The sequence below is a fragment of the Carcharodon carcharias genome, chromosome 34, assembly GCF_017639515.1.
Source record: "Carcharodon carcharias isolate sCarCar2 chromosome 34, sCarCar2.pri, whole genome shotgun sequence".
In the NCBI taxonomy this organism is placed as follows: domain Eukaryota; kingdom Metazoa; phylum Chordata; class Chondrichthyes; order Lamniformes; family Lamnidae; genus Carcharodon; species Carcharodon carcharias.
The window spans coordinates 15340961-15485139 of NC_054500.1; the positions used below are offsets into that span (position 1 = coordinate 15340961).

General features: G+C 50.7%; 1 protein-coding gene across 2 annotated transcripts; it reads right to left on the reverse strand.

The window, feature by feature from the left end:
• Window positions 1-31709: 31709 nt before the first annotated feature.
• On the reverse strand, window positions 31710-98325 carry ptgir (prostaglandin I2 receptor). Of its 2 annotated transcripts, none has more exons than XM_041179119.1 (2): window positions 97199-98325; window positions 31710-31948 (listed from the first exon to the last, which is right to left on the reverse strand). In XM_041179119.1, the coding sequence occupies exons 1-2, from the start codon at window positions 98054-98056 to the stop codon at window positions 31721-31723; spliced, it is 1086 nt and encodes a 361-aa protein (XP_041035053.1). In that variant the 5' UTR covers window positions 98057-98325; the 3' UTR covers window positions 31710-31720. The 2 variants fall into 2 exon arrangements, with proteins under 2 accessions (XP_041035053.1, XP_041035054.1); XM_041179120.1 differs by lacking the exon at window positions 31710-31948 and adding an exon at window positions 73106-73996.
• Window positions 98326-144179: the final 45854 nt, after the last annotated feature.

A 144179-nucleotide genomic window follows, 5' to 3' on the forward strand; every position in this document is an offset into this window, starting at 1 on the left:
CGTGCTGTACCTGTCCTGGGGGTGTTTGATGTGGGCAGTGTAGAGGGAGATTTACTCTGTATCTAACCCTGTGCGTTACCTGTCCTGGGAGTGTTTGCTGGGGTGGTTTAGAGGTAGCTATACTCTGTATGTAACCCCGTGCTGCATCTGTCCTGGGAGTGTTTACTGGGGACAGTGAAGAAGGAGCTTTCCTCTTTATCTAACCGCATTTCTGTACCTGTCCTGGGAGTGTTTGATGGGGACAGTGTAGAGGGAGCTTTACTCTGTATCTAACCCCATGCTGTACCTGTCCTGGGAGTGTTTGATGTGGACAGTGTAGAGAGAGCTTTACTCTGTATCTAACCCCGTGCTGTACCTGCCCTGGGAGGGTTTGCTGGGGACAGTGTAGAAGGAGCTTTATGCTGTATCTAACCCCGTGCTGTACCTGTCCTCAGAGTGTTTGATTGGGACAGTGTAGAGGGAACTTTACTCTGCATCTACACCCGTGCTGTCCCTCTCCTGGGAGTGTTTGATGGGGACAGTGTAGAGGGAGATTTACTCTGTATCTAACCCCGTGCTGTACCTGCCCTGGGAGTGTTTGATGGGGACAGTGTAGAAGGTGCTTTACTCTGTATCTAACCCCGTGCTGTACCTGTCCTGGGAGTGTTTGATGGGGACAGTGTAGAGGGAGCTTTACTCTGTATCTAACCCCGTGCTGTACCTGTCCTGGGAGTGTTTGATGGGGACAGTGTAGAGGTAGCTTTAATCTGTATCTAACCCCGTGCTGTACCTGTCCTGGCAGTGTTTGATGTTGAAAATGTAGAAGGAGCCTTACTCTGTATCTAACCCCGTGCTGTACATGCCCTGGGAGGGTTTGCTGGGGACAGTGTAGAATGACTTTTACTCTGTATCTAACCCCGTGCTGTACCTGTCCTGGGAGTGTTTGCTGGGGACAGTGTAGAAGGAGCTTTATGCTGTATCTAAGCCCATGCTATACCTGTCCTCAGAGTGTTTGATTGGGACAGTGTAGAGGAAACTTTACTCTGCATCTACACCCGTGCTGTCCCTCTCCTGGGAATGTTTGATGGGGACAGTGTAGAGGGAGATTTACTCTGTATCTAACCCTGCGCTGTACCTGTCCTGGGAGTGTTTGCTTGGTACAGTGTAGAAGGTCCTTTACTGTGTATCTAACTCCGTGCTGTACCTGCCCTGGGAGTGTTTGATGGGGACAGTGTAGAGGGAGCTTTACTCTCTATCTAACCCCGTGCTGTACCTGTCCTGGGAGTGTTTGATGGGGACAGTGTAGAGGGAGCTTTACTCTGTATCTAACCCCGTGCTGTACCTGTCTTGGGAGTGTTTGATGGGGACAGTGTAGAAGGACCTTTACTCTGTATCCAACCCAGTGCTGTACCTGCCCTGGGAATGTTTGCTGGGGACAGTGTAGAGGGAGCTTTACTCTGTATCTAACCCCATGCTGTACCTGTCCTCGGAGTGTATGATGGGGACAGTGTAGAGGTAGCTTTAATGTGTATCTAACCCTGAGCTGTACCTGTCCTGGCAGTGTTTGATGTTGAAAATGTAGAAGGAGCCTTACTCTATATCTAACCCTGTGCTGTACATGCCCTGGGAGGGTTTGCTGGGGACAGTGTAGAATGACTTTTACTCTGTATCTAATCCTGTGCTGTACCTGTCCTGGGAGTGTTTGATGGGGACAGTGTAGAGGGAGCTTTACTCTGTATCTAACCCCGTGCTGTACCTGCCCTGGGAGTGTTTGATGGGGATAGTGTAGAGGGAGATTTACTCTGTATCTAACCCCGTGCTGTACCTGCCCTGGGAGTGTTTGATGGGGACAGTGTAGAGGGAGCTTTACTCTGTATCTAACCCCGTGCTGTACCTGTCCTCAGAGTGTTTGATTGGGACAGTGTAGAGGGAACTTTACTCTGCATCTACACCCGTGCTGTCCCTCTCCTGGGAATGTTTGATGGGGGCAGTGTAGAGGGAGCTTTACTCTGTATCTAACCCCGTGCTGTACCTGTCCTGGGGGTGTTTGATGTGGACAGCGTAGAGGGAGATTTACTCTGTATCTAACCCTGTGCGTTACCTGTCCTGGGAGTGTTTGCTGGGGTGGTTTAGAGGTAGCTATACTCTGTATGTAACCCCGTGCTGCATCTGTCCTGGGAGTGTTTACTGGGGACAGTGAAGAAGGAGCTTTTCTGTGTATCTACCCCCGTGCTGTACCTGTCCTGGGAGTGTTTGATGGGGACAGTGTAGAGGGAGCTTTACTCTGTATCTAACCCCGTGCTGTACATGCCCTGGGAGGGTTTGCTGGGGACAGTGTAGAATGTCCTTTACTCTGCATCTAACCCCATGCTGTACCTGTCCTGGGAGTGTGTGATGGAGTGGAGTAGAGGGAATTTTCCTCTGTATCTAACCCCGTGCTGTACCTGTCCTGGGAGTGTTTGCTGGGGACAGTGTAGAAGGACCTTTACTCTGTATCTAACCCCGTGCTGTACCTGTCCTTGGAGTGTTTGAGGGGACAGTAAAGAGGGAGCTTTCCTCTGTATCTAACCCCGTGCTGTACCTGTCCTGGGAGTGTTTGATGGGGACAGTGTAGAGGGAGCTTTACTCTGTATCTAACCCTGTGCTGTACCTGTCCTGGGAGTGTTTGATGGGGACAGTGTAGAGGGAGCATTACTCTGTATCTAACCCCGTGCTGTACCTGTCCTGGGAGTGTTTGATGGAGACAGTGTAGAGGGAGCTTTACTCTGTATCTAACCCCGTGCTGTACCTGCCCTGGGAGTGTTTGATGGGGACAGTGTAGAGGGAGATTTACTCTGTATCTAACCCCGTGCTGTACCTGTCCTGGGAGTGTTTGATGGGGACAGTGTAGAGGGAGATTTACTCTGTATCTAACCCTGTGCTATACCTGTCCTGGGAGTGTTTGATGGGGACAGTGTAAAGGAACTGTACTCTTTTTTTAACCTCGTGCTGTACCTGTCCTGGGAGTGTTTGCTGGGGACAGTGTAGAAGGAGCTTTACTCTGTATCCAACCCAGTGCTGTACCTGCCCTGGGAGTGTTTGATGGGGACAGTGTAGAGGGAGCTTTACTCTGTATCTAACCCCGTGCTGTACCTGTCCTGGGAGTGTTTGATGGGGACAGTGTAGAGTTAGCTTTACTCTGTATCTAACCCCGTGCTGTACCTGTCCTGGGGGTGTTTGCTGAGGGACAGTGTAGAAGGAGCTTTATGCTGTATCTAACCCCGTGCGTTACCTGTCCTGGGAGTGTTTGACGGGGACAGTGTAGAGGGAGCTTTACTCTGTATCCAACCCCGTGCTGTACCTGTCCTGGGAGTGTTTGATGGGGACAGTGTAGAGGGAACTTTACGCAGTATCTAACCCCGTGCTGCACCTGTCCTGGGAGTGTTTGATGGGGACAGTGTAGAGGGAGCTTTTCTCTGTATCTAACCCCGTGCTGTACCTGTCCTGGGAGTGTTTGATGTAGTCAGTGTAGAGGGAGTTTTACTCTGTATCTAACCCCGTGCTGTACCTGTCCTGGGAGTGTTTGATGTGGACAGTGTAGAGGGAGCTTTACTCTGTATCTAACCCTGTGCTGTACATGCCCTGGGAGGGTTTGCTGGGGACAGTGTAGAATGACTTTTACTCTGTATCTAATCCTGTGCTGTACCTGCCCTGGGAGTGTTTGATGGGGACAGTGTAGAGGGAGCTTTACTCTGTATCTAACCCCATGCTGTACCTGTCCTGGGAGTGTTTGATGGGGACAGTGTAGAGGGAGCTTTACTCTGTATCTAACCCCATGCTGTACCTGTCCTGGGAGTGTTTGATGGGGACAGTGTAGAGGGAGCTTTACTCTGTATCTAACCCCGTGCTGTACCTGTCCTGGGAGTGTTTGATGGGGACAGTGTAGAGGGAACTTTACTCTGTATCTAACCCCAGCTGTACCTGTCCTGGGAGGGTTTGATGGGGACAGTGTAGAGGGCGCTTTACTCTGTATCTAACCCTGTGCTGTACCTGTCCTGGGAGTGTTTGATGGGGACAGTGTAGAGGGAGCTTTACTCTGTATCTAACCCTGTGCGTTACCTGTCCTGGGAGTGTTTGCTGGGGTGGTTTAGAGGTAGCTATACTCTGTATGTAACCCCGTGCTGCATCTGTCCTGGGAGTGTTTACTGGGGACAGTGAAGAAGGAGCTTTCCTCTTTATCTAACCGCATTTCTGTACCTGTCCTGGGAGTGTTTGAAGGGGACAGTGTAGAGGGAACTTTACGCAGTATCTAACCCCGTGCTGCACCTGTCCTGGGAGTGTTTGATGGGGACAGTGTAGAATGACTTTTACTCTGTATCTAATCCAGTGCTGTACCTGCCCTGGGAGTGTTTGATGGGGACAGTGTAGAGGGAGCTTTACTCTGTATCTAACCCCGTGCTGTACCTGCCCTGGGAGTGTTTGATGGGGACAGTGTAGAGGGAGCTTTACTCTGTATCTAACCCCGTGCTGTACCTGTCCTGGGAGTGTTTGATTGGGACAGTGTAGAGGGAGATTTACTCTGTATCTAACCCCGTGCTGTACCTGTCCTCAGAGTGTTTGATTGGGACAGTGTAGAGGGAGATTTACTCTGTATCTAACCCCGTGCTGTACCTGTCCTCAGAGTGTTTGATTGGGACAGTGTAGAGGGAACTTTACTCTGCATCTACACCCGTGCTGTCCCTCTCCTGGGAATGTTTGATGGGGGCAGTGTAGAGGGAGCTTTACTCTGTATCTAACCCCGTGCTGTACCTGTCCTGGGGGTGTTTGATGTGGGCAGCGTAGAGGGAGATTTACTCTGTATCTAACCCTGTGCGTTACCTGTCCTGGGAGTGTTTGCTGGGGTGGTTTAGAGGTAGCTATACTCTGTATGTAACCCCGTGCTGCATCTGTCCTGGGAGTGTTTACTGGGGACAGTGAAGAAGGAGCTTTCCTCTTTATCTAACCGCATTTCTGTACCTGTCCTGGGAGTGTTTGATGGGGACAGTGTAGAGGGAGCTTTACTCTGTATCTAACCCCATGCTGTACCTGTCCTGGGAGTGTTTGATGTGGACAGTGTAGAGAGAGCTTTACTCTGTATCTAACCCCGTGCTGTACCTGTCCTGGGAGTGTTTGATGTGGACAGTGTAGAGGGAGCTTTACTCTGTATCTAACCCTGTGCTGTACATGCCCTGGGAGGGTTTGCTGGGGACAGTGTAGAATGACTTTTACTCTGTATCTAATCCTGTGCTGTACCTGCCCTGGGAGTGTTTGATGGGGACAGTGTAGAGGGAGCTTTACTCTGTATCTAACCCCGTGCTGTACCTGTCCTGGGAGTGTTTGATGGGTACAGTGTAGAGGGCGCTTTACTCTGTATCTAACCCTGTGCTGTACCTGCCCTGGGAGTGTTTGATGGGGACAGTGTAGAGGGAGCTTTACTCTGTATCTAACCCCGTGCTGTACCTGTCCTGGGAGTGTTTGCTTGGGACAGTGTAGAGGGAGATTTACTCTGTATCTAACCCCGTGCTGTACCTGTCCTCAGAGTGTTTGATTGGGACAGTGTAGAGGGAACTTTACTCTGCATCTACACCCGTGCTGTCCCTCTCCTGGGAATGTTTGATGGGGACAGTGTAGAGGGAGCTTTACTCTGTATCTAACCCTGTGCTGTACCTGTCCTGGGAGTGTTTGATGGGGACAGTGTAGAGGGAGCTTTACTCTGTATCTAACCCCGTGCTGTACCTGTCCTGGGAGTGTTTGATGGGGGCAGCGTAGAGGGAGATTTACTCTGTATCTAACCCTGTGCGTTACCTGTCCTGGGAGTGTTTGCTGGGGACAGTGTAGAAGGAGCTTTACTCTTTATCTAACCCCTTGCTGTACCTGTCCTGGGAGTGTTTGCTGGGGACAGTGAAGAAGGAGCTTTCCTCTTTAACAACCCCATGCTGTACCTGTCCTGGGAGTGTTTGCTTGGGACAGTGTAGAAGGACCTTTACTCTGTATCTAACACCATGCTGTACCTGTCCTGGGAGTGTTTGATGGGGACAGTGTAGAGGGAGCTTTTCTCTGTATCTAACCCCGTGCTGTACCTGTCCTGGGAGTGTTTGATGTGGACAGTGTAGAAGGAGCTTTACTCTGTATCTAACCCCGTGCTGTACCTGTCCTGGGAGTGTTTGATGGGGACAGTGTAGAGGGAGCTTTACTCTGTATCTAACCCTGTGCTGTACATGCCTGGGAGGGTTTGCTGGGGACAGTGTAGAATGACTTTTACTCTGTATCTAACCCTGTGCTGTATCTGTCCTGGGAGTGTTTGATGGGGACAGTGTAGAGGGAGCTTTACTCTGTATCTAACCCCGTGCTGTACCTGTCCTCAGAGTGTTTGATTGGGACAGTGTAGAGGGAGCTTTACTCTGTATCTAACCCCGTGCTGTACCTGTCCTGGGAATGTTTGATGGGGGCAGTGTAGAGGGAGCTTTACTCTGTATCTAACCCCGTGCTGTACCTGTCCTGGGGGTGTTTGATGTGGGCAGTGTAGAGGGAGATTTACTCTGTATCTAACCCTGTGCGTTACCTGTCCTGGGAGTGTTTGCTGGGGTGGTTTAGAGGTAGCTATACTCTGTATGTAACCCCGTGCTGCACCTGTCCTGGGAGTGTTTACTGGGGACAGTGAAGAAGGAGCTTTCCTCTTTATCTAACCGCATTTCTGTACCTGTCCTGGGAGTGTTTGATGGGGACAGTGTAGAGGGAGCTTTACTCTGTATCTAACCCCATGCTGTACCTGTCCTGGGAGTGTTTGATGTGGACAGTGTAGCGCGAGCTTTACTCTGTATCTATCCCCGTGCTGTACCTGCCTGGGAGTGTTTGATGGGGACAGTGTAGAGTGAGCTTTACTCTGTATCTAACCCCGTGCTGTACCTGTCCTGGGAGTGTTTGATGGGGACAGTGTAGAGGGAGCTACACTCACTATCTACACCCGTGCTGTACCTCTCCTGGGAGTGTTTGATGGGGACAGTGTAGAGGGAGCTTTATTCATGATCTAACCCCGTGCTGTACCTGTCTTGGGAGTGTTTGATGGGGACAGTGTAGAGGGAGATTTACTCTGTATCTAACCCCGTGCTGTACCTGCCCTGGGAGTGTTTGATGGGGACAGTGTAGAAGGAGCTTTACTCTGTAACTAACCCCGTGCTGTACCTGTCTTGGGAGTGTTTGATGGGGACAGTGTAGAAGGAGCTTTACTCTGTATCTAACCCCGTGCTGTACCTGCCCTGGGAGTGTTTGATGGGGACAGTGTAGAAGGAGCTTTACTCTGTATCTAACCCCGTGCTGTACCTGTCCTGGGAGTGTTTGCTGTGGACAGTGTAGAAGGAGCTTTACTCTGCATCTAACCCCGTGCTGTACCTGTCCTGGGAGTGTTTGATGGGGACAGTGTAGAGGTAGCTTTAATCTGTATCTAACCCCGTGCTGTACCTGTCCTGGCAGTGTTTGATGTTGAAAATGTAGAAGGAGCCTTACTCTGTATCTAACCCCGTGCTGTACATGCCCTGGGAGGGTTTGCTGGGGACAGTGTAGAATGACTTTTACTCTGTATCTAACCCCGTGCTGTACCTGTCCTGGGAGTGTTTGCTGGGGACAGTGTAGAAGGAGCTTTATGCTGTATCTAAGCCCATGCTATACCTGTCCTCAGAGTGTTTGATTGGGACAGTGTAGAGGGAACTTTACTCTGCATCTACACCCGTGCTGTCCCTCTCCTGGGAATGTTTGATGGGGGCAGTGTAGAGGGAGCTTTATTCATGATCTAACCCTGTGCTTTACCTGTCCTGGGAGTGTTTGATGGGGACAATGTAGAAGGAGCTTTACTCTGTATCTAACTCTGAGCTGTACCTGTCCTGGGAGTGTTTGATGGGGACAGTGTAGAGGGAGATTTACTCTGTATCTAACCCCGTGCTGTACGTGTCCTGGGAGTGTTCAATGGGGACAGTGTAGAGGGAGCTTTACTCTGTATCTAACCCCGTGCTGAACCTGTCCTGGGAGTGTTTGATGGGGACAGTGTAGAGGGAGATTTACTCTGTATCTAACCCCGTGCTGTACGTGTCCTGGGAGTGTTCGATGGGGACAGTGTAGAGGGAGCTTTACTCTGTATCTAACCCCGTGCTGTACCTGTCCTGGGGGTGTTTGATGTGGACAGCGTAGAGGGAGATTTACTCTGTATCTAACCCTGTGCTGTACCTGTCCTGGGAGTGTTTGCTGGGGTGGTTTAGAGGTAGCTATACTCTGTATGTAACCCCGTGCTGCATCTGTCCTGGGAGTGTTTACTGGGGACAGTGAAGAAGGAGCTTTCCTCTTTATCTAACCGCATTTCTGTACCTGTCCTGGGAGTGTTTGATGGGGACAGTGTAGAAGGAGCTTTTCTGTGTATCTAACCCTGTGCTGTACCTGTCCTGGGAGTGTTTGATGGGGACAGTGTAGAGGGAGCTTTACTCTCTATCTAACCCGGTGCTCTACCTGTCCTGGGAGTGTTTGCTTGGTACAGTTTAGAAGGAGATTTACTCTGTATCTAACCCCATGCTGTATCTGTCCTGGGAGTGTTTGCTTGGTGCAGTGTAGAAGGTCCTTTACTCTGTATCTAACCCCGTGCTGTACCTGTCTTGGGAGTGTTTGATGGGGACAGTGTAGAAGGACCTTTACTCTGTATCCAACCCAGTGCTGTACCTGCCCTGGGAGTGTTTGATGGGGACAGTGTAGAAGGAGCTTTACTCTGTATCTAACCCCGTGCTGTATCTGTCCTGGGAGTGTTTGCTGTGGACAGTGTAGAAGGAGCTTTACTCTGCATCTAACCCCGTGCTGTACCTGTCCTGGGAGTGTTTGATGGGGACAGTGTAGAGGGAGCTTTACTCTCTATCTAACCCCGTGCTGTACCTGTCCTCGGAGTGTATGATGGGGACAGTTGAGAGGTAGCTTTAATCTGTATCTAACCCTGAGCTGTACCTGTCCTGGCAGTGTTTGATGTTGAAAATGTAGAAGGAGCCTTACTCTATATCTAACCCTGTGCTGTACATGCCCTGGGAGGGTTTGCTGGGGACAGTGTAGAATGACTTTTACTCTGTATCTAATCCTGTGCGGTACCTGCCCTGGGAGTGTTTGATGGGGACAGTGTAGAGGGAGCTTTACTCTGTATCTAACCCCGTGCTGTACCTGTCCTGGGAGTGTTTGATGGGGACAGTGTAGAAGGAGCTTTATGCTGTATCTAAGCCCATGCTATACCTGTCCTCAGAGTGTTTGATTGGGACAGTGTAGAGGGAACTTTACTCTGCATCTACACCCGTGCTGTCCCTGTCCTGGGAGTGTTTGATGGGGACAATGTAGAAGGAGCTTTACTCTGTATCTAACCCCGTGCTGTACCTGCCCTGGGAGTGTTTGATGGGGACAGTGTAGAGGGAGCTTTACTCTGTATCTAACCCCGTGCTGTCCCTGTCCTGGGAGTGTTTGATGGGGACAGTGTAGAGGGAGCTTTACTCTGTATCTAACCCCGTGCTGTACCTGTCCTGGGAGTGTTTGATGGGGACAGTGTAGAGGGAGCTTTACTCTGTATCTAACCCCGTGCTGTACCTGTCCTGGGGGTGTTTGATGTGGACAGCGTAGAGGGAGATTTACTCTGTATCTAACCCTGTGCGTTACCTGTCCTGGGAGTGTTTGCTGGGGTGGTTTAGAGGTAGCTATACTCTGTATGTAACCCCGTGCTGCACCTGTCCTGGGAGTGTTTGATGTGGACAGTGTAGAGGGAGCTTTTCTGTGTATCTAACCCTGTGCTGTACCTGTCCTGGGAGTGTTTGATGGGGACAGTGTAGAGGGAGCTTTACTCTGTATCTAACCCCGTGCTGTACCTGTCCTGGGAGTGTTTGCTTGGGACAGTGTAGAAGGAGCTTTACTCTTTCTCTAACCCCGTGTTGTACCTGTCTTGTGCGTTTTGATGCGGACAGTGTAGACGGTGCTTTACTTTGTATCCAACCCCTTGCTGTACCTGCCCTGGGTGTGTTTGATGGGGACAGTGAAGAGTGAGCTTTACTCTGTATCCAACCCCTTGCTGTACCTGCCCTGGGTGTGTTTGATGGGGACAGTGAAGAGTTAGCTTTACTCTGTATCTAACCCTGTGCTGTGTCTGTCCTGAGAGTATTTGCTGGGGACAGTGTAGAAGGAGCCTTACTCTGTTTCTAACCCTGTGCTGTACCTGTCCTGGGAGTGTTTGATGGGGACAGTGTAGAAGGAGGTTTAATTTGTATCCAACCCCGTGCTGTACCTGCCCTGGGAATGTTTGATGGGGACAGTGTAGAGGTAGCTTTAATCTGTATCTAACGCTGAGCTGTACCTGTCCTGGCAGTGTTTGATGTCGAAAGTGTAGAAGGAGCTTTACTCTGTATCTAACCCTGTGCTGTACATGCCCTGGGAGGGTTTGCTGGGGACAGTGTAGAATGACTTTTACTCTGTATCTAATCCTGTGCTGTACCTGTCCTGGGAGTGTTTGCTGGGGACAGTGTAGAAGGAGCTTTATGCTGTATCTAAGCCCATGCTATACCTGTCCTCAGAGTGTTTGATTGGGACAGTGTAGAGGGAACTTTACTCTGCATCTACACCCGTGCTGTCCCTCTCCTGGGAATGTTTGATGGGGGCAGTGTAGAGGGAGCTTTATTCATTATCTAACCCTGTGCTTTACCTGTCCTGGGAGTGTTTGATGGGGACAATGTAGAAGGAGCTTTACTCTGTATCTAACTCTGAGCTGTACGTGTCCTGGGAGTGTTCGATGGCGACAGTGTAGAGGGAGCTTTACTCTGTATCTAACCCCGTGCTGTACCTGTCCTGGGGGTGTTTGATGTGGACAGCGTAGAGGGAGATTTACTCTGTATCTAACCCTGTGCGTTACCTGTCCTGGGAGTGTTTGCTGGGGTGGTTTAGAGGTAGCTATACTCTGTATGTAACCCCGTGCTGCACCTGTCCTGGGAGTGTTTACTGGGGACAGTGAAGAAGGAGCTTTTCTGTGTATCTACCCCCGTGCTGTACCTGCCCTGGGAGTGTTTGATGGGGACAGTGTAGAGGGAGCTTTACTCTGTATCTAACCCCGTGCTGTACCTGTCCTGGGAGTGTTTGATGGGGACAGTGTAGAGGGAGCTTTACTCTGTATCTAACCCCGTGCTGTACCTGTCCTGGGAGTGTTTGACGGGGACAGTGTAGAGGGAGCTTTACTCTGTATCTAACCCCGTGCTGTACCTGTCCTGGGAGTGTTTGATGGGGACAGTGTAGAGGGAGCTTTACTCTGTATCCAACCCAGTGCTGTACCTGCCCCGGGAGTGTTTGATGTAGTCAGTGTAGAGGGAGCTTTACTCTGTATCTAACCCCGTGCTGTACCTGTCCTCGGAGTGTATGATGGGGACAGTGTAGAGGTAGCTTTAATCTGTATCTAACCCTGAGCTGTACCTGTCCTGGCAGTGTTTGATGTGGACAATGTAGAAGGAGGTTTACTCTATATCTAACCCTGTGCTGTACCTGCCCTGGGAGGGTTTGCTGGGGACAGTGTAGAATGACTTTTACTCTGTATCTAACTCTGAGCTGTACGTGTCCTGGGAGTGTTCGATGGGGACAGTGTAGAGGGAGCTTTACTCTGTATCTAACCCCGTGCTGTACCTGTCCTGGGGGTGTTTGATGTGGACAGCGTAGAGGGAGATTTACTCTGTATCTAACCCTGTGCGTTACCTGTCCTGGGAGTGTTTGCTGGGGTGGTTTAGAGGTAGCTATACTCTGTATCTAACCCCGTGCTGTACCTGTCCTGGGAGTGTTTGATGGGGTCAGTGTAGAGGGAGATTTACTCTGTATCTAACCCCGTGCTGTACCTGTCCTGGGAGTGTTTGATGGGGACAGTGTAGAGGGAGCTTTACTCTGTATCTAACCCCGTGCTGTACCTGTCCTGGGAGTGTTTGATGGGGTCAGTGTAGAGGGAGCTTTACTCTGTATCTAACCCCGTGCTGTACCTGTCCTGGGAGTGTTTGATGTGGACAATGTAGAAGGAGGTTTACTCTGTATCTAACCCCGTGCTGTACATGCCCTGGGAGGGTTTGATGGGGACAGTGTAGAGGGAGCTTTACTCTGTATCTAACCCCGTGCTGTACCTGTCCTGGGAGTGTGTGCTGGGGTGGAGTAGAGGGAGTTTTACTTTGTATCTAACCCCGTGCTGTACCTCTCCTCGGAGTGTTTGCTGGGGACAGTGTAGAAGGAGCTTTACTCTGTATCTAACCCCGTGCTGTACCTGTCCTGGGAGTGTTTGATGGGGACAGTGTAGAGGGAGCTTTACTCTGTATCTAACCCCGTGCTGTACCTGTCCTGGGAGTGTTTGAGGGGACAGTGTGGAGGGAGCTTTCCTCTGTATCTAACCCCGTGCTGTACCTGTCCTGGGAGTCTTTGATGGGGACAGTGTAGAGGGAGATTTACTCTGTATCTAACCCCGTGCTGTACCTGTTCTGGGAGTGTTTGATGGGGACAGTGTAAAGGAACTTTACTCTTTTTTTAACCTCGTGCTGTACCTGTCCTGGGAGTGTTTGATGGGGACAGTGTAGAGTTAGCTTTACTCTGTATCTAACCCCGTGCTGTACCTGTCCTGGGAGTGTTTGATGGGGACAGTGTGGAAGGAGCTTTACTCTTTTTTTAACCCCGTGCTGTACCTGTCCTGGGAGTGTTTGATGGGGACAGTGTAGAGTTAGCTTTACTCTGTATCTAACGCTGTGCTGTACCTGTCCTGGGAGTGTTTGATGGGGACAGTGTAGAAGGACCTTTACTCTGTATCTAACGCTGTGCTGTACCTGTCCTGGGATTGTTTGATGGGGACAGTGTACAGGGAGCTTTACTCTGTATCTAACCCAGTGCTGTACCTGTCCTGGGAGTGTTTGATGGGGACAGTGTAGAGGGAGCTTTAGTCTGAATCTAACCCGTGCTGTACCTGTCCTGGGAGTGTTTGATGGGACAGTGTAGAAGGAGCATTACTCTGTATCTAACCCCGTGCTGTACCTGTCCTGGGAGTGTTTGATGGGGACCGTGTAGAGGGAGCTTTACTCTGTATCTAACCCCGTGCTGTACCTGTCCTGGGAGTGTTTGCTGGGGACAGTGTAGAATGAGCTTTTCTCTGTATGTAACCCCGTGCTGTACCTGCCCTGGGAGTGTTTGTTGGAGACAATGTAGAAGGAGCTTTACTCTGTATCTAACCCTGTGCTGTACATGTCCTGGGAGGGTTTGCTGGGGCCAGTGTAGAATGAGCTTTTCTCTGTATGTAACCCCGTGCTGTACCTGCCCTGGGAGTGTTTGTTGGAGACAGTGTAGAAGGAGCTTTACTCTGTATCTAACCCCGTACTTTACTTGTCCTGGGAGTGTTTGCTTGGGACAGTGTAGAAAGAGCTTTACTCTTTATCTAACCCCGTGTTGTACCTGTCTTGGGAGTTTTGATGCGGACAGTGTAGACGGAGATTTACTCTGTATCCAACCCCTTGCTGTACCTGTCCTGGGAGTGTTTGATGGGGACAGTGAAGAGTGAGCTTTACTCTGTATCTAACCCTGTGCTGTGTCTGTCCTGAGAGTATTTGCTGGGGACAGTGTAGAAGGAGCCTTACTCTGTTTCTAACCCTGTGCTGTACCTGTCCTGGGAGTGTTTGCTTTGGACAGTGTAGAAGGACCTTCACTCTCTATCTAACCCCGTGCTGTACCTGTCCTGGGAGTGTTTGCTCGGGACAGTGTAGAAGGAGCTTTACTCTGTATCTAACCCTGTGCCGTACCTGTCCTGGGAGAGTTTGCTGGGGACACTGTAGAAGTAGCTTTACTCTGTATCTTACTCTGTGCTGTACCTGTCCTGGGAATGTTTGATGGGTACATTGTAGAGGGAGCTTTACTTTGTATCCAACCCCGTGCTGTACCCGTCCTGGGAGTGTTTGATGGGGGCAATGTCAAAGCAGCTTTACTATGTATCTAACCCCGTGTTGTACCTGTCCTGAGACTGTTTGTTGGGGACAGTGTAGAAGGAGCTTTACTCTGTATCTAACGCCGTTCTGTACCTGTCCTGGGAGTGTTTGAGGGGACAGTGTTGAGGGACTTTTACTCTGTTTCTAACCCTGTGCTGTACCTGTCCTGGGAGTGTTTGCTGGGGACAGTGTAGAAGGAGCTTTACTCTGTATCTAACCCCGTGCTGTACCTGTCCTGGGAGTGTTTGCTGGGGACAATGTAGAAGGAGCTTTACTCTGTATCTAACCCTGTGCTGTACATGTCATGGGCGTGTTTGATGGAGACAGTTTAGAGGGAGCTTTACTCTGTATCTAACCCTGTGCTGTACCTGTCCTGGGAGTGTTTGATGCGGACAGTGTAGAGGGAGCTTTACTCTGTATCTAACCCCATGCTCTTCCTGCCCTGGGAGTGTTTGATGGGGATAGTGTAGAGGGATCTTTACTCTGTATCCAACCCTGTGCTGTACCTGTCCTGGAAGTGTTTGATGGGGACAGTGTTGATGGAGCTTTACTCTGTATCTAACCCCGTGCTCTACCTGCCCTGGGAGTATTTGATGGGGACAGTGTGGATGGTGCTTTACTCTTTATCTAACCCTGTGCTGTACCTGTCCTGGGAGTGTTTGATTCTGATATTCGGAATGTGTTCTATTCTGCAGCGAACGTACGTCTCTTTGAGGCCAACAATTATTTGGAAAACAAAATATATGAGATTGTATCCGAATGACTTATAATTGCACATTACAGACCACAAAATTGAAGCCAGATTTGTAATTGTGAAAATCAGTCCACATCTCAATCTGTGATGTCCAAAGTGTCAGTGAACTTCAGTGATGAGTTCAGCACAAGCAGTCGGACACTGTGCTTTGTGATGGAAATCTGAACAGTCCAAATTAGGATTGTAGATTCAAGAACCGGACAGGAAACAAGGCCAATTAAGGCTTCAGAAAGCACAAAGCTTCCACAATAGCCAAGAGTAACTGCCTGGTACCGTTTAAGCCCATGGGAACCCAGATTGCTGCAAGTAACAGTTGTGGCTCATGACGGAGGGCTCTTGCCTCCGAGTAGTTTCAAGTCCCACTCCAGGACGTGAGCCCAAAATTCTAGGCCGACACAGCTGTGATGTACTGAGGGAGTGGGGCGCAGTCAGGTCAATGTCAAAGATCCCATAGGACCAGTTCAAAGAAGAGTGTGGAATGTATTCCTGGTTGATATTCCTTAATCAACGTCAAAAGAGCAACTGTTTCTTTCATGGGATGTGGGCATCACTGGCAAGGCCAGCATTGGTTGCCCATCCCTAATTGCCCTTGAGCTGAGTGTCCTGCTAGGCCATTTCAGAGGGCAGTTAAGAGTCAGCCACTTGCTGTGGGTCTGGAGTCACATGTAGGCCAGACCGGGTAAGAGTGGCAGATTTCCTTCCCTAAAGGGGTATTAGTGAACCAGCTGGAATTTTACAACACTCAAAGATGGTTTCTTGGTCATTTTTAGTGAGGCTACCTTTATATTCCGGGTTTATTAATTGAACTTAAATTCTACCCAGTTTCCATGTCGGGATTTAAACCCATGTCCCCAGAGCATTAGCCTGGGTCCCTGGATTACCATCCAGTGACATTACCATATGCTGTCGTCTCACCTCCTTGCCCCTCTGGCCAATATCACATTGCTGTTTGTGGGATCTTGCTGTGTGCAAATTGGCTGCCGCGTCTCCTACATTATGACAGTGGCGACACTCCAGAAAATGCTTCATTGGCTGCAAAGCGCTTTGGGGGCTGTCTGTGGTTGTGAAAGGTGCTATACAAATACCATTTAATTTTTTCTTTAAGTCCCATGTCAACTCTCTCCTGATCTCCATTCGAGCCACGCTAACACCCTGGGGACAAGGAGCAGGAATTGGAGCCCAAATTCTCAGGCTACTGGCTGCCTTGGGGGTGAGGTCAGAGTTCAACTCCGTAGCAATGCTCATACCAGAGGCCAGGCAGCTGCTATTCTTTGTCAAGTCATATGGGATATGGGACCTTGGGCTTCATAGATAGAGGCATCGAGCACAAGAATAAGGGAGTTACACTGAACCTTTATAAAGCTCTGGTTGGACCACAGCTGGAGTATTGTGTCCAATCCTGCTCACCGCGCTTTAGGAAGGATGTGAGGGTCCATTGAAAGGGTACGGATTTACCAGAATGGTCCCAGGGATTATGGAGAAGCTGGGGTTGTTCCTCTGGGTGCAGAGGTGGTGGTGGGGGGGATTTGATCGAGGTGGGCAAGATTATAGCAAAATGCTGCGGATGCTGGAAATCTGAAACAAAAACAGAAAATGCTGGAAAAACTCAGCAGGTCTGACAGCTTCTGTGGAGAGAGAAACAGAGTTAACGTTTCGAGTGCGTACGGCCGCTCTGAAGGAGGGTCATACGCACTCGAAACGTTAACTCTGTTTCTCTCTCCGCAGATGCTGTGAGGTCTGCTGAGTTTTTCCAGCATTTTCTGTTCACTATGGCAGATTTGGATAAGGTGGACAAAGTAAAACTGATGGTACAAGGACTGGGGGACACAGGTTTAAAGTTTTGGGCAAGAGAGGAGCGGTGGAGTGGTGGGGTGGCGGTGTGGTGTGGGTGGGGGGCAGTGATGTGAGGGAGAAACTCTCTTTTACGCAGCAGGCAGTAATGACCTGGAACTCGCTGCCCACAGGGGTGGTGGGAGCGGAGACGATGAATGATTTCAAAAGGAAATTGGACAGGCCCTCGAGGGCAATAAACTCGCAGGGCTGCGGCTGACTGGATTGGTCCACAGAGAGTCAGCATGGACTCGATGGGCCGAGTAGCTTCCTTCTGTGCCGGGATGGCTGTACGTGCCTAAGCCCACGTGTTCAGAATAGAAGAGGAGAAAACAGGAAGGGTTAAAAAGCACGTGCTCCTTCCGGAGAGCTGACTTAGGGCCACACAGGAGTGTTTTTGGCTTGTGATATTAAAATATATTGAGGAAAAGCTCTAATTCAGCTTCAACACTGAGGCTGGTCAGTTTTTTGAGGGGTAAGTGTCTTAAACCGTACGCAAATAAGGTCGGTGAATGGAGTGGAGATGCAGTATCTAATTGGATGGTGGAGTGAATGGGCTGAATGGCCTCCTCCTGTCCCTTTCATCCCGATAGCCTGAGTTTTCAAAGCTTGTGGGCGGGTTAGGGAAGGCGTCAATCGTCCAGGGATGGCTGTGACCTTTGACCCTTGCACCCCCACCTCGTGCGGCTCGAGCGATGTGGGAACCCCCACGAGGTGAGGGGGGTTGACTGCGTGGACTTTGGAAACAGGGTCAGATGGAATGAGGAAGGCCCTGGCCGAGCGAGTTTTTGGGGTGGGGTGGGGTGGGGGGGGGGGGGTCCAAAATGAGGCGCTCACCAGGGAGAAGGAAATACGAAGGACGATTGGCTAAGAAGGACAGAAGGGCAAACAGAAGAAAGATGTCGGGGATGGAGGAAGAGGAGGAGGGAGAGGGTGGAATGGGGAGGGAGGGAGAGTAAGGGAGAGGGCAGAGAGGTGAGGTGGGGTGAGGAGGGGGGGGGGGCAGAAAGTGTTGCAGAGGGGTCACAGGTGAAGGGAGGCGGGGGAAGGATCAGACTGCTGCGCGTTGGAGACATTTCTCTTGGGTAGACATTGGAGACATTTGGTAGACGTTGGAGACATTTCTCTTGGGTAGACATTGGAGACATTTGGTAGACGTTGGAGACATTTCTCTTGGGTAGACATTGGAGACATTTGGTAGACGTTGGAGACATTTCTCTTGGGTAGACATTGGAGACATTTGGTAGACGTTGGAGACATTTCTCTTGGGTAGACATTGGAGACATTTGGTAGACGTTGGAGACATTTCTCTTGGGTAGACATTGGAGACATTTGGTAGACGTTGGAGACATTTCTCTTGGGTAGACATTGGAGACATTTGGTAGACGTTGGAGACATTTCTCTTGGGTAGACATTGGAGACATTTGGTAGACGTTGGAGACATTTCTCTTGGGTAGACATTGGAGACATTTGGTAGACGTTGGAGACATTTCTCTTGGGTAGCTCCATAACATCAGAGAGAGGAAGATCCGATATTCTGGTCACATCAGTCGAGCAGACATCAGACCAAGATGATTACTGAAGGGGAACATCAGTGGAAAGTGTCGGAAAGGGAAGCTGAGGAGAAAATGGGTGATGGGTGTAATGGGCTGGAGATGGACCCCCTCTGTGCAACGCGTAGGGGCACACAGGGGCGCAGATCCATAGCAGCCAACCTTGTGCAAGGAAGATGACCACCGGCTGATCTCGACACCAGCAATCCCAGCCGGCTGTCGCTTCCTCAAAGCCTCACAAATAGTTTCCTTCTGAGCACTGGTCCACTGAAAGGGAGGGAAGGATGGACGGAGAAGGAGAAGGGGAAAGAAGAACATGGAGAGGGAAGGAAGATGGGAGGGAAGAGACGGTGAGGGGGGGGGGTGGGGGTGGGGTGGGGGTGGGGGGGGGGGGGTGGGGTGGGGGTGAGGGGGGGGGGTGGGGGTGAGGGGGGGGGGGGGAGGGGTGAGGGGGGTGGGGTGGGGGTGAGGGGGGTGGGGGTGAGGGGGGGGGGTGGGGGTGAGCGGGGGGGGGGGGGGGGTGGGGGTGAGGGGGTGGGGGTGAGGGGGGGGGGGGAGGGGTGGGGGTGAGGGGGGGGGGTGGGGGTGGGGGTGAGGGGGGGGGGGGGTGAGGGGGGGGGGTGGGGGTGAGGGGGGTGGGGGGGGGGTGAGGGGGTGGGGGTGAGGGGGGGGGGGGTGGGGGTGAGGGGGGGGGGGGTGGGGGGGAGGGGGGTGGGGTGGGGGTGAGGGGGTGGGGGTGAGGGGGGGGGGGTGGGGGGTGAGCGGGGGGGGGTGGGGGTGAGGGGGGGGGTGGGGGTGGGGGGGGGGGGGGAGGGGTGGGGGCCAGAGGGAAGAAATGGGAGAGAGGAGGAAGGGGTGGGAGGAGGAGAGGGGGCGGGAGGAACAGAGAGGGAAGACGGATAGGAGGAGGGGGAGAATGGAGCTTGCAGCTTCAGCCACATTCAGTTTGAGCTCCCTGCGCTGTGTGTTATGGGCCTATTTGCTTGAGCGGGGTTTGCGAGGAAGTTGGATCGATGTAGCGACTTTTACGCCCCTCTGCAGGTCCCGGAGCAGCTTCCCAAGTGAGAAAGCACCTTTTGAAGCGCAGTCGCCGCTCAGCGGGTGGTTGTGACAGCCGCCGGGTGCACAGCAAGATCCCACAAAGAGGAAACCCGATGGCCAGGCAGTTAAACCTCTTTGTTTGTTTGTTTGTTTGTTTTTTTTTTTAAAAAGGCTGAGAAATATCGGCCGGGGTCACCGAGGAGAAAATCTTCCTGCTCTCCTTCCAAGAGACGGGATTTAATTTCCCGTCTGAGAGACCACGATGTTAAACTCCAGGACGTCAGCGTTGCTTTGGGGGTCAGCGTTGCTATGGGGGTCACCGTTGCTATGTGGGTCAGCGTTGCTATGGGGGTCAGCGTTGCTATGGGGGTCAGCGTTGCTATGTGGGGAGGGCAGCGTTGCTATGGGGGTCAGCGTTGCTATGGGGGTCAGCGTTGCTATGTGGGGAGGGCAGCGTTGCTATGGGGGTCAGCGTTGCTATGGGGGTCAGCGTTGCTTTGTGGGTCAGCGTTGCTATGGGGGTCAGCGTTGCTTTGGGGGTCAGCGTTGCTATGGGGGTCAGCGTTGCTATGGGGGTCAGCGTTGCTTTGTGGGTCAGCGTTGCTATGGGGGTCAGCGTTGCTATGTGGGTCAGCGTTGCTATGGGGGTCAGCGTTGCTATGTGGGTCAGCGTTGCTATGTGGGGAGGGCAGCGTTGCTATGGGGGTCAGCGTTGCTATGGGGGTCAGCGTTGCTATGTGGGGAGGGCAGCGTTGCTATGGGGGTCACCGTTGCTATGTGGGTCAGCGTTGCTATGGGGGTCAGCGTTGCTATGTGGGGAGGGCAGCGTTGCTATGGGGGTCAGCGTTGCTATGGGGGTCAGCGTTGCTATGTGGGGAGGGCAGCGTTGCTATGGGGGTCAGCGTTGCTATGTGGGGAGGGCAGCGTTGCTATGGGGGTCAGCGTTGCTATGTGGGTCAGCGTTGCTATGGGGGTCAGCGTTGCTATGTGGGTCAGCGTTGCTATGTGGGGAGGGCAGCGTTGCTATGGGGGGGGGGGGGGAGGGGGGAGGGTAGGACAGGCGGGCAGGTTAGGCTTGAACCTGCGGCCTTCCGATTCCGGAGCGGGCGCGCCGAGCCGCTTTCAACCTGGTCTTCCCTGGTTGATGCGGCCTGTGAGCGAGCTGGAGCCACAGAAAATGGGAAGGGCGGAGTGACAGGCAGAGGCCGGTTACTGGTGTCTCGGGGCCTGTGCAATGCTGGGTGGGCGGGAGATATCGGAGCAGGCAGCCAGTTTCGAGGCTGTAGGGTTTGCCCGGCCGCCGACGCGCCAGGAATTCAGCCCAACCCGGCGCGGCCCCCCAGGAGTGGCGGGTCACCCCCGATCGAGCCGCGATCGCCAGGAGCGTGAACTGTGTGTGTCTCACACGGACGGGCGGAAAGGCCTCCCATATTGATCAGAGACTGTCGGGGAAAGCTGTTGAGTAAGGGGGCCGGTACAGGCACCTGAGAAGGCGCAAAAGAAGATTTACAAGGTTGCTACCACAACCGAGGGGTTTGAACTACTAAAAGCAAGGCTGAAGTGGCTGGGGCTCCTTTCTCTGGCCGAGAGAAGGCTGAGGGGGTGGTGGTGGGTGGTGGGGGGTGACCTGATAGCGGTCTTTAAGAGCATGAAGCACTGGGGGAGTGCCAGCCAGTGGATGGACGTCTTGACTTCTGTCCTGGCCCAGCTGCTTCTCAATTTCTACCTCGCCGGTCAGGACAAATATTGCTACACTTCCAGATTAACCAACTTCCAGGCTTTCACATCTGGCAAATGGCTCATGCGCTGTTTGAGAAGCTATAAGCGACATCAGTGCTAACCCGATCTCAATGGGGAATGTCCAGCAGGCATCTGGCGGCCGAGCGGTCTGCTTTGGAAGGCCCGCTCTGCCCAAATCGACTGGGTGCATAAGAACATGAGAACCAGGAGCGGGGATAGACCATTCGGCCCCTCGAGCCTGCCCCGCCATTCAATAAGATCACAGCTGATCTGCCGCAGGCCTCAGCTCCTCTTTCATGCCAGAACCTCACAGCAGGGTAGGCGTAGAGAAATTGTTTCCACTTGTTTGGGGGAGGGGAGGGGGGTGGGGGGGGGGGGGATGGGGTGGGGGCAGTGGTTGGGGGAGGGGGTGGGAAGGCGGTGGGGGGGGGGTGGAGGGGAGTGTGGTTTGTGGGGATGGTAGGGGACCATCAATATAAGATAGCCGCTAACATATCCAATAGGGAATTCAGGAGAAATCCAAACTCACAACCACTACCATCCAGAAGGACAAGGGCAGCAGACACATGGGATCACCACCACCTGGAAGTTCCCCTCCAAGTCACTCACCATCCTGACTTGGAAATATATCGGCCGTTCCTTCACTGTCGCTGGGTCAAAATCCTGGATCTCCCTCCCTAACAGCGCTGTGGGTGTACCTACACCACATGGACTGCAGCGGTTCAAGAAGGCAGCTCACCCCCACCTTCTCAAGGGGCAATTAGGGATGGGCAATAAATGCTGGCCTCGCCATTGGTCAGCCAGTAACACCCACACCTTGTGAATGAATAAATGGAAAAAAAATTCTGTACCCAGGGAGTGGTGTGAATGTGGAACTTGCTACTACAGGGAGCAGTTGAGGTAGGGTTGCCAACTCTCCAGGATTGGCCTGGAGTCTCCAGGAATTGAAGATCGATCTCCAGGACACTGCAGGACACTGGGGAATAATCCGGACATTAAAAAAGATTGTTTCTTTTTGTCATTTTCTTCTCTTTACCAGATATAAAAAGATTGAAAATGAGGAGAGAAAAGGGCTGTTTGGTCAACAGTCAAGCATCATCCAGTTGGGTAATGAGTCTTGTTGCTTTCCGATTGGTGTAGGAAGGCCGTACGTCACAAGGATGGACGTGATGGCCGACTAATGGCTGGAGCGTGGGGGCGAGTCACGTGATGGAACCTCCAGAAACACATTTAATCACAGTTGGCAACTCCAGGTGAAGCAAACACATTGATGCATTTAAGGGGGAGCTGGATATACACAAGAGGGGAAAGGAATAGAAAGTCTTTTTGATAGGAGAGAGCAAAGAGTGTGGAGTATAAATACAGCGTGGAGCAGCTGGGCCGAATGGCCTGTTTCTGCTCTGTAGATTCTATGTAAGAAGCCTCTGGCCCTTTGGGGGAAGCACAATATGAATTTAACCAGGAGGCCAGCAGATGGCCACACCTTCCCCTATGCCCCCTGTACTGACCCTTCCTCGGCTATCGAACAACAGATTCAAAGTAGCTCCATCACTCGATTCAGAGATGTCCCCTGCCCAATGTCACCGGACAGCGGCAGAAAACTGGAATAAAGTGAAGCAAAGATTGGTCCAGGACCCAGGCACAGTTGTGACATGGACAACTGTGGGGATGGTGCGGTAAGGTCACTGGGCTCAGGCTCTGGGGAATGTGGGTTCTGTAGTAGAAGGCTCCGGTAAATACAGGGTTAATGTGGGACTGAGTATAGTACCACCAACACAGTGCTGTAAGAAGGTACATGATCTATACCCAGGGTCAGTGAGGTGTTGGCCAGAGACGTGTTAAGATGGAGATAACTCCATGCCTGTACCCTTTACTGTATAGTAATATATAGTTACAGGTAACTAATAAAGGCTTTCTGTTAACATACAGAAGACTATGAAGATTTCTTTAACAGACACGTTCTGTAACCAACATTCGCCCCAACAGGTACAAATCCCACCAAAGCATCTTCAGCTTTTAAAAGAAAATCAGGAATTGAAAGCTAGTCTCAGTAATGGAGACCGTGAAACTATGATCGACTGTTGTAAAGACCCATCTGGTTCACTAATGCCCTTTAGGGAGGGAAATCTGCTGTCCTTACTCAGTCTGGCCTACATGTGGCACCAGACCCACAGCCATGGGGTTGACTTGTGACACTGAACTGCTCTCAAGGGCAACTAGGAGCGGATAATAAATGTTGGCCTTTTGCCAGCGACACCCACATCTGACGAAAGGATAACATTTTAGAAAAGTAGGACGGAGTGCTGTGGGAGGGTGGGAGACACATTAGGGCGGTGGAATATGTTGAAGGAATATTCTAGAAGCACCGACTGATCAAGTTCGGCTTACGGTGCCCACAGCTGGTGACAGGTGTTTCTTCCCTGGCCGATCTCTGTTGGAACCTCGGTCAAAGTGCGTCCTGTGAAATCTCTCGACATTTTATTGCCAGCTCTGTGAAACAAGGTATTTCTCATCCTCACCTGACGACACTTTATGGGGCCAAAGGTCAGAAGGGGCCTAGGTATCTCCAACAATCTCTTGGCCAAAGCCAAGGGGTTGTCACTCTCTGTGTCAGCGCAGGCAGTGGCTCAGAATTTTCCAGCCCCTCGCGCCGGCTGGATCTTCCAGTCCTGCTGATCGTGAACAGAGCTTTCAATGGCTCACTGCCCCCCACCTCCCCCCACAGAGGAACCACCGTGGTGAGGGGAGCTGGAAGATTCCGGACAGTGTGTTGGTGAAAGGTTACTGGAGCCCCCTCACTGCCCTATTCCGAGGCTCCTTGCCTGTCATCACCAGGTTGTCATTAGAAAGACTTACCTCTGTATAACTCCTTTTCCTACTGGACGTCATCCCAAAATACTTTAACAGCCAGCGGACTGCCATGGTCATGGGAGAAGCCAATCTGCGCACAGCAAGATCCCACCACCAGCAATGCAATGACGGCCCAGATAATCTTGCTTTCTGGTGCTATTTGTTGATGGATGAGGTTGGTCCGGAACACTGGACTCTACAGCTCCTGCTCTTCTTCGAAACATTCTTTCACACCCACCTGACAGTGTCGGTAGGGCCTCAGTTGAAAGCCTCATCGGAAAATCTGCGCCTCTGACAGCGCAGCACTCCCTCAGTACAGCAATGGAAAGTCAGCCTGGGCTGTGTGTTCCGGAGTAGGGCTTGAACCTCAAACCATCCTGACTCAGAGGTGAGAATGCTACCCACTGACTAACGTGGACTCAGAATGATCCCCTCCCCACTCCCCCAACCCTCCCCCACCCCATCACCACACACTCCACCTTTCCCAGTCTGGAGGTACCGAGGCTCCATTACTGCCCCTGGCTAGAAAGATCAGCTAACTCAAAAGAGAGCCAACAATGCCAATTCCTGACTTGCAATCAAATTGCCTTTTTCTCCATCTCTATTGTTTTCATAACTAGCAAATAAAGAAAATGTAAAAAAAACACACACAGATATAATTTCGAAAGCCCTGTGATTATTCTCCTGGGTTCACTTGCGGCTGTTGGTTGATCCCCTTTAATTCCAGGGGACTTCAGGGCGATCCTGGAGGAGTTGACAACCCTCCGCCCAACTTATGGCATCACTGGTTAAAGTTGTTCCCACTCAGTTCGTGACATCATCCGTTGGAATATTTCACCTTGAACCATGGAGCCGTAGGGGGTGGGGAGGGGAGGGGAGAGGCAGTTGGAGAGGAGGCTACATTAATTTGTAGCAATAAAGTGTGAGTTGCAAAGTTCCTCCTTCCTCCCCTGAATGGACTGACTCTCTTCCAGGGCTGTGGTCCTGTTGATATCCTCCCAATGCAAAGGGCCATTCAGCCCCTTGTGTGAATTACATCAATTAAGGTTAAGTACCTACAGGTGGGTGGAGAGCATTGATTGGATGGGTACTTGAGCACATATTATGAGACAATTACTGACACAAGGGCAAAGTCAGGAGATATATACCTGTAATGTTTCACTCCGTGAATAAATTTATTCCAGGTAAAGACTTGCTCTGGTTTGTCCATTCACCAACTGGCTAGCAGGAGTGTAACAACACGAGTTTGTTAACATTATTAATGTGGGAACGTAGACATGGGGGCCAAAGGCTTGGTCAAAATGCTAGGTATTAAGGCACATCTTCGAGAGAGGGGAGGGTATTTTGGAGTTTAGATCCGAGGTGGCTGAAGGGCCAGCGGCCAGTTGTGAGTGGAGGGAGTGGGAGATGCACAAGAAGCCAGGGTTGGAGGAACATAGGCTGCTTGGAGGGCTGGAGGAACTCACAGAGCGGGTGCATCAACTGTTATTCTACATAGCAGGAACTATGGAACCTTCTGATGCCTATGTTGCGTCTCCAACCCTCTGGGAGTCTCCCAGGATTGATGAATGAACCGCTCAACCTCAGGAATAAGCTGCTTTCTCCCCTGTTGGGAAAAGAGCCCTCCATTTAACAGCCGCCCACCTCTTACAAAAGCCAGCGGCTGCTTTGCAATGGCCTCGATATATGCACTGGCACCACAGAGGAACTTGTATTTCTTGGGGTGTCCCAAAGCACTTGGCAGCCAATGATGCCATTTTGGAGTGTAGTCACCTGTTGTAACGTAGGAAACGGAGCGGCCAATTGGCGCACAGCAAGATCCCACAGGCAGCAATGTGATAACGACCCAGATAGTCTGGGTTAGGCGCCCCCCCACCCCCCCACCGCCATGGCTCTTCTGCAAACAAGAATATTTTTCCTATTCAGTCACAGGATGTGGGCCAGGATTTCTTACCCATCCCTGATTGCCCCTTGAGAATGTGGTGGTGGGCTAAAGGATATTAGTGAACCAGGTGAGTGAACCAGACTTTTAATTCCAGATTTTTATTCAATTCAAATTTCACCATATCCAGTGATGGGATTCAAAGCCAGGTCCCCAGTGCATTACCCTGGATTACTAGTCCAGTGACAATACCTTTTCCCCCTAATGCCACAGGATCTTTTATGTCCACCTGAGAGGGTAGCTGGGGCTTCAGTTTAACGTCTCATCCAAAAGACGGTACCTCCAATAGTGCAGCAGTCCCTCAGCACTGTACGGGAATGTCAGTCTGGATAACGTGGTACAGCCTTTAATCATGTTTCCCCATTTTTTCCCTCCTCCCCTGCTGATACCCAAACGCTAGAATATAGAACATAAGAAAAATTGTTCCGTATTGAAGTTACAGTGATATGGGGAGGTTAGACAGTGGGACAGCGATGGGAAAGCTAGTGTGTGTATGAGGGAACTTCCGAATGTCAGTAGATGCCGTCTGAGCATTGCTCTCTCAATGAGTGGTAGCGCTGGACACCAGAGCCCGGTTCCCAAAATTAACCCGACAGATAGGGAGCATCGAATTGTCCAGGGGTTTCTGGGATGGAAAGACAAATCCCCCTGGTTTTGCTTCCAGTAACTTGAGGACTTCATGCCTCCGGCCTGTGCCTGGGGTTCTTGCCTGTCGGTTTCGCCCATCGTTTGTGTTACACAATGAAACCCTCCAGAAATCCTCACAAGCTCAGGCAACCTGGCGTCTATGGTTGATATGCTAGATTAACTCCACTGTGTTAATGAATTCAACTTGATCCAAAATTCAAGCCAAGGCCTTGCCATCCTTCTTCCCCGTGTGGTGATTGACCTACCCTGTCCCCGAAAACTTCCATGGCATAATTCTCTTTCCGCATGGAAATCCCTTCCTGTCTCTGTAACCTCCTCCAGCCCTACAACCCACTGAGATTCCCATGTTCCTCCGATTCTAGCTTCCCACCTCTTCTCGATTTGCTTCACCGCACCTTTAGCTGCCTAGATCCCAAGCTCCGGAATTCCCTCCCTAAACCTCCCCGCCTCTTTCTCCTCCTTTGAGGCCCTTTTAAAAACCTATCTCACTGATGAAGCTGTCCTAATGCCTGAGATAAAAGCACAATACTGCGGATGCTGGAAATCTGAATGACAAACAGAAAATGATGGAAAAACTCAGCAGGTCACTGAGAGACTAGACACACTGTCACTGAGAGACCAGACATGCATGTCACTGAGAGACCAGACGTACAGTCACTGAGAGACCAGACACACAGTCACTCAGAGGCCAGACACACTGTCACTGAGAGACTAGACACACTGTCACTCAGAGACCAGACATGCAGTCACTGAGAGACTAGACATCACAGTCATTGAGAGACCAGATGCACAGTTACTGAGAGGCCAGACACACTGTCACTGAGAGACCAGACACACAGTCACTGAGAGACCAGACACACATCACGGTCACTGAGAGATCAGACACACAGTCACTGAGAGACCAGACACACAGTCACTGAGAGACCAAACACACAGTCACTGAGAAACCAGACACACAGTCACTGAGAGACCAGACACACAGTTACTTAGAGACTAGACACACATCACGGTCACTGAAAGATCAGACACACAGTCACTGAGAGACCAGACACACAGTCATTGAGAGATCAGACACACAGTCACTGAGAGACCAGACATACAGTCACTGAGAGACCAGACACACATCCATGCAGAGATGTCCACAGATGCTGCCAGACCTGCTGAGATTTTCCAGCATTGTCTCTCCAATGTCTCCTATTTTGGCTTAGGGTTGCCAACCCTCTAGGTTGGTCTGGAGTCTCCAGGAGTTGCAGTTCAATCTCCAGGACTGGAGTGCCACCCTGGAGAAAAATCATGGGGACATTAAAAAAAAGATTTTTTTGTGTGATTTTCGTTGAACATTTCTCTTTACCAGATATAAAAATATTGAAAATGGGGGAAAAGACTGTCTGGCTGACAGTCAAGCATCATCCAATTGGGTGATGAGTCTTTTTGCTTTCCAATTGGCGTAGGAAGGCCGTACGTCACAAGGATGGACCTGTTGGCCGACTAATGGCTGGAGTGTGGGGGCGAGTCATGTGATGGAACCTCCAGGAACACATTTAATCACAGTTGGCAACCTTACTTAGGCTTGGTGTCAATTTTTTATCTGATTCCTGAGAAGTACATTGGGGCATTTTAGTAAACGAAAGGTGCAGCAAGAACCACAGGTTACTGCAGGGTTTGGAATTTGCTGTGAGATGGTCTCCAGCTACAGAATCTCGAGGAACAGATGGGCCGCTGTCTTTTCTGCTTCGAATTTGGATTGAATTGGTCTTCTCTGACTCAGCTTCGATAAAGTGGACAGTGCCTTCTCAAATCACATCACATCGGGTACAAGAGCAGCCAGGTAACAGTGTACACGCACCGTCTGCTACACAGACACAGGTAGGCCAAGGTCAAGAAATGACTGTACATTCATACTGTCCATTAATCTTGACTCTGTGCAAAGATGAGGGTAATGTTTCGGAAGAGGAGGTTGGAATGACTGCATATCTCTTCCTCCCTGCCAGCTCACTTTGCCTGTACAGAGTTAAGCATTTCCTGAACAGAAGGTTCAATAAATTGAGGGTTCAAACAATAGCAAAAAACATTTTAACATTAATTTAAATATAAATAGTTCAAATTATTTCTCGACTTCTTAACTTTTACTCCGACGCAAGATAAGGCGAAGAAATCGATAGTTTTGACATCATTTTCTGTAAGTGAGCAAGCACTTACTCTTCGTACAGCACAGATGACAATACATCACAGTCACTGTGAGAATAAACACACAGTCACTGAGAGACCAGACATCATATCACAGTCACTGAGAGACCAGACACACAGTCACTGAGAGACCAGACATATCACAGTCACTGAGAGACCAGACATCATATTACAGTCACTGAGAGACTAGACACACAGTCACTGAGAGACCAGACACACAGTCACTGAGAGACCAGACATCATATCACAGTCACTGAGAGAGCAGACTTCATATTACAGTCACTGAGAGACTAGACACACAGTCACTGAGAGACCAGACATCATATCACAGTCACTGAGAGACCAGACTTCATATCACAGTCATTGACAGACTGGACACGCAGTCACTGAGAGACCAGACATCATATCACAGTCACTGAGAGACTAGACACACAGTCACTGAGAGATCAAACATCATATCACAGTCACTGAGAGACCAGACACACATCACAGTCACTGAGAGACCAGACACACAGTCATTGAGAGACCAAACATCATGTCACAGTCACTGAGAGACCAGACACAGTCACTGATAGACCAGACACAGTCACTGAGAGATCAGACACACAGTCACTGAGAGACCAGACACACAGTCACTGATAGACCAGACACACAGTCACTGACAGACCAGACACACAGTCACTGAGAGACCAGACACACAGTCACTGATAGACCAGACAGACAGTCACTGAGAGACCAGACGCACAGTCACTGCTAGACCAGACATACAGTCACTGACAGACCAGACAGACAGTCACTGACAGACCAGACACACAGTCATTGAGAGACTAGACACACAGTCATTGAGAGACCAAACATCATGTCACAGTCACTGAGAGACCAGACAGTCACTGATAGACCAGACACAGTCACTGAGAGATCAGACACACAGTCACTGAGAGACCAGACACACAGTCACTGAGAGACCAGACACACAGTCATTGACAGACCAGACACATAGTCACTGATAGACCAGACACACAGTCACTGACAGACCAGACACACAGTCACTGAGAGACCAGACACACAGTCACTGACAGACCAGACACACAGTCATTGACAGACCAGACACATAGTCACTGATAGACCAGACACACAGTCACTGACAGACCAGACACACAGTCACTGACAGACCAGACACACAGTCATTGACAGACCAGACACATAGTCACTGATAGACCAGACACACAGTCACTGACAGACCAGACACACAGTCACTGAGAGACCAGACACACAGTCACTGACAGACCAGACACACAGTCATTGACAGACCAGACACACAGTCACTGCATGCAGCAATACTTCTTTGGTGCGGCTGGATGGAGTGCTATTTCATTCACTCACTGAGACCCTCGAGTGCCAGGCAGGAGGGAAAGGCTCTTCTCCAAAGCAGGAAATTACAAAGAAAGTTCAACAAAAAACATGCATTAAACTGTCAATATTTCAGAATCATTCCGAGCATCATGCTGTTGAAGCTAAGACTTTAGAACATTAAGCTCTTTGTGTCTTACATCTTGATAGGATACAATGGATCTAGTAAGCATATAGTCTAGCACAAAGAGAGATGGTTGTCTTTATGGTGGTACAATCATTTCAGATGCAGCATTTCCTCAGGCTAGTGTCTTAGGTCAAGGCACCTTCAGCTGTTTCTTCAATGACCTTCTCTCCACCATACAGTCAAAAGTGGGGGTGCTCCCTAACGATTGGAGTATTCAGCACCATTCATGACTCCTCAGATACTGAAGCAGTCTGTGTCCAAATACAGCAAGACTTGGCAACATTCAGGCTTGGGTTGATAAGTGACAAGTAACATTTGCGCCACACAAGAGCCAGGCAATGACCATCTCCAACAAGAGAGAATCTAACCATCTTCTCCTTAACACTCAATGGCATTAACATTGCTGAATCCCCCACTATCAACATCCTGGAAGTTACCATTGACCAGAAACTGGACTGGACTAGCCATATAAATTCTGTGGCTACAAGAGCAGGTCAGAGGCTGGGAATTCTGCAGTGAGAAACTCACCTCCTGACTCCCCCAAAGCCTGTCCACCATCTACAAGGCACAAGTCAGGAGTGTGATGGAATACTCCCCACTTGCCTGGGTGAGTGCAGCTCCAACAACACTCGAGAAGCTCAACACCATCCAGGGCAAAGCAGCCCTGCTTGATTGACACCCCATCCACCACATTAAACATCCACTCCCTCCACCACCGACGCACAGTAGCAGCAGTGTGTGTGCAATCTCCAAGATGCACTGCAGCAACTCACCAAGGCTCCTTCGACAGCACCTTCCAAACTTGTGAGCACTACCATCTAGAAGGACAAGGGCAGCAGACACATGGGAACACCACCACCTGAAAGTTCCCCACCAAGTCACTCACCATCCTGACTTGAAAATGTATCAGCCATTCCTTCACTGTCGCTGGGTCAAAATCCTGGAACTCCCTCCTGAAAAGCACTACAAGAGTGCCTTTGCAAGATGGACTGCAGCGATTGAAGAAGGCAGCTCACCGTCACCTTCTCAAGGGCAATTAGGGACGGGCAATAAATGCTGGCCCAGCCAGCGACACCCACATCCCATGAACAAATTAAAAAAAATCTTTATAAGATAACAAAGCATCATAATATTTTCCAGCAGAGTGCTCTGGACATCATTTTATATATATGTTATTAACAACACCTCCGCAGTCCAATTATAAATTAATTCACTCTGATCGGCGCTTAGTTCAATAGTTTAATCCCAATTTTCGGGTTAAAACAAAAAAAAATGCTGGAATCCGTTGAGCCTGGGTTAATACCCATCAATTTGTCTGAAAGGCTCACCCTGTGAGGCTAAGGGATGGACTGAGGGGCCAGGTGAGGTGTCCATTGATACATTCAGAATCCACCCTTTGCACAAAGTTCATTCCTGTTAAGGCAGGAAGTGAAACAAAAGTCATAGGCGTCAGTGAATGCCGGGTGAAGCACTAGTCTCCTTTCTTAACTGTGCTTCGTTGAAGACCTGCTTTCTACCCCACCGCCAACTTAGCGACCACCATTGCCTTAGTGACGACGCTTGCTGGGTGCTGTGCTAGTCTCTTTGTCAGTCATCTGGACTGCCTGCACTGACCCCTTCCCCCTCCCCCGCCCCCACTCCACCTCTCCAACCAGCCCTTAGTCAACATAAGGAGATGCTCTGTTGTTTGAATGGCTCTTGGAAGGCACTGTTGTTGAGTGACATGGAGAAACGGCAGCAAAGGATCTGCTGACAGCTCCGGAAGACAGACTTCCGCAGTATGATGAAGAGCCAGGGGTCGACGATGGGGTTGAAGGCATAGAAGCGGAAGGCCATGAGGTCCTCGTTCTCCTTGTTGCCAGGTGTGATGGCGTTGATGAATCCGCGAATCTGTGGCAAGGGGTGAGTGGGGGGGGAGAGAAACAGAGAGAGGTGAACAATAGTCTTCAGGTCTACATCGTTGGCTGCAAAAGAGATATATAAATCACATCGGAAGTGATGAATGGCAGATTGTTAAGTTTTCAACGTGCACTCAGTCCTCAGGGGTATGATAGCAGAGTGGTTATATGGAGAGCTGGACTGAGAATATGAGTTCAAATCCCACTCAAGCATCTGGTGAATTTGCATTTTTTTGTGGAGAATAGAAAACTATTATCAGCAATGACGATTGCATAACTACTGGATTGTTGCAAAAACCACATGCAACCACATCACTCATGTCCTTTAGGGAAGGAAATCTGCTGTCTTTAGCTGGTCTGGCCTACATGTGACTCCAGACCCAGAGCAATGTGGCCCGCTCTTAACCACCTTCCAGCGAGCCACTCAGATGTGCAATAAATGGTCACAGTGCATGAATAGGTTAACAATGAAGGTACCAGTTGGATATCTCCAACATGGTGGGGGTCTGGACCCTGGGGTGCAGGCTATTCCAATCCCTAGGTCATAGCAATGTCTTCCTCAGTTCCAGTCTTTCTCTTAATTTACTTGAACGTGGGGTGGCAAAACCAAAAATTTAGACCTAACCCAGCCCCCACTTTTAAAGCACACATTCCGGCTTTATTTTCCCGTGGTGCATTGGCAAAACTTGAGGTAAGCAGGGAGTTAGTTTGCATGTATAATAATTTTCTCTGCAGTAAGGCTGGGGACCTCAGAGATGCGAACCAGGGTGCTACAATACTCTCACTGGCTGGAGGATGTAACTGCAGTGTGACAATATACATAGTGTCATGAGCGCTGAACATTACAAGATGCTTATATTCTAAAATGTCCCCTTAAACTTCAGGTGCAACAGAAGGTTCTGAAAAGGTAGAGTTATGATAAAACACCTCTGCTTGGAGACATGCCCATGTGATCTGGTTGCCATGGGCAAGAAACTCAATCAGAAACCTACAGAAATGCCAAGTGATGGTCTCAACACCTTTACATATTGTCTCAAAGAATAAGGACAGCTGTTTTTTGAGAGAGACAAAGAATATACTGCTGTGCAGAAGCACAGAACGAGTGTTTTGTGTTAACAACCAAGCAGGATGCTGGTGAATGTTCATTTTATGTTCAAAAGGAAGGCAACAGAACAGTTGGGGGTCTTGGAGATTTAAGGAACAGAGTCACCAAGGTCTCCCTTGCTGGTGATAATTGGATTCAGAAAACCTGGGCTGAGTGGAATGATTGTTGAAGGACACTGGAAGTTTCAACCTAGTGTGGCAGGGTGAAGTGAGCCTTTTGGAGAGCTGGTTGGGACTGGGGACCATCTTTCCCACCTGCTGTGGAGACTAGAACGAGGGGCCACAGTTTAAGGATAAGAGACCTCTTTGCTAAGACGGAGATAAGGATAATTTTTTTCTTTCACTGGGTGGTTCACCTGTGGAATTCTCTTCCCCAGGAAGCACTGGAGACTGGGCCATTGAACTTATTCAAGGCTGAGCGAGACAGACTTTTGATAAGCAAAGAGATCCAGAAGCAGGAAAGTGGAGTTGAGGCCAGAACCAGATCTTATTGAATGGCGGAGCAGGCTCGAGGGGCCGAATGGCCTACTCCTGCTCATAATGAACATACATACGGACATACAAAGCAAGGGTCCTAAGTCCTAAGTTTCTAAGCCCTATGTGTAACAATGCACACAAGGATTTAAGACAGGAAAAAGCAGAACTTTTAATACATTATGTGGGGCTTGTTCAGAAAAACCAGTTCTTCCCCTCTCTCCTCTACAGTATTATATAACAGCTACTGATTAGGAAGCATTATAATACATTGGGATCCATGGCTGGGCTTGTTATTTTACAGCTAATACAACAACAACCTGCACTTACATAAGGCCCTTAACACAGTAAAACTCACTCGGCTCTTCACAGGGACCCAATCAGGCAAGAGTTGGCACTGGGCCAGCGTAAGGGAAGGGTGGGGCTCAGGTGACCCAAAGCTTGAAAACTCAGAGACGATGGTTTTAAGGAGGGTCACGAGGGAGGAGAGAGGGGTGGACAGGTACAGAAGGGGGAGCCCCAGAGCTCGGGGGCCCAGGCAGCTGAAGGCTCCCGGTCGCCACTGGTGGAGCGATTAAAACTGGGATGTCGGAGATGCCAGGATGGGATAAGCGCAGGGATTTTGGAGTGTTTTGGGAGCAGAAAGAAGCTTTGAAAACAAGCTGAACTAAAACCTCGATAAAAAATCTCTCCCAACCTCCTCATAAAATACGCACATTGTATTTTTAGCCTTTATTTACAGCTTAGTGGTAATTTGAACACTTCATTACAATCTCCAAAAGGCTTTATTTCAGGTAAATAATCGTTCCTTCAACAAGAGTTGAAAGAACAATTGGTTTGAACATGAGAACAGCTGAAAAGCTGTTTATTTTTCCACACTAATAAAGCTAGTTCAAAGTATTATGGGCCAATTATGTCTAATAAAAATGGTTTCTTTAACTGTTATTTCCTAGTTATGTCGCTGCTTGTCAAAGATAACGTTGTTATGAGGCATCCTGAACAGCCTCTGTCAAATGAGATGAGGCCTTATCTCTGTTTTGCTTCTCTGTGAACTCTGCGCATTACGAGTGAGAAATGATAATATTGATTAATCAAACTGTTTCCAAATTCACATATCAAATATAAACATCAGACACGCAGAAGTTTTTTAAAATATTCATGGGGTGTGGGCGTTGCCAGCTGAGGCAACATTTATTGCCCATCCTGTTAGTGAGGAAGTTCCAATATTTTGACCCAGCGACAGTAAAGCAACAGTGATACAGTTCCAAGGTGAGCGGCTTGGAGGAGAACTTCCAGGGGTGGTGTTCCCATGTGTCTGCTGCCCTTGTCCTTCTAGATGGTAGATAGTAGTACAGAGTTAGATACAGAGTAAATCTCCCTCTTCACTGTCCCCATCAAACACTCCCAGGACAGGTACAGCACGGGGTTAGATACAGAGTAACGCTCCCTCTACACTGTCCCCATCAAACACTCCCAGGACAGGTACAGCACGAGGTTAGATACAGAGTAAAGCTCCCTCTACACTGTCCCCATCAAACACTCCCAGGACAGGTACAGCACGGGGTTAGATACAGAGTAAAGCTCCCTCTACACTGTCCCCATCAAACACTCCCAGGACAGGTACAGCACGGGGTTAGATACAGAGTAAATCTCCCTCTACACTGTCCCCATCAAACACTCCCAGGACAGGTACAGCACGGGGTTAGATACAGAGTAAATCTCCCTCTACACTGTCCCCATCAAACACTCCCAGGACAGATACAGCACGGGGTTAGATACAGAGTAAATCTCCCTCTACACTGTCCCCATCAAACACTCCCAGGACAGGTACAACACGGGGTTAGATACAGAGTAAAGCTCCCTCTACACTGTCCCCATCAAACACTCCCAGGGCAGGTACAGCACGGGGTTAGATACAGAGTAAATCTCCCTCTACACTGTCCACATCAAACACTCCCAGGACAGGTACAGCACGGGGTTAGATACGGAGTAAAGCTCCCTCTACACTGTCCCCATCAAACACTCCCAGGACAGGTACAGCACGGGGTTAGATACAGAGTAAATCTCCCTCTACACTGCCCCCATCAAACACTCCCAGGGCAGGTACAGCATGGGGTTAGATACAGAGTAAATCTCCCTCTACACTGCCCCCATCAAACACTCCCAGGGCAGGTACAGCATGGGGTTAGATACAGAGTAAAGCTCCCTCTACACTGTCCCAACAGTGGAGGGGTCTGCTGTGTGGCCCTAAATGGGGCTGGATTCCTCTTTGGACACCGTTTCTGAAAAAATGTGAAGAAAGTAAAAATTACTTCAAGATTTCAGTCTGGGACAATCTTGGCCATCCAGCTACCAGGACAGGGTTCCAGAATTTTAATGCTGTTCTAAAGGTTTATCTTAGTCCAAACATGAGATGTCTATGTCCCCGGGCAATGGAATATTGAGGGCACAACATAACGTTTCACTTTGCTTTTTATGCTAAACTCACACGCCACAACATCTGATAAATATTATTCTGACCAAATAATTCAGAGACACTCTCCTAATATTAGAACCATATGCTAATCATTGCAGCTCTGAAACAGCATGTTTCTGGAGGTATTTACATCGATTCTCAGCAATAGGCGTCTTGACATTCATTTAAAGTTTGTTTTTACCCCAGCCGCATTTTATTAGCACTCTCATGGGCTGGCAAAAGCCAGGCATAAGGCCCGATGTTGCTGATCTTACTGAACACTGTGTCCAGTTCTGGTCACCATATTATAAGAACCAAAAAGAGGCACTGGAGAGGGGTGCAGAGAAGATTAATAAGGATGATCCCAGAAAGGTGAGGGTACACGTGTTAGGAAAGCATTGACAGGCTGGATCTCTTCTCTCTTGCAAAAAGAGGGCTGAGGTGGTGACCTAATCGAGATCTTTAAAATTCTGAAGGGTTCTGATCGAGTCGATACAGACAGAACGTGTCCTCTTGCTGGGAAGAGCAGAACGAGAGGCCATCAGTATAAGATAGTCCCCAAGAAATCCAACTGGGAATTCTGAAGAAATTTCTTTACCCATGGAGTGGTGAGAATGTGGAATTCCTTTCTGCTTTCGTGGAATGTGGGTGTCGCTGGCAAGGCCAGCGTTTGTTGCCCATCCCTAATTGCCCTTGAACTGAGTGGCTTGCTCAGCCATTTCAGGGGGGCAGTTAAGAGTCAACCACATTGCGGTGTGGATCTGGAGTCACATGTAGGCCAGACCAGGTAAGGAATGCAGATTTCCTTCCCTAAAGGGGCATTAGTGACCCAGATGGGGTTTTTACAACAATTGATGATGATTGTCATGGTCACCATTACTGAGACTAGCTTTCAATTCCAGATTTTATTAATTGAATTTAACTTCCACCAGCTTCCATGGTGGGATTTGGACCTGTGTCCCCTGGAGCTTTAATCTGGGCCTCTGAATTACGAGCCCAGTGACACTGCCACCAACCCACTACCACAGGGAGTGGTTGAAGTGAATGGTATAGATACATTTAAGGGGAAGCTCGACTAGGAGATGAGGGAGAAGGGAATCAAGGTAGACTTAGAAGAGGAAAGATGGGCAGAGGCTTGAGTGCAGCATGAACACCAGAATGGACTGCTTGGGCTGAATGGCCAGGTTCTGTGCCGTATATCCTATGTAAGCCAGTGCTTTCAAGTGGAGGCAAGGACTAGACCCAGGCCCTGCCACACTGGGGAGAAAGGAGAGTGACAAAACCACGCTTGGTGTGTTTACCTGAGCCCATTTCTCCTCAGCCGCTGGTTGGGGCCTCCCTGTTTCTCAGCTGGAAGTAAAAGGTCCCTTGCTGCTATGTGGAAGAAGAGCGTTCTCCCCGTGTCCTGAGGCCGATATTTACCCTCAACTAATATCATTAAACACTGATTATCTGGTCACTATTGCACTCCGGTTTGTGGGATCTTGCTGTGCGGACATTGGTTGCCCGCGTTTCCTGCATTCCGACGGTGACGTCATTTCACTGGCTGCAAAGTGCTCTGGAATGTGGTGGGAAGTTCCAAAATAAACTCAAGTCTTTCGCTTTCTTCTGAGTCTGCACTGCGCCTGCTTTTATATCCTTCTCAGAACGGGTTCTCTTTAATCATTACAGAGGTTGTGGGCATCATGGGCTAGGCCAGCATTTGTTGCCCATAACAAAAACAGAATTACCTGGAAAAACTCAGCAGGTCTGGCAGCATCGGCGGAGAAGAAAAGAGTTGACGTTTCGAGTCCTCATGACCCTTCGACATTTGTTGCCCATCCCTAACTTGCCCTTGAGAGGGTAGTGTTGAGCCGCCCTCCTTGAACTGAGTGTCTTGCTAGGCCACATCAGAGGGGCAGTTAAGAGTCGACCACATTGCTGTGGGTATGGAGTCACACGTTGGCCAGACCAGGTGAAGTTGGCAGATTTCCTTCCCTAAAGGACATTATTGAACCAGATGGGTTTTTACAACAATTGATGATAAGTTTATGGTCACCATTATTGACTCTTGCTTTCGATATAGGTTGGGCCTGTATGAAAGATACATGTGTTAAATGTATTTAAAAAAAGAATCAATATATAAGACCCTGAGGAGACTGGACAGGGTGGATGCAGAGAGGATGTTTTCCCTCGTGGGCCAGTCTAGAACTAGGAGACACAGTTTAAAAATAAGGGGTCTCCTATTTATAATAGAGACAAGGAGACGTTTTTTTCTCTCAGTGGGCTGAGAGCCTGTGGGACTCTCATTCCCAGCAGAGACGGGGTCAGTGAACATCTTTTAAGGCCGAGCCAGGCAATTATTGATGAACAGGGGAGTCAAAGGTTAACAGGGGTATGCTGTCACAATCAGATCAGCCATGATCTTATTGAATGGCACAGCAGGCTCAAGGGGCTGAATGGCCTGCCTCTGCTCCTAATTCACATATTTGTATTGTTAGTTAATTACATTTAAAATCTACCATGGTGGGATTCGAACCCATGGCCCCAAAGCATTAGCCTGGGCCCCTGAGTTATTAGCCCAGCAAGGTTACCACTACACCACTGTGCCTCTGGGTGCCCAAAGCTATACGCCACACTCAAAAGGAAGGAAGAGGGGAGCAACTCTTCCCTTCCCATGATAAACTCTCCCCCTGGGGCAGGACAATTCAGATTGGCGTTGATGGCAGCCGATGGGCCCAACTTATCCTGCAGCCCCCAATGGGCGAGAGGTAGTGTGGAGTTGACGGGTGAAGAGGGAAGAAGAAATAGAAGATCTTGCATTTATATAGCACCTTGCATGTCCTCAGGCTGTTCCAAAGGTCTTTACAGCCAATAACATCCTTCTAAAGTGTAGTGCAAATAAGCCAACCAATTTGTAGAAGCAAAGTGAGTTCTCCCTGTGGGAACACCACCGCCTGGAAGTTCCCCTCCAAGCCACACACCATCCTGACTTGGAAATATATCGCCATTCCTTCACTGTCGCTGGGTCAAAAATCCTGGAACTCCCTCCCTAACAGCACTGTGGGTGTACCTACACCACATGGGACTGCAGCAGTTCAAGAAGGCAGCTCACCACCACCTTCTCAAGGGGCAATTAGGGATGGGCAATAAATGCTGGCCCAGCCAGCGACACCCAAATCCCAGAAACGAATGAATAAAATGAATCAAACAGCAGTGAGATAAATGACCAGCTAATCTGTTTCGTGGTGGTCAAGATGAATGTTGACCAAGGCAACTCTTTGCTCTTTCATTCAAAAAATTGCCATGGGATCTTTAATGCCCACTTGAACAGGCAGATAGGATGCCACTTCAAATGCTTCACCCAGCAAGCAGTACCTTTGACAAGGCGACATGCCTTTAGTCCTGCACTAATGTCAGCCCATACCCATTGCAGGCTAACAGCAGGGGTCTCTCGGCCTACAATCCCAGCCTCACTTGCTGTGGGATGTGGAGCAAGCCTGGATCCAGTGCTGTTCTCAAGGGGAAGCGTCAGCACAGTCTCCGGATGAGGGACCCAGTTAGGGTTGCCAACTGTGATTAAATGTATTCCTGGAGGTTCCATCACATGACTCACCCCCACGCTCCAGCCATTAGTTGGCCAACACGTCCATCCTTGTGACGTACGGCCTTCCTACACCAATCGGAAAGCAAAAAGACTCATTACCCAATTGGATGATGCTTGACTGTCAGCCAAACAGTCTTTTGTTCCCCCCATGTTCAATATTTTTATATCTGGTAGAGAGAAACGTTCTAAGAAAATGACAAAAGAAACAACCTCTTTGAATGTCCCGATGATTTCTCTCCAGGGTTGCCCACAGCGGTGTCCTGGAGATTGACCTTCAATTCCTGGAGACTCCAGACCAACCCGAGCCCCAGTGTAAGGAAGCCATCTAATGAAATGATTGGCCCTGCAACTTCAATGTCTTCTTCCTGCCAGGAAGCAACTAGCTCCCACTTGGCCAACACAACCAATAAATACCATAAACAGGCCTGCGGGAGAGACCAGCCAAGCTGTACAAACAAGACCAGATCCCTGTCCGCACGCTCTGCTGTAAACAACAGTCATCCGGACACCAGCAAGGGTCTCACGTTTAAGCACCAGGATCACTTCTTGCAAGTGCTCTCAGGATCAGAGGGTGGAATTCTACGGCCTCTCTCGCCGGTGGAGTCTTCCTGACCCGCCAAAACCAACAGCTACATTTAAGTGGCGCCTTGGATGCATTTAAATAAAAAATCCCAAGGCTTCACGGGAGCAATTAGTAATTAGAGTTTGACACAGAGCCACTTAAGATCAAGATGGTTCAAAATCTTAGACAAAGGTGTAGGTTTTAAGAAGAGTCTTAAAAGAGGAAAGAGAGAGGGTGTCAGAGAGGCTTGGGAATAGAATTCCAAAGTTTTTAGCTCTCCCAGAGGTACGCTGCATAGAACTGAATGAATGAAAGTGACTGTGTTCGGCTTTGAGTGATCTGTGCTCTTAAAAGGGTGTTGCTGTTTATTTGATCCTATCTCAAGGTTAGCAACCTTTGAATCCTTGTTAATTAGTCATAAAGGCTAAAATAAAAAAGTTTGGAGAACGATTGTGTGGCTGATCGCTGCCTGATAGCAAAAAGTAAGCCTGCGGTGAGTGTCCCCAGCCTCACACTGATCATTCCAGTTGCAGCAATTTCATCGAAACTTTGACTGGTGACCCAGAACGAGAGAGGGGTACTCTCTCCCCCTGCCAGAACACTGCAGATGTTCAGCTTCAAGAGTGGTCGTAAGGGGAAGTGACATCTAATACTCAAACTGTTGCAACATGTCTGAACCAGCCCGAGATCAGCTCCTTCCCACCTCTCTCTCCTGCAAAACAGAAGGACTTGCATTTATATAGCGCTCCTCACGACCACCAACTGTCTCAAAGTGCTTTACAGTCAATGAAATGAAGTGTAGCCACTGTTGTAATGTAGGAAATGCAGCAGCCAATTTGCGCACAGCAAGTTCCCACAAACAGCAATGTGATTGTGACCAGACCTTTTTTTTATTGTGATGTTGATTGAGGGGTAAGTAATGGGCCGATTGCCCCTGCTTGCCTTTGAACTATTGCCAGCAGATCTTCTCCATCCACTTTGAGACAGTTGGTGGTCGTGAGGAGCGCTATATAAATGCAAGTCCTTCTCTTTTGCAGGAGAGAGAGGTGGGAAGGAGCTGATCTCGGGCTGGTACAGACATGTTGCAACAGTTTGAGTATGAGATGTCACTTCCCCTTACGACCACTCTTGAAGCTGAACATCTGCAGTATTCTGGCTGCACAGCGCAGGGGGAGAGAGTACTCCTCTCTCGTTCTGGGTCACCAGTCAAAGTTTCGATGAGATTGCTGCAACTGGAATGATCCTCTTCACCATGGACGTCCAATCCCTCTACACCTCCATCCCCCACCAGGATGGTCTGAGGGCCCTTAGCTTCTTCCTCGAACAGAGGCCTGAACAATCCCCATCCACCACTACTCTCTTCCGTCTAGCTGAACTTGTTCTCACGCTGAACAATTTCTCCTTTAACTCCTCTCACTTCCTCCAAATAAAAGGTGTGGCTATGGGTACCCGCATGGGCCCCAGCTATGCCTGTCTCTTTATGGGGTATGTGGAACCTTCTTTTGTTCCAGTCCTACTCCGGCCCCCTTCCACAACTCTTTCTCTGGTACATCGATGATTACTTCGGTGCTCCTTCATGCTCTCGTCGGGACTTGGAAAAATTTATTAATTTTGCTTCCAATCTCCACCCCTCCATCATTTTCACGTGGTCCATCTCTGACACTTCCCTTCCCTTCCTTGACCTCTCTGACTCAATCTCTGGTGATAGACTGTCCATCAATATCCATTACAAACCCACCGACTCCCACAGCTATTTCGACTACAGCTCCTCACACCCCGCTTCCTGTAAGGACTCCATCCCATTCTCTCAGTTCCTTCGCCTCCGTCGCATCTGTTCCAATGATGCTACCTTCAAAGACAGTTCCTCTGACATGTCTTCCTTCTTCCTTAACCGAGGTTTTCCACCCACGGTTGTTGACAGGGCCCTCAACCGTGTCCGGCCCATCTCCCGCGCATCCGCCCTCACACCTTCTCCTCCCTCCCAAAAACATGATAGGGTCCCCCTTGTCCTCACTTATCACCCCACCAGCCTCCGCATTCAAAGGATCATCCTCCGCCATTTCCGCCAACTCCAGCATGATGCCACCACCAAACACATCTTCCCTTCACACCCCCTATCGGCATTCCGTAGGGCTTGCTCCCTCCGGGACACCCTGGTCCACTCCTCCATCACCCCCTACTCCTCAACCCCCTCCTATGGCACCACCCCATGCCCACGCAAAAGATGCAATACCTGCCCCTTCACTTCCTCTCTCCTCACCGTCCAAGGACCCAAACACTCCTTTCAAGTGTAGCAGCATTTCACTTGCATTTCCCCCAACTTAGTCTACTGCATTCGTTGCTCCCAATGCGGTCTCCTCTACATTGGAGAAACGTAAACTGGGCGACTGCTTTGCAGAACACCTGCGGTCTGTCCATAAGAATGACCCAAACCTCCCTGTCGCTTGCCATTTTAACACTCCACCCTGCTCTCTTGCCCACATGTCTGTCCTTGGCTTGCTGCATTGTTCCAGTGAAGCCCAACGCAAACTGGAGGAACAACACCTCATCTTCCGACTAGGCACTTTACAGCCATCCGGACTGAATATTGAATTCAACAACTTTAGGTCGTGAGCTCCCTCCCCCATCCCCACCCCCTTTCTGTTTCCCCCTTCCTTTTCTCTTTTTTTTCCAATAAATTATATAGATTTTCCTTTTCCCAACTATTTCCATTATAAAAAGAGAAAAAAAAATATTTATTTATTTATTTTATTTTTTTTTTAGATCTTTTATGCTCTCCCCACCCCCACTAGAGCTATACCTTGAGTGCCCTACCATCCATTCTTAATTAGCACATTCGTTTAGATAATATCACCAACTTTAACTTTAACACCTATGTGTTCTTTTGTATTATTGTTGTTGACATCTTTTGATGATCTGCTTCTATCACTGCTTGTTTGTCCCTACAACCACACCCCCACTCCACCTCTCTCTCTCTCTCTTTCTCCGCCCCCCACACACACACCTTAAACTAACTTATATTTCAACTCTTTCTTGGACTCGAACTCAAGTTCTGTCGAAGGGTCATGAGGACTCGAAACGTCAACTCTTTTCTTCTCTGCCGATGCTGCCAGACCTGCCGAGTTTTTCCAGGTAATTCTGTTTTTGTTTTTGTTGAGGCAGATAGAGACTTTGTTTAACGGCTCAGCTAAAAGATGGCACTTCTGACAGCGCAGCACTCCCTCAGCACTGCACTGGAGTGTCAACCTCAAATTTTGTACTGAATTCCTGGAGTGGGGCTTGAATCCAGAACCTTATGATTCAGATCCTACCCACTGAGCCACAGGTGAGGCACACCAATGCCAACTTGCATTTAGATAGCACCTTTAATGTAGTAAAACATCCCACTATGCTTCACAGAAATGTCATCAGACAGAAGGAGATAGCAGGGCAGGTGGCAAAACGCTTGGCCAAAAAAATAGATTTTAACAATGGTCTTAAAAGAGGGCAGAGAGACAGCTAGATAGACAGACAGATGGATAGACAGACAGATGGATAGACAGATAGATGGATAGATAGAAAGAAAGAAAGAGGGGGGTGGTTTAGAGAGGGAATTCAAGAGCTTAATTTTAATATTTTATTAATTATATTATTAAGAGTCCTTAATGTTAATTATATTGTGAAGATTAAGACAAACAGGTGATGGGCATTAGTTTTCTTTGAGTACATGCAAATTGACAATTGCCTCACCAGAGGCTGTCATCCCCATTAATTTGTTGTTTTATTGATTCACGGGCTTCTTAAAAAAACATATAAATAGGGGATAGCTGGGACACTGGGTTGAATGGGAAGAGAGATGTGAGACAGAACAAGTCAATAAACTCTCTCAATTGAGAAAATCTCTGTGTATTGCATTCAACTCCACCAACCAACTTAAGTATTCAACACTTAAGACCCTAGAAAGGTATAGGCACGGCTGTCAATAGTGGAACAATGAAGATCAAGAGGCCAGGATCGGCTGGTTGAAGTTTACAGAAGAAGCTCCAGAGAGAGGGAGAGGTGAGGCCACGGAGGGATTATAAAACATGGTGAGAATTTTAAAATTGAGGCTTTGCCAGACTGGGAGCCTCAGAAGGTCAGCACCGGGGTGACTAGCGAACGGGATGTAATGCGGGGATGCAGCAGCAGAGCTTTGGGTGCATTTGAGTTTCTGGAGGATGCGAGGTGGGCGGCTGAAAGGAGAGAGGTAATAAAGCAAGACAGCGACAGTAGAAAGTTATACTTATGTGGCACCTTCAACATCGTAAAATGTCAAAGTGAACGGCACAGGGATATGGGCAAAAAAGATGATGCTGAACCACAGAAAAAAGAAACATTTTCATTTATATAGCGCCTTTCATGATCACCGGGCCTCTCGAAGCACTTTGCAGCCAATGGAGCACTTTTGAAGTGATGTCACTGTTGTGAGAAATGCGGCAACCAATTTGCACACAGCAAGCTCCCACAAACAGCGGTGATGATGGCCTGATTTAGTCTGTAGTCACGATGGTTAAGGGACACCAGGGAGAACTTCCCTCCCCTTCTTCGAAATACCGTTCAAGAGATTTTTTATACCCACCCTAGCTGGCAGGTGGGGCCTCAGTCTGACATCTCATCCAAAAGACGGTGCCTCCAACAGAGCAGCGCTCCCTCGGTACTGCACTTGAGTGTCAGCCTGGATTCGTGCGCTCGAGCCTTGGAACCTTGAAACTCGGGATGGGGAATGCCACCAACAAGCACAGCTGACAAGGAGGTATCAATAAACATGACACAAAACTATTGGCTTTATGGAGAGTCTTAGGAGGACGGGGGGGTGGGGGTGGTGTGTGGAGGGGCGGAGGCGTAACAGGAAGGAGTTCCAGAGCTTAGGTGGCTAATGGGCCAGTGTGGGGCAAAGAGAGGGGGCAAGAGTCAGTGGAAAGGGGTATTCGGGGGGGGAGGGTGCTGGCATAGCGCTGTGAGATGTTAAACAAGCCGGGAGGATGACAAAAGGGGCTTTTCCACGCAAATCGCCCAAACTTAAGTTGCCTGCACCATTTCCGAGTGCGTGTGTTAAAGCCCCTCACTTAAGCTCATCCTCCCTTCTCCGCTCTAGAGGGATGAGGAGGGAGACAGCCAGCCAAACAGCAGCATTCCTTGTTGCTTTTTCCACAGGAAACCTCAGCTACCACGATAGTTTGGCTGGAAAAGGCCGAGCACTGAATACCATGTTTGGAAATAGGGCAGATTGAATCTATTCATGGGCATTCAGATGACCTCATCAGCCACAAGAGTGTGGTAGGGGGTGGGAGGTTGGGGGGGGTGGGGGTGGGGGGAGCGATATTGGTGCCAGCAGATGAGTTTCACTACTTCATTTAGACGGGATGATGTTAGACAGAGGATATGGAACTTTTAAGTACCGACAGGAGGGTCATGTTTTTTGGGTCTGTTTGACATCTCGAACTGTATCTGGCATGGTGCAGGGGGAAGGGAGTGAGGGTCACAAAACCCAAGACAAGCTGACATTTACAATCACCGTCTGTCTCACCAGTTCATTTGCTTATTGTCCCACTCACAAGCTTAGTAACGTCTTAGACAAAGATAAGAGCACCTTCAGATAAAACTGCCGGCAACTACCCAGTTACAGAGAGTAACCCTGACCCTGCTGAACAAACAGAAACTCTACACATTTACACAGTGAATAATCCTTACTCTGTAAAATAGCAGCAACTCTACATAGTCACACAGTGAGTAATCCTTATCCTGCTGAATACACATCGACACTGCAATTACACAGTGAATAATCTTTATTCTGCTAAACAGTAGCAAATCTATACAGTTAAGCAGTGAGCAATCATTACACTGCTAAATAAATATCAACACAGAAGAGTTATACAGAGAATCCTTATCCTGCTGCACTCCACACAGTTACACAGTGAGTAATATTTGCACTGCTGAATAAACAGTGACTCTGTACAGTTACACAGTGACTAATCTTTACCCTGCTAATAAACACTGACTCTGTACAGTCAAACAGTGACTAATCCTTACCTTGCTGAATAAACAGTGACTCTGTGCAGTTACACAGTGACTAATCTTTACCATCTGAATAAACAGTGACTCTGTGCAGTTATACAGTGACTAATCTTTACCTGCTCAATAAACAGTGACTCTGTGCAGTTATACAATAAATACTCCTTACTTGGCTGAATAAACACTGACTGTACAGTTACACTGCAAATAATCCTTACCCTGCTGAATAGACAGCAACTCTGTACAGTTACACAGTGACTAATCCTTACCCTGTTGAATAAACAGAGACTCTGTACAGTTACACAGTGACTAATCCTTACCCTGCTGAATAAACAGAGACTCTGTACAGTTAAACAGTGAGTCATCCATACCCTGCTGAATAAACACTGACTCTGTACAGTTACACAGTGACTAATCCTTACCCTGCTGAATAAACATTGACACTGTATGTTACACAGTGAGTAATCCTTACCCTGCTGAAAAAACACTGACTCTGTAAAGTTACACAGTGACTAATCCTTACTCTGCTGAATAAAAACTGACTCTGTACAGTCAAACAGTGACTAATCCTTACCCTGCTGAATAAACACTGACTCTGTATGTTACACAGTGACTAATTCTTACCCTGCTGAATAAACACTGACTCTGTAAGTTACACAGTGACTAATCCTTACCCTGCTGAATAGACAGTGATTCTGTACAGTTACACAGTGACTAATCCTTACCCTGCTGAATAAACACTGACTCTGTGCAGTTACACAATGAATACTCCTTACCTGGCTGAATATACACTGACTGTACAGTTACACTGCAAATAATCCTTACCCTGCTGAATAAACAGCGACTCTGTACAGTTACACAGTGAGTAACCCTTACACTGCTGAATAAACAGTGACTCTGTACATTTACACAGTGACTTATTCTTACCCTGCTGAATAAACAGTGACTCTGTACAGTTACAGAGTGACTAATCCTTACCCTGTTGAATAAACAGAGACTCTGTACAGTTACACAGTGAATAATCCATACCCTGTTGAATAAACAGAGACTCTGTACAGTTACACAGTGACTAATCCTTACCCTGCTGAATAAACAGTGACTCTGTACAGTTACACAGTGACTAATCCTTACCCTGCTGAATAAACAGAGACTCTGTACAGTTAAACAGTGAGTAATCCTTACCCTGCTGAATAAACACTGACTCTGTATGTTACACAGTGACTAATCCTTATCCTGCTGAATAAGCAGAGACTCTGTACAGTTAAACAGTGAGTCATCCATACCCTGTTGAATAAACACTGACTCTGTACAGTTACACAATGACTAATCCTTACCTTGCTGAATAAACAGTGACTCTGTTCATTTACACAGTGACTTATCCTTACCCTGCTGAATAAACAGTGACTCTGTACAGTTACACAGTGACTAATCCTTACCCTGTTGAATAAACAGAGACTCTGTACAGTTACACAGTGAATAATCTTTACCCTGCTGAATAAACAGTGACTCTGTACAGTTACGCAGTGACTAATCCTAACCCTGCTGAATAAACAGAGACTCTGTATGTTACACAGTGATTAATCCTTACCCTGCTGAATAAACAGTGACTCTGTACAGTCACACAGTGACTAATCCTTACCCTGCTGAAAAAACACTGACTCTCTACAGTCAAACAGTGACAAATCCTTACCCTGCAGAATAAACAGAGACTCTGTACTGTTAAACAGTGAGACATCCATACCCTGCTGAAAAAACACTGACTCTGTATGTTACACAGTGACTAAACCCTAGCCTGCTGAATAAACACTGACTCTGTACAGTTACACAATGACTAATCCTTACCTTGCTGAATAAACTGTGACTCTGTACAGGTACACAGTGACTAATCCTTAGCCTGCTGAATAAATGGTGACTCAGTACAGTTACACAGTGACTAATCCTTACCCTGCTGAATAAACACTGACTCTGTGCAGTTACACAATGAATACTCCTTACCTGGCTGAATATACACTGACTGTACAGTTACACTGCAAATAATCCTTACCCTGCTGAATAAACAGTGACTCTGTACAGTTACACAGTGAGTAACCCTTACACTGCTGAATAAACAGGGATTCTGTACATTTACACAGTGACTTATCCTTACCCTGCTGAATAAACAGTGACTCTGTACAGTTACACAGTGAATAATCCTTACCCTGCTGAATAAACACTGACTCTGTATGTTACACAGTGACTAATCCATACCCTGCTGAATAAACACTGACTCTGCATGTTACACAGTAACTAACCCTTATCCTGCTGAATAAACACTGACTCTGTACAGTTACACAGTGACTAATCCTTACCTTGCTGAATAAACAGTGACTCTGTACAGTTACACAGTGATTAATGCTTACCCTGCTGAATAAACATTGACACTGTGCAGTTACACAATGAATACTCCGTACTCTGCTGAATAAACACTGACTCTGTACAGTTACACAATGAATACTCCTTACCTGGCTGAATAAACACTGACTGTACAGTTACACTGCAAAAAATCCTTACCCTGCAGAATAAACACTGACTCTGTACAGTTACACAATGAATACTCCACACCTGGCTGAATAGACACTGACTGTACAGTTACACTGCAAAAAATCCTTACCCTGCTGAATAAACACTGACTCTGTACAGTTACACAGTGACTAATCCTTCCCCTTCTGAATAAACAGAGACTCTGTATGTTACACAGTGAATAATCCTTACCCTGCTGAATAAACAGTGACTCTGTACAGTTACACAGAGACTAATCCTTACCCTGCTGAATAAACACTGACTCTGTATGTTACACAGTGACTAATCCTTACTCTGCTGAATAAACAGTGACTATGTACAGTTACACAGTGACTAATCATTACCTTGCTGAATAAACAGTGACTCTGTACAGTTACACAGAGACTAATCCTTACCCTGCTGAATAAACACTGACTCTGTATGTTACACAGTGACTAATCCTTACTCTGCTGAATAAACAGTGACTATGTACAGTTACACAGTGACTAATCATTACCTTGCTGAATAAACAGTGACTCTGTACAGTTACACAGTGACAAATCCTTACCCTGCTGAATAAACAGTGACTTTGTACAGTTACACAGTGACTAATCCTTACCCTGCTGAATAAACAGAGACTCTGTGCAGTTACACAATGAATACTCCTTACCTGGCTGAATAAACACTGACTCTGTACAGTTACACAGTGACTAATCCTTACCCTGCTGAATAAACAGAGACTCTGTACAGTTACACAGTGAATAATCCTTACTCTGCTGAATAAACACTGACTCTGTGCAGTTACACAGTGAGTAATCCTTACCCTGCTGAATAAACACTGACTCTATATGTTACACAGTGACTAATCCTTACCCTGCTGAATAAACACTGACTCTGTACAGTCAAACAGTGACTAATCCTTACCCTGCTGAATAAACAGAGACTCTGTACAGTTACACAGTGAGTAATCCATACCCTGCTGAATAAACACTGACTCTGTATGTTACACAGTGACTAATCCTTACCCTGCTGAATAAACACTGACTCTGTACAGTTACACAGTGATTAATCCTTACCCTGCTGAATAAGCAGTGACTCTGTACAGTTACACAGTGACTAATCTTTACCCTGCTGAATAAACAGTGACTCTGTGCAGTCACACAATGAATACTCCTTATCTGGCTGAATAAACAGTGACTCTGTACAGTTACACAATGAATACTCCTTACCTGGCTGAAGAAACACTGACTGTACAGTTACACTGCAAATAATCCTTACCCTGCTGAATAAACACTGACTCTGTACAGTTACACAGTGACTAATCCTTACCCTGCTGAATAAACAGAGACTCTGTATGTTACACAGTGAATAATCCTTACCCTGCTGAATAAACACTGACTCAGTACAGTTACACAGTGACTAATCCTTACCCTGCTGAATAAACAGTGACACTGTACAGTTACACAGTGACTAATCCTTACCCTGTTGAATAAACAGAGACTCTGTACAGTTACGCAGTGACTAATCCTAACCCTGCTGAATAAACAGAGACTCTGTATGTTACACAGTGACTAATCCTTACCCTGCTGAATAAACAGTGACTCTGTACAGTCACACAGTGACTAATCCTTACCCTGCTGAAAAAACACTGACTCTCTACAGTCAAACAGTGACAAATCCTTACCCTGCAGAATAAACAGAGACTCTGTACTGTTAAACAGTGAGACATCCATACCCTGCTGAATAAACACTGACTCTGTATGTTACACAGTGACTAATCCCTAGCCTGCTGAATAAACACTGACTCTGTACAGTTACACAATGACTAATCCTTACCTTGCTGAATAAACTGTGACTCTGTACAGGTACACAGTGACTAATCCTTACCCTGCTGAATAAACAGTGACTCTGTACAGTTACACAGTGAGTAACCCTTACACTGCTGAATAAACAGGGATTCTGTACATTTACACAGTGACTTATCCTTACCCTGCTGAATAAACAGTGACTCTGTACAGTTACACAGTGAGTAACCCTTACACTGCTGAATAAACAGGGATTCTGTACATTTACACAGTGACTTATCCTTACTCTGCTGAATAAACAGTGACTCTGTACAGTTACACAGTGAATAATCCTTACCCTGCTGAATAAACACTGACTCTGTATGTTACACAGTGACTAATCCATACCCTGCTGAATAAACACTGACTCTGCATGTTACACAGTAACTAATCCTTATCCTGCTGAATAAACACTGACTCTGTACAGTTACACAGTGACTAATCCTTACCTTGCTGAATAAACAGTGACTCTGTACAGTTACACAGTGACTAATCCTTACCCTGTTGAATAAACATTGACACTGTGCAGTTACACAATGAATACTCCGTACTCTGCTGAATAAACACTGACTCTGTACAGTTACACAATGAATACTCCTTACCTGGCTGAATAAACACTGACTGTACAGTTACACTGCAAAAAATCCTTACCCTGCAGAATAAACACTGACTCTGTACAGTTACACAGTGACTAATCCTTCCCCTTCTGAATAAACAGAGACTCTGTATGTTACACAGTGAATAATCCTTACCCTGCTGAATAAACAGTGACTCTGTACAGTTACACAGTGACTAATCCTTACCCTGCTGAATAAACACTGACTCTGTATGTTACACAGTGACTAATCCTTACTCTGCTGAATAAACAGTGACTCTGTACAGTTACACAGTGACTAATCATTACCTTGCTGAATAAACAGTGACTCTGTACAGTTACACAGTGACAAATCCTTACCCTGCTGAATAAACAGTGACTTTGTACAGTTACACAGTGACTAATCCTTACCCTGCTGAATAAACAGAGACTCTGTGCAGTTACACAATGAATACTCCTTACCTGGCTGAATAAACAGTGACTCTGTACAGTTACACAGTGACTAATCCTTACGCTGCTGAATAAACATAGACTCTGTACAGTTACACAGTGACTAATCCTTACCCTGCTGAATAAACACTGACTCTGTACAGTTACACAGTGACTAATCCTTACCCTGCTGAATAAACAGAGACTCTGTATGTTACACAGTGAATAATCCTTACCCTGCTGAATAAACACTGACTCAGTACAGTTACACAGTGACTAATCCTTACCCTGCTGAATAAACAGTGACACTGTACAGTTACACAGTGAGTAATCCTTACCCTGCTGAATAAACACTGGCTCTGTATGTTACACAATGAATACTCCGTACTCTGCTGAATAAACACTGACTCTGTACAGTTACACAATGAATACTCCACACCTGGCTGAATAAACACTGACTGTACAGTTACACTGCAAAAAATCCTTACCCTGCAGAATAAACACTGACTCTGTACAGTTACACAGTGACTAATCCTTACCCTGCTGAATAAACAGTGACTCTGTACAGTTACACAGTGACAAATCCTTACCCTGCTGAATAAACAGTGACTTTGTACAGTTACACAGTGACTAATCCTTACGCTGCTGAATAAACATAGACTCTGTACAGTTACACAGTGACTAATCCTTTCCCTGCTGAATAAACACTGACTCTGTGCAGTTACACAGTGAATAATCCTTACTCTGCTGAATAAACACTGACTCTGTACAGTTACACAGTGACAAATCCTTACCCTGCTGAATAAACAATGACTCAGTACAGTTACACAGTGACTAATCCTTACCCTGCTGAATAAACACTGACTCTGTGCAGTTACACAGTGAATAATCCTTACTCTGCTGAATAAACACTGACTCTGTACAGTTACACAGTGACAAATCCTTACCCTGCTGAATAAACAATGACTCAGTACAGTTACACAGTGACTAATCCTTACCCTGCTGAATAAACACTGACTCTGTACAGTCAAACAGTGACTAATCCTTACCCTGCTGAATAAACAGAGACTCTGTACAGTTACACAGTGAGTAATCCATACCCTGCTGAATAAACACTGACTCTGTATGTTACACAGTGACTAATCCTTACCCTGCTGAATAAACACTGACTCTGTACAGTTACTCAGTGACTAATCTTACCCTGCTGAATAAACACTGACTCTGTACAGTTACACAGTGATTAATCCTTACCCTGCTGAATAAACAGTGACTCTGTGCAGTTACACAATGAATACTCCTTATCTGGCTGAATAAACACTGACTCTGTACAGTTACACAATGAATACTCCTTACCTGGCTGAAGAAACACTGACTGTACAGTTACACTGCAAATAATCCTTACCCTGCTGAATAAACACTGACTCTGTATGTTACACAGTGACTAATCCATACCCTGCTGAATAAAAACTGACTCTGCATGTTACACAGTAACTAATCCTTATCCTGCTTAATAAACACTGACTCTGTACAGTTACACAGTGACTAATCCTTACCTTGCTGAATAAACAGTGACTCTGTGCAGTTACACAATGAATACTCCTTACTCTGCTGAATAAACACTGACTCTGTACAGTTACACAATGAATACTCCTTACCTGGCTGAATAAACACTGACTGTACAGTTACACTGCAAAAAATCCTTACCCTGCTGAATAAACACTGACTCTGTACAGTTACACAATGAATACTCCTTACCTGGCTGAATAAACACTGACTGTACAGTTACACTGCAAATAATCCTTACCCTGCTGAATAAACAGAGACTCTGTATGTTACACAGTGACTAATCCTTACCCTTCTGAATAAACAGTGACTCTGTCCAGTTACACAGTGAGTAATCCTTACCCTGCTGAATAAACACTGACTCTGTACAGTTACACAGTGACTAATCCTTACCCTTCTGAATAAACAGTGATTCTGTACAGTTACACAGTGACTAATTCTTACACTGCTGAATAAACAGTGACTCTGTACAGTTACACAGTGACTAATCCTTACCCTACTGAATAAACAGTGACTCTGTACAGTTACACAGTTACTAATCCTTACCCTGCTGAATAAACAGTGACTCTGTACAGATACACACTGACTAATCCTTACCCTGCTGAATAAACAGTGACTCTGTACAGATACACAGTGACTAATTCTTACACTGCTGAATAAACAGTGACTCTGTACAGTTACACAGTGAGTGATCCTTATCCTGCTGAATGAACACTGACTCTTTACAGTTACACAGTGAGTAATCCTTACCCTGCTGAATAAACACTGACTCTGTATAGTTACACAGTGACTAATCCTTACCCTGCTGACTAAACACTGTCTATACAGTTATGTTACTGCAGCAATTATGCTTGGAAGTACCTCACTGGCCGGATGGCAATCGGAATGTCCTGAGGTGCTATATAAATGCAAGTTCTTCCTCTTTTCTTTAATTTCTGTGGATTGTAAGAGAAAAGCTGAAGCAATGTGAAAAACCAGCTGTTGCTTCCTGTGAATTCTTTAAATAAAACAAGGAAACCGCTTTTTGTTTTATCAGTTACTGGGAGTAAATGGAAGAGATTCATGAGCAAGAACAGATTAACCAGAGTTTAATCAGACTTCTTTCCACAGAAGTCACATTTCTTTTTGCAATGAAATTTTTTTTTTGAAACTGGTATGATATCCTTTGATGCTGTGAGGGATCACTGTAAAACTACGGTATAAATATACCACACAGCGTGAAACCCCTAAACCACAGAGGCTAGGAAGACCCAAATTTCAGTCAGAGGAGGCTGCAAAGGTGTCACTTCCCTTGAGGTAAGCAAGGGAAAGAAGATGAAAATCCCATTAGACACTCCGGATTCCCAGTCACCGCTGTTGGATGTTGGATATTGGATTAGGCCATGTTTAGATAGGTGGCTGACACTCTCCTGACGACGAATGATGGACAATTTGCCTTGCAAGCCCCCTTCAGCAGTACTTTCCAAACCCACAAGCTCTACCACCCTAGGAGGGCAGAAACTGAACTGGACGAGCCATATAAATACTGTGGCCACAACAGCAGGTCAGAAGCTGGGAATTCTGTGGCGAGTAGCTCCCCGGTTGATTGGCACCCCATCCACAAACATTCACTTCCTCCACCACTGACGCACAGTCCATCTACAAAGTGCACTGCAGCAACTCACCAAGTCTCCTTGCTCCCCAAAGCCTGTCCACCATCTACAAGGCACAAGTCAGGAGTGTGATGGAATACTCTCCACTTGCCTGGATAAGTGCAGCTTCAACAACACTCAAGAAGCTCAACACCGTCCTGGACAAAGCAACCCTGCTTGATTGGCACCCCATCCACTAACATTCACTCCGTCCACCACTGACGCACAGTAGCAGCAGTGTGTGTACCATCTACAAGAGGCACTGCAACAACTCACCAAGGCTCCTTCGAAAGCACCTTCCAAACCCACGACCACTACCACCTAGGAGGACAAGGGCAGCAGACACATGGGAACACCACCACCTGGATGTTCCCATCCAAGTCACTCACCATCCTGACTTGGAAATATATCGGCCTTTCCTTCACTGTCACTGGGTCAAAATCCTGGAACTCCCTCTCTAACAGCACTGTGGGTGTACCTACACCACATGGACTGCAGTGGTTCAAGAAGGCAGCTCACCACCACCTTCTCAAGGGCAATTAGGGATGGGCAATAAATGCTGACCCAGCCAACGACACTCACATCCCATGAACCTTTGATCTCTTATAGTAATATCACTTCATGGATTTACTGGTTGAATTGGAATTAACATTAACGAAAGGAGTTATATAACTGCAAGTTGTTATTTGTCAGTCAAAGAACATGGAATAAAGGCCCAGGGTAGATGTGGTGATTAAAATTCACAAATGTTGTTTAAGTTATGAATCTAGGATAAAAGTTTTTTGGCATTGTAATAATTAATATTTAACCAAGTATGTTTTGTTTGGATACAAGATTTAAGTGTTTGTTCTGTGTTGTTTGAGGTTTATTGTGTGTTTCTTTATGTTCTTAAGAGTGGGGGGTTGTGTAACATTGTGTAAATCTTTTACAATTGTTTTAAACAACCTGGAGCAAAGCAATGTCCCAGCTCCTACTTCCTTGTTTGCTGCTGATCATATTTGATACAGCTCACGCCCTCTCCTTGGGGCTGGTTCAGAGTCACCAGCCCTGCCGGGACATTCCCGCTCAGATGACCTCTCCTATCGTGCTCCTGATGACCTCTCCTATCGTGCTCCTGATGACCTCTCCTATCGTGCTCCTGCCATTGGTTGGCAGTCAGGCCTATCCAAGCAACTTTTTCCTTTTATTTGTTCACGGGATGTCAGCATCGCTGGCTAGGCCAGCATTTATTGCCCATCCCTAATTGCCCTTGTTCAGAGGGCACTTTTAAGAGTCAACCACATCTAGGGTCACATGTAAGCCAGACCAGGTAAGGACAGCAGATTTCCTTCCCTAAATGGGGCATTATTGAGCCAGATGGGTTTCCATTGACAATGGTTTCATGGTCATCATTAGACTTTTTAATTGATATTTATTGAATTCCAATTCAACCATCTGCTGTGGTGAGATTCAAACCCTGGTCCCCACAGTATTACCCTGGGTCTCTAGATTACCAGCCCAGTGACAATACCACTATGCTACTGCCTCCCCACCCACAACCAAGCTGATGATTTGATTGGATGATCCTTTACTCTTCATTAAACAACCTGTTTCTCCAACCACCAATATTTTTTCCATAATTACAGAATCACAGTGTTGTTACGGTGCTGAGGGAGGCCATTTGGCTCATCGTGGTCTGCACCGGCTCTTCGAATGAGCAATTTACCTTGTACCATTTCCCCCACCTTCTCCCTGTAACCCTGCACATTCCTCCTTCCCAGACAACAATCTGATTCCCTTCTGAATGCTTCGATTGACCCTGCCTCCCTCCACCACACTCTCAGGCAGTTCCAGATCCTAACCACTCGCTGTGTGAAAAAGTTTCTCCTCATGTTACTTTTGCATCTTTTACTAATTACTTTAAATCTGTGCCCCCTCGTTCTCGATCCTTTTATGAGTAGGAACAGTTTCTCCCTGTCTACTCTGTCCAGACCCCTCATGATTTTGAACATCTCTATCAAATCCCCTCTCAACCTTCTCTTCTCTGAGGTAAACAGTCATAACTTCTCCAATCTATCTACGTAACTGAAGTTCCTCATCCCTGGAACCATTCTCATGAATATTTTCTGCACCTCTCTAATGCCTTCACATCTTTCCTCATCAATAATAATAATAAACAAGAGCGACCAGAGAAAATTATAACCCAACAATTTTATTTTTTATAAAATTCCCTATGATTTTGCTCCCTAAGTTTAATTGCAGCAACATCCAGAATTTTAATCTTAAATGTTTGGCTCAGTTGTCACTTCTATATGTTTGAAAGAGAGACTTGCATTTATATTGTCCAAATAGAGAACAACTGCAGAATTCCGAGGTGCAGAGGGATCTAGGTGTTCTAGTGCATGAGTCACAAAAAGTTAGTAAGCAGGTACAGTGAGTAATCAGGAAGGCTAATGGAATGCTATTCTTCATTATGAGAGGAATTGAACATAAAAGTAAGGACTTTATGCTTCAGTTATACAGGGCATTGGTGAGACCACATCTTGAATACTGTGTGCAGTTTTGGTCTCCTTATTTAAGGAAGGATGTAAATGTGTTGGAGGCTGTTCAGAGGAGGTTTACTAGGTTGATACCTGGAATGAGTGGGTTGTCTTATGAGGAAAGATTGGACAGACTGGGCTTGTTTCCACTAGAGTTTAGAAGAGTGAGGGGTGATTTGATTGAAGTGTACAAGATCCTGAACGGCTTTGACAAGGTGGATGTGGAAAGTATGTTTCCTCTTGTGGGTGAGTCCAGAACTAGGGGGCACTGGTTTAAAATTAGGGGTCACCCTTTTAGGATGGAGATGAGGAGAATTTTTTTCTCTCAGAGGGTTGTGCGACTTTGGAATTCTCTGCCTCCGAGGGCGGTGGAATTGGTGTCACTGAATATTCTTAAGGGAGAGCTACATAGATTCTTGTTAGGCAAGGGAAAAAAAGTTATCGGGGGTAGAAGGGAATGTAGTAACACAAACAGATCAGCCATGATCTTATTGAATGGTGGAGCAGGCTCGAGGGGCCGAATGGCCTACTCCTGCTCCTATTATGTATGGTTGTGTGTTTGTACGTTCATGGTGGTTAAAAGCAGTTTATAACTAACTCAGTGCTTTCTGAAGTGTATTCCCTGTTGTAGTGTAGGAAGCATGGCAGCCAATTTGCACATAGCAAGCTCCCACAACAATGACAATAATATGACAATGACCAGATAATCTGTTTTTCTGCGATGTTGTTCACGGGATTATTATTGGCCAGGACACCAGGGAGAACTCCCCTGCTTTTTTCCCAATTAAGCCCTGAGAGAGCAGTTGGGGGCTCAGTTTACCATCTCACCTGAAAGGCAACACCTTTGACAGTACAGCACTCCCTCTGTACTGCATTGGCAATGTCAGCCTAGATTTTTGCATTCCTGGTAACACAATCAGGGCACCGCTGCATGTAATAAGCTCCACACTTGGCACAAGACTAATATTTTATTAATTGCAAGCCTCCTTCATGCATAGCTCATGTATTGCAAACCAGTCTCTACTTGCTTCTTACAAGAGAGGAAATGTTATACCTTATAAAACACAATACATTATTCCTTTGCTAAAATGTTTGGACTATCAAGCCTGCACTAAGCAAATCCATATAGAAGCCCACATGCACAGATCCTGGCTGTGATATTTTCTGGTCCTTAATATCTTCTTTTGAACCAGAGAATATGTGCAGCTAGACGTGCAATTTTCATAACATTCTTCAACATATAAAAACAGGAAACACTTGCATTCTTACAGCACCTTTCATGAACTTCACACCCAATGAACTACTTTTGGAGTATAGTAGCACAGACAAGCAGGAGGTCTTGTGGTGCAGTGTTCCTGCCTCTGAGCCAGGAGCTCTGGGTTTGAGTCCCACTCCAGGACTATCTGTGCAACTTGTTTTATTCATTCACAGGATGTGGGTGTCACTGGCTAGGCCAGCATTTATTACCCATCCCTAATTGCCCTTGTTCAGAGGGCATTTTAGAGTCAACCACATTGCTGTGGGTCTGGAGTTACATGTAGGCCAGACTGGGTAAGTATGGCAGATTTCCTTCCCTAAAGGGCATTAGTGAACCAGGTGGGTTTTTACAACAATGGTTTCATCATTAGACTATTAATTTTCATTGAATTTAAATTCCACCATCTGCTGTGGTGGGATTCGAACCCAGGTACCCAAAGCATTACCCTGGGTCTCTGGAATACTAGTCTAGTGACAATACCACTACATCATCACCTTAAGGACGACGCATTCATAATGCAGCCAAACGGTATCAACCTGCAAATCCTTCCAACACACACCAATGGCAGGTGGTAAGAGTGGGAGAGATTCCTGATCAACCATGTGATGGAAAGAGTGTTAGAGCTTCTACCGTCACTATCCATAGCTCCAGACTACAACATGTGTGTGAAGTGCATGTTGCCACAGCAAATTGGCATGGGTGAGGGGACCAGTTGACTGGATGGTTGCTGTGGCCCAGATTGGTGCCAACAATCCCTGTTCATACTGGGGTAGATTCCTCTCTGCCCTGCCCGTGATGGCTATGGGTAAGACCTGCCTTAGTTTGAAGAAACGTAGGAAATGTGGCGGCCAATTTGTGCATAGCAAGCTCCCACAAACAGCGATGTGATAGTTATCAGATCATCTGTTTTAGCGATGTTGGTTGAGGGATAAGTATTGGCTTCGAAATATTGCCATGGGATCTTTTACGCCCACCAGAGAGGACACTTGATTAGCGTCTCATCTGAAAGACGGCACATCTGACAGCGTGGCACCTCCTCAGCACCGCATTGGAGCAGTTTTTTTTGTCAATTTTGTCTCTGGTGGGAGGCTTGATCCCACAGTTTTCCAACTCAGATTGAGCGAGCTACTCATTGATCCACAGCTGACACGCGCACCGACGCTGATGGAGAAATAATTGGACGTCAATTATCTGCCCAAACTTCCCTTGAAATCCGAATATTGGCGCAGTCCCTTGGCAAGTTGCCCCCATGTTTATGTGAACCATCAATCTCAGCATGAAGGAATGGGAGAGGCTGTGGCAAGTTAGAAAGCTAAAGTTTCAAAGCAACGGGCTCTTGGATTTGTCGTGCAAGAGCAAAGCTCGTAAAGGGCCAGGTATGTCTAGTGGCTGAATGTTTGCCTTTGAGATACTTAAATTAATCATGGTTAACAGCTCAGGCAAGCACTTGTAAAAGTTCGGTTTCATTGGATTTTCTATAAAGTGGAGCTTTTGTGTCAACATTTATTTTGTTACTGGGAGTCAGTTTATGGGGTTGGGAGATCTGTGTTGTTTATCACAAAGAAACAGGGATTAACTCACACCTGAGACTGATTTACAAGCTGGTGGGTGTATTTATGGACTTCCCTCCTTTCCTCAATTTCCACTCTGCTCTTTGAGACAAGCATCGCTCTATTTCTAGATTTGAAAACTTCCTGACAATCATATCCAGTGGGTCACCCATTAGCTGTTTGAGAGGCATTAAAAGATCATTGCAGCACAATTAGTCAGTCACCATCCAAAAAAAAAACCAAGGAGCCTTTTCTTAGAGGTGCACTCTGCCCAAATCGATTGGGTGGGCGTTTCTCCTTATGTGGGGGGCAAAATTAGAGGTCATAAATAAAGGATAGTCAGTAATAAATGCAACAGGGAATTGAAGAAAATCCTTCTTTATCTAAAGGATGGTTAGAATGTAGAACTGGCTGTAGCACAGAGTAGTTGGGATGGATAGCATGGCAGAGGGGAAGTGAGATAAGTACATGAGGAAGAAAGGAATAGAAATCGTGGTGGATAGGGTTGGATGAAGTAAGGAGGGAGGAGACTCGTGTGGGGCACAAGCACCAGCATCGGCCAGATGGGCCAAATGGCCTGTTTCTGTGCTGTAAAATTCACAGTATCTTTACAGTGCAGAGGGAGGCCATTCAGCCCATTGAGTCTGCACTGGCTCTCTGAAAGAGCATTCCACCTGGCCCCACTCCCCTGCCCTATCCCCGTAACCTTGCACGTTCTCTCTTTTCAGATAACAATCCAATTCCCTTTGCAATACCTCGATCGAACCTGCCTCCACCACCCTCTCAGGAAGTTTGTTCCAGACTCTAACTACCCACTGGGTGAAAAAAAATTTCCCTCACATCACTTTTACTCCTTTTGCCAATTATTTTGAATTGATGTCCTCTTGAGTGGGAACATTTTCTCACTATTTACCCCGTCCATACCCCTCAGGACCTTATCAGGTCTCCTCTCAGCCTTCTTTTCTCTGAGGAAAATAGTCCCAACCTCTCCAATCTATCCTCATAGCTACTGTTCTTCATCCCTGGAATCATTCTTGTGAATCTCCTTTGTACTCTCTCCAATGATTCACATCCTTCCTCAAGTAGGGTACCCAGAACTGGATGCAGTGCTCCAGATGAGGCCTAACTAGTGTCTTACACAAGTTCAACATGACCTCCTTACTCTTGTACTCAATGCCCCTATTAATAAAGCCTAAGATAACATATGCTTTATTAACTGCTCTCTCAAGTTGCCCTGCCATCTTCAATGACCTATGTACATTTACACTGAGGTCCCTCTGTTCCTGCACCTCCTTTAGAGGCTCTCCCTTTATTTTATACTGTCTCGCCATATCTTTCCTGCCAAAATGAATTCTATACGATTGTGCAAATAAAACCTCTTCTCTGCTCCCCATCCCCCACCAAGTACAGTGACCCACCCACTGATACAGAAGAACACCAACCCCAGTAAGCAATCCCCTACCCAAATCCCAGGCCTAACTGACTTCAGAAGACCAAGAACTAATTCCCTTTTAAGACCGAGGTGAGGGGGATTTTTTCTCTCTCAGAGGGTCGTTATTGTGTGGAATTCCCTTCCCTGGAGACCAGCGGAGCCGGGGTCATTGAACTTGTTCAAAGCCGAGTTGGACAGATTTTTTGATAGACCAGGGAGTTGAGGGTTATGGGGTGGGGGTTGGTGGGAAGACAGGAAAGTGGAGTTGAGGCCACAACCACATCAGCCATGATCTTATTGAGTGGTGGAGCAGACTAGAGGGGCTGAATGGCCTACTCCTGCATCTATGTTCCCATGTCCTATGTTCTTACTTTCCCATATGCCTAAAGCTGCATTTATCTCATTGAAAATACAGTCATGAAGAGGATCGTAAAAGTATCTCTGCATTTCCCAGTAAGTAACACTTAGTTAAAAGTCCGATGGTGCTATTATCTATATCTATAATACATTAGAACATCTAGTGACACTTCCTGTCTACAAAACAATCTTTGCTGTTGTAAAGTTTTGGTCACACTCTTGTGTCAGTGCTTCTTAATATAAATTCCTGTCCACATTTATAAAAGGATTTTGCCTATGTCAACTTCTCGTGCTGTAATTTCAACCTCCCAGCAGAGGTGGCACTCTAGCCCCTCAGTTTTGGTACCTCTCAGCTACTTCATCAAAAAGACTCCAATGAGCTTTACTTCTCTGCTTATCAAAGTGGCGTTGTTATTTGACTGTAAATAACGCAAACTCAAAGGATTAGATAAAACTATGGACAAAATAATGACAGTCATTGAGTTATGCAACAGAAGGAGGGGTTGTTAAGGGAGATCAGATCTGTAGGTATAAATTATTGAGACAAGAAGATTGTCATGATGGATGTATCATGATCTGACACCAGTTCCTTCTTCCTCAACCACAGGAATTATATATTTCAAATCCTAGTTTCCCATTGATGGATCAAGAATGATTGGGGAAAAAAAACTGCCCTTTGGCCAAACGTTTCCTGAGCAGAGCCTAGCATAGGTGACCTTTGACCTTCCTCACTGTCAGCGATTGAGTGGGGTAGACTGGTTCAGGACGGGGCTGGTTAGCTCAGTTGGCGAGATGGTAGAGTGTGACACCGAATCACACTGACAGCGTGGATTCATTGAGATAAAAGCAAAATACCGGGGATGCTGTAAACCCGAAATAAAAGCAGAAAATGCCAGAAAAACTCAGCAGGTCCGGCAGCATCTGTGGAGAGAGAAACAGAGTTAACGTTTCCAGTCCGTATGACTCTTCGTCAGAGTTAAAAAAGAATCATACAGACTGGGAACTTTAACTCTTTCTCTCACCACAGATGCTGCCAGACCTGCTGAGTTTTTCCAGCATTTTCTGTTTTTATTTTATATCAGTGCGGATTCATTCACTATAATGGCCGGGGTAGTTCCTGGGGCCTGACTCCGTCCCTTGCCCCATAGTGATATCACGGTTTGAGCTATAAGTAGCAACCCTCAGGCAACAAAGACGCTACTTGAAGAGAGGACAATGGACTTGCAATTGTACAATGCCTTTCACAGCCAGCAGCATCTCAAAGAGATGCAGCCAATGCAGTAATTTTTGAAGTGTAATCACTCATAATGTAGGAAACATGACAGCTAATGTGAGCACAGCAAGCTCCCATAGTCAACAATGTGATAATGACCAGATAATATGTTTTTGTGATGTTGATTGAGGGAGAAATATTGGGGAGAATTCACCTGCTCTTTTTTGAAATAATGCCATGGGATCTTTCACATCCACCTGTAGGCAGATGAGGTTTAATGTCTCATCCAAAAGACGGCACCTCCGACAGTGCAGCACTCCCTCAGTACTGCACAGGAACGTCAACCTTAATTTTTGTGTGTATGAGAGAGAGAGAGAGAAAGTGGGAGGAAGAGAGGGAGGGAGAGAGAGGCGGGGGGGGGGGGGAAGAGAGATCAAGATAGAAAGCGAGGGGGAGAGAGAGAAAGAGAAAGTGGGGGGGAAGAGAGAGGGAGGGGGGAGGAAAGGTAGATCAAGATAGAAAGCGAGGCAGAGAGAGAGAGAGAGAGGGAGAGAGACAGATAGAAACAGAGAAAAAGAGGGGGAAAGTGATACTGAGAGAGGTGGGGGAGAAGGAGCGATTGGGGGGTGAAGGAGAGAAGGGGGAAATAGAGAGGGAGAAAGAGGGGGGAGAGAGGGAGGAGGGGGAAGAGGGAGAGAGAGAGATGGGCGAGAGAGAGGGAGGAGGAGGGAAGGGGGGAGAGAGAGAGGGGGGGACAGAAATCGAGAAAGACAGAGAGGGAAAGTGAGAGGGAGAGAGAGAAAGGTGAAGGGGAGGAGGAGATTGAGGGAGAGAGAGAGAGAGGGGGTAGAGTAGAGAGAAATTGAGAGAGAGAGAGATCAAGAGAGCGAGAGTCTCTTTAAGATGTTTGGGTCTATATATGATACAATTCCTCTTTTGCTTTCCATCCAACTGTTTTTCAGCTGGACTCCACATGGAATGGAGATCTGAAAACTGTAAGGGTCAGCAGCTGCTCGGTGAATGGCCTTTCAAAGTTTGATATTCACTATTCCGCACGTTTCTGAGGCCGGGATCTTCCTCCCTATCACTTCGGAATCTCGAACTTGCAGCTGCCACCGGCTGCTGAATCGTACAATTTCCAAATTGATAAAATTCTTTATTTGTTCTGCTTCAGTGACTCACCAATTTAACTCGTGCCAAAGGAATTAGGCCTTTAGTACACCAAAAATAAAGGGCTGGGTAGGGGACGTGGTTATGACAGTGACCTTTCACCTTCCGACCAACACCCTGCCTCCCTCCCACCTCCTGCTTCATCTCCTCCCCCACCCACGCCCACACACATCAAATCCAAACCCAGGCTGGGATCAAAATGGGATTAAATTCTCCACCCTCAAGAGGAAATGGGTTTGTGAGGTGACTAAACCCAACGGACAGGGACTATGGGGATGAGGCTGGTCTGTTGGACCCATCACTGTTTCCGGAGGACAATCAGTAAAGTTGCTATTACTGAGCCCGGCTTTATGTTCCAGATACTTTATGAATTAAATTTAAATTGTCACCAGCTGCCATTGTGGAATTTGAGTTCAGGACCCCAGATCATTAACCTAGGCCCCTGGATTACTGGGTGTTACCACCTCCCCTCAAAATCAGGAATATGAAGCGATGAAACTATCATCGATTGTTGTTGAAAACCCACCTGACTCACTAATGTCCCTTTAGGGAGGGAAATCTGCCACCCTTACCCGGTCTGGCCTACATGTGACTCCAGACCCACAGCAATGTGGTTGACTCTTAACTGCCCCTCTGAACTGGCCCAGCAAGCCACACAGTTCGAGGGCAATTAGGGATGGGCAACAAATGCTGGTCTTTCCAGTGACACCCACATCCCAGGAAACAGTAACAAAAAACAGAGACAGTTAAGGAGGAGATTTGAAAGAGATGTTCAAAAGTATGGAGGGTCTGCAGAGAATGGATATTTCCAGTGGCAGGAGAGTCAGTAAGCTAAGAATACAGGTTTAAGAAAATTAGCGAAAGAATCAAAGGGGCAGATGAGGAGATTTTTTTTTAAGCACAGTGTCGTTGGGATCTGGAATAAAAATAGACAAGGCTGGAAAAACTCAGCAGCATTCCACAGAGAGAGAAACAGAGTTAATATTTCAAGTCCATGTGACTCTCCTTCAGGGCTACAGAGAAAGTAGAAATGTGATGGATTTTGTACTGTTTAAAGGGGGGGGGGGTGGAACGGGTGGGGCAAAACAGAAGGTCAGGGATAGGTGGGGGCTCAGGAGAAATTTGGCAAAGATGTCATGGACACAGGACAAAGGGAATGTTAATGGGTAGTGTTAAAGACTAAAGGAGGTGCTGATAGTGACATGTTGTGATCTGGAATGTGTTGTCTGAAAGAGCAGTGGAAACAAATTCAATAGTAACTTTCAAAAAGGCAATCGGGTAAATACTCGAAAAGGAGAATGGGCAAAACTAATTGGTTAGGTCTTTCAAAGAGACATGACAGGCCAAATGGCCTCCTTCTGTGCTGTGTGATTCCATGTTTATCTAAGAACATAAGTAACAGCGTTAGGGGTAGGCCCCTGAACCTGCTCCACAATTCAATAAGATCTGGAAATATTGGACAGGCCAATGTAGAACATGTTTTACTTGGTAGTTACTGGAGCTCTAGACAATGCTCTGGGTACAATCAGTGGGAAGGTGTTTCCTTGAAGACCAATTTCTTCTTCAGTAAATGGGGTGTGGATGATCATTGAAAATGTCTCACCACTCGAATAAAATAATATCTTTTATCTGTTAAATTGAGCGGCTGAGCTATGGGCTTCAGAACTGAGGGGGCCTTAAAATTCTAGAACTAGGCATGAGTTTCTACGCAACACTTTGACAGCCTAACAGATTGAGGCTGGTGGGACTTTTACCAGAGGGCATCCTACGGAATCGTCTCCAACGCTCGGCAGGCTTAAGAGAGGAAATGAAATGATCGGAAGGCACGGGTGTAAATGGTGGGAGTCGGTTTGTACAGTTGGCAGGGTGGCTGGTTTGTGAGGCTGAGTGACGCCAACAGAGCAGGTTCAATTCCCGTCCGGACTCAGGTCACCCATGAAGGCCTCGTCCCCTCAAACTCAGCCCCTCACCTGAGCCACAGTGACCCTCGGTTTAAACTCACCACCAAGTCGTCTCACCCTGACACTTGCACCCTGCCAACCAACAATGACTTGAAGCAACATCACCAGCAGTGGATTAACCACAGTAAGTATGTCACACAGCTGACGAACAGGATGTGCCCTGCATGTCTGTCTTGCGATCTCCAAGAGCGAAAAAAAGTGGTGCAAGCTTCCTTGTAGGTGGCAGAGTCATCAATTAGTGCAAGGACCCACCCATTCTGATTGCTTAGAGCTGATAGGTTTTCCCTTTGCTTTCAGTTGCATTTATCAGTAGGGTTACTCAACAGGAAGGCTATTATGGAGAAAAATTCACTAGCACTGCATGAAACACTGGCCTGGGGTGGTATGTTGCTTTAGCAACTTTCATTGGGATCCATGCCAAGCTTCCCTCCCTCCCCCACCAACCCCCATCTTCTGACTAATGGAAGTTTTTGTTTATTGCGGGACGGGATGGAATAGCGTTTGAGGTCAGTCGCTATCTATGGTTCAACACCAGAATCCAGGAGTTTTGTTCAGACCGCCTCTCCGCCGATGGGGGAAACCTGATTTGTGAACGTTACTTCCAGTGAAGTCACAACGCAGGGCAGGAGCAACTCTGCAACAAGCTTGGGCCAACTCCCTGTTACACCCAGCATTTCAGAGAGAATGCGGAAAAGATTCATGAAAATAATTCCAGGGATGAGGAACTTCATTTTCATAGGTTGGTAAAGTTCTCCTTTATTCATTCGTGGGATGCGGGTGTCACTGGCTAAGCCAGCTTTTGTTGCCCATCCCTAATTGCCCCTTGAGAAGGTGGTGGTGAGCCGCCTTCTTGAGCCACTGCAGTCCATGTGGTGTAGGTACACCCACAGTACTGTTAGGGAGGGAGTTCAGGATTTTGACCTGGCACCAATGAGGGAATGCTGATATATTTCCAAGTCAGGATGGTGAGTGACTTGGAGGAGAACTTCCAGCTGGTGCTGCTCCTATGTATCTGCTGCCCTTGTCCTTCTAGATGGTAGCGGTCGTGGGTTTGGAAGGTGCTGCTAATGGTAAATTGGTAAATTGCTGCAGTGCATCTTGTAGATGGTACACACTGCTGCCACTGTGGTGGAGGGAGTGAATGTTTGTGGATGTGGTGCCAATCAAGCGGGGCTGCTTTGTCCTGGATGGTGTCAAGCTTCTTAAGTGCTGTTGGAGCTGTACTCATCCAGGCAAGTGGGGAGTATCCCATCACACTCCTGACTTGTGCCTTGTAGATGGTGGACAGGGGAGTCAGGAGGTGAGTTACTTATCGCAGGATTCTCAGCCTCTGGCCTGCACTTGTATCCACAGTATTTATAAGGCTCATCCTGTTGGGACTGTTCTCCTTGGTGAAGGAAAAGTTGAGAGAAGATTTGATAGAGGTGTTCTGAATCATGAGGAGTGTGGACAGAGTACATGGGGAGAAACTGCTCCCATTGGTGGAAGGATCAAGAACGAGAGGGGCACAGATTTAAGGCATATGGCAAGAGAAGCAACGGTGACATGAGGAGAAACTTTTTCACGCAGCGAGTGGTTAGGATCTGGAAAGCACTGCTGGAGAGTGTAGTGGAAGAAGGTTCAATGGAGGTTTTCAAAAAGAGAATTGGATTATTATCTGAAAAGGAAGAATGTGTAGGGTAACGGGGAGAAAGTGAGAAGTGGCACTGGTTAAATTGCTCCTTTGGAGAGCCATCACAGACACGATAGGCAGAATGGACTCCATCTGTGCTGTTATGCCACAGCAGTTGGTAAATGCTGAGTTATTTAAATCCCAGAGGGAAATTGAACAACTGTCATAAGCTATATTTTCAACTGGTATGTTTGAGATGCAGCTCTGAATCCAGAAATATGACCACTGAGCCTCAACAGGTTCTTTCATATAAAACTAAATTAAACGTTTATTAATTTAACAACAAATTAAATACATACACATGTCTACAAATTGTTACCATAATAACTTTTACACAAATCCCCAAATGAATCACTCCCAGGTAAATCTTCACCAAGCCAACAATAACCCATAGACTTTAAACAGACATCAGGCAAAGCGCATTTGACCTTACAAATTCAAAACAAGGTTCCTTGCAATTTGGTTCCTTTGCAGACACAGTTGCATGTTAAATGTAATTACCTGGAAAAACTCAGCAGGTCTGGCAGCATCGACGGAGAAGAAAAGAGTTGGCGTTTCGAGTCCTCATGACCCTTCGACAGAAGTTCTGTCGAAGGATCATGAGGACTCGAAACGTCAACTCTTTTCTTCTCCATCGATGCTGCCAGACCTGCTGAGTTTTTCCAGGTAATTCTGTTTTTGTTTTGGATTTCCAGCATCCGCAGTTTTTTTGTTTTTATCTATGCATGTTAAATGTCTCTGACTTACACACACAAACTCCCTTCTGTTTATAACTAGCTTTTCCTTTGAATGCAAATTTTCCATAGTATCCGAGGCATTTAATGTCACATCTTCTAACAATAACATTTTCATCCCACCAATTTTATTAGTAATATAAGCACATGGCTTGGCATCTCCCAGCTAGGTGTAAGATTTCACATATTCTTTTGAAAGGTTTATTTAAAAATGCAAATTGCCCTCTTGATACCTTTGTTTCTAAACTTCCCCACGTTTACCTAATTATCATTTCAAACCTACTTCCTTCCATGCATCAAAGCACCCAGACCAGCTGCCTTTAACCCAATTAAGACATTCGCAGACAGGCGCCACACTACATTCTATTTAAAAAATCATTTCCAATATCATTATAGACATTAATATCTCTTCATGACACCATTTGGTGATTCTATGGTAACTTTACTCTTAAGAGACAATTTGTGCATAAATTGACATGCAGTCACTGGTGTTTGGAGGGGGTTATGTCATATTGGTGGAAAAGCATAGAGGGAACTTTACTCTGTATCTAACCCCATGCTGTACCTGTCCTGGGAGTGTTTGATGGGGACAGTGTAGAGAGAGCTTTACTCTGTATCTAACCCCGTGCTGTACCTGTCCTGGGAGTGTTTGATGGGGACAGTGTAGAGAGAGCTTTACTCTGTATCTAACCCCGTGCTGTACCTGTCCTGGGTGTGTTTGATGGGGACAGTGTAGAGGGAGCTTTACTCTGTATCTAACCCCGTGCTGTACCTGTCCTGGGAGTGTTTGATGGGGACAGTGTAGAGGGAGCTTTACTCTGTATCTAACCCTGTGCTGTACCTGTCCTGGGAGTGTTTGATGGGGACAGTGTAGAAGGAGCTTTACTCTGTATCTAACCCCGTGCTGTACCTGTCCTGGGAGTGTTTGATGGGGACAGTGTAGAGAGAGCTTTACTCTGTATCTAACCCCGTGCTGTACCTGTCCTGGGAGTGTTTGATGGGGACAGTGTAGAGAGAGCTTTACTCTGTATCTAACCCCGTGCTGTACCTGTCCTGGGAGTGTTTGATGGGGACAGTGTAGAGGGAGCTTTACTCTGTATCTAACCCCGTGCTGTACCTGTCCTGGGAGTGTTTGATGTGGACAATGTAGAAGGAGCTTTACTCTGTATCTAACCCCGTGCTGTACCTGTCCTGGGAGTGTTTGATGGGGACAGTGTAGAGGGAGCTTTACTCTGTATCTAACCCCGTGCTGTACCTGCCCTGGGAGTGTTTGAAGGGGACAGTGTAGAGGGAGCTTTATTCTGTATCTAACCCTGTGCTGTACCTGTCCTGGGAGTGTTTGATGGGACAATGTACAGAGAGATAAAGTCTGCACTGAAAATGATGGGAAGATAAAGCAGATTCTCCCTGTGGTTTCCAACATGTCAGATGTCATTAAACCCACAAAAACGTAGGGGGGATATTTTTGAACTGGGAGTGTAGACGTTTCAGAAGAGCCAAAGGCCCAGTAACCACTGTAAAGTCAGGCACTGACTTTACACAATGGATGATTCCAAAGAGCCCGAACTCTGATATTAAAAGCAAAAATGTGCCCTCTTGCCTGTGATGACTTTGGTGGGTATCCTCTGGACGGCTTTCTTTGGGTCTCCTGCTCAGAGGCAGGCACACCGTTGGGGTCACGGGCAGAGGGGATTGGGAATGCCTTGACATCCTTGGAGGGCCGCGGATGGCTGTCCCAGGGCATCCACCTGATGCTCCTCCTCCCTTTGGGTGCCCGAGGGCCCCTCCCTGACTCCTTGAGGGGAAGGGGTAACTGGAGGGAGGTCAAGGTGCCTCGTTCCCCTCTCGCCTAATGACGGCTGAAGCTCACCCATGGACTGCAGGTCCGAGTGCACATCCAACAGGAACTGTGCGTTCTGCTGGACCTGTGTCTCCATGGCGTCTGCCATGCTCCCCATGGAGACCTCCATGCACTAATCTGCCAGAGCCACAACATCAGATCGCAGGTTCACCAAGATGACACGAAGATTGCTGGTGTGGTAAATAGCGAGGAGGAAAGCCTTAGACTACATGACAATATAGACAGGCTGGCCAGATGGGCAGAACAGTGGCAAATGGAGTTTAATTCTGAAAAGTGTGAGGTGATGCATTTTGGGAGGACTAACAAGGCAAGGGAGTACACAATGAATGGTAAGACCCTAGGAAGTACAGAGGATCAGAGGGACCTTGGTTGATAAGGTGGTTAAGTAGGCATATGGGAGACTTGCCTTTATTAGTTGAGGCACAAGATACAAGGAGGGAGGTTATGTTGGAGATGGATAAAACGCTAGTTAGGCCACAGCTGGAGTACTGTGTGCAGTTCTGGTTGCCACACTATAGGAAGGATGTGATTGCACTGGAGAGGGTGCAGAGTAGATTTATGAGAATGGTTCCAGAGATGAGCGATTTCAGTTACATGGACGGACTGGAGAAGCTGGGGCTGTTCTCCTTCGGAAAGGGAAAGTTGAGCGGAGATTTGAGAAGCATGCAAGATCATGAGGGGTCTCGACAGAGTTAACAGGGAGAAGCTGTTCCTGTTGGTGTATAGGTTGAGAACCAGAGGACACTGATTCAGGGTGATTGGCAAAGAGGTCACACAAGGAACATCTTTTTCACGCAGCGAGTGGTTAGAATCTGCAATGCGCTGCCTGAGGGTGTGGTGGAGGCAGGTTCAATTGTGGCTTTCAAAAGGGAACTGGATGAATAGCGGAAGAGAAAAAAATTTCTCGGGCTATGGGGAAAATGGCGGGCGAGTAGGACTACAGTTGAGTTTCTCTTACAGGGGCCTGGCATGGACATGATGGGCTGAATGGCCTCCTGTGCTCTAACCATTCCGTGGTTCCAATCAATACGTCACCCTGCAATGTGTCAATTTGCTAAGGCTCCTTCTGCCTGCTGAACGATTGCTTCGTATCTTTAAGATCTGGATTTTGTCAGGCCAGGATAATCTTTTAACAAGATCTGCGAATCAGACCCAGCTTAAATGTACAGAGAGCAGAAAACAATCTGTTTTGAATTATGTATAATCCAAGTAGCCCTAATTCTGGTAGCTGTCAATCTTACTGTACAAAAGCCCAAACAGTTACATCCTCTTAAATCACGCTAACAAGGAATGAGGTTTGTGAATCTGTTGACAGCACCTTCAACTCCAGAGTACAGCGTGCCCGCAGGAGAATCACTCACTTATTTTATAATCTAAACTCGCCACACAGGGGTAAGAGGAAGGCTGAAACTGGGTGTGAGACTGCTCTCTCTGCCTTTACATTAATGGGAAAATTGAAAGATGGGTTCATGAGGGCAGTGGTGTTTGGGGTGGGTTTGGGCAAGAAGGGGCTCTCGCGGAAGACTATACGACAAAAATATCCAGGCCCTGTTGGCAGGGCAACCCTTGCCCACAGGTCAGGCAGCCAGGTTCATTTACAGAGGTAAAAGCAAAATACTGCAGGTTCTGGGAATCCGAAATAAAAACAGAAAAATGCTGGAAAAACTGAGAGAGAGAAACAGAGATAACATTTCAAGTCCGTATGACTCAGCTCCATTGCTACAATTACCTAGAGGCACTGGTGTATAGAATGGCAAGAAGCCTTTGCACAATAGCAGCTGGCCTTTCTGCTAAAGCTTCTTTCAAACAACCTTTTTGCTCTCTCTTCTTTTTGGAGAAAGGAATAGTCTTCTTTCTCCCTCCCTCCCCCACCCCCATGCCCTTTTTTGTGGTTGCCATGCAACAGTGGCCATCTTTATCAGGGAAGGCCCATCATCTAGGACTCTGGCAGAACCACAGGAAGAGGAAGAGGTCTTTCAGCACCCAAGCCTCTTCTATCAATTAGATCATGGTTAGCCTGTAACTTGACTCCATCTGCCCATCTTGGTTCGGTAGCCCTTATTATGCTTGCCTACTAAAGACCTGTCAATGTCGGTTTTGGAATTTTCGATTGACGCCACCCCCCCCAGGTCCCATGGCTTTTTGGGAGAGGGTTCCCAATTTCCACTATTACATTTTTTTGTTAGCCAAAGGTATTAAAGGATATGGAGCAAAAGCAGGAATATGGAGTTAGGCATCACCCCCTGAATGGTCTAGTTCTAATTTTAATGTTATGTTCCCTTGTTCTGTGTTCCCTGTCCAGGGAAAACAGTTTCTCCCTGTCTACCCACCCAACTGCTTTGATCATCTTGAACATCGCAATCAGATCACCCTTCTGTACTCAAGGCAATACAATCTGTCCTTATAATTCAACAAATTCTTGAATGAAACCATTTGTTGTATAACAGAATTGTTACAGCACAGGAGGAGGCCATTCAGCCCATCGTGTCTGCGCCGGCTCTCCCGATGAGCAATGCACCTGGTGCCACTCCCCCAGCCCCTCCCCGTAACCCCGCACATCCTTCCTTTTCAGATAATAATCCAATTCCCTCTTGAATGCCTCAGTTGAGCCTGCCTCCACCATACCCTCAGGCAGCACATCCCAGATCCTCACCGCTCACTGAGTGAAAGCGTTTCTCTCCATCCTTTTCAAAATAGTGCAATGGGACCCACCTGAGAGGGCAGGCAGGGCCTTGGTTTAAACATCCCACCCAAACAAAGGCATTTCCAATGGTGCAGCACTCCCCCAGCCTAGTATTTTGTGCGTAAGGATCTGGAATAGGATTTAGCCCCACAGCCTTCTGACTCAGGGTCAAGAGTGCTACCCTCTGAGCCACAGCACACACTATCCTGACACTCCCCAACCAGCAGAAATAAGCCCTCTCTATCTACCCATCAGTTCTCCCCTAATATCTTGAACCTTCAATCAAGTCACACCTTCTTTATTCCAGGGAGCCCAACGCTCGGGTGTGTAATATGGAACATCGAGAATTTAAAGTCTCCACCTGTGACACAACCTGCACTTTTCCCAGTGGGTGCATTGTGTTTGTGTGACACTGTTTTATCAATGGTTCCTTTGTCATCATCAATCGATGATCTGGCACCATAAACTGGCCAGATTACACATGGCAAGCTGGGTAAATGCCTCAGATAAGAAAGAGCTATAGGCTAATTACCTAACGAACACATCAAGAAACAGAAACAAAATGTACAGGCAAGGACTGGCTGCCTTAACCTCAGGATCACCACTTAGCAGGAATGTGGATTTTCTTGTCATTGCACCACACACGCCCTCCTGAAGCTTTTCTCAAAATTTTGGTTTTGTAGTTTTGCATTCCTCCATCACCTTCTTTCATCCTTCCTTCCCTTTAGCCGTTTTTCTCATCTTCAATCGTTCCCTCTCTTCCTTACGTAACAGCGGACACTAAAGCGGCTCATTGGATGTGGGGTGCTTTGGGACATGCTGAGAATGTGATACAATATTAGATAATTGTAAATTTATTCTACTCTTCCAAGTTCCCTCAATTTGTCTCTCTATCTGTAAGTTGTAGCATTAAAGGGTCAAAGTTAAATATGTAAATATACATTCTACATCATCAGTGACATAAGATCACATGACAATGGAGCATGGAGGGAGATAGTTCTATGTAGAGCCTCATGTTGAGTCTGGGTTGCAGAGTTACTATAATGCTCAATAAAAAGTAGTTTGCCAACAGCCTTGCCTTCAGCAGTATCTATAAGTCAAGATCATGACCAACCCCATCTAAGACCCATAACGATGATAAGAGATATCTTAGCTCTCTTTGTGGACATGTGTGCTTGTCTATTCTTCTCTCGCTGCCTTTCTCCATGTGTCTGCGTACCTCTCACTCTTCCTTTGGCTCTGTCTATCCCCCTGTCTTTCTCAGCCTGTTGTCTCTTTCTTCTCTGTGTCTGTCTGTGGGTGAATTTTTCCATGCTGTGTTTCCGTCTCCATCTACCTGAACTAAGTCTCCTTGTCTTGTCTTCAATGGCTCTCTATTAGTCTGTATCTCTCTCTCTCTATCTGTGCCACTCAGTTTGACCGCAATGCCCCATCTCTATAATCTTTGTCTGTCTCGTTCTCCGTATCTCTGCATGTATTTCAGCCTGTGTAACTCTGTCTGTCACTCTGACCAGTCGACAGGGAGACGCAGGCAAAGTTGCCTGACTTATGCTTAATGTTTTTGACAATTGGGTAAAATACAGAGCAGGTTGCTCACTGGAAGGGGCTGGTATGTGCAAAGAGGCAGGGGAGGGGCAGAAATAACATGAATCTGAGCCAGAAGAAAGTAGATATTGATTGATTTATATCTAAATTAAGGGTTAACTAGTGAGAAAGGGATCAACAACTTCAGGCAATAAACAACTTATCTTTAATTTCGATGATTAAGGAGCCACATCAGCAATGGTGGGGGTGAGGGGGTGGAGTTTGTAATTTATGGTTGGTGTGATTTAAGGCTGAACGATTCTGATCGATTTGACCCCAAGTTCCAACAACCAAGCTCCTTGAGGATTGGCCTGGTGTCCCCAGCAATTGAGGATTCATATCCAGGTCACTACAAACCCAGGAGAAAAGTCATAGAGAGCATCGAAGGCACTGTTTGTTATTTTAAAAATTTCATTGAATAATTTGGTTCAGCAGTTATGAAAATACTGCAGATGTGAAAAAATGCTGTTTGAACAGTGTGAGGTCAAATGATGAAATCTGCCGGAACAAATGCAGCCAGACTTGGCATCCCCGCCTGTCTTTATCTGGTATTTTGTGTGTATTTAATTACTGATGTTGCACAAGCTCCTTTTGTTGGATAAGCTCAGAATTTGCTGTTCAACAGGGAGTGAGGGATTAATGTCAGTGCTGGATATTTCCATATGAGAGACTCCCAGGAGAGGGGCAACATGGGGTTTGACACAGAATAAAGCTCCCTCTACACCGTCCCCATCAAACACTCCCAGGACAGGTACAGCACGGGGTTAGATACAGAGTAAATCTCCCTCTACACTGTCCCCATCAAACACTCCCAGGACAGGTACAGCACAGGGTTAGATACAGAGTAAATCTCCCTCTACACTGTCCCCATCAAACACTCCCAGGACAGGTACAGCACGGGGTTAGATACAGAGTAAAGCTCCCTCTACACTGTCCCCATCAAACACTCCCAGGACAGGTACAGCACAGGGTTAGATACAGAGTAAAGCTCCCTCTACACTGTCCCCATCAAACTCCCAGGACAGGTACAGCACGGGGTTAGGTACAGAGTAAAGCTCCCTCTACACTGTTCCCAACAAACACTCCCAGGACAGGTACAGCACGGGGTTAGATACAGAGTAAAGCTCCCTCTACACTGTCCCCATCAAACACTCCCAGGACAGGTACAGCACGGGGTTAGATACAGAGTAAAGCTCCCTCTACACTGTCCCCATCAAACACTCCCAGGGCAGGTACAGCACGGGGTTAGATACAGAGTATAGCTCCGTCTACACTGTCCCCAGCAAAAACTTCCAGATATAAAAACAAAAAACTGCGGATGCTGGAAATCCAAAACAAAAACAGAATTACCTGGAAAAACTCAGCAGGTCTGGCAGCATCGGCGGAGAAGAAAAGAGTTGACGTTTTGAGTCCTCATGACCCTTCGACAGAACTAAGTAGAAATAGGGAAGGAGTGAAATATAAGCTGGGTTAAGGTGTGTGTGTGTGTGTGTGTGTGGGGTGGGGAGGGGGGGCGGTGGGGGGGGGTGGTGGTGGTGGGGGGTTGGTTGGGGGGAGAGAAATGGAGTGGGGGTGTGGTTGTAGGGACAAGCAAGCAGTGATAGAAGCAGATCATCAAAAGATTTCACAGACAACAGAACAAAAGAACACAGAGGTGTTGAAGTTGGTGACATTATCTAAACGAATGTGCTAATTAAGAATGGATGGTAGGGCACTCAAGGTATAGCTCTAGTGGGGTTGGGGGGAGCATAAAAGATTTAAAAATATTTTAAAATAATGGAAATAGGTAGGAAAAAGAAAAATCTATATAATTTATTGGGAAAAAAAAAGGAAGGGGGAAGAAACAGAAAGGGGGTGGGGATGGAGGATGGAGTTCAAGACCTAAAGTTGTTGAATTCAATATTCAGTCCAGAAGGCTGTAAAGTGCCTAGTCGGAAGATGAGGTATTGTTCCTCCAGTTTGCGTTGGGCTTCACTGGAACAATGCAGCAAGCCAAGGACAGACATGTGGGCAAGAGAGCAGGGTGGAGTGTTAAAATGGCAAGCGACAGGGAGGTTTGGGTCATTCTTGCGGACAGACCGCAGGTGTTCTGCAAGGCGGTCGCCCAGTTTACGTTTGGTCTCTCCAATGTAGAGGAGACTGCATTGGGAGCAACGAATGCAGTAGACTAAATTGGGGGAAATGCAAGTGAAATGCTGCTTCACTTGAAAGGAGTGTTTGGGCCCTTGGACGGTGAGGAGAGAGGAAGTGAAGGGGCAGGTGTTACATCTTTTGCGTGGGCATGGGGTGGTGCCATAGGTGGGGATTGAGGAGTAGGGGGTGATGGAGGAGTGGACCAGGGTGTCCCAGAGGGAACAATCCCTACGGAATGCCGACAGGGGGGGGTGAAGGGAAGATGTGTTTGGTGGTGGCATCATGCTGAAGTTGGCGGAAATGGTGGAGGATGATCCTTTGAATGAGGAGGCTGGTGGGGTGATAAGTGAGGACAAGGGGGACCCTATCATGTTTCTGGGAGGGAGGAGAAGGCGTGAGGGCGGATGCGCGGGAGATGGGCCGGACACGGTTGAGGGCCCTGTCAACCACCGTGGGTGGAAAACCTCGGTTAAGGAACAAGGAGGACATGTCAGAGGAACTGTTTTTGAAGGTAGTATCATCGGAACAGATGTGACGGAGGCGAAGGAACTGAGAGAATGGGATGGAGTCCTTACAGGAAGCGAGGTGTGAGGAGCTGTAGTCAAGGTAGCTGTGGTAGTCGGTAGGCTTGTAATGGATATTGGTGGACCGTCTATCACCAGAGATTGAGACAGAGAAGTCAAGGAAGGGAAGGGAAGTGTCAGAGATGGACCACGTGAAAATGATGGAGGGGTGGAGATTGGAAGCAAAATTAATAAATTTTTCCAAGTCCCGACGAGAGCATGAAGCAGCACCGAAGTAATCGTTGATGTACCGGAGAAAGAGTTGTGGAAGGGGGCCGGAGTAGGACTGGAACAAGGAATGTTCCACATACCCCATAAAGAGACAGGCATAGCTGGGGCCCATGCGGGTACCCATAGCCACACCTTTTATTTGAAGGAAGTGAGAGGAGTTGAAGGAGAAATTGTTCAGTGTGAGAACAAGTTCAGCCAGACAGAGGAGAGTAGTGGTGGATGGGGATTGTTCGGGCCTCTGTTCGAGGAAGAAGCTAAGGGCCCTCAGACCATCCTGGTGGGGGATGGAGGTGTAGAGGGATTGGACGTCCATGATGAAGAGGAAGCGGTTGGGGCCAGGGAACTGGAAATTGTTGATGTGATGCAAGGTGTCAGAGGAATCATGGATGTAGGTGGGAAGGGACTGGACAAGGGGAGAGAGAAGGGAGTCAAGATAACGAGAAATGAGTTCTGTGGGGCAGGAGCAAGCTGACACGATCGGTCTACCGGGACAGTTCTGTTTGTGGATTTTGGGTATGAGATAGAAGCGGGCCATCCGAGGTTGGGCGACTATCAGGTTGGAAGCTGTGGGAGGAAGATCCCCAGAAGGGATGAGGTCAGTGACAGTCCTGGAAACAATGGCTTGATGTTCAGTGGTGGGGTCATAGTCCAGGGAGAGGTAGGAGGAAGTGTCTGCAAGTTGATGCTCAGCCTCCGCGAGGTAGAGGTCAGTGCGCCAGACAACAACAGCACCACCCTTGTCAGTGGGTTTGATGACAATGTCAGGGTTGGACTTGAGAGAATGGAGTGCAGTAAGTTCAGAGAGAGAGAGATTAGAATGGGTGACAGGAGCAGAGAAATTGAGACGACTAATGTCGCGCCGACAGTTCTCAATGAAAAGATCAAGAGAAGGTAAGAATCCAGAGGGAGGGGTCCAGGTGGAGGGAGAATATTGGAGGTGGGTGAAAGGATCCGTTGAACTGGGAGAGGACTCCTGCCCAAAGAAGTGAGCCCGGAGACGAAGGCGGCGGAAGAAGTGTTTAGCATCGTGCCGAGCCCGAAATTCATTAGGGCAGGTACAGCACGGGGTTAGATACAGAGTAAAGCTCCCTCTACCTTGTCCCCATCAAACACTCCCAGGGCAGGTACAGCACGGGGTTAAATACAGAGTAAAGCTCCTTCTACACTGTCCCCATCAAACACTCCCAGGATAGATACAGCATGGGGTTAGATAAAGAGTAATGCTCCCTCTACACTGTCCCCGTCAAACACTCCCAGGACAGGTACAGCACGGGGTTAGATACAGAGTAAAGCTCCCTCTACACTGTCCCCATCAAACACTCCCAGGACAGGTACAGCACAGGGTTAGATACAGAGTAAAGCTCCCTCTACACTGTCCCCATCAAACATTCCCAGGACAGGTACAGCACGGGGTTAGATACAGAGTAAAGCTCCCTCTACTCTGTCCCCATCAAACACTCCCAGGACAGATACAGCACGGGGTTAGATACAGAGTAAAGCTCCCTCTACTCTGTCCCCATCAAACACTCCCAGGACAGGTACAGCATAGGAACATTCATCCCAGTGTGATGAGTCAATACCTTCATGATGGGAGGAGAAAAAACTTAGTTCCTCACTCCTAAAAATAGCAATGAGCTTGCGCAAAACCTCCTGATTAATCTGATCATCCAGAGAATGCAGTATTCCGACCAGGACCTAATAAGTGTCTGGAATCCAGCGAGCAGCTCTCGCTGACCGATGCATGGTCAGGGGACAGGAGTGGGATACGAGGGTGTGTGCCACACTATAAAAACTGCTTTGATGCTTGAGTACATGTTGTACAGAGTTTTCATGGGGAGGTACAGACTCTCGCAACACTGTTCATCTGTTAAAATACCAACTGGGGCCAAAGTCTCTCATTGTCTTGAACAGGCCGTTCTAAATATGTCTAAAACTTACAGTGAGACACACCATATGGTTGTTGTTAAATATCAAACAGTTGCTAGGAAGGGTCATTGAAGTTAAAATTGTTCTGTTTGCCATGGCTTCCTGTGTGATTGTTTTTTTTTAATTAGTTTACTTAAACACCAAGTGCTTCATATCATAATTGGGCATCTAAATCACCAAGGTCTAATGTTGCGAATGAACTGGCGCAGGAGCGGTGGGTCATATGGGGAAACTCCGAATAGATCATGAGGGGGTTCTCGAGCCCAACCCACCTCCCCACCCAGAATCAGCTGATCCCAGTTACAGGGCCGAGGCCTCGTAGCCTGGGTTAAGGTGTCAGCCCTGGTTCAGATGGTAGCACTCTTGCCCCCCTCCCCAGGTCAGAAGGTTGTGGGTTCAAATCACGCTCCAGGTTTGAGCAGGGAAATCAAGGCCGACACCCCAGTGCTGTGCTGAGGGAGTGCTGCACTGTCGGAGGTGCTGTCTTTCAGTTGAGATCTTAAGCTGAGGCCCTGCCGTTCTCTCAGGTGCATATAAAACAGGGTGACAGGGGCTACACTTAATTGCCAAGAAGCATTTTGGGACATCTTGCGGTTGTGTATGGTGCTATATAAGTACACAGTTCCTCTCCGAGCCACTCACCATCCTGACTTGGAAATATCTTGGCCGTTCCTTCACTGCTGCTGGGTCAAAATCCTGGAACTCCCTCCCTAACAGCACTGTAGGTGTACCTACACCACATGGACTGCAGCGGCTCAAGAAGGCAGCTCACCACCACCTTCTCAAGGGCAATTAGGGATGGGCAATAAATGCTGGCCCAGCCAGCGATGCCCATGAAATGAATTAAAAACACTTTTTCCTTCTGTCCAAAAGACTCTTCAGCACTATTATAAAGAAGAGATCTCCTCAGTAATCTTGCCAATATTTAACCAACCTTATTAAAATGGGTTACCTCACTCAGGGAGCTTGCTGAGCGCGAATTGGTTGCTGCATTTTCTACATTACAGCAGCGACAACACCCCAAAAGCACTTGGCGGTAAAACCCTTTTGGATGTCCTAAGGTTGTGAAAAGCGCTACATCAATGCAAGTTCTTTTCTAATGATGCTCTGCTCACCCTGGGCTCAGAGGCAACCAACCAATCTTATTTTCCTTGACACTCAGCTCTCCTTCAAACATCTGGTCTTTCCTTGCAGGTTCTTGCCAATTCTGCCCAAGTCACTTACAAATATCCGTGTCTCTCCATTAGATATTCTACAACTTGTTGCGCTAATATGGTTTGAAGTTTTACCTTGAGGCTCCTCCCTGCTGCAGCAGCCTTTGTCTCGCATGTTAAATGTGTGTAATTACTGAATGACTTAGAACTTAGCCAGAGACTCCAGGCAAGAGCAATATAACAGATATTTCAATATATCAGCGGTATCTGCTCCACAAGCTGCTTATTATCATTATGATGGGTGGATTTTGTCATCTTGTTTACTAATCTTGTATGTTTTCTCCCTCGCCCTCTCCCCACCCACCCCCACAACTCTGTGCCTCTTGCGCATTATCATGAGTTAAGTATCACTTCCAGGACTGGATTTTTCCTGTATTTATGAGCTCCCTGCTGTGAAGTGGGTGGGGAGGTCAGCCATGGTACAAACTGGGAGCGGTGGAGGGGCAGAGAGATTTATACACCCGCACTCAGAAATCAGGAAGCGCTTGTGGACGGGCTTTTCTTAATTCTTTCATGGGATGTGGCCGGGCCGGCATTTATTGCCCATCCCTAATTGCCCCTTGAGGAGGTGGTGGTGAGCCGCCTTCTTGAACCGCTGCAGTCCATGCGGTGTAGGTACACCCAGAGCTTTTTTTATATTTGTTTCATAGGATGTGCTGGCATCACTGGCCAGGCCAAGCATTTATTGCCCATCCCTAATTGCCCTTGAACTGAGTGTCTTGCTCGGCCATTTCAGAGGGCAGTTAGGAGTCAACCACATTACTGTGGGTCTGGAGTCACATGTAGGCCAGACCGGGTAAGGATAGCAGATTTCCCTCCCTAAAGAAGCATTAGTGAACGATTTGGGTTTTTACGACAATTGATGATAGTTGTCATGGTCACCATCACTGAGGCTAGCATTTTTTTAAAAAACAAAAATTCAAATTAATTGAATTTAAATTCCATTAGCTGCTGTGGTGGGATTTGAACCCGTGTCCCCCAGACAACAGTGGGCTGGGTCTCTGAATGACAATGACATTACCACTACACCACCATCACTCCATGTGCTGTTAGGTGGGGAGGGTACAGGTATAATTGAAGAGGACTAATGGAATGTCAGCCTCCATCTCAAGGGGACTGGAATACAAAGGGGTTGAAACTGTGCTGCAGTTGTACCCAGCTCTGGTTAGACTGCATCTGGTGCACCATGATCAGATCTGGCTGTTTAATAGGTGGATGTCCATTTACTGAAAAAGGCTGCAGATGACATTCTGTGAATCACAACCGTGTTATTGTTAAAATATAGTTCAGCGCTAATACCAGCTTCCACTCTTCCTCTCTGGATCCTCTCCCTGTCCAGAAGCAGCACCCCCACAACTACTGCAGAAAAACCCCGCTCTTAGGTCCAATCTTCACCCACTCTCAATTCGCTCTGAAACTTGTGCTGATTTACTCTTAAAGGGACTGGCATTTCTAACAAGGTCACCGGACACCACACCTCAGGAAGGTCTTGGAGTGGGTGCAGCTCACGACTCACCAGAATGTTCTGGAGCTTAGCGGGTTGCCTCACGTTCCAGCTCAGCCTTCGGCTGACTGAGGGGAAGAGTATCTGGGGACCAGGATCCCGAACCCAAGGCTACTGTCACGGTTTACTGGGCAGCAGAATTCCCACCATTCCGATACACTTCGGAGACTTGGACTACCCACAACAGGCGCCTCAAGGCGCTGGAGGAGTACCACCAGCAGTCCCTTCACAAACCCAGTGACAAGAAAGGTGTCCTCTCCCAAGTCAACATGCCCAGCATCGAGGCACTCCCTGAAAACCAGCTCCACTGGACAGGACTCATTTACCGTTCGTATGCCCTGACACCAGGTTCCCAAAGCGTCTGTTCCACTTGGAACTCAGTAGTGGCAGGAGGGCTCCCAGGAGGACCGTCAGGGGGTTCAAACACCCCATCAATTCAGCGGTCTCCTTGGCTTATGATTGGCCAAAATGGAGAAGGTTCCAGCGGGAGGGCACCGAGCACAGAAAGGGATTCTAATCGGGAAGGTGCAGAGGTGAAATTGAGATGTCGGAGGGAACGCATAAATAAATCGTTCACCTGAGCCTTTGAGTAACACCTACCCCGTATGGGACAGAGTCCGCGGGTCACACATTGGGGATATCATCCATCACCAGACCCCATCGAACTGGAGTGGAGCAAATCACCCTCGATCCCGAGGGATGCCTCAGAGAAGATGATCTCATGAAGATACGTTTTGTGGTCTAGGCTTATATTCTCTTGAGTGAAGAAGATTAAGGGGTCATCTGACAAGTAACTTAAGATGATTAAAGGATTTGATAGGGTAGATAGAGAGAAATTACTTTCTCTGATTGGGTGTTATTCAGGGAGGTCTTGTGGCGCAGTGGGTGGCGTACCTACCTCTGGGCCAAATGCTCTGGGTTCGAGTCGCATTTCAGGACTTGATGGTCATAATGTGGTCAAACAGGTTCATTACCAGCCTGTAAATCCTGATAGCAGGCAAGAGAGGAAGAGTTCCTGGTCAGCCATACAACAGAAGGGAACTGCAAACCACTGCAGTACTTTGCTCAGCATAATCATGGACAAGTCCATGGTTGCGTAGGGCCTGGTACCAGGAGGAAGGGGGTGGAATCTTAAAGCTGCAGCTAGAATGGTCAGGAGTGACATCAGGAAGCACTTCTTCACAGAAAGACTAGTGGAAATCTGGAGTACCCTTACCCCAAAAAGTTCTTGAGAGACTGTGGATCAACTGAAAATTCCGAACTGAGATTGGATAGGGTTTTTGTTAACAAAGGACATTACAGCTTATGGAACCAAGGCAGATAAACGGAGTTGAGGTACAGATCAGCCATGATCTACTTGAAAGGCAGAATACGCTCGAGGGGCTGAATGGCCTTCTCCTGTTCCCATGTTGGACTTACAACAAACGGCAAGATACTTATGGAAACCTTTCTCTTGTTAGGACTGCTTTGACTATCCAATTGGAAGACACTTTAGTGCACTAGGGTCCCACATGGGAATGGGAATGATTTGTTTGGGTTCTATAGAATAGGAGTGAATGGTACAGATTTGTATGGAATGGGAGTGAACGGAAAGGTTTTGCCGAGTGGGATTCTACCCAATGAAATGAATGGGAAGAGGGGTGATTTCTTAGTGAGAACCATGGGATTGACTGGGAAGGAATTTGCTCCACTGGGATTCTAAACAATGGAACTGGGTGGATGGGCTTAGATCCACTGGGATTAAGTATAATAAGAATGAATGGGAAGGGGATTGGCATCTTGGGATTCTATAATTGAGAAAAAGTTTACTACTTTGGGGATCTGCTTCTATTAATCTTTAACTTTGGTCAAAGTGACTGGCAGGGATACAGGCAATTGGTGTCCTCGATATTATAATCATGAGTAATTAATTATTGAGAAAGAATTGTATATAGCATCAAAATGTTTTTGCGGAAGGAAAATCTAATCCTCTTGCTAACCAAATAGAGGAATAGAAAACAGAATATTAAGGCCAAAAATGTGTTTTCGTATACATCAAAGCTCAACTCTTCAAAACAATCTCACTCGAGCCAACTTCTCTTCTGTTCTCTCTTGGTGACACTGTCTCTTTCTAGTTTCACAAGGAACAGCCAGCTCCCTGTGTGTTTTTCACACGCTTAGCAATTTGCTTTGTGCAATTCCAGGCTGTGAGCACTCTTAACTATTTGAGCCTAAAAATTTAGTGTCAGGCAATGGCTCAAGAGACTAACGTTCTTGTCTCCGAGCCAGAGGTTTGGAGTTGAAGTCCCAAAGGTTTGAATCCTTTTTGAATCTGAGCTGTCCCTCCCTGGATTAGTACTGAGTTTGACATGAACCACCAACCCAATTCACTGGATGTCAGTTGAGCTCAATCCCTCACACCACCCCCACCCCCTCTCCCCCCACCCCCACCCCAGACTACTTTCTTTGATTCCCCACCCTCTAACCCCACCTCCCAAACGCAGGATCAATGGGACCAGTAACCATGAGCCCATCACCACTGATCCTGGGGACTGCAAAATCAGAATTAACCCTGGGATCTTCTGCATGACTCAGTACTGCCTTGGACAATAACCACTGAAGCAATGGGGTGGAGAGCAGAAGCATGTGTTTTATTATATAGGATCACGAGGTCTTCCTCCATCATTTTGCCCACACTGATTCCTGACACTCGCCTGTTCCCTGAGTTACCTTCTCCTCCCCCTGTTTGACAAACGCTCGCTTTTTGGAGTCCTTTATTGCCTGGCCTCTCTATTGTGTTCGGCCCATTGCTGACAATGGGCCCTTAGGCTCCTGGTTCCTGTAAAGAAGATTAATTCTACTATTTTGCTCTGAGCTATAAATAAACGTTTCCAAAACCTTACAGCATTATACCATGAAATGTTTTACGATGATGCAGTCCCACAGCTATTAACCTGTAGCTCAGGCCAGGAAAACGGAAAATTGTGTGGCTGTTTGGTGTCACTGAACAAATTGATAATTGGAAAGGATTTCTTTTACATCTCTATAAAAGGCCAAAACAAATTCCTAATAAAGAATCTGTTTTCTCATGCACTGCCTCAGCGGCCAAGACATCTAGCGAGGTTGGCAGAAGGTGGCACATGTCTGGAAGTAATTTTGACTGGCGTATAGAGGAATTGAGTTCCTGTCCAAGACATGGTGACTGTGCATAAACAACCAGGAACCTCAGGCTGGCTGACGGAGAAGGGTGTGGTCTGAGATGAGGGTTTCAAATGAGTCCAGTCTAATGGGGTCAATGTCTCCTCAATTGGTTCCTTGAGAGGTCCAACATGCTTTTGAAATTCCAGCAATTTCTATCCAGCTCGTTGGGTCCAAGCTGCAAAGTTACTCCAACTTTGGCTTCATTTCAGTCAGGGTTTGCCGAATGTGGGAAAATTAAAGAAAAAATATGGGACTGTGTAGAGGAAACTTTACTCTGTATCTAACCCCGTGCTGTACCTGCCCTGGGAGTGTTTGATGGGGACAGTGTAGAGAGAGCTTTACTCTGTATCTAACCCCGTGCTGTACCTGTCCTGGGAGTGTTTGATGGGGACAGTGTAGAGGGAGCTTTACTCTGTATCTAACCCCGTGCTGTACCTGTCCTGGGAGTGTTTGATGGGGACAGTGTAGAGGGAGCTTTACTCTGTATCTAACCCCATGCTGTACCTGTCCTGGGAGTGTTTGATGGGGACAGTGTAGAGGGAGCTTTACTCTGTATCTAACCCCGTGCTGTACCTGTCCTGGGAGTGTTTGATGGGGACAGTGTAGAGGGAGCTTTACTCTGTATCTAACCCTGTGCTGTACCTGTCCTGGGAGTGTTTGCTGGGGACAGTGTAGAGGGAGCTTTACTCTGTATCTAACCCCGTGCTGTACCTGTCCTGGGGGTGTTTGATGTAGACAGTGTAGAGGGAACTTTACTCTGGATCTAACCCCGTGCTGTACCTGCCCTGGGAGTGTTGAGGGGACAGTGCAGAGGGAGCTATATTCGGTGTCTAACCCCGTGCTGTACGTGTCCTGGGAGTCTGTGCTTAGGACAGTGTAGAGGGAGCTTTACTCTGTATCTAACCCTGTGCTGTACCTGTCCTGGGAGTGTTTGATGGGGACAGTGTAGAGGGAGCTTTACTCTGTATCTAACCCCGTGCTGTACCTGTCCTGGGAGTGTTTGATGGGGACAGTGTTGAGGGAGCTTTACTCTGTATCTAACGCTGTGCTGTACCTGTCCTTGGAATGTTTGATATGAGGAGTTTCTCTTTTTATCTCACTTCCTTAGAGATGTGTCTGATTCTTGTCAACTTTTACCCATTTTAGTTACCCTGAGAAAGTGAAGGGTCATTTTCTCTGACATTCTATTGATAAATTGGGTGGTTTCCTGGGTTCTTTGCAGGACAGTAAACAGTCAATGAGAAAATGGGGAATTAGAGGCATGTAAAAGTCAGACTGAGTAAGAGCAGCTTTTAACCCGATGGCACGACTGACCCAATTGAGTTTTTACACGGATCCATCAGCACTCATAATCGATGCTAATTTTTCTCTCTGCCTAACACTAGCCCTACATGAACAGCATGGCTTTGACGATACAGAATTCAAGTCTAATCGGCATTTAGACCGTGTTGCTCTTAATGACGAGGGCAGATGTTGGGTGAATCATTGGCTGTCGGTCACAGTTTAATACGTTCTTCGGAAAAACTGCTACTGATCTGACATAAATCAGGGATCATTAAAATGGATCGGAAAGAAACAGCTGGCCTTACCTCAAGCTGCATTAGAGAGGACGAGTTTACCAGTGTTACTGGCAATTTAACTCATTCCAACCCAAAGCTGTTTAACATACACAACCCCCTCCCCCACCCCCCACCCCCACTTGGTTTTCTCACTGACAGGAGGACATTAGTCTCCTGTCCCCTACTGATGATGTCACACTCGTAGGGGAATCAACAGCAACAACTTGCATTTCTAAAGCACCCTTTACGCAGTTAAATGGCCCAAGGTGCTTCACGGGGGTGTTGATAAGCACAACTTGACACCCAGGCCAGATAAGGAGGCATTGGGACCAGTAACTGAAAGCTGAGGTAGGTGTTAAGGAACATCTAAAAAGGAGGAAAGCGAGATAAGGAGGTTTAGGGAGGGAACTTAGGAGCCAGACAGCTGAAGGCACAGCCGCCAATCGTGGGGTTGAAGGAAGCTGGGGGGGGCGGGTGGGAACAGACTACAGAATTGGAGGAATACTGTTATCTTGGGAGGTTGTGGGGTTAAAGGAAGTTACAGGAATGGGGATGGGGTGAGGGATTTGGAAAACAAGCTAGAAAATGATCAAATTAATGGTTTTGTTGGACCAGGAGCCACTGTAAGCCGAGGGAAAGGTGGGGGGGTGGGGGGGAGGGTGGTGATGGCTGAATGGGACAAATTAGCAGAGGGGTAGCAGAGTTTTAGATGAACTCAAGTTTACAGAGAGAGAAAAGCGGGAGTCCTGCCAAGAGAGCACTGGAATAGTCCAGTCCTGATATGACATTTTCAACACAGAATAAATCCCAAAGGTGGCTCTTAACCTCGTGTGAAATGGGTGGATGATCTTGATATAACATATAATGACAGAGATCATTTGAGCTGATAATGAGGGCTGGTTCACTCTCATTGGTCACAAGATTCACCCCACAGAGAGTTGATTGTAGGGTTGGGAACGATTCAAAGTAATTAAAGCTTGAAATGTTGTTTACTTTTATTGAAGTCATCACTTAGGAAAAGGTGACCTATGTGTCAATTGGCTTGAGTCTCTTAGGTGTACACATGACAGTTGGTGAGAAAGCAAGATTAATATTTGTTGAACTAGTTTTATTTTGGGCTCATCATAATCACAGACAACAGTGGAACAAAAACTTTCTAGTTTGGCATCCAGTGACACCATTCAACACTCCCAGAACAGGTACAGCACGGGGTTAGATACAGAGTAACACTCCCTCTGCACTGTCCACATCAAACATTCCCAGGACAGGTACAGCACAGGATTAGATACAGAGTAAAGCTCTCTCTACACTGTCCCCATCAAACACTCCCAGGACAGGTACAGCACAGGATTAGATACAGAGTAAAGCTCTCTCTACACTGTATCCATCAAACACTCCCAGGACAGGTACAGCACGGGGTTAGATACAGAGTAAAGCTCTCTCTACACTGTCCCCATCAAACATTCCCAGGACAGGTACAGCACGGGGTTAGATACAGAATAAAGCTCCCTCTACACTGTATCCATCAAACATTCCCAGGACAGGTACAGCACGGGGTTAGATACAGAGTAAAGCTCTCTCTACACTGTCCCCATCAAACATTCCCAGGACAGGTACAGCACGGGGTTAGATACAGAATAAAGCTCCCTCTACACCGTCCCCATCAAACATTCCCAGGACAGGTACAGCACAGGGTTAGACACAGAGTAAAGCTCCCTCTACACTGTCCCCATCAAACACTCCCAGGACAGGTACAGCACGGGGTTAGATACAGAGTAAAGCTCCTTCTACACCGTCCCCATCAAACACTCCCAGGGCAGGTACAGCACGGGGTTAGATACAGAGTAAAACACCCTCTACACTGTCCCCATCAAACACTCCCAGGACAGGTACAGCACGGGGTTAGATACAGAGTAAAGCTCTCCCTGTGCTGCAGAAGCCCAGTAAGATGACTGTCCTATTGGAGGGTTCTCACGATCTCCTGCTGCAGTTACACTGAACACCAACAGAATCACTGCAGAGATTCAGTTCCAGTAGCCCTTGGAGCCAGCGAGGTTGACCTGGGTGAAGGGAGCTGATTTTGCAGGATAGCTCAAATAATATTGGAGACATGTTGCTGCCTCCTGCTGGGGATTGACTGCATTGCACACCAGAGTCTAAAAATTCACCATCATTAAAATACTTGAAACATGAAATTCACAGCTCATGTCTACTAATCATTGTGAACTGGAGCTATGCCAGATCACCCCAGTGTTCTGCCCTGTAGCTGATTATCTCTCTTTATTGCTTAATAAATGATTCAATAAACTATGTTCATTCACTGCAGGTGAAAGATGAGGCAATCTTTTATTACTGAGGCACATTGTACGTGCACATAGTCCCTTTAAACTGGCAGCACCGTTCTCCCTGCTTTGCGCCTCGACACAGCGTGTCTGCTCTGACTCAGTGGGTAGCACACTCGTCTCTGAGTCAGCCGGTCGTAGGTTCAAGTCTCACTCCGGAGACCCGAACACAAAATTCAGCCCGACACTCCCAATGCAGTGCCGAGGGGAACGCTGTGGACGAGAGGTTAAACCCACCTGCCCTCTTGAGTGGATGTAAAGTACCCTACAGCACAATTCTGACAATAGAGTAGGGAAGCAATCACTGGCATCCTCTATCCCCTTTCTTGGGATGTGGACATCGCTGGTAAGGCCGGCATTTGTTGCCCATCCCTAATTGCCCTTGAACTGAGTGGCTTGCTTGTCCATTTCAGAGGGGCAGTTAAGAGTCAACCACATAGTTGCGGTCTGGAGTCACAACAACAGGGGGAAGGGCACATGAATGTGGCAGGTATTTGATATCAGGAACACAGGCTTTAAGCTTCTGCTTGTTGTTAAGCCTGGGGGGTGGGGTGTGGGATGGTGGGCTTGGGGTGGCAGGGGTTGGGGGTGGAAGGTTGGATGGCGGGGGGAGAGAGGGTTGGGGTGGTGGGGTTTGGGGACGGTTGGAAAGGGTGGTGTTGGGAGGTGGGAGGATGGGGTGTTTGGAGGGGGGCTTGGGAGTGGGGCAGTTGGAGGAGGGTTCTGGGGGGATTGGAGTGGTGGGTGTGGGGGCGTGGAAGGGGATGTTGGGGGTGTTGGGCGGTGGGAGGATGGAGAGTTTAGAGGAGGAGGGGCGATTGGAGGGTGGGGTGTTTGGTGGGGGATGGGGATGGGGTGTTTGGAGGTGGGGGTGGGGCATTTGGAGGGTGGGGTGTTTGGCGGGGGATGGGGATGGGGTGTTTGGAGGTAGGGGTGGGGCAGTTGGAGGGTTGGGTGTTTGGCGGGGGATGGGGATGGGGTGTTTGGAGGTGGGGGTGGGGCAGTTGGAGGGTGGGGTGTTTGGCAAGGGATGGTGATGGGGTGTTTGGAGGTGGGGGTAGGGCAATTGGAGGGTGGGGTGTTTGGCGGGGGATGGGGATGGGGTGTTTGGAGGTGGGGGTGGGGCAGTTGGAGGGTAGGGTATTTGGCAAGGGATGGGGATGGGGTGTTTGGAGGTGGGGGTGGGGCAGTTGGAGGGTGGGGTGTTTGGCAAGGGATGGTGATGGGGTGTTTGGAGGTGGGGGTAGGGCAATTGGAGGGTGGGGTGTTTGGCGGGGGATGGGGATGGGGTGTTTGGAGGTGGGGGTGGGGCAGTTGGAGGGTAGGGTATTTGGCAAGGGATGGGGTTGGGGTGTTTGGAGGTGGGTGGGGGTGGGGCGGTGGGTAGTGGGGTTGGAGGGTGGCGGGGAGATGAATGCAGTGTGGAAAATCCCCAGAGTTCAAACCCTCCCACCTCTCTGACCTCAGCTTCCTTCGGCTGAAGTAACTTGACTCATTTACAAAAATTCAACTCTCGTCAGAGATACAAGGACCTTGGATACACAAGAAGGCGTGTGTAGGTGTCTGCTCCCCTACTACTTTATCTCCCATTATCTGCATATACGTCTATTCTTTTCTCACTCATGTGTTTATCTAACTTCCTCTTAAATCTGTCTGTGCTACAAATCTCAGTCTCCTAAAGTGGTGACAAGGCCCACATTCTGACCACGCTCGGTAAATTCCCAATTTGTTTCATCAGTGGAAAAACTCTCCCTAATTTACTCGATGTAATCTGCCTAATCGTAAAGATCTCTATCAGATCACCTCTTAGTCTTTTCTTTTCAAGAAAGCAAGCTCCAGTCTGATAGTTATGTCTGTAGTCCTGGTTTCGTTCTGTAAATATTTTTCGACCTTAAAACCAGGTCTATCTTTCGGAGGGTCGGTAGTTCCGCTGTTGGATGACAGGACTGTGGCTTGGGTGGTGGGAGGTGGTCCACCAACTCTGGCAATCCAAACTAACCTGCCTGAATATGTATGGATTCACTACAGGGCTCTGGGGAACTCAACTGGCTCCTGAGGGAAGACCTAAACTGTGCCTCAGTAGCACTCTCACCTCTGAATCAGAACATTGTGGATTTAAGCCCCACTCCAGAGACATGAACACATCAGTCAGGCCAAGACAAGAAATAGGAGCAGGAGTAGGCCATTTGGCCCCTCGGGCCTGCTCTGCCATTCAATAAGATCATGGCTGATCTTCTGGTGTTTCAATTTCCACATTCCCATCTAATCCCGATAACCTTTGAAGGAGGGAGTGCTGCACTGTTGGGGGTGCTGTCTTTCGGTTGAGATGTTAAACCATCTCCATGCTGGACATTGAAGCTCTCATTATGAAGAAGGGCAGGTAATTTCTCCCCGGTGTCCTGTCCAATATTTATCCTTTAATACCGTGTGTGGGAGCTTGCTGTGCACAAATTGGCTGTCACAGCACAGCAATGACCACACTTCCAAAAGTGCTTTGGCTGAAAAGCGCTGTGTGACATCCTGAGGTCGTGCAAGGTGCTATAGAATTGCAAGTCTTTCTATCTTAAAGGAGGATCTTTGCTTGTTACCACCAGGAATCAGAGTGGAATTTTCCAGAGTTTTTCCCAAATTGGCTGTGCCTTGTGTCTGAGGAATGGCCTTTTTGTATGTTGAAGCCAGGAGGGGATGTAACACAGGTTTCTTTATTTAATGATATGAATGGTTTTAACAGCTTGTTGCTCTATACTCTGTGTCCTATGGTTGAGGATGGGACATCAATGTAAAGTTGGAAAGAGAAAGGTTAAGAGGAATTTCTTGATACAAAAGGTTTTTGGAGCCAGGAATGTTTATTCGCAGGAAGTAGATGAGGCAGAGGCCAAAGTATCTCTTCAGGGGGAAAAAAGTCTATTGTATGAATGCACAGATTGATACTGGGCTATGGGGAGAGTGGGACAGTGGGATTTGTTTGGGATTGGTACAGGGCTATGGGGAGAGATCAGGGCAGTGGGATTAGTTTGGGATTGATACAGGATTATGGGGAGGGAGTGGGACAGTGGGATTAGTTTGGGATTGATACAGGATTATTGGGAGAGAGTGGGACAGTGGGATTAGTTTGGGATTGATACAGGATTATTGGGAGGGAGTGGGACAGTGGGATTAGTTTGGGATTGATACAGGATTATTGGGAGAGAGTGGGACAGTGGGATTAATTTGGGATTGATACAGGGCCATGGGGAGAGAGTGGGGCAGTGGGATTAGTTTGGGATTGATACTGGATTATGGGGAGGGAGTGGGACAGTGGGATTAGTTTGGGGATTGATACAGGATTATGGGGAGGGAGTGGGCAGTAGGATTAGTTTGTGATTGATACAGGATTATGGGGAGAGAGTGGGGCAGTGGGATTAGTTTGGGATTGGTACAGGGCTATGGGTAGAGATCAGGGCAGTGGGATTAGTTTGGGATTGGTACAGGATTATGGGGAGGGAGTGGGACAGTGGGATTAGTTTGGGGATTGTTACAGGATTATGGGGAGGGAGTGGGACAGTGGGATTAGTTTGGGATTGATACAGGATTATGGGGAGGGAGTGGGACAGTGGGATTAGTTTGGGATTGATACAGGATTATGTGGAGGGAGTGGGACAGTGGGATTAGTTTGGGATTGATACACGGCTATGGGTAGAGATCAGGGCAGTGGGATTAGTTTGGGATTGGTACAGGGCTATGGGGAGAGATCAGGGCAGTGGGATTAGTTTGGGATTGATACAGGGCTATGGGGAGGGAGTGGGACAGTGGGGTTAGTTTGGGATTGATACAGGATTCTCTTCAGGATAGCTAGTTAATGAAGGATTGTACTGGACCCAATCTTTACTTAATTTTATATTTACTTAGAGTAAAACATTACAAGCATACAGCTCCTAAACTCAACTGCACACAATTTCAACGTGTCTTTTTGTCTGTGCTCAAGCAAAACCCATATTAATATCCACTGTTCTTTACATGTTTTGAACTTGCATAGCTCAACAACTCAGTGCTCTTATTTGCATTAATCTATGTCACTTTGTTTCACATTCCCAATGGCAAGATTCACTAGTCAGGTAATGCGATACAGCAGCTCATTACCAAGTGATAAACACAGCCAGATTGAGCAGAGAGGAGGGATGTCAGCTGGGCTGCACTTGACTGCAAAGAAATTCCTTATTATCTAATTACAATTGTTCACAAAAGCCAATTAGCTCATCAGCAAGGTCTGTGAATCATCCACCAATTTCATTTAACCTTGTTGCTTAGTTTGCCAACTGCCTCAGTCTGGTAAGCGCATCCAACGATTGTGAAGTGGGTTATCCTTATATAACATCGGTCGAATAATCTCTTCTTTGCAATCAGTGGAAAAATATTATTGGAAAAAGCTTTGCATTAACAAGCACTTAGAACCCAGTGAAACATTCCAATGAGCTTATAGGAAAGAGAGACTTGCACTTAATATGGCAATTCATGACCTCAGGACATCCCAAAGTGTTTACTGCCAGTGAAGTACTTTTAAGGCACTGTTGTAATGGAGGAAACACAGCAGCCAAATCTGTTCACAGCAAGATCCCACAAATGCGATAACGACAAATAATGTGTTTTTGTGATGTTGATTGGGGGATAAGTATTGGGCAGGACACCGGGCAGAACGCTCCTGCTCCTCTTCGAGACAGTGCCATAGAATTAGTGCCTGAAAAGAGCAGGCAGGGCTTCAGCTGAACTCATTTGAAAGATGGCGCACCTGACAGTGCGACACTCCCTCAGTACTGCACTGGCATGCCCGCCTGGATCGCTGTGGCTTCAAATCTTGAACGCACAACCTTCCGATTCCGCACGTGAGAATCTGAATCAGTAGATCCACGGCTGACAAGTTCTCAAGCAAGACCTGACACTGAGCCACATAAGACAATATGAGGAACAAGTGACCAAAAGCTTGGTTCATGGAGGTAGCAGGTTTTAAGGAGAACTTCTCAAGGGGAGAGGAGAGAGAGCTAGAAAGACAGGGAGGTTTAAGGCGGGACTGCCAGACTTGAGGGACAAGTCAGCCAAAAGCAGGGATGGAAACAGTAGAGCAATTAAAATTGGAGATGCCCGAGAGGCCAGAATTAGAGGAACACAGGGATCATGGTGGATTTTGAGGCTGGGGGAGATTACAGAGTTAGGGAGGAGCAATGCCATGGAGGAATTTGAAAAAGTAGGGAACAAATTTTACAATGGAAGCAGTTTCAACTGGATTTAAATAGACCTGTACAGTCCTCCAGCTTGTACCGAGATAGCTGGTCTGAGCTGAGCAACACTCAAAAGGGGACTTCACTTGCCTCGGTTAAGGGGAAGGGAGTGGGCGGGGGGGAGGGGAAGAATCGGCCAAGGCTTTCCTTCCCCTGTTATTGTGTTCGGTGTCTCCCGCCTGACAGTCCAATGTTTGTGGGGACCATGGTCCAGTCTGACGCCACATAACATCCCAGCCAACCGAAGTGCTTTACAACCAGAGGAGCACTTTTGGGGCATTGTCAAGGTTTGAGTGGGTCAGTGGGTGGCATTCTGATGGTTCTAATGTTCAAGTCCCACTCCAGGGCTTGAGCACAAAAGTCAAGGATGGCACCCCAGTGCAGTACCGAGGGAGTGCTGCACTGTCGGAGGTGCTGCTTTTGAATGAGAGGCCCCAGCTGAGAGATATAAAAAAAAAATCCCAAGTCGCTATTTTGAAGAAGAGCTGGGGAGTTCTCCCCGGTTTCCTGGCCAATATTTATCCCTCAATCAACATCACAAAAAAAAGAACCAGATTGCCTGGGTCATTATCACTGTTGTTTGCAGGATCTTGCAGTGCAAGATTCGGCTGCTGTGTTTCCTGCATCACGACAGTGGTCACACTTCATGAAGGACTTCGTTGGCTGTAAGGCGCTGTGAGATATCCGGTGGTCATGCAAAACGCGATATAATTGGGAGACTTTCCTTAACGCGGGAAATGCAGCAGCCGGTTTGTGCACAGCAAGATCCCACAGACAGCCAATGGGGATCATGAACAGATAACCTGTGTGTGTCATGTTGGCGGAGGGATAAACATTGGCCGGGACACCGGGGAGAGCTCAGCCTGCTCTTTTTCAAAATAGTGGCAAGGGAGCATTACACCTGTCCGAGAGGGCGGACGGCTCATATGAAAGATGGCACCTCTGACAGTGTAGCACTCCCTCAGTACAGCACTGGGGGTTTGAGAAGGCTGGGGTCGGTGGTGGGGAGGTGGGGGAGGGGGGCGGGGGGGGCGTGTCACCCTAGCACTTTCTGAACTGGGACGCAAACTCACAACCTGTTGTACCACATACATGGATTTTATAGCACAGGTCGCCAGACACTGATGGGTGAATTTACCTTAAGCCCCTCAAACCTCCAGCCGAGTCCCACAGGATAAAAGGTTTCACAAGTAACCAAAAGTGATTGTTCTGAGTCAAAGCTTTTTGAAAATAACGTTACAAATTCATCTCCTCGGGACTTTACAACTTGAGAATAAACTCTAGACGTTATTAAAGATTGTCGGGGGGGGGGGCTGCATTTTAAAGAGGCACCAACTTCATTTTTAAGTCGGAGGGCAAGGGTAGTTTGTCACAGAAAGTTGTGACAACTTGTTCTGACATGAACAGGATTCACACATCATCTCATCGCATTGCAAAAAAATGCCTGATGGAGCCTCACATGCACGGAATTATATTAGCAACGGGACAATAGCTCAGAGTGTTAAAACCTGTTTTAAGGTGAGAGCGCACGCTCTAGTCAATTGCTGAAAAGGTTAAGTTAAAACTTGTCATATTAGTTCTCTGGATGTGTGTGTCACAAGGTATTGGTTGGGACTGATTGCCCTGAACCCTCACTCCCATCAGCGAGTGGTTCGCTGGACCATTTCAGAGGGTAATGAAGAGTCAGAGTGGGACTGGAGTCACTAGTGGCCAGAGCAGGTCAGGGTGACCAGTTCCCTTTCCCTAAAGGACATACCAGTGGGCGACCTGGGTCGGGGGCTGCTAGATTTCAGGCAATCCGACAGCTATGTGGTCCACATAAAAGCAAACAAAGCCCTGCATTTGCTGCCAATGTGGAATAAAAACAGAAAACGCTGGGAAAACTCGGCAGCGTCCGTGGAGAGAGAAACAGAGGGAAAAGCTTCGGGTCCAACATGAGTCCTCTCTGCGGTTACCCTCCCTCCACGCCAGCGCTTTCTCTGTCCAGATGCTAACTGGGTCCAAATTCTCAAAATGCCAATAGCGGGGATTTCAACATACAGCGTCACGATTCTCTGGAATAAGTTGTCTGGTGGGGGGTGGTGGGGTGGTGGGGTGGGGGGTGGTGGAAACATGCAATCGGTGAATTCACCTCAAACTCTTTGAAAATCCAGCTGAGCTTTGCAGGTTTCGGAAACAACTGGAAGTCACACTTCGGAGTTAAAGCATTTCCACAGCACAACTCAGTCTGTCACACACCTTCACAAGATCTGGATGTGCCTACCAGAAGTTAAAAGGGCAGCAAGGCTTGGATATGGGGTTGGGGGGGGGTGGGGGGGGGGGGGGGGGGGGGTGGGGGGTGGGGGGGTGGGAGGGGGGGGGGAGTGGGTGGGGGGGTGGGGGTGGGGGTGGTTACCAGTGAAACTAGTCCAAACTGGACTTCTATGCCTTAAAATGGAACTCCAGTGCTATTGGTGGGGGGATGCATGGGAATAAATCCTGGTGTTTTGCCAGTGACCCAGACATTGAAAGGGTTTGAAAATCTTGGGCTTACCGTCAATGGCAGGGAGCAGATGGCGAATATAGCGGTCATGGCGGCCAAGAGGATAAGATGGTCCACCTCCTCTTCCCTCTGGCCGAACCAGCTCTTCCTCCTCCTCTGGGAAGAGAGGACGGAGCCCCTCCTGGTCCTCTGGTTCCGGTGCATCTTGCACAGGCTGACTATGACCGAGCCGTTGCACAGGAGGATGGCCACGATGAGGAAGGCGATGAGGGTGGCGTAGAGCAGGGAGAAGCCCACCACAGCCGAATTGTCGGACTCCATCTTCAGGAAGCACCAGGTGCCCGGGCAGTACTGCCGGTACTCCCCGAAGCCTGCCAAGGGCATGATGCAGAACAAGGCGGCGAAAGCGTAGATGACCGGCAGGGCAGACTTGGCAAAGCTTCTGCCGATGTGCTGGGAGTAGAAGTAAGGGTGGCTGATGGCAAGGCAGCGCTCCACGGCCATGGCGAACAGGATGAGGGTTGATGCCACCCCGAAGAAGGTCATGGCGAAGGAGAAAAAGTCGCAGAGGGTGTGGACGCCCACCAGGCCGATGAGGGACTTCTTCTGGGCGTAAGAGACGAACACCACCGGGCTGAGGAAGCAAGTGCCCATCAAGTCGGTGACAGCCAGCCCCGTCACCAAGATGCAAAAGACCGAGGATTTGGTCCGGATCTCCTTCCTGCGAACCCCCAGCAGGACCAGGGCCAGCACGTTGCCCACCAGCCCAGCCGAGAACATCAGGATGCTCACCACAGGTTTGCTGTCCTCCCGGATCGTCAAGATGGTCTCGCAGCCGTTGCTCATGTTCCCCTGTCTTTCAACCTGGCTCTCGGAGACATAGATGTGATCCATTCTCCGAACACTCATTCGATCTCTCTCCCTCCCACACACACACACACACACACAGAGGAAAGTTTCTCAAAGTTCTGGCAAATGATGCCCTGCTCCTATCTGCCCCTCTTCACTCTCATGTTGGCTCTCAAAGGGTTTGTTGGCATTGAGAGTGGCAGATCTCTCCACTCCCTCACATTCTCAGTCACAAACACACACAATCTCTCTCTCTCGCTCTCTCCTGAATCTATGTTAACTGGGAGTTTCTCTCTCACTTGTGTCGGAGTGTTCGGAGGCGGGACTCCGGACACTGACATCTGCAGCCAACCAGAGAGCGAGTTCCCCAAACCCTTAAAGGGGTACCGTCTCCTCGGAAATGAATCAGCCACAAAAGCGAGTGGAATCTGAAACTTGACAGAGTGAGGTTACACAGTTTTCAGCACCACTTCATCAGCTTCTTCGCCCTCCTGTGGCCGTGAAAGGTGCTACATAAATGCAAGTCTTCCTCTCACTTTGTGCATCCACTCTTGAACACTCTCGTTGCCCTGTTGGCACTCGACATAACGGCAGAACAACCTATACTTGTTGTCCTGCAGGGTAGGTGTGTCGCTCTCCACAGAATTACACAGAAGGAGGCCATTCAGCCCATCGTGTCTACATGGGCTCTCCGAATGAGCAATGCATCGAGTGCCATTCCCTTCGCCTTCTCCCTGTAACCCTGCACATTCTTCCTTTTTGGATATGCCCTTGTCAAGCCTGCCTCCCTCACTCCCCTGGTGTTGGAGGAGTGCAGAGATCTGGGAGGGTTGTAGGCCTGGAGTGCAGAGGCATCACTTTCATGATTTTACTGGACTGACGTTACAACAGTCACCTCTCCTGGAAGCAATCACCTTCATACGAACCTGTGCAGTGAGATATTTGACTGGGTGAGGCATCACCTTCCAACCACACCCATCCCCTCCCCTAATGCTCAGAAGTCAGTGGTTGGTAAAAGCACAGGCAGATGTTCAATGGAGCACCAACTGAGGGGTCCTGGCTTGCAGCTCACTCAGGGGTTGAATTGACCTGGCAGCCATGCCCATTGTGATCTGGGGCTATGGATAGTGATAGTAGAGGCTCCAACATCCTTTCCACCACATGGGACCAGGAATCTCTCCCACTCCTACTGTCTGCCATTGGCCTGTGCTGGAAGGTTGACATTGAACCTGTTTTGGCCATGTCATAAACACACCTTTCAAAACACTCCGTTCAAGTGAAGCAGCATTTCACTTGCACTTCCCTCAATTTAGTCTACTGCATTCGCTGCTCCCAATGCGGTTTCCTCTGCATTGGAGAGACCAAACGCAGACTGGGCGACTGATTTGCAGAACACCTTCGGTCTGTCCGCAATCATGACCCAGAACTGCCTGTCGCTTGCCATTTCAACACTCCACCCTGCTCTCATGCCCACATGTCCATCCTTGGCCTGCTGCATTGTTCCAGTGAAGCTCAACGCAAACTGGAGGAACAGCACCTCATCTTCCGACTAGGCACTTTACAGCCTTCCGGACTGAATATTGAGCTCAACAACTTAAGATCATGAACTCTCTCCTCCATCCCCACCCCCTTTCCAATCCCCTCTTTTTCCAATAATTTATATAAATTTTTCTTTTCCCACCTATTTCCATTATTTTAAATGTATTTCCAGCCATTGTTTTATCTCTACTTTTTAGCTTATTTCGATCCCTTCACTCCCCCCCCTCCCCCCCCATAGGCCTATGTGTACCTTGCTTGCCACCCTTAATGTCACCTATTAGCACATTTCTTAGCTAATATCACCACTGTCAACACCTCTTTGTCCATGACATATTTTGGCAATCTCCACCTATCACTGGCCCTCTATCCAGCTCTACCTGCCCCATCCTCCCTCCCTCCCCCCCCCAACCAGCTTACGTTTCACCTCTTTTCTATATTTCCTTAGTTCTGTTGAAGGGTCATGAGGACTCAAAACATTAACTCTGTCCCTCCCTGCAGATGCTGCCAGACCTGCTGAGTTTTTCTAGGTACTTTTATTTTTGTTTTGGATTTCCAGCATCTGCAGCTTTTTGCTTTTATAAACATACCTTCCTTAGTTGTCAAGTCCTGGGTTGGGACTTAAACCTGCAGCACTTCAGGCTTAGAGACCAGGGGTACTACCCACTGCACCACATGACCAGATCACCTCTGATGTGCTGCTGTGAGTAGGTTGAGCTTACACCCCTATAAAGAAGTAAGTTTTCAGTCAAATCCTCCACTAATGCAGTAGTTGCAGCATTGTCCTTGGTTTCCCAGTGCACTACAGACACTTATTGGAAGACAGTGGCCTAGGGGTAATGTTATTAGTCTTGTAATCCAGAGATCCCAGGCTAATGCTCAGGGAGCATAAGTTCAAATCCCACCTATGACCTTAGATGGATAAAATCCAGAATTGTAAACCAGCCTCAGTGAGGGTGATGGTCATCAGTGGAGCTATCACTGACTACTGTGAATCTGCCACCCTTACCTGGTCCGGCCTACATGTGACTGCAGACCTACAGCAATGTGGTTGACTCCCTCTTAACTGCCCTCTGAAATGGCTGAGCAAGGGTGACTAGGGATGGGCAACAAATGCCAGCAACATCCACATCCCCAGAATGACATAGAAACAAGTTCTTGAAAGCATTGTGGATGGTGAGGGTGATAGTAGCAAGCTTCGAGAGGACATAGACAGGCCAGTGAAAAATGAAATTTAACACAGAGAAATGCGAAATGATTCATTTTGGTAGAAAGTATGAGGAGAGGCCATATAAAATAAAGGGCACAATCCTAAATTGTGCAGGAGCAGATAGGGACCTGGGTGTGTACTCTGTTGATATAAACCGAATCAAGAAAAGTCATACAGACTGGAAACAGTTGACCCTGTTTCTCTCTCCACAGATGCTGCCAGACCAGAGTTTTCCCAGCATTTTCTGTTTTTATTTCAGATTTCCAGCATCTGCAGTATTTTGCTTCAAAATAAAGTGTCGGCTCCTTAAAGGGGCAGTGTAACAAAAAAAGTGTTTTTAAAGGAAGCTTTTTGAATTTAATTTAAAATGCTATTTGAGGGGGAGATGATGCACTCTAAGCCCCCCATCCCCTGGTCTCTGAAGGCCTCTAACATCCTGGCGGACATGGTGCCCTCCCTCCCGAGGGACATCCACATGCAGGCATAACCACGGATGAGGGGCAGGCGCTATAATTGAATGACCCCCCCCCCACCCCTCCTTCAACCGCCTGGTGCCTGGACCTATTAATGGCCACCTTGGCCAGGCACCCATGAGCAGGCTGCCCAAGAGGTCCTCCACCTTGCCCACCCCTCCCCCCCACCCAAGCCTCCGCACCAGCTGGTCAAAGGACAGGAATGTGGGGCTGCAGCACAACCAAAATGTGCGGGGCAGCCCCTTCAAATGTCGGAAAAGGGGGCCGCAATCTCGGACGGCCTGTGTGCACACGGAACGCGGGACCCCTCAAGACCGCAGGGGATACAGGCCACTTGGGAGTCCGGGAGCCACCTTAACCCTCCTGTCGCACGGGGCTGCTGTGTGCAACACCCTCCACACCGAATCCTCAGTGGGAAAAAGGGGGGACTCCTGCATAGAGAGCCTCCCACCAAGACCCTTCCCAACCCCCCAACCACCACCTTAAGACAACAGAGCGGAATAAAACCATAAGACCATAAGACATAGGAGCAGAAATTAGGCCATTCAGCCCATTGAGTCTGCTTCACCATTCAATCATGGCTGATAAGTTTCTCAACCCCGTTCTCCCGCATTCTCCCCGGAACCTTTGATCCCCTTACCAATCAAGAACCTATCTATCTCGGTCTTAAATACACTCAGTGACCTGGCCTCCACATCCTTCTGTGGCAATGAATTCCATAGACTCACCAGTCTCTGGCTAAAGAAGTTTCACAGCATGTCCAGATGAGGAGCTGCACCAGCCATTGAAGGTGGCAGGGCAGGTAAAGAGCATGGTTACTAAAGCAAACTAGATATTGAGCTTTATAAATAGGGCCCTAAAGTATGAAGGCAAGGGAGTTATGTTGAATCTGTACAAACACCTGGTTCAGCCTCAGCTGCAGTGTTGTGTCCTGTTCTGGGAGGGTGTGAAGGAATTGGAGAGAAGACCCACGAGAATGGTTCCAGGCATGAAGAGCGTCAGTTCTGTGGATAGATTGGAGAAGCTGGGGCTGTTCTCCTTGGAGAAGAGAAGGCTGAGAGGAGATTGGATGGAGGTGTTCAAGATCATGAGGGTTTTGGACAGAGCAGGTAGGGAGAAGCTGCACCCATTGGTGGAAGGATCGAGAACCAGAGGGCAACCGATTTAAGATGATCGGTGAAAGAAGCAGCTTTGACATGAGGAAGTTTTTATTTTTATGCAGCGAGTGGCTGAGGATCTGGAATGCGCTGCCTGACAATGCGCTGGAGGCAGATTCACCCGTGACGTTTAAAAAGGAATCGAATTCTTATCTGAAGAGAAAAGGGATTTGCAGGGGCTGCTGGGATAAGGTGGGGGGTGGGGGTTTGGGGGGTTGGTGGGAGTAGGTTCTTGCAGCAAGCTGGTACAGACATGATGGGGCTAATGGCCTCTTCCTGTGCAGTATGATGCTATAGAATTCAGAAAAGAAGCAATTAGAGCGTATTGCTGAATCACTTCAGCAATGTGGGGTGTTTAAGGACCTATTTGTGTGCAGAACAGGATGAGAATCATCCTGGTCAAATGGCCAAATGGAATTCATGGAATGATGGTAAACTGAGAACCTGAAGTTAGTTCTTCCATTACCTTCAGACTGGGTGAAATTCCTTCTGGCTCTTTGTCCCTTGACATAGCTACTGAGGGCATAGAAATGCCAACAAAGCAATGGGGTTCATTTCTTGAGGAATAGAATTGAAAAGCAGAGGAATGGTTTTTAGAATTATATAGAACCGCGGCTGGACCACGCTTACAGTATTGTGCAGAGTTCTGGTCTCTATATTACAAAGTAAAGTATAAAGGGTGTTTGCAGAAGGTGTAAGAAACAGATTTGCAAGCTTGATACCAGGGACAAGGTAGCAGAGAGAAGCCTGAAGATGCTGGAGTGCCTTTCTCTAGAAAAGTGAAAGCTGATGGGCTGCCCAATCGAGGTCTTTGAAGAGATTTGATTGGGGTAGAGAAGGAGAAAAACCATGGAATGCTGCAACATTGAAGGCCATTCAGCCCATTGTGCCTGTACTGCTTGTGGGTGAATTTGGCCCTAAATGTAAGACGGTCACTAATAAATCCAATCGGGATTTCAGGAGAAACTTCTTTGCCCAGGGAGTGTTGAGAATGGGGAACTCACCACCACTAGGAGTAATTGAGGTGAATAACAGAGGTTAAAAGGAAGCTGGATAGAGACATGAGGGAAAAAGGAATAGATGGGTACGCCAATGGATTTAGATGAAGGGGGAGTAGGTGCTGACTCATGTAGAACCTAAATACTGGCCGACTGGCCAACTTCTAAGTAAATCTAAGTAATTTCTAAATTCTTTTAGGTCAGCATTTATTGCCCATCCCTAATTTCCCCTTGAGAAGGTGATGGTGAGCTGCCTTCTTGAACCGTTGCAGTCCATATGGTGTAGGTACACCCACAGTGCTTTTAGGGAGGGAGTTCTAGGATTTTGACCCAGCGACAGTGAAGGAACAGCTGATATATTTCCAAGTCAGGATGTTGAGTGGCTTGGAGGGGAACTTGCAGGTGGTGGTGTCCCCAAGCATCTGCTGCCCTTGTCCTTCTAGATGGTAGAGGTCGTGGGTTTGGAAGGTGCTGCCTAAGGGGCCTTGGTGAGTTGCTGCAGTGCATCTTGTAGATGGTACACACTGCTGCTACTGCACGTTGCTGGTGGAGGGAGTGAATGTTTGTGGATAGGGTGCCAATCAATCGGGGCTGCTTTGTCCTGGACGGTGTCAAGCTTCTTGAGTGTTGTGGGAGCTGCACATATCCAGGCAAGTGGAGAGTATTCCATCACACTCCTGGCTCACATAACTGTTATCTGCAGACACTCAACCCCTCAGACAGTTTTCAAAGATGGTCTTACTCTTGCCAAAGCATGTTCAGACTCACAACCAACAACATTAAATACGTAGCGAGGAAGGTTGTTGTGTCTCCGTACAGGATTGTTGGGAATACAGTTTCCAGCTTTACTCTCCTTGTATGGTCGGGAATATGGAGACCCTGGGAACGGTTCCAATGAAGGCCAATAGACTGGCCTTTAACACCCTCAAGAACCATGACAGGCTGAGCGAGTTGGCTCATTTTAATCTAGATAAGATGCACTTTGTGGTGATTTGATTGAGGTATTTAACAGAGTGAAAAGGTGGCAATCAGTTTATGTGGTGAGGCTTTTGAAGCTCGGCGGTTTAGGGAGGATGATGAGGACATAAATATAAGTTAAAGACTAGAACTAGGCTGGTTAACCAGAGGTGCTTATATTCAGAGAGTTCTCGAATCCTCCACCAATGGGAACAATTTCTCCCCACCTATTGTCCAAACCCTTCATCATTTTGAACACCCATATCAAATCCTGTCAATGCACTGCAACAACTCACCAAGGCTCCTTAGACAGCACCTTCAACTGCTACCATCTAGAAGGACAAGGGCAGCAGATATATGGGAACACGACCACCTGCAAGTTCCCCTCTAAGTCACTCACCATCCTGACTTGGAAATATATCGGCCGTTCCTTCACTGTCGCTGGGTCAAAATCCTGGAACTCCCTCCCTAACAGCACTGTGGGTGTACCTACACCACATGGACTGCAGCGGCTCAAGAAGGCAGCTCACCCACCACCTTCTCAAGGGGCAATTAGGGATGGGCAATAAATGCTGGCCCAGCCAGCGACGCCCACATCCTGTGAGTGAATAAAACAAAATCTTCTTTTCTCCAAGGAGAACAGCCCCAGCTTCTCCAATCTATCCACGGAACTGAAATTTCTCATCCCTTGAGCCATTCTGGTGAAACTTTTCTGCACCCTCTCTGAAGCCTTTGTAACCTTCCTCAAGTGCAGTGCCCAGAACTGGACATAATGTCGACACACTGGACCTCAACTATTTTCCCCTTCATGGCGTGACATCCTCCATATCAGCATATCACATTCTCAGCATCTTGCTCCAGAGGTCAATGACTCTCTGAATACTGTATAAGTACATCTAGTCATCCAGGCTAGTTGTTGTTTTCTTAACTTATACTGTCCTCCCAAAACTGTTAAGCTTAAAAAGCCTTGCTGCATAAACTTGTCTCAACTTTTCATTCTGCTAAACAAATCGTCACAAAGTCTGCACTTATCTAGATTAAAATGACTCGCTCTGTCTATTGAAGCGACATCGTTTAAAGACCATTCTACTGGCCCTCATTTGAACCGTTCCCAGTATCTCCAGATTCCCAACCATGCGGGAAGAGCAAAACTGGAAACAGTGGCTGGGATTTTCCCGATGGGTTCCTGGCGGGAAATTTGGAGAGGCAGCGAAAAGTCCATTGGCTTTCGGTGGGACCGGAAAGCCCCACACCCAACCCAGTCTTGTGCGGAGACAGCATTGCATTCCCTGTTGCATTTTTAATATCCTTGGTGATGAGTCCTAGCGTTATCGGCAAGGGAATGACCATCGCTGAAACTACCTGGAGAGGCTGACTGTCTGCAGAATACACTACGTAGAATTACTTAGAAATGAGAGCGCACACCAACCAGCCAGTCGGCCAGTGTTTGTGCTGATGCGAATCACCTCCCACGCTACTATTCGTGGGAGCTTGCTGTGCATATGCCGGTTGCTGCATTTCCCATACTACAACAGTGTAAAGACGTCAAAAATTCCTTCATTGGAAGCGCTGTGGGATGCCCTGAGGTGAGATAAGTCTCCCAGTCAACTAACTTGTTTGAGTGTCTTGCAGCGTTGGAGTCAAGAAGTCTCCAGAGCTGCGTTTTTCATTATATTGGCTTCAGGCTCATTCCTCGGCTCTATGTCTGGTATTCTCATGGGTAGACATTATTCCACAGCAGTAAAAGGGCAGGCATGACTGACCCAGCTGATCGTCACCAGGAACTTTTTGTTTGCTTGTAATTTCTGATTGAAGGAGGTAATTGATTGAATTGTGTTCCCTGTTTGCATAAAGCCCTGCAACACATTGAACATCGTTAAGCCGCTGAGGGACCGTAGTTACGTGGATAGACAGACTGGAGAAGCTTGGTCTGTTCTCCTGAAGATTGAAAGGGGGTTTGATAGAGATGTTCAAAATCATGAGGGGTCTGGACAGAGTAGATAGAAAGAAACGTGCCCATTGGTAAGGGGGAGGGTTGAGAACCAGAGAAACATCAATTTAAGATGGTTGGCAAAAAAAAACAAGTATGACATGAGGAAAGATTTTCTTACACAGCGAGTAGCTAGGATCTGGAATGCACTGCGTGAGAGTGTGGTGGGGGCAAAATCAATTGTGGCTTTCGAAAGGGAATTGGATAAGTGCCTGAAGAGAAATAAATTGCAGGAATTAGGGGAAAGGACTGGGCGGGTGGGCTAAGGGGATCTGCCCTTGCAAGTGCTGGCACAGGCTGGATGGGCCAAATGGCCTTCTTCAGTGCTGTAACCATTTGATGATTCTTTGAGTTTTTTAATTACACTCCCTCATCACAGCTATCCCCAAACCCCAAACTCCAAACACCAAACCCCACTCCCCAAACCCCACACTCCAAACCGCACTCCCCAAACCCAACATCCCAAACCCCAGTCCCCAAACCCCACACCCCAAAACCCCACACCCCAAACCCCATCCCCCAAAACCCCAAACCCCACACCCCAAACCGCACTCCCCAAACCCCACACCCCAAAATCCACACCCCAAATCCCTCACCTCTCACCCCAAACCGCACTCCCCAAACCCTACACCCCAAAACCCCAAACCCCACACCCCAAACCCCATCCACCAAAACCCCAAACACCACACCCCAAACCCAACATCCCAAAGCCCATTCCCCAAACCCCACTCCCCAAACCCCTCACCCCAAACTCCACTCCCCAAACCCCAAACCCCATACCCCAAACCACAAAACCCACACCCCAAACCCCTCACCACTCACCCCAAACCCCTCAACCCAAACCCCATACCCCAAACCCCACGCTCCAAAGCCCACACCCAACTCCCAAAACCCCAAACCCCAACCCCCACTCCCCAAACCCCAAACCCCACTTCCCAAACCCCACACCCAAAATCCACACCCCGAACCCCTCACCCCTCAACCCAAACCCCATACCCCACTTCCCAAACCCCAAACCCCACACCCCAAACCCCTCAGCCCAAACCCCACTCTCCAAACCCCAAACCCTACTCTCCAAAACCCACTCCCCACACCCCAAACCCCTCACTCCAAACCCCACTCTCCAAACCCCAAACCCCACTCCCCAAACCCTAAACCCCATACCCCACACCGCAAACCCCACACACCAAACCCCATTTCCCACACTCCAAACCCCACACCTCACACCTCACTCCCCAAACCCGACTCCCCAAACCCCAAACCCCATTCCTCAGACCGCAAACCCCATTCCCCACACCCCAAACCCCAATCCCCAAACCCCACACCCCAAACCCCACACCCCAAACCCCACTCCCCACACCACAAACCCCACACTGCAAACCCCATTCCCCAAACCCCAAACCCCACACCTCACACCCCACAGCCCAAACCCCACTCCCCAAACCCCACACCGCAAACCCTAAACCCCACACCGCAAACCCCACACACCACACCCCAAAACCCATTCCCCACACCACAAACCCCACACTGCAAACCCCACTCCCCAAACCCCAAACCCCACACCCCACAGCCCAAACCCCACCCACAAAACCACAAACACCACATGCCAAACCCCACTCCCCAAACCCTAAACCCCACACCGCAAACCCCACACCCCAAACCCCACACCCCACACTCCAAACCCCACACCCCACACCTCACACCCCAAAACCCACTCCCCAAACCCCAAACCCCACACCTCACACCCCACAGCCCAAACCCCACCCCCAAAACCACAAACACCACATGCCAAACCCCACTCCCCAAACCCTAAACCCCACACCCCACACCGCAAACCCCACACCCCAAACCCCACACCCCACACTCCAAACCCCACACCCCACACCTCACACCCCAAAACCCACTCCCCAAACCCCAAACCCCATTCCTCACACCGCAAACCCCATTCCCCACAACCCAAACCCCAATCCACAAACCCCACACCCCAAACCCCACACCCCAAGCCACAGACCCCAAACCCAACACCCCAAACCCCAGTCCCAAAACCACAAACACCACACCCCAAACCCCACTCCCCAAACTCCACTCCCCAAACCCCAAACTCCTTTCCCCACACCGCAAACCCCAATCCCCAAACCCCAAACCCCACTCCCCAAACCCCACTCCCCAAACCCTACACCCCACACCCCAAACCCCTCACCCCAAACCCCACTCTCCAAACCCCAAACCCCACACCCCAAACTCCTCACTCCAAACCCACTCTCCAAACCACAAACCCCACTCTCCAAACCACAAACCCCACACCCCAAAACCCCAAACCCCACACCCCAAACCCCATCCACCAAAACCCCAAACACCACACCCCAAACCCAACATCCCAAAGCCCATTCCCCAAACCCCACTCCCCAAACCCCTCACCCCAAACTCCACTCCCCAAACCCCAAACCCCATACCCCAAACCACAAAACCCACACCCCAAACCCCTCACCCCTCACCCCAAACCCCTCAACCCAAACCCCATACCCCAAACCCCACGCTCCAAAGCCCACACCCAACTCCCAAAACCCCAAACCCCAACCCCCACTCCCCAAACCCCAAACCCCACTCCCCAAACCCCTCACCCCAAACTCCACTCCCCAAACCCCAAACCCCATACCCCAAACCACAAAACCCACACCCCAAACCCCTCACCCCTCACCCCAAACCCCTCAACCCAAACCCCATACCCCAAACCCCACGCTCCAAAGCCCACACCCAACTCCCAAAACCCCAAACCCCAACCCCCACTCCCCAAACCCCAAACCCCACTTCCCAAACCCCACACCCAAAATCCACACCCCAAACCCCTCACCCCTCAACCCAAACCCCATACCCCACTTCCCAAACCCCAAACCCCACACCCCAAACCCCTCAGCCCAAACCCCACTCTCCAAACCCCAAACCCCACTCTCCAAAACCCACTCCCCACACCCCAAACCCCTCACTCCAAACCCCACTCTCCAAACCCCAAACCCCACTCTCCAAACCCTAAACCCCACACCCCACACCGCAAACCCCACACACCAAACCCCATTCCCCACACCCCAAACCCCATACCTCACACCCCAAACCCCTCTCCCCACACTCCAAACCCCACACCCCACACCCAAACCCCAAACCTCACACCCCCACACCTCACACCCCAAACTCCACTCCCCAAACCCCAAACCCCATACCCCAAACCACAAAACCCACACCCCAAACCCCTCACCCCTCACCCCAAACCCCTCAACCCAAACCCCATACCCCAAACCCCATACCCCAAACCCCACTCCCCAAACCCTAAACCCCACACCCCACACCGCAAACCCCACACACCAAACACCATTTCCCACACCCCAAACCGCACACCTCACTCCCAAACCCCACACCCCACACCCAAACCCCGAACCTCACACCTCACACCACAAACCCCACTCCCCAAACCCCATTCCTCAGACCGTAAACCCCATTCCCCACACCCCAAACCCCAATCCCCAAACCCCACACCCCAAAACCAACACCCCAAACCCCACCCCCAAAACCCCAAACACCACATGCCAAACCCCACTCCCCAAACTCCACTCCCCAATCCCCAAACCCCACTCCCCAAACCCCACACCCCACACCGCAAACCCCAAAGCCCACACCCCAATCCCCAATCCCCAAACCCCACTCCCCAAACCCCACACCCCACACCGCAAACCCCAAACCCCACACCCCAAACCCCTCACCCCAAACCCCACTCTCCAAACCCCAAACTCCACTCTCCAAACCCCACACCCCAAACCCCAAACCCCACTCCCCAAACCTCACCCCCCAAACCCCACACCCCAAACCCCACTCCCCACACCACAAACCCCACACTGCAAACCCTACACCCCACACCCAAACTCCAAACCTCACACCCCCACACCTCACACCCTCACACCTCACACCCCAAACCCCGCCCCCCAAACCCTAAACCCCACACCGCAAACCCCACACACCACACCCCAAACCCCATTCCACACACCACAAACCCCACACTGCAAACCCCACTCCCCAAACCCCAAACCCCACACCTCACACCCCACAGCCCAAACCCCACACCCCAAACCCCACACCGCAAACCCTACACCCCACACCCAAACCCCAAACCTCACACCCCCACACATCACACCCCCACACCTCACATCCCAAACCCCACTCCCCAAACCCTAAACCCCACACCGCAAACCCCACACACCACAACCCAAATCCCATTCCCCACACCCCAAACCCCACACCTCAGACCCAAACCCCACACCCCACACCCCACACCCAAACCCCAAACCTCACACCCCCACACCTCACACCCCAAACCTTAAACCCCACACCCCAAACCGCAAACTCCACACCCCAAACCCCACACCCCAAACCCCACCCCCAAAACCACAAACACTACAACCCAAACCCCACTCCCCAAACCCCACTCCCCAAACCCTAAACCCCACACCCCACACCGCAAACCCCACACCCCAAACCCCACACCTCACACCCAAACCCCACACTCCAAACCCCACACCCCACACCTCACACCCCAAAACCCACTCCCCAAACCCCATTCCTCACACCGCAAACCCCATTCCCCACAACCCAAACCCCAATCCCCAAATCCCACACCCCAAAACCCACACCCCAAGCCACAGACCCCAAACCCAACACCCCAAACCCAACACCCCAAACCCCAGTCCCAAAACCACAAACACCACACCCCAAACCCCACTCCCCAAACTCCACTCCCCAAACCCCAAACCCCTTTCCCCACACCGCAAACCCCATTCCCTAAACCCCAATCCCCAAACCCCAAACCCCACTCCCCAAACCCCACACCCCAAACCCTACACCCCACACCCCAAACCCCTCACCCCAAACCCCACTCTCCAAACCCCAAACCCCACACCCCAAACCCCTCACTCCAAACCCCACTCTCCAAACCCCAAACCCCACTCTCCAAACCACAAACCCCACACCCCAAACCCCACACCCCACTCCCCAAACCCCACTCCCCAAACCCCACTCCCCAAACCCCACTCCCCACACCACAAACCCCACACTGCAAACCCCACTCCCTGAACCCCACACCACACACCCAAACCCCAAACCTCACACCCCCATACCTCACACCCCAAACCCCACTCCCCAAACCCCAAACCCCATTCCTAACACCGCAAACTCCATTCCCCACTCCCCAAACCCCACTCCCCAAACTCCTCACCCCAAACCCCAATCTCCAAACCCCAAACCCCACTCTCCAAACCTCAAACCCCACTGCCCAAACCCCTCACTCCAAACCCCACTCTCCAAACCCCAAACCCCAATCTCCAACCCCCAAAACCCACACCCCAAACCCCACTCCCCAAACCCTAAACCCCACACCCCCCACCGCAAACCCCACACACCAAACCCCATTTCCCACACCCCAAACCCCACACCTCACACCCAAACCCCACACCCCACACCCAAACCCCAAACCTCACACCCCCACACCTCACACTCCAAACCCCATTCCCCAAACCTCACACCCCAAACCCCACTCCCCACACCACAAACCCCACTCACCAAACCCCAAACCCCACACCCCACACCACAAACCCCACATACCAAACCCCATTTCCCACACCCCAAACCCCACACCTCACACCCAAACGCCACACCCCACACCCAAACCCCAAACATCACACCTCACACCCCAAACCCCACTCCCCAAACCCTAAACCCCACACCCCACACCGCAAACCCCACACACCAAACCCCATTTCCCACACCCCAAACCCCACACCTCACACCCAAACCCCACACCCCACACCCAAACCCCAAACCTCACACCCCCACACCTCACACTCCAAACCCCACTCCCCAAACCCTAAACCCCACACCCCACACCGAAAACCCCACACACCAAACCCCATTTCCCACACCCCAAACCCCACATCTCACACCCCAAACCCCTCTCCCCACACTCCAAACCCCACACCCCACACCCAAACCCCACACCTCACACCCCAAACCCCACTCCCCAAACCCCAAACCCCATTCCTCAGACCGCAAACCCCATTCCCCACAACCCAAACCCCACTCCCCAAACTCCTCACCCCAAACCCCATTCCCCACACCCCAAGCCACAGACCCCAAACCCAACACCCCAAACCCAACACCCCAAACCCAACACCCCAAACCCCACCCCCAAAACCCCAAACACCACATGCCAAACCCCACTCCCCAAACTCCACTCCCCAAACCCCAAACCCCATTCACCACACCACAAACCCCATTCCCCAAACCCCAATCCCCAAACACCACTCCCCAAACCCCACACCCCACACCGCAAACCCCAAACCCCACACTCCAAACCCCACACCCCACACCCAAACCCCACACCTCACACCCCAAACCCCACTCCCCAAACCCCAAACCCCATTCCTCAGACCGCAAACGCCATTCCCCACAACCCAAACCCCACTGCCCAAACTCCTCACCCCAAACCCCATTCCCCACACCCCAAGCCACAGACCCCAAACCCAACACCCCAAACCCAACACCCAAACCCAACACCCCAAACCCAACACCCCAAACCCCACCCCCAAAACCCCAAACACCACATGCCAAACCCCACTCCCCAAACTCCACTCCCCAAACCCCAAACCCCATTCACCACACCGCAAACCCCATTCCCCAAACCCCAATCCCCAATCCCCAAACCCCACTCCCCAAACCCCACACCCCACACCGCAAACCCCAAACCCCACACCCCAAACCCAACACCCCAAACTCCACCCCCAAAACCCCAAACACCACATGCCAAACCCCACTCCCCAAACTCCACTCCCCAAACCCCATTCCCCACACCGCAAACCCCATTCCCCACACCCCAAACCCCAATCCCCAAACCCCACACCCCAAACCCCACACCCCACACCGCAAACCCCACTCCCCAAACCCCAAACCCCATTCCTCAGACCGCAAACCCCATTCCCCACACCCCAAACCCCAATCCCCAAACCCCACACCCCAAACCCCTCACCCCAAACCCAACACCCCAAACCCCAGTCCCAAAACCCCAAACACCACATGCCAAACCCCACTCCCCAAACTCCACTCCCCAAACCCCAAACCCCATTCCCCACATGCAAACCCCATTCCCCAAACCCCAAACCCCAATCCCCAAACCCCACTCCCCAAACCCCACACCCCACACCGCAAACCCCAAACCCCAAACCCTAAACCCCACACCTCACACCCCAAACCCCACTCCCCAAACCCCAAACCCCATTCCTCAGACCGTAAACCCCATTCCCCACACCCCAAACCCCAATCCCCAAACCCCACACCCCAAACCCAACACCCCAAACCCCACCCCCAAAACCCCACACCCCACACCGCAAACCCCAAACCCCACTCCCCAAACTCCACTCCCCAATCCCCAAACCCCACTCCCCAAACCCCACACCCCACACCGCAAACCCCAAACCCCACACCCCAATCCCCAATCCCCAAACCCCACTCCCCAAACCCCACACCCCACACCGCAAACCCCAAACCCCACACCCGAAACCCCTCACCCCAAACCCCACTCTCCAAGCCCCAAACTCCACTCTCCAAACCCCACACCCCAAACCCCAAACCCCACTCCCCAAACCTCACCCCCCAAACCACACACCTCAAACCCCACTCCCCACACCACAAACCCCACACTGCAAACCCCATTCCCCAAACCCCAAACCCCACACCTCACACCCCACAGCCCAAACCCCACTCCCCAAACCCCGCACCGCAAACCCTACACCCCACACCCAAACCCCAAACCTCACACCCCCACACCTCACACCCCCACACCTCACACCCCCAAACCCCACCCCCCAAACCCTAAACCCCACACCGCAAAACCCACACACCACACCCCAAACCCCATTCCCCACACCACAAACCCCACACTGCAAACCCCACTCCCCAAACCCCAAACCCCACACCTCACACCCCACAGCCCAAACCCCACTCCCCAAACCCCACACTGCAAACCCTACACCCCACACCCAAACCTCACACCCCCACACCTCACACCCCCACACCCCAAACCCCACCCCCCAAACCCTAAATCCCACACCGCAAACCCCACACACCACACCCTAAACCCCATTCCCCACACCACAAACCCCACACTGCAAACCCCACTCCCCAAACCCCAAACCCCACACCTCACACCCCACAGCACAAACCCCACACCCCAAACCCCACACCACAAACCCTACACCCCACACCCAAACCCCAAACCTCACACCCCCACACATCACACCTCCACACCTCACACCCCAAACCCCACTCCCCAAAACCTAAACCCCACACCGCAAACCCCACACACCACACCCCAAATCCCATTCCCCACACCCCAAACCCCACACCTCAGACCCAAACCCCACACCCCACACCCCACACCCAAACCCCAAACCTCACACCCCCACACCTCACACCCCAAACCTTAAACCCCACACCCCAAACCGCAAACTCCACACCCCAAACCCCACACCCCAAACCCCACCCCCAAAACCACAAACACTACACCCCAAACCCCACTCCCCAAACTCCACTCCCCAAATCCCAAACCCCATTCCTCACACACCAAACCCCACTCCCCAAACCCTAAACCCCACACCCCACACCGCAAACCCCACACCCCACACTCCAAACCCCAATCCCCAAATCCCACACCCCAAACCCCACACCCCAAACCCCACTCCCCAAACCTCACCCCCAAACCACACCCCAAACCCCACCCCCCACACCACAAACCCCACACTGCAAACCCCATTCCCCAAACCCCAAACCCCACACCTCACACCCCACAGCCCAAACCCCACTCCCCAAACCCCGCACCGCAAACCCTACACCCCACACCCAAACCCCAAACCTCACACCCCCACACCTCACACCCCCACACCTCACACCCCCAAACCACACCCCCCAAACCCTAAACCCCACACCGCAAAACCCACACACCACACCCCAAACCCCATTCCCCACACCACAAACCCCACACTGCAAACCCCACTCCCCAAACCCCAAACCCCACACCTCACACCCCACAGCCCAAACCCCACTCCCCGAACCCCACACTGCAAACCCTACACCCCACACCCAAACCCCAAACCTCACACCCCCACACCTCACAACCCCACACCCCAAACCCCACCCCCCAAACCCTAAACCCCACACCGCAAACCCCACACCGCAAACCCTACACCCCACACCCAAACCCCAAACCTCACACCCCCACACATCACACCTCCACACCTCACACCCCAAACCCCACTCCCCAAAACCTAAACCCCACACCGCAAACCCCACACACCACACCCCAAATCCCATTCCCCACACCCCAAACCCCACACCTCAGACCCAAACCCCACACCCCACACCCCACACCCCAACCCCAAACCTCACACCCCCACACCTCACACCCCAAACCTTAAACCCCACACCCCAAACCGCAAACTCCACACACCCCAAACCCCACACCCCAAACCCCACCCCCAAAACCACAAACACTACACCCCAAACCCCACTCCCCAAACTCCACTCCCCAAATCCCAAACCCCATTCCTCACACACCAAACCCCACTCCCCAAACCCTAAACCCCACACCCCACACCGCAAACCCCACACCCCACACTCCAAACCCCACACCCCACACCTCACACCCCAAAACCCACTCCCCAAACCCCAAACCCCATTCCTCACACCGCAAACCCCATTCCCCACAACCCAAACCCCAATCCCCAAATCCCACACCCCAAACCCCACACCCCAAGCCACAGACCCCAAACCCAACACCCCAAACCCAACACCCCAAACCCCAGTCCCAAAACCACAAACACCACACCCCAAACCCCACTCCCTAAACTCCACTCCCCAAACCCCAAACCCCTTTCCCCACACCGCAAACCCCATTCCCTGAACCCCAATCCCCAAACCCCAAACCCCACTCCCCAAACCCCACACCCCAAACCCTACACCCCACACCCCAAACCCCTCACCCCAAACCCCACTCTCCAAACCCCAAACCCCACACCCCAAACCCCTCACTCCAAACCCCACTCCCCACACCACAAACCCCACACTGCAAACCCCACTCCCTGAACCCCACACCACACACCCAAACCCCAAACCTCACACCCCCATACCTCACACCCCAAACCCCACTCCCCAAACCCCAAACCCCATTCCTCACACCGCAAACTCCATTCCCCACACCCCAAACCCCACTCCCCAAAATCCTCACCCCAAACCCCATTCTCCAAACCCCAAACCCCACTCTCCAAACCTCAAACCCCACTGCCCAAACCCCTCACTCCAAACCCCACTCTCCAAACCCCAAACCCCAATCTCCAAACCCCAAAACCCACACCCCAAACCCCACTCCCCAAACCCCACATCCCACACCGCAAACCCCACACACCAAACCCCATTTCCCACACCCCAAACCCCACACCTCACACCCAAACCCCACACCCCACACCCAAACCCCAAACCTCACACCCCCACACCTCACACTCCAAACCCCATTCCCCAAACCCCAAACCCCACACCCCAAACCCCACTCCCCACACCACAAACCCCACTCACCAAACCCCAAACCCCATTTCCCACACCCCAAACCCCACACCTCACACCCAAACCCCACACCCCACACCCAAACCCCAAACCTCACACCTCACACCCCAAACCCCACTCCCCAAACCCTAAACCCCACACCCCACACCGCAAACCCCACACACCAAACCCCATTTCCCACACCCCAAACCCCACACCTCACACCCAAACCCCACACCCCACACCCAAACCTCACACCCCCACACCTCACACCCCAAACCCCACTCCCCAAACCCTAAACCCACACCCCACACCGAAAACCCCACACACCAAACCCCATTTCCCACACCCCAAACCCCACATCTCACACCCCAAACCCCTCTCCCCACACTCCAAACCCCACACCCCACACCCAAACCCCACACCTCACACCCCAAACCCCACTCCCCAAACCCCAAACCCATTCCTCAGACCGCAAACCCCATTCCCCACAACCCAAACCCCACTCCCCAAACTCCTCACCCCAAACCCCATTCCCCACACCCCAAGCCACAGACCCCAAACCCAACACCCCAAACCCAACACCCCAAACCCAACACCCCAAACCCCACCCCCAAAACCCCAAACACCACATGCCAAACCCCACTCCCCAAACTCCACTCCCCAAACCCCAAACCCCATTCACCACACCACAAACCCCATTCCCCAAACCCCAATCCCCAATCCCCAAACCCCACTCCCCAAACCCCACACCCCACACCGCAAACCCCAAACCCCACACCCCAAACCCAACACACCAAACCCCACCCCCAAAACTCCAAACACCACATGCCAAACCCCACTCCCCAAACTCCACTCCCCAAACCCCAAACCCCATTCCCCACACCGCAAACCCCATTCCCCACACCCCAAACCCCAATCCCCAAACCCCACACCCCAAACCCCACACCCACACCGCAAACCCCACTCCCCAAACCCCAAACCCCATTCCTCAGACCGCAAACCCCATTCCCCACACCCCAAACCCCAATCCCCAAACCCCACACCCCAAACCCCTCACCCCAAACCCAACACCCCAAACCCCAGTCCCAAAACCCCAAACACCACATGCCAAACCCCACTCCCCAAACCCCATTCCCCAAACCCCACTCCCCAAACCCCACTCCCCAAACCCTAAACCCCACACCGCAAACCCCACACACCACACCCCAAGCCCCATTCCCCACACCACAAACCCCACACTGCAAACCCCACTCCCCAAACCCCAAACCCCACACCTCACACCCCACAGCCCAAACCCCACACCGCAAACCCCACACCGCAAACCCTACACCCCACACCCAAACCCCAAACCTCACACCCCCACACATCACACCCCCACACCTCACACCCCAAACCCCACTCCCCAAACTCCACTCCCCAAACCCCAAACCCCATTCCTCACACCGCAAACTCCATTCCCCACAACCCAAACCCCAATCCCCAAACCCCTCACCCCAAACCCCACACCCCAAGCCACAGACCCCAAACCCAACACCCCAAACCCCAGTCCCAAAACCACAAACACCACACCCCAAACCCCACTCCCCAAACTCCACTCCCCAAACCCCAAACCCCTTTCCCCACACCGCAAACCCCATTCCCTAAACCCCAATCCCCAAACCCCACTCCCCAAACCCCACACCCCAAACCCTACACCCCACACCCCAAACCCCTCACCCCAAACCCCACTCTCCAAACCCCAAACCCCACACCCCAAACCCCTCACTCCAAACCCCACTCTCCAAACCCCAAACCCCACACCCCACACCCCAAACCCCACCCCCAAAACCACAAACACTACAACCCAAACCCCACTCCCCAAACCCCACTCCCCAAACCCTAAACCCCACACCCCACACCGCAAACCCCACACCCCAAACCCCACACCTCACACCCAAACCCCACACTCCAAACCCCACACCCCACACCTCACACCCCAAAACCCACTCCCCAAACCCCATTCCTCACACCGCAAACCCCATTCCCCACAACCCAAACCCCAATCCCCAAATCCCACACCCCAAAACCCACACCCCAAGCCACAGACCCCAAACCCAACACCCCAAACCCAACACCCCAAACCCCAGTCCCAAAACCACAAACACCACACCCCAAACCCCACTCCCCAAACTCCACTCCCCAAACCCCAAACCCCTTTCCCCACACCGCAAACCCCATTCCCTAAACCCCAATCCCCAAACCCCAAACCCCACTCCCCAAACCCCACACCCCAAACCCTACACCCCACACCCCAAACCCCTCACCCCAAACCCCACTCTCCAAACCCCAAACCCCACACCCCAAACCCCTCACTCCAAACCCCACTCTCCAAACCCCAAACCCCACTCTCCAAACCACAAACCCCACACCCCAAACCCCACACCCCACTCCCCAAACCCCACTCCCCAAACCCCACTCCCCAAACCCCACTCCCCACACCACAAACCCCACACTGCAAACCCCACTCCCTGAACCCCACACCACACACCCAAACCCCAAACCTCACACCCCCATACCTCACACCCCAAACCCCACTCCCCAAACCCCAAACCCCATTCCTAACACCGCAAACTCCATTCCCCACTCCCCAAACCCCACTCCCCAAACTCCTCACCCCAAACCCCATTCTCCAAACCCCAAACCCCACTCTCCAAACCTCAAACCCCACTGCCCAAACCCCTCACTCCAAACCCCACTCTCCAAACCCCAAACCCCAATCTCCAACCCCCAAAACCCACACCCCAAACCCCACTCCCCAAACCCTAAACCCCACACCCCCCACCGCAAACCCCACACACCAAACCCCATTTCCCACACCCCAAACCCACACCTCACACCCAAACCCCACACCCCACACCCAAACCCCAAACCTCACACCCCCACACCTCACACTCCAAACCCCATTCCCCAAACCTCACACCCCACACCCCAAACCCCACTCCCCACACCACAAACCCCACTCACCAAACCCCAAACCCCACACCCCACACCACAAACCCCACATACCAAACCCCATTTCCCACACCCCAAACCCCACACCTCACACCCAAACGCCACACCCCACACCCAAACCCCAAACATCACACCTCACACCCCAAACCCCACTCCCCAAACCCTAAACCCCACACCCCACACCGCAAACCCCACACACCAAACCCCATTTCCCACACCCCAAACCCCACACCTCACACCCAAACCCCACACCCCACACCCAAACCCCAAACCTCACACCCCCACACCTCACACTCCAAACCCCACTCCCCAAACCCTAAACCCCACACCCCACACCGAAAACCCCACACACCAAACCCCATTTCCCACACCCCAAACCCCACATCTCACACCCCAAACCCCTCTCCCCACACTCCAAACCCCACACCCCACACCCAAACCCCACACCTCACACCCCAAACCCCACTCCCCAAACCCCAAACCCCATTCCTCAGACCGCAAACCCCATTCCCCACAACCCAAACCCCACTCCCCAAACTCCTCACCCCAAACCCCATTCCCCACACCCCAAGCCACAGACCCCAAACCCAACACCCCAAACCCAACACCCCAAACCCAACACCCCAAACCCCACCCCCAAAACCCCAAACACCACATGCCAAACCCCACTCCCCAAACTCCACTCCCCAAACCCCAAACCCCATTCACCACACCACAAACCCCATTCCCCAAACCCCAATCCCCAAACACCACTCCCCAAACCCCACACCCCACACCGCAAACCCCAAACCCCACACTCCAAACCCCACACCCCACACCCAAACCCCACACCTCACACCCCAAACCCCACTCCCCAAACCCCAAACCCCATTCCTCAGACCGCAAACGCCATTCCCCACAACCCAAACCCCACTGCCCAAACTCCTCACCCCAAACCCCATTCCCCACACCCCAAGCCACAGACCCCAAACCCAACACCCCAAACCCAACACCCAAACCCAACACCCCAAACCCAACACCCCAAACCCCACCCCCAAAACCCCAAACACCACATGCCAAACCCCACTCCCCAAACTCCACTCCCCAAACCCCAAACCCCATTCACCACACCGCAAACCCCATTCCCCAAACCCCAATCCCCAATCCCCAAACCCCACTCCCCAAACCCCACACCCCACACCGCAAACCCCAAACCCCACACCCCAAACCCAACACCCCAAACTCCACCCCCAAAACCCCAAACACCACATGCCAAACCCCACTCCCCAAACTCCACTCCCCAAACCCCATTCCCCACACCGCAAACCCCATTCCCCACACCCCAAACCCCAATCCCCAAACCCCACACCCCAAACCCCACACCCCACACCGCAAACCCCACTCCCCAAACCCCAAACCCATTCCTCAGACCGCAAACCCCATTCCCCACACCCCAAACCCCAATCCCCAAACCCCACACCCCAAACCCCTCACCCCAAACCCAACACCCCAAACCCCAGTCCCAAAACCCCAAACACCACATGCCAAACCCCACTCCCCAAACTCCACTCCCCAAACCCCAAACCCCATTCCCCACATGCAAACCCCATTCCCCAAACCCCAAACCCCAATCCCCAAACCCCACTCCCCAAACCCCACACCCCACACCGCAAACCCCAAACCCCAAACCCTAAACCCCACACCTCACACCCCAAACCCCACTCCCCAAACCCCAAACCCCATTCCTCAGACCGTAAACCCCATTCCCCACACCCCAAACCCCAATCCCCAAACCCCACACCCCAAACCCAACACCCCAAACCCCACCCCCAAAACCCCACACCCCACACCGCAAACCCCAAACCCCACTCCCCAAACTCCACTCCCCAATCCCCAAACCCCACTCCCCAAACCCCACACCCCACACCGCAAACCCCAAACCCCACACCCCAATCCCCAATCCCCAAACCCCACTCCCCAAACCCCACACCCCACACCGCAAACCCCAAACCCCACACCCGAAACCCCTCACCCCAAACCCCACTCTCCAAGCCCCAAACTCCACTCTCCAAACCCCACACCCCAAACCCCAAACCCCACTCCCCAAACCTCACCCCCCAAACCACACACCTCAAACCCCACTCCCCACACCACAAAACCCCACACTGCAAACCCCATTCCCCAAACCCCAAACCCCACACCTCACACCCCACAGCCCAAACCCCACTCCCCAAACCCCGCACCGCAAACCCTACACCCCACACCCAAACCCCAAACCTCACACCCCCACACCTCACACCCCCACACCTCACACCCCCAAACCCCACCCCCCAAACCCTAAACCCCACACCGCAAAACCCACACACCACACCCCAAACCCCATTCCCCACACCACAAACCCCACACTGCAAACCCCACTCCCCAAACCCCAAACCCCACACCTCACACCCCACAGCCCAAACCCCACTCCCCAAACCCCACACTGCAAACCCTACACCCCACACCCAAACCTCACACCCCCACACCTCACACCCCCACACCCCAAACCCCACCCCCCAAACCCTAAATCCCACACCGCAAACCCCACACACCACACCCTAAACCCCATTCCCCACACCACAAACCCCACACTGCAAACCCCACTCCCCAAACCCCAAACCCCACACCTCACACCCCACAGCACAAACCCCACACCCCAAACCCCACACCACAAACCCTACACCCCACACCCAAACCCCAAACCTCACACCCCCACACATCACACCTCCACACCTCACACCCCAAACCCCACTCCCCAAAACCTAAACCCCACACCACAAACCCCACACACCACACCCCAAATCCCATTCCCCACACCCCAAACCCCACACCTCAGACCCAAACCCCACACCCCACACCCCACACCCAAACCCCAAACCTCACACCCCCACACCTCACACCCCAAACCTTAAACCCCACACCCCAAACCGCAAACTCCACACCCCAAACCCCACACCCCAAACCCCACCCCCAAAACCACAAACACTACACCCCAAACCCCACTCCCCAAACTCCACTCCCCAAATCCCAAACCCCATTCCTCACACACCAAACCCCACTCCCCAAACCCTAAACCCCACACCCCACACCGCAAACCCCACACCCCACACTCCAAACCCCAATCCCCAAATCCCACACCCCAAACCCCACACCCCAAACCCCACTCCCCAAACCTCACCCCCCAAACCACACACCCCAAACCCCACTCCCCACACCACAAACCCCACACTGCAAACCCCATTCCCCAAACCCCAAACCCCACACCTCACACCCCACAGCCCAAACCCCACTCCCCAAACCCCGCACCGCAAACCCTACACCCCACACCCAAACCCCAAACCTCACACCCCCACACCTCACACCCCCACACCTCACACCCCCAAACCACACCCCCCAAACCCTAAACCCCACACCGCAAAACCCACACACCACACCCCAAACCCCATTCCCCACACCACAAACCCCACACTGCAAACCCCACTCCCCAAACCCCAAACCCCACACCTCACACCCCACAGCCCAAACCCCACTCCCCGAACCCCACACTGCAAACCCTACACCCCACACCCAAACCCCAAACCTCACACCCCCACACCTCACAACCCCACACCCCAAACCCCACCCCCCAAACCCTAAACCCCACACCGCAAACCCCACACCGCAAACCCTACACCCCACACCCAAACCCCAAACCTCACACCCCCACACATCACACCTCCACACCTCACACCCCAAACCCCACTCCCCAAAACCTAAACCCCACACCGCAAACCCCACACACCACACCCCAAATCCCATTCCCCACACCCCAAACCCCACACCTCAGACCCAAACCCCACACCCCACACCCCACACCCCAACCCCAAACCTCACACCCCCACACCTCACACCCCAAACCTTAAACCCCACACCCCAAACCGCAAACTCCACACCCCAAACCCCACACCCCAAACCCCACCCCCAAAACCACAAACACTACACCCCAAACCCCACTCCCCAAACTCCACTCCCCAAATCCCAAACCCCATTCCTCACACACCAAACCCCACTCCCCAAACCCTAAACCCCACACCCCACACCGCAAACCCCACACCCCACACTCCAAACCCCACACCCCACACCTCACACCCCAAAACCCACTCCCCAAACCCCAAACCCCATTCCTCACACCGCAAACCCCATTCCCCACAACCCAAACCCCAATCCCCAAATCCCACACCCCAAACCCCACACCCCAAGCCACAGACCCCAAACCCAACACCCCAAACCCAACACCCCAAACCCCAGTCCCAAAACCACAAACACCACACCCCAAACCCCACTCCCTAAACTCCACTCCCCAAACCCCAAACCCCTTTCCCCACACCGCAAACCCCATTCCCTGAACCCCAATCCCCAAACCCCAAACCCCACTCCCCAAACCCCACACCCCAAACCCTACACCCCACACCCCAAACCCCTCACCCCAAACCCCACTCTCCAAACCCCAAACCCCACACCCCAAACCCCTCACTCCAAACCCCACTCCCCACACCACAAACCCCACACTGCAAACCCCACTCCCTGAACCCCACACCACACACCCAAACCCCAAACCTCACACCCCCATACCTCACACCCCAAACCCCACTCCCCAAACCCCAAACCCCATTCCTCACACCGCAAACTCCATTCCCCACACCCCAAACCCCACTCCCCAAAATCCTCACCCCAAACCCCATTCTCCAAACCCCAAACCCCACTCTCCAAACCTCAAACCCCACTGCCCAAACCCCTCACTCCAAACCCCACTCTCCAAACCCCAAACCCCAATCTCCAAACCCCAAAACCCACACCCCAAACCCCACTCCCCAAACCCCACATCCCACACCGCAAACCCCACACACCAAACCCCATTTCCCACACCCCAAACCCCACACCTCACACCCAAACCCCACACCCCACACCCAAACCCCAAACCTCACACCCCCACACCTCACACTCCAAACCCCATTCCCCAAACCCCAAACCCCACACCCCAAACCCCACTCCCCACACCACAAACCCCACTCACCAAACCCCAAACCCCATTTCCCACACCCCAAACCCCACACCTCACACCCAAACCCCACACCCCACACCCAAACCCCAAACCTCACACCTCACACCCCAAACCCCACTCCCCAAACCCTAAACCCCACACCCCACACCGCAAACCCCACACACCAAACCCCATTTCCCACACCCCAAACCCCACACCTCACACCCAAACCCCACACCCCACACCCAAACCTCACACCCCCACACCTCACACCCCAAACCCCACTCCCCAAACCCTAAACCCCACACCCCACACCGAAAACCCCACACACCAAACCCCATTTCCCACACCCCAAACCCCACATCTCACACCCCAAACCCCTCTCCCCACACTCCAAACCCCACACCCCACACCCAAACCCCACACCTCACACCCCAAACCCCACTCCCCAAACCCCAAACCCCATTCCTCAGACCGCAAACCCCATTCCCCACAACCCAAACCCCACTCCCCAAACTCCTCACCCCAAACCCCATTCCCCACACCCCAAGCCACAGACCCCAAACCCAACACCCCAAACCCAACACCCCAAACCCAACACCCCAAACCCCACCCCCAAAACCCCAAACACCACATGCCAAACCCCACTCCCCAAACTCCACTCCCCAAACCCCAAACCCCATTCACCACACCACAAACCCCATTCCCCAAACCCCAATCCCCAATCCCCAAACCCCACTCCCCAAACCCCACACCCCACACCGCAAACCCCAAACCCCACACCCCAAACCCAACACACCAAACCCCACCCCCAAAACTCCAAACACCACATGCCAAACCCCACTCCCCAAACTCCACTCCCCAAACCCCAAACCCCATTCCCCACACCGCAAACCCCATTCCCCACACCCCAAACCCCAATCCCCAAACCCCACACCCCAAACCCCACACCCACACCGCAAACCCCACTCCCCAAACCCCAAACCCCATTCCTCAGACCGCAAACCCCATTCCCCACACCCCAAACCCCAATCCCCAAACCCCACACCCCAAACCCCTCACCCCAAACCCAACACCCCAAACCCCAGTCCCAAAACCCCAAACACCACATGCCAAACCCCACTCCCCAAACCCCATTCCCCAAACCCCACTCCCCAAACCCCACTCCCCAAACCCTAAACCCCACACCGCAAACCCCACACACCACACCCCAAGCCCCATTCCCCACACCACAAACCCCACACTGCAAACCCCACTCCCCAAACCCCAAACCCCACACCTCACACCCCACAGCCCAAACCCCACACCGCAAACCCCACACCGCAAACCCTACACCCCACACCCAAACCCCAAACCTCACACCCCCACACATCACACCCCCACACCTCACACCCCAAACCCCACTCCCCAAACTCCACTCCCCAAACCCCAAACCCCATTCCTCACACCGCAAACTCCATTCCCCACAACCCAAACCCCAATCCCCAAACCCCTCACCCCAAACCCCACACCCCAAGCCACAGACCCCAAACCCAACACCCCAAACCCCAGTCCCAAAACCACAAACACCACACCCCAAACCCCACTCCCCAAACTCCACTCCCCAAACCCCAAACCCCTTTCCCCACACCGCAAACCCCATTCCCTAAACCCCAATCCCCAAACCCCACTCCCCAAACCCCACACCCCAAACCCTACACCCCACACCCCAAACCCCTCACCCCAAACCCCACTCTCCAAACCCCAAACCCCACACCCCAAACCCCTCACTCCAAACCCCACTCTCCAAACCCCAAACCCCACACCCCACTCCCCAAATCCCACTCCCCAAACCCCACTCCCCAAACCCCACTCCCCACACCACAAACCCCACACTGCAAACCCCACTCCCCAAACCCCAAACCTCACACTGCAAACCCCACTCCCCAAACCCCACACCACACACCCAAACCCCAAACCTCACACCCCCACACCTCACACCCCAAACCCCACTCCCCAAACCCCAAACCCCACACCGCAAACCCCACAGCCCAAACCCCAAACCCCATTCCTCACACCGCAAACCCCATTCCCCACACCCCAAACCCCACTCCCCAAACTCCTGACCCCAAACCCCACTCTCCAAACCCCAAACCCCACTCTCCAAAGCTCAAACCCCACTGCCCAAACCCCTCACTCCAAACCCCACTCTCCAAACCCCAAACCCCAATCTCCAAACCCCAAAACCCACACCCCAAACCCAACACCCCACTCCCCAAACCCCACTCCCCAAACCCCAAACCCCACACCCCAAACCCCACTTCCCACACCACAAACCCCACTCACCAAACCCCAAACCCCACACCCCACACCACAAACCCCACACCACAAACCCCACACCGCAAACCCCACTCCCCACACTCCAAACCCCAACCCCACACCCAAACCCCAAACCTCACACCCCCACACCTCACACCCCAAACCCCACTCCCCAACCCCTAAACCCCACACCCCACACCGCAAACTCCGCACCCCAAATCCCATTCCCCACACCCCAAACCCCACACCTCACACCCAAACCCCACTCCCCACACCCCAAGCCCCACACCTCACACCCAAACCCCAAACCTCACACCCCCACACCTCACTCCCCAAACCCTAAACCACACACCCCACACCGCAAACTCCACACCCCAAACCCCATTCCCCACACCCCAAACCACACACCTCAGACCCAAACCCCACTCCCCACACCCAAACCCCCACACCTCACACCCAAAACTCCACTCCCCAAACCCTAAAACCCACACCCCACACCGCAAACCCCACACCCCAAACCCCACACCCCAAGCCACAGACCCCAAACCCAACACCCCAAACCCAACACCCCAAACCCCAGTCCCAAAACCACAAACACCACACCCCAAACCCCACTCTCCAAACTACACTCCCCAAACCCCAAACCCCTTTCCCCACACCGCAAACCCCATTCCCTAAACCCCAATCCCCAATCCCCAAACCCCACTCCCCAAACCCCACACCCCAAACCCTACACCCCACACCCCAAACCCCTCACCCCAAACCCCACTCTCCAAACCCCAAACCCCACACCCCAAACCCCTCACTCCAAACCCCACTCTCCAAACCCCAAACCCCACTCTCCAAACCACAAATCCCACACCCCAAACCCCACACCCCACTCCCCAAATCCCACTCCCCAAACCCCACTCCCCAAACCCCACTCCCCACACTGCAAACCCCACTCCCCAAACCCCAAACCCCACACTGCAAACCCCACTCCCCAAACCCCACACCACACACCCAAACCCCAAACCTCACACCCCCACACCTCACACCCCAAACCCCACTCCCCAAACCCCAAACCCCACACCGCAAACCCCACAGCCCAAACCCCAAACCCCATTCCTCACACCGCAAACCCCATTCCCCACACCCCAAACCCCACTCCCCAAACTCCTGACCCCAAACCCCACTCTCCAAACCCCAAACCCCACTCTCCAAAGCTCAAACCCCACTGCCCAAACCCCTCACTCCAAACCCCACTCTCCAAACCCCAAACCCCAATCTCCAAACCCCAGAACCCACACCCCAAACCCAAAACCCCACTCCCCAAACCCCACTCCCCAAACCCCAAACCCCACATCCCAAACCCCACTTCCCACACCACAAACCCCACTCACCAAAACCCAAACCCCACACCCCACACCACAAACCCCACACCACAAACCCCACACCGCAAACCCCACTCCCCACACTCCAAACCCCAACCCCACACCCAAACCCCAAACCTCACACCCCCACACCTCACACCCCAAACCCCACTCCCCAAACCCTAAACCCCACACCCCACACCGCAAACTCCACACCCCAAATCCCATTCCCCACACCCCAAACCCCACACCTCACACCCAAACCCCACTCCCCACACCCCAAACCCCACACCTCACACCCAAACCCCAAACCTCACACCCCCACACCTCACTCCCCAAACCCTAAACCACACACCCCACACCGCAAACTCCACACCCCAAACCCCATTCCCCACACCCCAAACCACACACCTCAGACCCAAACCCCACTCCCCACACCCAAACCCCCACACCTCACACCCAAAACTCCACTCCCCAAACCCTAAAACCCACACCCCACACCCCAAACCCCACACCCCAAACCCCTCACTCCAAACCCCACTCTCCAAACCCCAAACCCCACTCTCCAAACCCCAAAACCCACACCCCAAACCCAACACCCCACTCCCCAAACCTCACCCCCCAAACCCCACACCCCAAAACCCACACCCCAAACCCCACTCCCCACACCACAAACCCCACACTGCAAACTCCACACCCCAAACCCCAAACCCCACACTGCAAACCCCACTCCCCAAACCCCAAACACCACACCACACACCCCAACCCCAAACCTCACACCACAAACCCCATCCCCTTAAAACCCAAACCCCACACCCCAAACCGCACACCCCAAACCCCACACCCCAAAATCCACAACCCAAACCCCTCACCTCTCACCCCAAACCCCTCACCCCAGACCCCACTCCCAAAACCCCATACCCCAAACCGCCAACTCCACACCCCAAACACCACACCCCACTCCCCAAACCCCACACCCCAAAATCCACACCCCAAACCCCTCAGCCCTCACCCCTCACCCCAAACCCCACACCCCAAACCCCATCCCCCGAAACCCCAAACCCCACATTCCAAACCCCACTCTCCAAACCCCACACCCCACTCTCCAAACCCCAAACCCCACTTCCCAAACCCCTCACCCCAAACTCCATTCCCCAAACCCCAAACCCCATACCCCAAACCCCTCACCCCAAAGCCCATCCCCCGAAACCCCAAACCCCACATTCCAAACCCCAGTCCCCAAACCGCACACCCCAAAACCAACATCCCAAACCCCACTCCCCAAACCGCAGACCCCAAAACCAACATCCCAAACCCCATTCCCCAAACCCCACTCCCCAAACCCCATACCCCAAACCACAAAACCCACACCCCAAACCCCTCACCCCTCACCCCAAACCCCTCAACCCAAACCCCATACCCCAAACCCCACTCCCCAAACCCCAAAGCCCACTCTCCAAACCCCAAACCCCACTCCCCAAACCGCACTTCCCAAACCCCACACCTCAAACCTAACATCCCAAACCCCACTCCCCAAACCCCAAACCCCTCACCCCTCAACCCAAACCCCTCAACCCAAACCCCATACCCCAAACCCCACTCTCCAAACCCCAAACCCCACTCCCCAAACTCCAAACCCCACTCTCCAAACCCCAAACCCCACTTCCCAAACACCAAACACCACACCCCAAACCCCAAACCCCTCACCCCTCAACCCAAACCCCTCAACCCAAACCCCATACCCCAAACCCCACTCTCCAAACCCCAAACCCCACTCCCCAAACTCCAAACCCCACTCTCCAAACACCAAACCCCACTTCCCAAACACCAAACACCACACCCCAAACCCCACACCCCACTCCCCAAACCCCACTCCCCAAAATCCACGCCACTCACCCCAAACCCCTCACCCCAAACCACACTCCCCAAATCCCATACACCAAACCCCACTCCCCACTTCGCAAACCCTACTTCCCAAAGCCCAAACCCCACACCCCAAACCCCTCACCCCAAACCCCACTCTCCAAACCCCAAACCCCACTCTCCAAACCCCAAACCCCACACCCCAAACCCATCACTCCAAACCCCACTCTCCAAACCCCAAACCCCACTCTCCAAACCCCAAAACCCACACCCCAAACCCAACACCCCACTCCCCAAACCCCAAACCCCACACTACAAACCCCACTCCCCAAACCCCAAACCCCACACCTCACACCCCACAGCCCAAACCCCACACCACAAACCCCACACCACAAACCCCACACCACAAACCCCACACCCCAAACCCTACACCCCACACCCAAACCCCAAACCTCACACCCCCAACACCTCACACCCCAAACCCTAAACCCCACACCCCAAACCGCAAACTCCACACCCCAGACCCCACAAACCACTCCCCAAACCCCACACCCCAAACCCCTCACCCCTCACCCCAAACACCTCATCCCAAACCCCACTCACAAAACCCCATACCCCAAACCGCACTCCCCACTTCGCAAACCCCACTTCCCAAACCCCAAACCCCATACCCCAAACCCCTCACTCCAAACCCCATCCCCCGGAACCCCAAACCCCACACCCCAAACCCCACACCCCAAACCCCATCACCCAAAACCCCAAACCCAACATCCCAAACCCCACTCCCCAAACTGCACATCCCAAACCCAACATCCCAAACCCCATTCCCCAAACCCCACACCCCAAACCCCACACCTCCAACCCAATATCCCAAACCCCATTCCCCAAACCCCACTCCCCAAACCCCAAACCCCTCACCCCAAACTCCACACCCCAAACCCCTAACCCCATAGCCCAAACCCCAAAACCCACACCCCAAACCCCTCACCCCTCACCACAAACCCCTCAACCCAAACCCCATACCCCAAACCCCATTCTCCAAACCCCACAACCCACTCCCCAAACCCCAAACCCCACTCCCCAAACCCCAAACCCCACTCCCCAAACCCCAAACCCCACTCCCCAAACCCCAAACCCCACTTCCCAAAGCCCACTTCCCACACCCCAAACCCCACACCCCACTCCCCAAACCCCACTCCCCAAAATCCACACTGCTCACCCCAAACCCCACTCCCCAAACCCCACTCCCCAAACCCCAAACCCCACACCCCAAACCCCTCGCCCCAAACCCCACTCTCCAAACCACACACCCCACTCCCCAAACCCCACTCCCCAAAATCCACACTGCTCACCCCAAACCCCACTCCCCAAACCCCACTCCCCAAACCTCACTCCCCAAACCCCACACCCCAAAATCCACAACCCAAACCCCTCACCTCTCACCCCAAACCCCTCAACCCAGACCCCACTCCCAAAATCCCATACCCCAAACCGCCAACTCCACACCCCAAACACCACACCCCACTCCCCAAACCCCACACCCCAAAATCCACACCCCAAACCCCTCACCCCTCACCCCAAACCCCACTCCCAAAACCCCATACCCCAAACCGCAAACTCCACACCCCAAACCCCACACCCCACTCCCCAAACCCCACTCCCCAAAATCCACACCGCTCACCCCAAACCCCTCACCCCAAACCCCTCACCCCAAACCCCTCACCCCAAACCCCACTCTCCAAACCCCAAACCCCACACCCCAAACCCCTCACCCCAAACACCACTCTCCAAACCCCAAACCCCACACCCCAAACCCCTCACCCCAAACACCACTCTCCAAACCCCAAACCACACACTCCAAACCCCACACCCCAAAGCCCATCCCCCGAAACCCCAAACCCCACATTCCAAACCCCACTCCCCAAACCGCACACCCCAAACCCAACATCCCAAACCCCATTCCCCAAACCCCACTCCCCAAACCCCAAACCCCACTCCCCAAACCGCACACCTCAAACCTAACATCCCAAACCTCATTCCCCAAACCCCACTCCCCAAACCCCAAACCCCACTCCCCAAACTCCAAACCCCACTCTCCAAACCCCAAACCCCACTTCCCAAACACCAAACACCACACCCCAAACCCCACACCCCACTCCCCAAACCCCACTCCCCAAAATCCACGCCACTCACCCCAAACCCCTCAACCCAAACTCCTCACCCCAAACCACACTCCCCAAATCCCATACACCAAACCCCACTCCCCAATTCGCAAACCCTACTTCCCAAAGCCCAAACCCCACACCCCAAACCCCTCACCCCAAACCCCACTCTCCAAACCTCAAACCCCACTCTCCAAACCCCAAACCCCACACCCCAAACCCCTCACTCCAAACCCCACTCTCCAAACCCCAAACCCCACTCTCCAAACCCCAAAACCCACACCCCAAACCCAACACCCCACTCCCCAAACCCCAAACCCCACACTACAAACCCCACTCCCCAAACCCCAAACCCCACACCTCACACCCCACAGCCCAAACCCCACACCACAAACCCCACTCCCCAAACCCTACACCCCACACCCAAACCCCAAACCTCACACCCCCAACACCTCACACCCCAAACCCTAAACCCCACACCCCAAACCGCAAACTCCACACCCCAGACCCCACAAACCACTCCCCAAACCCCAGACCCCAAACCCCTCACCCCTCACCCCAAACACCTCATCCCAAACACCACTCCCAAAACCCGATACCCCAAACCGCACTCCCCACTTCACAAACCCCACTTCCCAAACCCCAAACCCCACACCCCAAACCCCTCACCCCAAACCCCATCCCCCGGAACACCAAACCCCACACCCCAAACCCCACACCCCAAACCCCATCCCCCAAAACCCCAAACCCCACACCCCAAACCATACTCCCCAAACCCCACACCCCAAACGCCACACCTCAAACCCAACATCCCAAACCCCACTCCCCAAACCGCACATCCCAAACCCAACATCCCAAACCCCATTCCCCAAACCCCACACCCCAAACCCCACACCTCCAACCCAATATCCCAAACCCCATTCCCCAAACCCCACTCCCCAAACCCCAAACCCCTCACCCCAAACTCCACACCCCAAACCCCTAACCCCATAGCCCAAACCCCAAAACCCACACCCCAAACCCCTCACCCTAAACCCCTCAACCCAAACCCCATACCCCAAACCCCACTCTCCAAACCCCACAACCCACTCCCCAAACCCCAAACCCCACTCCCCAAACCCCAAACCCCACTCCCCAAACCCCAAACCCCACTCCCCAAACCTCAAACCCCACTTCCCAAAGCCCACTTCCCACACCCCAAACCCCAAACCCCATCCCCCAAACCCCCAAACCCCACACCCCAAACCGTACTCCCCAAACCCCACACCCCAAACGCCACACCTCAAACCCAACATCCCAAACCCCACTCCCCAAACTGCACATCCCAAACCCAACATCCCAAACCCCATTCCCCAAACCCCACACCCCAAACCCCACACCTCCAACCCAATATCCCAAACCCCATTCCCCAAACCCCACTCCCCAAACCCCAAACCCCTCACCCCAAACTCCACACCCCAAACCCCTAACCCCATAGCCCAAACCCCAAAACCCACACCCCAAACCCCTCACCCCTCACCCTAAACCCCTCAACCCAAACCCCATACCCCAAACCCCACTCTCCAAACCCCACAACCCACTCCCCAAACCCCAAACCCCACTCCCCAAACCCCAAACCCCACTCCCCAAACCCCAAACCCCACTTCCCAAAGCCCACTTCCCACACCCCAAACCCCACACCCCACTCCCCAAACCCCACTCCCAAAATCCACACTGCTCACCCCAAACCCCACTCCCCAAACCCCAAACCCCACACCCCAAACCCCACTCTCCAAACCCCACACCCCACTCCCCAAACCCCACTCCCCAAAATCCACACTGCTCACCCCAAACCCCACTCCCCAAACCCCACTCCCCAAACCCCACTTCCCAAACCCCAAACCCCACAACCCAAACCCCTCACCCCAAACCCCACTCTCCAAACCTCAAACCCCACTCCCCAAACCCCTCACTCCAAACCCCACTCTCCAAACCCCAAACCCCAATCTCCAAACCCCAAACCCACACCCAAACCCAACACCCCACTCCCCAAACCCCACTCCCCAAACCCAAACCCCACTCCCCAAACCCCACTCCCCAAACCCCAAACCCCACTCCCCAAACCCCACTCCCCACACCACAAAGCCCACACTGCAAACCCCACTCCCCAAACTCCAAACCCCACACTGCAAACCCCACTCCCCAAATCCCAAACCCCACACCACACACGCCAACCCCAAACCTCACACGCCGACACCTCACACCCCAAACCCCACTCCCCAAACCGCAAACCCCACACCTCACACCCCACAGCCCAAACCCCACACCACAAACCCCACACCACAAACCCCACACCACAAACCCCACACCCCAAACCCTACACCCCACACCCAAACCCCAAACCTCACACCCCCAACACCTCACACCCCAAACCCTAAACCCCACACCCCAAACCGCAAACTCCACACCCCAGACCCCACAAACCACTCCCCAAACCCCACACCCCAAACCCCTCACCCCTCACCCCAAACACCTCATCCCAAACCCCACTCACAAAACCCCATACCCCAAACCGCACTCCCCACTTCGCAAACCCCACTTCCCAAACCCCAAACCCCATACCCCAAACCCCTCACTCCAAACCCCATCCCCCGGAACCCCAAACCCCACACCCCAAACCCCACACCCCAAACCCCATCACCCAAAACCCCAAACCCAACATCCCAAACCCCACTCCCCAAACTGCACATCCCAAACCCAACATCCCAAACCCCATTCCCCAAACCCCACACCCCAAACCCCACACCTCCAACCCAATATCCCAAACCCCATTCCCCAAACCCCACTCTCCAAACCCCAAACCCCACTCCCCAAACTCCAAACCCCACTCTCCAAACCCCAAACCCCACTTCCCAAACACCAAACACCACACCCCAAACCCCAAACCCCTCACCCCTCAACCCAAACCCCTCAACCCAAACCCCATACCCCAAACCCCACTCTCCAAACCCCAAACCCCACTCCCCAAACTCCAAACCCCACTCTCCAAACACCAAACCCCACTTCCCAAACACCAAACACCACACCCCAAACCCCACACCCCACTCCCCAAACCCCACTCCCCAAAATCCACGCCACTCACCCCAAACCCCTCAACCCAAACCCCTCACCCCAAACCACACTCCCCAAATCCCATACACCAAACCCCACTCCCCACTTCGCAAACCCTACTTCCCAAAGCCCAAACCCCACACCCCAAACCCCTCACCCCAAACCCCACTCTCCAAACCCCAAACCCCACTCTCCAAACCCCAAACCCCACACCCCAAACCCCTCACTCCAAACCCCACTCTCCAAACCCCAAACCCCACTCTCCAAACCCCAAAACCCACACCCCAAACCCAACACCCCACTCCCCAAACCCCAAACCCCACACTACAAACCCCACTCCCCAAACCCCAAACCCCACACCTCACACCCCACAGCCCAAACCCCACACCACAAACCCCACACCACAAACCCCACACCACAAACCCCACACCCCAAACCCTACACCCCACACCCAAACCCCAAACCTCACACCCCCAACACCTCACACCCCAAACCCTAAACCCCACACCCCAAACCGCAAACTCCACACCCCAGACCCCACAAACCACTCCCCAAACCCCACACCCCAAACCCCTCACCCCTCACCCCAAACACCTCATCCCAAACCCCACTCACAAAACCCCATACCCCAAACCGCACTCCCCACTTCGCAAACCCCACTTCCCAAACCCCAAACCCCATACCCCAAACCCCTCACTCCAAACCCCATCCCCCGGAACCCCAAACCCCACACCCCAAACCCCACACCCCAAACCCCATCACCCAAAACCCCAAACCCAACATCCCAAACCCCACTCCCCAAACTGCACATCCCAAACCCAACATCCCAAACCCCATTCCCCAAACCCCACACCCCAAACCCCACACCTCCAACCCAATATCCCAAACCCCATTCCCCAAACCCCACTCCCCAAACCCCAAACCCCTCACCCCAAACTCCACACCCCAAACCCCTAACCCCATAGCCCAAACCCCAAAACCCACACCCCAAACCCCTCACCCCTCACCACAAACCCCTCAACCCAAACCCCATACCCCAAACCCCATTCTCCAAACCCCACAACCCACTCCCCAAACCCCAAACCCCACTCCCCAAACCCCAAACCCCACTCCCCAAACCCCAAACCCCACTTCCCAAAGCCCACTTCCCACACCCCAAACCCCACACCCCACTCCCCAAACCCCACTCCCCAAAATCCACACTGCTCACCCCAAACCCCACTCCCCAAACCCCACTCCCCAAACCCCAAACCCCACACCCCAAACCCCTCGCCCCAAACCCCACTCTCCAAACCACACACCCCACTCCCCAAACCCCACTCCCCAAAATCCACACTGCTCACCCCAAACCCCACTCCCCAAACCCCACTCCCCAAACCTCACTCCCCAAACCCCACACCCCAAAATCCACAACCCAAACCCCTCACCTCTCACCCCAAACCCCTCAACCCAGACCCCACTCCCAAAATCCCATACCCCAAACCGCCAACTCCACACCCCAAACACCACACCCCTCTCCCCAAACCCCACACCCCAAAATCCACACCCCAAACCCCTCACCCCTCACCCCAAACCCCACTCCCAAAACCCCATACCCCAAACCGCAAACTCCACACCCCAAACCCCACACCCCACTCCCCAAACCCCACTCCCCAAAATCCACACCGCTCACCCCAAACCCCTCACCCCAAACCCCTCACCCCAAACCCCTCACCCCAAACCCCACTCTCCAAACCCCAAACCCCACACCCCAAACCCCTCACCCCAAACACCACTCTCCAAACCCCAAACCCCACACCCCAAACCCCTCACCCCAAACACCACTCTCCAAACCCCAAACCACACACTCCAAACCCCACACCCCAAAGCCCATCCCCCGAAACCCCAAACCCCACACCCCAAACCCCACTCCCCAAACCGCACACCCCAAACCCAACATCCCAAACCCCATTCCCCAAACCCCACTCCCCAAACCCCAAACCCCACTCCCCAAACCGCACACCTCAAACCTATCATCCCAAACCTCATTCCCCAAACCCCACTCCCCAAACCCCAAACCCCACTCCCCAAACTCCAAACCCCACTCTCCAAACCCCAAACCCCACTTCCCAAACACCAAACACCACACCCCAAACCCCACACCCCACTCCCCAAACCCCACTCCCCAAAATCCACGCCACTCACCCCAAGCCCCTCAACCCAAACTCCTCACCCCAAACCACACTCCCCAAATCCCATACACCAAACCCCACTCCCCACTTCGCAAACCCTACTTCCCAAAGCCCAAACCCCACACCCCAAACCCCTCACCCCAAACCCCACTCTCCAAACCTCAAACCCCACTCTCCAAACCCCAAACCCCACACCCCAAACCCCTCACTCCAAACCCCACTCTCCAAACCCCAAACCCCACTCTCCAAACCCCAAAACCCACACCCCAAACCCAACACCCCACTCCCCAAACCCCAAACCCCACACTACAAACCCCACTCCCCAAACCCCAAACCCCACACCTCACACCCCACAGCCCAAACCCCACACCACAAACCCCACTCCCCAAACCCTACACCCCACACCCAAACCCCAAACCTCACACCCCCAACACCTCACACCCCAAACCCTAAACCCCACACCCCAAACCGCAAACTCCACACCCCAGACCCCACAAACCACTCCCCAAACCCCAGACCCCAAACCCCTCACCCCTCACCCCAAACACCTCATCCCAAACACCACTCCCAAAACCCGATACCCCAAACCGCACTCCCCACTTCACAAACCCCACTTCCCAAACCCCAAACCCCACACCCCAAACCCCTCACCCCAAACCCCATCCCCCGGAACACCAAACCCCACACCCCAAACCCCACACCCCAAACCCCATCCCCCAAAACCCCAAACCCCACACCCCAAACCATACTCCCCAAACCCCACACCCCAAACGCCACACCTCAAACCCAACATCCCAAACCCCACTCCCCAAACCGCACATCCCAAACCCAACATCCCAAACCCCATTCCCCAAACCCCACACCCCAAACCCCACACCTCCAACCCAATATCCCAAACCCCATTCCCCAAACCCCACTCCCCAAACCCCAAACCCCTCACCCCAAACTCCACACCCCAAACCCCTAACCCCATAGCCCAAACCCCAAAACCCACACCCCAAACCCCTCACCCCTCACCCTAAACCCCTCAACCCAAACCCCATACCCCAAACCCCACTCTCCAAACCCCACAACCCACTCCCCAAACCCCAAACCCCACTCCCCAAACCCCAAACCCCACTCCCCAAACCCCAAACCCCACTCCCCAAACCTCAAACCCCACTTCCCAAAGCCCACTTCCCACACCCCAAACCCCAAACCCCATCCCCCAAACCCCCAAACCCCACACCCCAAACCGTACTCCCCAAACCCCACACCCCAAACGCCACACCTCAAACCCAACATCCCAAACCCCACTCCCCAAACTGCACATCCCAAACCCAACATCCCAAACCCCATTCCCCAAACCCCACACCCCAAACCCCACACCTCCAACCCAATATCCCAAACCCCATTCCCCAAACCCCACTCCCCAAACCCCAAACCCCTCACCCCAAACTCCACACCCCAAACCCCTAACCCCATAGCCCAAACCCCAAAACCCACACCCCAAACCCCTCACCCCTCACCCTAAACCCCTCAACCCAAACCCCATACCCCAAACCCCACTCTCCAAACCCCACAACCCACTCCCCAAACCCCAAACCCCACTCCCCAAACCCCAAACCCCACTCCCCAAACCCCAAACCCCACTTCCCAAAGCCCACTTCCCACACCCCAAACCCCACACCCCACTCCCCAAACCCCACTCCCCAAAATCCACACTGCTCACCCCAAACCCCACTCCCCAAACCCCACTCCCCAAACCCCAAACCCCACACCCCAAACCCCACTCTCCAAACCCCACACCCCACTCCCCAAACCCCACTCCCCAAAATCCACACTGCTCACCCCAAACCCCACTCCCCAAACCCCACTCCCCAAACCCCACTTCCCAAACCCCAAACCCCACAACCCAAACCCCTCACCCCAAACCCCACTCTCCAAACCTCAAACCCCACTCCCCAAACCCCTCACTCCAAACCCCACTCTCCAAACCCCAAACCCCAATCTCCAAACCCCAAACCCACACCCAAACCCAACACCCCACTCCCCAAACCCCACTCCCCAAACCCCAAACCCCACTCCCCAAACCCCACTCCCCACACCACAAAGCCCACACTGCAAACCCCACTCCCAAACTCCAAACCCCACACTGCAAACCCCACTCCCCAAATCCCAAACCCCACACCACACACCCCAACCCCAAACCTCACACGCCCACACCTCACACCCCAAACCCCACTCCCCAAACCCCAAACCCCACACCTCACACCCCACAGCCCAAACCCCAAACCGCAAACACCACTCCCCACACTCCAAACCCCACACCCCACACCCAAACCCCAAACCTCACACGCCCACACCTCACACCCCAAACCCCACTCCCCAAACCCCAAACCCCACACCTCACACCCCACAGCCCAAACCCCAAACCGCAAACACCACTCCCCACACTCCAAACCCCACACCCCACACCCAAACCCCACACTCCAAAATCCACACCCCAAACCCCTCACCCCTCACCCCAAACCCCTCACCCCAAACCCCATACCCCTAACTCCACACCCCAAACCCCAGCCCCAAAACCCCATACCCCAAACCCCACTCCCCAAACCCCAAACCCCACACTCCAAACCCCACACCCCAAACCTCATCCCCCGAAACCCCAAACCCCACTCCCCAAACCGCACATCCCAAACCCAACATCCCACACCCCATTCCCCAAACCCCACACCCCAAACCCCACATCTCAAACCCAACATCCCAAACCCCATTCCCCAAACCCCACTCCCCAAACCCCAAACCCCTCACCCCAAACTCCACACCCCAAACCCCTAACCCCATAGCCCAAACCCCAAAACCCACACCCCAAACCCCTCACCCCTCACCCCAAACCCCTCAACCCAAACCCCATACCCCAAACCCCACTCTCCAAACCCCACAAACCACTCCCCAAACCCCAAACCCCACTCCCCAAACCCCAAACCCCACTTCCCAAACCCCACTTCCCACACCCCAAACCCCACACCCCACTCCCCAAACCCCACTCCCCAAAATCCACACTGCTCACCCCAAACCCCACTCCCCAAACCCCACTTCCCAAACCCCAAACCCCACACCCCAAACCCCTCACCCCAAACCCCACTCTCCAAACCTCAAACCCCACTCCCCAAACCCCTCACTCCAAATCCCACTCTCCAAACCCCAAACCCCAATCTCCAAATCCCAAACCCACACCCAAACCCAACACCCCACTCCCCAAACCCCACTCCCCAAACCCCAAATCCCACTCCCCAAACCCCACTCCCCACACCACAAAGCCCACACTGCAAACCCCACTCCCCAAACTCCAAACCCCACACTGCAAACCCCTCACCCCAAACCCCACTCCCCAAACCCCACTCCCCAAACCCCACTTCCCAAACCCCAAACCCCACAACCCAAACCCCTCACCCCAAACCCCACTCTCCAAACCTCAAACCCCACTCCCCAAACCCCTCACTCCAAACCCCACTCTCCAAACCCCAAACCCCAATCTCCAAACCCCAAACCCACACCCAAACCCAACACCCCACTCCCCAAACACCACTTCCCAAACCCCAAACCCCACTCCCCAAACCCCACTCCCCACACCACAAAGCCCACACTGCAAACCCCACTCCCCAAACCCCAAACCCCACACTGCAAACCCCACTCCCCAAATCCCAAACCCCACACCACACACCCCAACCCCAAACCTCACACGCCTACACCTCACACCCCAAACCCCACTCCCCAAACCCCAAACCCCACACCTCACACCCCACAGCCCAAACCCCACACCGCAAACCCCACTCCCCACACTCCAAACCCCACACCCCACACCCAAACCCCAAACCTCACACCCCCACACCTCACACCCCAAACCCCACTCCCCAAACCCCAAACCGCAAACACCACTCCCCACACTCCAAATCCCACACCACACACCCAAACCCCACACTCCAAAATCCACACCCCAAACCCCTCACCCCTCACCCCAAACCCCTCACCCCAAACCCCATACCCCAAACCCCACACCCCAAATCCCACTCCCAAAACCCCATACCCCAAACCCCACTCCCCACTCCACAAACCCCACTTCCCAAACCCCAAACCCCACACCCCAAACCCCACACCCCAGACCCCATCCCCCGAAACCCCAAACCCCACACCCCAAACCGCACTCCCCAAACCCCACACCCCAAAATCCACACCCCAAACCCCATCCCCCAAAACCCCAAACCCCACCCCCCAAACCATACTCCCCAAACCCCACTCCCCAAACCCCACACCTCAAACCCAACATCCCAAACCCCACTCCCCAAACCGCACATCCCAAACCCAACATCCCAAACCCCATTCCCCAAACCCCACTCCCCAAATCCCAAACCCCACACCACACACCCCAACCCCAAACCTCACACGCCCACACCTCACACCCCAAACCCCACTCCCCAAACCCCACACCTCACACCCCACAGCCCAAACCCCAAACCGCAAACCCCACTCCCCACACTCCAAACCCCACACCCCACACCCAAACCCCACACTCCAAAATGCACACCCCAAACCCCTCACCCCTCACCCCAAACCCCTCACCCCAAACCCCATACCCCAAACCCCACACCCAAACCCCAGTCCCAAAACCCCATACCCCAAACCCCACTCCCCACTCCCCAAACCCCACTTCCCAAACCCCAAACCCCACACTCCAAACCCCACACCCCAAGCCCCATCCCCCGAAACCCCAAACCCCACACCCCAAACCGCACACCCAAAACCCCACACCCCAAAATCCACACCCCAAACCCCATCCTCCAAAACCCCAAACCCCACCCCCCAAACCGTACTCCCCAAACCCCACACCCCAAACCCCACACCTCAAACCAAACATCCCAAACCCCACTCCCCAAACCGCACATCCCAAACCCAACATCCCACACCCCATTCCCCAAACCCCACTCCCCAAATCCCAAACCCCACACCACACACCCCAACCCCAAACCTCACATGCCCACACCTCACACCCCAAACCCCACTCCCCAAACCCCAAACCCCACACCTCACACCCCACAGCCCAAACCCCAAACCGCAAACCCCACTCCCCACAATCCAAACCCCACACCCCACACCCAAACCCCACACTCCAAAATGCACACCCCAAACCCCTCACCCCTCACCCCAAACCCCTCACCCCAAACCCCATACCTCAAACCCCACACCCCAAATCCCACTCCCATAACCCCATACCCCAAACCCCACTCCCCACTCCCCAAACCCCACTTCCCAAACCCCAAACCCCACACTACAAACCCCACACCCCAAACCCCATCCCCCAAAACCCCAAACCCCACACCCCAAACCTCACACCCAAAACCCCACACCCCAAAATCCACACCCCAAACCCCATCCCCCAAAACCCCAACCACCACCCCCCAAACCGTACTCCCCAAACCCCACACCCCAAACCCCACACCTCAAACCCAACATCCCAAACCCCACTCCCCAAACCGCACATCCCAAACCCAACATCCCACACCCCATTCCCCAAACCCCACACTCCAAACCCCACACCTCCAACCCAATATCCCAAACCCCATTCCCCAAACCCCACTCCCCAAACCCCAAACCCCTCACCCCAAACTCCACACCCCAAACCCCTAACCCCATAGCCCAAACCCCAAAACCCACACCCCAAACCCCTCACCCCTCACCCCAAACCCCTCAACCCAAACCCCATACCCCAAACCCCACTCTCCAAACCCCACAACCCATTCCCCAAACCCCAAACCCCACTCCCCAAACCCCAAACCCCACTCCCCAAACCCCAAACCCCACTTCCCAAAGCCCACTTCCCACACCCCAAACCCCACACCCCACTCCCCAAACCCCACTCCCCAAAATCCACACTGCTCACCCCAAACCCCACTCCCCAAACCCCACTCCCCAAACCCCAAACCCCACACCCCAAACCCCTCACCCCAAACCCCACTCTCCAAACCCCACACCCCACTCCCCAAACCCCACTCCCCAAAATCCACACTGCTCACCCCAAACCCCACTCCCCAAACCTCACTCCCCAAACCCCACTTCCCAAACCCCAAACCCCTCACCCCAAACCCCTCACCCCAAACCCCACTCCCCAAACCCCACTTCCCAAACCCCAAACCCCACAACCCAAACCCCTCACCCCAAACCCCACTCTCCAAACCTCAAACCCCACTCCCCAAACCCCTCACTCCAAACCCCACTCTTCAAACCCCAA

Excerpts from the sequence above, each read along its gene's own strand:
- ptgir (XM_041179119.1), bottom strand. The coding sequence starts at position 98,056 with ATGAGTGTTCGGAGAATGGATCACATCTATGTCTCCGAGAGCCAGGTT. Across the intron at positions 31,949-97,198 it reads TCTGCTCCCTGCCATTGACG|ATTCGCGGATTCATCAACGC; the intron begins GTAAGCCCAAGA and ends CCCTTGCCACAG.